The sequence below is a fragment of the Callithrix jacchus genome, chromosome 4 (genome assembly GCF_049354715.1).
Source record: "Callithrix jacchus isolate 240 chromosome 4, calJac240_pri, whole genome shotgun sequence".
Taxonomy (NCBI): domain Eukaryota; kingdom Metazoa; phylum Chordata; class Mammalia; order Primates; family Cebidae; genus Callithrix; species Callithrix jacchus.
In genome coordinates, this window is record NC_133505.1 from 154534248 (window position 1) to 154678426 (window position 144179).

At 38.1% G+C, this 144179-nt stretch overlaps 1 long non-coding RNA gene across 2 annotated transcripts; it reads left to right on the plus strand.

Moving 5' to 3' along the window:
- Positions 1-24681: 24681 nt before the first annotated feature.
- On the plus strand, positions 24682-118343 carry LOC118153131 (uncharacterized). 2 transcript variants are annotated; one of them, XR_004742424.3, is made up of 4 exons: positions 24682-24817; positions 31718-31824; positions 103019-103138; positions 117673-118343. It is a non-coding gene; the product is annotated as an uncharacterized LOC118153131 (long non-coding RNA). The 2 variants fall into 2 exon arrangements; XR_008480873.2 differs by having other exon boundaries at positions 103019-118343.
- Positions 118344-144179: the final 25836 nt, after the last annotated feature.

Below are 144179 nucleotides of genomic sequence, written 5' to 3' on the forward strand. Positions count from 1 at the left end.
ATGTGTGTGTGTGTGTGTGTGTGTGTGTGTGTGTGTGTGTGACTATGGATTAAATAAGATTGTCTATGAGTGTCAAATACTGAAGCTGGGAGATGGGTATGTGAAGATTCAGTCTGCCATTCTTTCAGTAATACTTTTCTACATGTTTGAAAATTTCCATAGTAACAAAAATTTTAATAGAAAAAAAGAAAAAAGTATTTACTGGAAAAACTATTCTCAAATTTCTTAAAGTTAATAATGATAGCTGGTATTTACAGGGTGCTTTAGATGAATTGTCTTAATCTTTTATTTCTTTTTTGAGACAGAGTCTCACACTGTCGCCTGGGCTGGCGTGCAGTGGCATAATCTCGGCTCACTGCAACCTCTGCCTCCTGGGTTCAAGTGATTCTTGGGCCTCAGCCTCCCGAGTAGCTGGGACTACAGGTGTCCACCAGCACGCCTGGCTAATTTTGTATATTTTTAGTAGAGATGGGGTTTCACTATGTTGGCCAGGCTGGTCTCAAATGCCTGACCTTGTGATCCACCCACCTCAGCCTCCGAAAGTGCTGGGATTACAGATGTGAACCACCGTGACTGGGCAAATTGTCTTAATCTTTACAACAATATGATGAGGTAGGTCTGATTATTATACCCATTTAACAGATGGTAATATGAGTCCGGTTTTTGCTCTTCAGCAGTCTGTCTTCCTGAGGGGATAAATGTCCGCATCAGACAGACCCCTCCTGAGAACTGTTTTCCAGAGTGGGTAGAATAGTAGGGTGCCATTCTCACAGTGTTTTCACAAAGTGCTATCCAGGTGCATTACATGCAAATTATATCCATCTCATGCCTCACTAGTGACTTAGGAGAGTAGGCCAGGCATTGCAAAAAGCTCTTGTACTAGCTGCATGCTTCTGGGCAAGTTCCTTTATTCTTTTTTGAAACGAGATCTTCCTCTATCACCCAGGCTGGAGTACAGTGATGGGAATAAGAGTCACCACAGCCTCCACCTCATGGGCTCATTACAGGCATGCGCCCCCATGCTCGGCTAATGTTTATATTTTTAGTAGAGACGGGGTTTCACTAAGTTGGCTGGATTGGTCTCAAACTCCTGGCCTCAAGTGATTTGCCCGGCTCCACCTCCCAGAGTGCTGGGATTACAGGTGTGAGCCACCATATCCAGCCAACAAGTTACTTTCTTTATCTGAGCTTTGATTTCCTCGCCTGCAAAAATTACTATTTCCATCCCTATTTTGCTTGTGACAATGAGTAATTTGAAGACAGAGACCCTCAAAGGGATTAGAAGAAGAAGCTCACTCCTCTGCATCCTCAGTGCTGGGCACAGAATGAATGTTTAGAACTGTGTATTTCATGACCGACTCCCTCCCTTCCTTCTTTTTTGAGTGGAGTGAAAACTTCAAAGCTGTCTCAGACTCCCTGAGGCCTCAGCATCTTGTATTCAGGGGTGGCTGCGAATGAGTAAAACAGTGCAGGTGGAGTGACCTGGGACTTCCTTGCTCCTCTGTTGTGTGTTGATTACACCCACTCATGCTAGATTATTGCTAAGGCCTTCGTGGTTCAAGTTTACAGGTTTTGTGATACTTTCCATTTCATTTTCATGTACTTAGTCAAGGAGAATAATCTATAGACTGGAAATACCAAAATAATTATAGAAGTGGAAGTCCAAGATGGGAAAGCAGTGTGAGAGCACACACAAATTTAGTTAAATGAGATCAAAGGATACTGAAAAGGTTTATATGAAACTGTCATGGAACGTCCCAGAAGACCTCTAATGAAGCAAAAGCAGGCAGAGGTGGATTTCAAAAACTAAGGGTTGGTACTCAAAATGCACAGTAGTAGCCTGGAATCAAGGACTCTTACATTTTACTAAACATCTAGAACATAAAGCAGGGATCACTAGGCGGCAGCCTGGATTCACTGAAAATAAGGCATGAAAAAGTAGGTTCATTTTCTTTATGATGGGATTGAGACAAGGACATGGGGCTGTCACACATGTGACTCTATCAAGATTTCAGGGTTTCAAGCAACACACTCCCTCAGTCTACCCATAAGGACCACGTTCAGTAACAGTCACAGCCTTTTAAATATCATCTCAAAAGAAAGGCCTGCTCTCCTCTGGGTACCAGTGTTTTAGAGGGATGCTGACACAGAAGATGATATCAAGTCTGGAAATGCTGAAGTAGTTGAATGGGTCAGAGATGTTTGCTGGAAGAAAAGAATCTCTGTGGGACACGTGAGCAGTCTTACAACATTTGAATATGGGCAAAAGAGGTGTTTCCTTATCTACATTTTTTGGGAAATGCTACCACAGGGATAGGTATGACCACAGTGAAAAACCCGGTTGGGGGGCCGGACGCGGTGGCTCACGCCTGTAATCCCAGCACTTTGGGAGGCCGAGGCGGGTGGATCACGAGGTCAAGAGATCGAGACCATCCTGGTCAACATGGTGAAACCCCGTCTCTACTAAAAATACAAAAAATTAGCTGGGCACGATGGCACATGCCTGTAGTCCCAGCTACTCGGAAGGCTGAAGCAGGAGAATTGCCTGAACCCAGGAGGCGGAGGTTGCTGTAAGCCAAGATCGCGCCATTGCACTCCAGCCTGGGTAACAAGAGCAAAACTCCGTCTCAAAAAAAAAACCTCATTGGAAGTTCTGTGAGGCTGAGGTTCGTGGTGGTCTAGGCCCTGAGGGACTGGCCCTGCAAATGGAGACACAGGATACTGTGAAGGGGATGAAGGCAGCAAGATTGCTGCTGAATTAAATGCGGAGGGTGAAGATGAGGGCAACTCTCTTTTGCTTCACTCAATTGAGTATGATCTCTTCTGAATTTTCACTATACCACTCTTGTAGTAATTTTGCTGTGCAATGATTTTTTTAAACCTGTCTTTCTTTTTTGTTTTTTGAGACAGGGTCTCACTCTTTCACTGAGGCTGGAGTGCAGTGACATGGTCTCAGCTCACTGCAACCTCTGCCCCCATGCCTCAAGCAGTCCTCCCACCTCAGCCTCCCAGGTAGCTGGGACCGCAGGTGCATGCCACCACACCTGGCTATTTTTTTTTTTTTTTGTATTTTTATTAGAGACGGGGTTTCACTGTGTTGCTTAGGCTGATAAATGTTTTATTATCTTTATTTACAAGCCATTTAAAGGTAGGATCTCTGTTCTATTCTTTCTTGAATTCTTGTAGCTGCTGCTTTGGTTGTCTTTATTGTTTTCCATTAGTTTTAATACCATTTTCTATCATTTTCAAGTAGCTATTAAGTTTACAAACATAGATTTATTTTTCTGAGAAGACAAAGATCAAAGAAATCATTCTTGGATTTTGTAAAATATATCTCTCCCTACATGTTGGTGGAAATAATTCTGGCCCTTCTGACTTAGTCACAACAGACAAGTTGTTCTTCCTATCTAGAGGGCAAAAGTTCTTTATAACATCTCAATCATCAAGCCAAAGTTTCTCACCAACTCATTTGAATATAACACGTGATTACTTAGGAGTACTGTATTTTCACCATGGTAAGTGCTCCACAATTGCAGATTTATCCCAATTATCAAGTCTCATTGGGAAGAGCCTTTGAAATAGAGTCCATCATGTAATAGGGAAAAAGATATTCCTTATTCAAGGAGACCAGTCTCTTGGTGTGTGTGTGCTGGAGGGGACAGTGTATGGCGCATTCATTGTTCAGGAGCACAGGTCATTTGGATTAGAATCAAATTCTGCCACTAACTAGTTATCTGGCCTTGGACAAGTTACTACACTCTGTGTGCCTTAGTTTCTTTACCTGTCTCAAGGAAATAGTAATAATGCCCACCCCATATGGTGGTTGTAATGTTTGAATGGCTTCTTGTGTATAAATACTTAGAAGCAATACATGGTGGTAAGTACTATATAGGTGATTTTTGTCATTATTATTCACAAAGCTCATTCAATAGAGAAAATTTAGCTGGGAAAAGAATACAGAAAGACTAGCTGTTCTCCTTCACCTCTTTGCTCCTCTTCTGACTAGACAGTGGGGCCATGGTTTGACTTGGACAGAAAAATGGGCTATATGAAAAAGGGAGAGAAGAAGAGAAAGAAAGGAAGGGAAAGATAACAGCGGATATTATGTTGCTGTTCATTTCTACCAGGAAATGAAGTCCATTGCATTGATGGACAGTAATTCCCTTAAAAAAAAGTTCCAGAGTTAGTACAAACAGCCAATGAGTCATTATTATAAATTTCACTTCTGAAGCATTCAGCCACGGATAGAGCCAACCTGGCCGGCCCTGATAATCAGTAGTTTGATCTGGCAGTACAGTTAAGACAGTGGATGCCCACTGAGCTACTCTCCATTTATTGATTCTTGTTGATTTAAAGGCTAAGGGCCTTCTCTCTAAGTTGCATTTTGGTTAATGACATTTAATGATAGTTTCATGCTAATAACCTCAACATGCTGACGTTTTGAGATGCATTTCTTTGGCTTCTACATTATAACTTTCTTTGGCTACCCAAGTGTTTGATAGAAAATGCTGTCTATTAGTGAATAATTTGTTGGAAGAGAAACCATCCTATAAATATGTGGAGGACTCTTGTTGGGGATGATGGCATATTGTGAATTTTCAGTAAATACAGATGGAATGAATGAAGGAGTATGAATCATTTCATACCGTTTATACCAAACTATTTAATGTAATATGACCAGGTTAGAGTGTATGATAGATGTGAATGGCAAAGAAGCCAGAGACGTCTTGAGTTGTATTCAAAGGATATATTGACTCTGAAGATAAAGGGTAGGAAAGAGTTAAGAGGGCATTTCAGTATTCATTTGCAAATATTAATGTAAACAAAGTGGTAACCTCCAAAAATAGAAAAGTGATTTCTTCCATTCTGTTACTAAACTTTTGTGTGTGTGTGTGTGTTTCTATATATATTTATACATAAAAAAAACAATGAAATTCGATTTTTCTTAAAACCCACTTATTTTCATCACTGTACAAATTGTTGCCATCCAGACTTTTGATCAATTTATTATTTTCTTTCCTCTTTCTTTTTCCTTATCTGCTTCATGTTTATCACATCCCTCATGAGCCAAAACCAGGTTTATTATATGATATGAAATAAAATACATCAAGGTTTTTGGCACCTATGGGTGCTTTTCTGTAGGAGACATAGGATTATGTATTTTATAGAACTTCTAGAAAGCACAGTCTCTACCTGCTTAGAATTTACATCTGAACATATTGAGAGGAAGGTATTATCTTAAGCAAAATGTCATCGCTTGACTCAAAATGTAGACATGCATAAACAGCATATGAAATCTGCTTTCAATCACAGATGAGGTCATTCAAAATGTGCATCTTTTTAGATGAATGCAAATATAGGGCGTAATTTCCTGAAAATAATGTATTTCGCTTAGTTGGCTCCTTATTCCCAATCTGGGTTACTGTGTCATCAATTTATCTTAGTAACTCTTTTTCTCAATTAATTGCTTATGTATGTTTTTGTGTATTTATCTATTTTTGTTCAGGTGCCAGAGGTTGCCTGACTTTAAAAATGTAAGGATCCGCTGCTTCTCTCTTCTCCTCCTGTGTGGCCTTTCTCCCTTGCACACATTGCTTCAGACCAGCCTTCTCACAGTTGGTGAGGCTCAGGATTATGGGATAAAGAAGGGAGCTATTCAAACATAGATTGCTGGGCCTGGCACAATAGCTCATGCCTGTAATCTTAGCACTTTGGGAGACTAAAGTGGTGAATCACTGGAGGCCAGGAGTTTGAGACCAGCCTGGTCAACCTGGTGAAACTTTGTCCCTACTAAAAATGCAAAAATTAGTCAGATGTAGTGGTGCATGCCTGTAGTTCCAGCTACTTGAGAGGCTGAGGTGGGAGAATCACTTGAACCTGAGAGGCAGAGGTTGCAGTGAGCTGAGATCCGCGCACTGCACTCCAGCCTGGGTGACAGAGTGAGACTCCATCTCAAAAACAAAACAAAACCAACCAACCAACCAAACAAACAAACTGTGGATGGCTGGACTCCACACCCAGCCCTAGATTATGACAAAGCAGGTCTGAGAATTTGCATTGCTGACATAGTTCCAGGTGCTGCTGGGCAGAGGACCACATCGTGGCTGCAACTACATACCTCCTTTCAGCTCCTGAAACACACCAGGCTTGTCCCACCTCAGGGCCTTTGAACTGGCCATTTCTTCTTCTTGGAAAGTTCTCTCACCAAGTCCCTTCAGGTGTTTTCTTAAATGTGATTTTCTCATGAGTGCACCTTTGGCTGTTGGATTTAGAATTGCAACTCCCTCTTGCTCTACAATACTTTCTGCCCTCTTTCCCTACTCTATTCTTTGCCGTTTATTTTTCACCCATTTAACATGTTATATAGTTTATTTGTAGTGTTTTTTTTTCCCCCATCTGTCTCCCTAGCAGAACGTAAGCAATGAAACTGTAGGGATTGTCTATGTTTGGTTACTTTCCTGTCATATCCTCAGCACCTTGAACAGTTCCTGGTACATAGTATGCCTCAGAAAGCACTTGTTGAAGGAGTGAATGACCAAGCTTCACTAAGAGGTTACAACAGGGATCCAAAAGAATTGTTGCAACCACAAAATATAGTTCAGTCAGTGAATGGTTATAATTAAAGCATGCTGAAGGCTCATGGCTCTCTAGCAGTTTGGAGAAAAAGTTTACTTTTCAGGAGTTTGTATCCTGAAAGACATGAAATTATTAACCTCCATAAAAAAGTGAATCAAACCAGATGACATTAATCACATGATTCAGGCCTGGTCTTGTACTGGATGCAAAAGAGTTGAGTTTCTGCTGGTGAGAAGCGAATTCTCTATTTCCTAGGAACTTTCTTCATTCTTTTTTGGATTAAGGGATAATACTTATAGAAATATTCATTTTCTTTTTCAGAAGCAATCTGAGCTGAATTACAGGAAATACAAACACATGTAATAAATAGAACACAGTGCATAATTATATAAAAATTGGGTAATATGATAGGTAGTAATAATTAGTAATAGAAACTCTCATTATATATTAAATATCCATTGATTTTATTTCATCATAGCATTCTATCAGAACCTTGAAAACAGTTACATCCCTGGCTCGATGCTTTTAATTCCGTGATAAAATTGAATGTAATATATTTGTAGAATAGAAAATCTTTGTGCACATGTATATGTCAGCATTATTCCTCATTATCTCTGTGGTAAAGGGAAGATATAAGCATCTTGTTCTTGAAGTCTGAATTTATAATCTTGGTATGTCCCCTCTGACAAGTGCAAAATCTTACTCATGTCACCTCTGCCTTCAAAAATAAACTGTTGTCTTTATCAAAAACAACAGAGAAACATCAGGCCTCAAATAATGCAATCATCTTTCATTGCGATACCAGTTCTTGGCCTTCCTTAGGTATTTTTCTAACTCTTGAAGTTTAAACTTAATAATATTAATTTTTATCCATGATGTATATACTCATGAAATTTTCAGCATACATATTGCCACAATGGAAATGTTTGGAGAGCAGAAAGAACTGTTAATTATTCCATCGTCATTCTCAGTAATCTCCCACAAACCCTTTTCTGGAATTGATAGAGATATTTTTCAAGGCTTGCAAGTAATAATTATAGTATTGAAAAAATGACAGTTTGTGTGTACTCACTGTGAGCTGTGTACTTTTACTGGAAACATGCAAATTAGGGCTCATGGTGGGCTGCATAATAATGGCCTCTAATTATGTCATATTTCCCTGAAATGGTATTATATTTACATATACTGGAACTGAGGATGACACCATAGAGGGTCCTCTCATGACACAGTTATGGAAACTGACCTCATGATGGCTCAGTTAAGGCAGGGATGAGCACAGAAAGCCATGCTAACAGGAGACTTCAGCACTCTGCACTTAAGCATTTCCAAAAAGAAATATGTTAGAAGCAATTTGAAGCATGTTGGAATTTGTTTGGAATCCAGATATCTGCTTTTAGAGCTACTTACTGTATACTTAAGGAGTTCTCATACAATTGGAAGCAATTTGTGGCTGACTGCATTTATTTTTGCCTTACTGCCCTAGAGCAGTAAACTGTCAGAATACAACAGAATTGGAATGTGTTGCTTGTTTCATATGATTTTACAAGGAGTAAGACCGATTTCACTTTGACAAAGAAACATAACAGTCAGTGCATTTGCTTAAACATTCACACTGTTATCAGTGTTGATTCTGACATTCAGAAAGCTAAGGCTCCTTTCCTTTGCTGCAGCCATGATTTAAACACACATTCACTGGGAAGTGCAGAGTTCAGAGGAGGCAGGCCCTGTCCAGAAATAGAGAAATCTGTTGGACTTAACACACTGATTGTTACGTCACAGGCATACATTGAATGGGAAAACACCAGACACACACACACACCCCTACTCATAGTTATAATTGCTTTGCTCTCATTAGTACAATATTTTCTTACCATTTGTGGGTACATAGTGGGTGTATCTATTTTATGGGGTACATGAGATGTTCTAACACAGGCATGCAATGTAAAATAAGCATATCATGGAGAATGGGGTAGGTATTCATCCCCTCAAGTATTAATCCTTTGAGTTACAAACAACCCAATTACACTCTTTAAGTTATTTAAAAATGTACAATTAAGTTATGATTGAGGATAGTCCCCCTGTTGTGCTGTCTAATAACAGGTCCTATTCCTTCTAACTACTTTTTGGTACCTATTAACCATCCCCACATTCCCCCCAGCCCCTCAACACCCTTCCCAGCCTTGGTAACCATCTTTCTACACCCTATGTCCATGAGTTCAACAGTTTTAATTTCTAGATCCCACAAGTAAGGGCGAACATACATTTGTCTTTTTGTGCCTGGCTTATTTCACTTAACATGATGATCTCCACTTCCATCCATGTTGTTGTAAATGACAGAATCTTTTTCTTTTTATGGCTGAATAGTACTCCATTGTGTATATCTACCACATTTTCCTTATTCATCTGCTGATGGACACTCAGGATGCTCCTCGATCTTAGATATTGTAAACAGTGCTTTGACAAACTTGGTAATATAGCTATCTCTCCAGTATACTGATTTCTTTTCTTTTGGGTATATCCACAGCAGGGGGATTACTGAGTCATATTGTAGCTTAGTGTTTAGGTGTTTGAGGAAACTCCAAACTATTCTCCATACTAGGTGTACTCGTTTACATCCCCACCAACAGTGTACGAGGGTTCCCTTTGCTCGACATCTTCACCAGCATTTGTTATTGCCTGTCTTCTGGATGGAAGCCATTTTAACTGGGGTGAGATGATATCTCATTGTAGTTTTGATTTCCCTTTCTCTGATTATTAATGATGTTGAACACTTTCTATGTGCCTGTTTGCCATTTGTATGCCTTTTTTTGTTTTTGAGAAATGTCTACTCAAATCTTTTGCCTATTTTTGAATCAGATTATTAGATTTTTTCCTATAGAGTTTTTGAGTTATTAATCCCTTGCCAGATGGGTAGTTTGCAAATATTTCCTCCCGTTCTGTGGGTTCTATCTTCACTTTCTTGACTGTATCCTTTGCTGTGAAGAAGCTTTTTAACTTGCTGGGATCCCCTTTGTCCATTTTTGCTTTGGTTGCCTGTGCTTGTGGAGTATTCCTTAAGAAATCTTTGACCACACCAATGTCCTGGAGATTTTCTTCAATGTTTTTTTTGTATTAGTTTCATAGTTTGAGGACTTATATTTAAGTCTTTAACCCATTTTGATTTGATTTTTGTATATGGCAAGAGACAGGGGTCTAGTTTCATTCTTCTGCATATGGATATCCAGTTTTCTCAGCACCGTTTATTGAACAGATGGTCTTTTCCCTGGTATATGTTGTTGGCACCTTTATAAAAAATGAGTTCAATGTCAGGGTATGGATTTGTTTCTGAGTTTTTGATTCTATTCCTTTGGTTTATGTGTCTGTTTTTATGCCAGTACCATGCTGTTTTGGTTACTATAGCTCTGTAGTATAATTTGAAGGCAGGTACTGTGATTTCTCCAGTTTTTTTTCTCTTTGCTTAGTATAGCTTTGGCTATCCTGGGTCTTTTGTGGGTCCATATAAATTTTAGAATTGGTTTTTCTATTTCTGAAGAATGTCATTGGTATTTTGATAGGGATTGCACTGAATCTGTATATTTCTTTGGGTAGTATGGACATTTTAACAATATTGATCTTCCAATTCATGAACAGGGAGTATTTTTTTATTTTTGAGTGTTCTCTTCAATTTTCTTCATTATTGTTTTAGAGCTTTCATTATAGAGATCTTCCACTTCTTTGGTTAAGTTAATTTCTAGGCATTTAATTTTATGTGTGGCTATTGTAAATGGTATTACTTTCTAATTTCTTTTTAGTACAATATTTTTAGTGTCCAGGAATATGGTTAAGGAGTACAAAAGCAATCTTCAGCATAAAAGTGCTCATATATGGTAACCACTGTCAATGGTACTCATTTTGATGTGTCTCTTTTTTTCTAGAAAGTGGGAAAATGTAAAACTGCTTGTCTAAAATGAATTTTCTGTTACAGATATGAAAAGTCAAACCATTATCTTCTAACCGTGCAATTTCAGCTATATCATTCTCACTTCTTCCATTGTGGAAAAGACTTGCTTGGGTCAGTGGTATTTAAGCCAAGCCTTTCCCACTCCTAATATTAATTTCATGCAGTTCCAGATATGGGGAATAGAACTTAACCTAGAGGAGTTGAAGATCATGGTGTTAGCAACTCTTACTGAATGCAGGCTGTACACAGAACATCTCATTTTGCCAGGGACCATGGAGAGCCATAAAAGGACATACAGTGCTTCTTCAGAGTTCATAATTAAACTGTAAAAATGGGGCTAATATAAATGAAGACATTTAGTTATAAAATATATATTATGTGACTGACTTCTAAAACTAACATTTTTAATCTCACAAATGAATGCTTTTCATTTCAAAGCAGTCTTCTTGCACAGACAATATAAACTTATCTAGTAACAAGGCTATTTCTCAAGAGCATTTTAGAACCTATATTACATTCTTCAGTATTCTCAAAGGAGGATAATGTGTGTCTTTTGCCAGAATTTTGGAAAGAATCAAAAATCATTTGTAGCATGTCTGATGAGTAAGATCTACAATCAGACATCTAAATGTCAGGTTTGAATAAAACAAAAACCATGTTTACAAAGAGTTGCTGTAATAAAGAAGACCACCATTAATCTTAATCAACGTATTTGTGTCATATAGGATTCCTTGAGTATTTGAGACATATTAAAAGTGAATTGGGCTATTAGTACAATACGCAGGATATACAGACATCAGGATCTACTTCAACAAAACCAGATAGCAAAAAAGAAATCTTGGTGTTCAATTACAATTTGATATACGTGCTTTCTGGATCCTGGGAATGTTGGAGTTTTCCGGTAAAGACCTTAAGCGTTTTGCATCTAGGTTATGTTAAAAACAATTTTTAAAGTGTTTAAAAAGTGTTTTTTAATCTACTTTTTTGGAAGACGAAAGAAAACGACCCATCTGATTTATTTTTTGTCATCCAAAATGCACAGCATAATTTTTCTAGAAACTGTTCCTGCAACATAACTTTTTTTCTTTGACTTCAGAACAAGTCAAATTAGTTTTAATTTTACCATTTAGGAGTCATTTGATTTTGGTCTTAGATTCCTTATCTGTAAACAGAGATGGCTAAACTGAATGGACATTAATGTCCTCATCAGCCCTGTACTCATGAAGTTATTTATTCCTTCCTTTAGTATAAGTCTGTAGCCACCATTTGTGTCTTAATTAAATGAACTAAATCTTTAATGTTTTCATCACTTTTATGAATGAATCTCAGACACTGAGCAGATAGTCATGTTGCGTAGCAACATAAACATCTTCCACAACCTTTTAAAAAAGTTTGTTGGCATTAAAATTGTGGCTTTCAACATCCTTTCATTCCCAGAGGCTTATTTTAGCATATCAAGTGGATGTGTTGAAGATTTATCACATAGAACTCCACATTAATTTTCTGCTTTAAGTGATCACCCATTTTTGTTCCGACATAAAGCAATATTCACTGCAGCTGTTAGCATGTGAAGTTGACTGGTTGAACTTGGAAATACTGCCGCTGCACATTGAAACATGCTGCCATAGATTCTTGCTGCAATGTGATTGCTCTTCTGTCTTCACAAGTTATTCAAGAAGAAAATTAGTCTCATTTCTTTACAGAGACACTTTGCATAAACATGCAGTCAGCATTGATCTACAAATCATATAAAGTTAACTGCAATCAATTATAGTTATATGTAAGTACTCAGGGTGCTACTATAGGGGCGTCCTTGCTGCCAATGGCTGAGAAGGGTTGACAACATCATTTCAGGGACCCTTATTCATTTGCAGCTGGGATTCCTTGATCTAAGAAAGGACCGACATGCTTTTATGGGGTATAAATACTCACAGATGTCCTCATTCTTTCTGAGTATTTTGGATACCATTTTGAGACCAGTTAGAACCTATTCCCACACTATTTGGTTAAGAGACAGAATTATGTCACATATAAGCCAACACCGGTGTAATCCAAAAGTCATTTATACATTTGGCATCAGTTCTGGTACTTTAGCTTTCTGCTTGTGTTTGTATCATAGCAACAGACTCTCTTTAAGAATCATAGTTTCTGTAGATGCATTTAGGGAATGCAGTGTTTAAATGCACTGAGAGGAACTGTGCTCACTTAGAAGAAATTAGTCATCAAAGTGGGGAATTTTTTAATTCTTGGAAATTTTAAGGATTTTATTTTTCTATTTACTAATTAGGGATATTTTGGAAACTTAATTTTTTTGGTCAAATAAAATAGGTAAATGATAGTTCCCCTTTCCAATCTCAATATTGGTTCCACCTAAGAGAGTGATTTCTTTAACTTGCTTAACACTAACCTTTAAAAAAAATCAGCAAACAAAGCAGCATTGCAAGCCTAGTGGGTTTTTCATTCAACTGAATGAAATCATACGTAAATTATTGGTTTAGACAGTGTTTGCCTCTACGATTTGTTGTTTAGGAAAAATTGTATGCACCACAGCACAGCCACAGCCTGTGTTGTGCATACTTGGAGCAGCCTTACCGGGTGACAGAATGGGGTAACAGAGACATAATTTATAGTCACTAATATGAAGATGTTATATCAATTACCTAGGAAAAAATACCCCACTGGATTTATATCCTTTAGTTATTAAAAAGTGGCAGCTATCTTAAATTAGTTATAGAAACTAAAGAATTTAGCAACAGAAATTAATCACTGTCATGATCCATACACAGACTCTGAGTTGCAGTGCTCGGCAAAACATTTGTTTGGAGAAGGAAAATTTCTATTATGGTCACCTTAATAGAAACAGACAATCAAACAAATCTTAATTTAAAAGATTGCATGTGGTCATAAATCATAATGGCACTGAGATTTAAGGCACAAAAAGCAACTTCATAAAGAAATGAGGCGTGCCAGGGAGAGCCAGTAACCGTGGCTGGTGCCGTCCTGTCTGCCCATCCTATCAGTTATGTTGCAAATGTTTTGATATTTCAGCTCTGAGCTGGATTGTTCATTTTGCAGGAAAATGCCGCAGTCTCCTAGTCTGTTTTCCTGCCATTGGCTTTCTAGTCTTCTTTAACCCATTCTCTGCCCAGTAAGTGGAAAAAGGAGAGCCTTAAAATGGAAGTTGAGTCAGGGCACCTCCACCTTGCCCCCACAAACACCCCCAGTCAAAATCATCAGCATTTTTTACTTGCAGCTGGGATTAAATTCAACTCCTTGAAGTCATCTGACCTTACTTCCTGGGCTCCAGCACACCGGCCTGCTTTGGTTCCTTCCCTCCTCCTGTTGGGGGTATTCTGAAAGAAGACCATCTTAATATTTACTCTGCATTGGATGTAATCCAGTATTTCTAATACTTTAATTTCACTTGAGCTGAGTCACAAAAAATGAAAACCAAAACCTAAACAAACAACCAAACCTCCTTGAGAGAGGAATGGGGTAGTGGCCAATCCAATGGAATTAAAATTACTTAGTAATTGCAGTAGGCAGTGCATATTGCTAATTGTTGTGTTAGCCGTATGTTGTATTCTGTTTACATATGGTGAAATACACATACACCTTAACTGATATTTTGTGGATGAGCACAAACGTTTGCATGCCTGTGAGTGATAGATGCCCCATTATGGAGTGTTACTTGGTGGTTGCAACATCCTCTTGGAAGGCAGAAGACATCAACATAAGCTAAATTTTCCTCATTACCGTATTGCTTCACCATCTGTCTGCCTAGCTTTCTCAGGCTTCTTTAAATAGGCTGCAGACTGGCCAGTGTCACCATGCATCCAAGCCTTACAGATGGGGCCTAGACGCGGGGCCAACTGAACTGCAGCTGTGTCTAGTATGGGCCGGAACACACTCATTTTGGCCAGTAACTCTTGTTTGGTTTTGACAATGGTCTGATAGCATTAATATCTCAAAAGAAGAATTTGTTATCCTTATTGGTAAGATAAGATATATATATATAAATATAATTTATACATATTTATATATTTATTATATAAAACACACACACATACATATATATATATATATGTATAATTTTTAACTGAAAATAAAAACTGCCAACTTCAGAATAAACAATTATTTCTTAAAATCTAGATTCCCAAGGCAGAGTAATGGGAAAATTATCTGCAGTCAGTGAAGTGAGGTCATCATTTGGCAACCTGATTTTAAAATGGAGTAATCAGTGTATCCTATATGAATTATTTCTAAGCCTTCTGTGTGGTCTTTCTTTAGGACCAAAGCACAAATAGAGTTTGAAAAAAATAGACTCACATGCCATTTCATTTTATTACATTATACAGAATATGTAAATTCTTAAAGCACATGCTTCCTGAATTAAGTACAACCTCATGAAAATTCCATATCTACACTCTTCCCTATGAATTTATTGTGTAAAATAGAGCTCAGAATTGAAGAAAATAAATAGGATTGTGTCTAATCTTTCTGCATGGCTCAATTATAAAAGACACAATGCAGCTTTTCAGGTAAACATACGGAATCATGAAAAGGATCTAGACGTGGAGCTACATAGATTAATGGATCAATTTTTTATATCGTAGGCCAGAAAGTAATGACTCAGATGTAGCTTAGCTTTGCTTCGTAACCAGTGAGCATGTTGATGAAAATGGTGCCTCATTTAAATGACAGGTCCCCCTTCTATCGCCATCTGCCTAGCCACAATGGACAATTGAGGTGTATGTTTGGATATCTCTTAACAATAACTTTATATGAAAGCACAGCATAACTACAGTTGCCATGACCATCCAAAAGCTTACGTTTGATTATTTCTTTTAACTGTCATGAAAAATGACCCATTATTTGGTAAGGTAGTAACTTTTTAAAAGTGTAGCATAAAAGGAAGAAACAAATTCAGCAAACCAACTTCATCCAGAGCCAGGGGTTTTGGCTCACTAGATCATGGAACTAGCTGCTATTTTAAACACTGTGTAAGTTACCTGCTATAGTTTGTTCTTTTTAAGGCACCTCAAAAAATTGCCAATGGGAACATATACAAAGAGGGATGTTCACTTTTATGATATTGGGAATACTGAGGCTGAATTTAAGTGATAGCTTTTCACTATTTACAAGGTCACATAAATATAGGTAAATAAGACAGTGTAGGTAAGCATGTCAATATCTAGAAATGATCTGGAAGAGTTTGGCTTTGCCTAAACTTCTAAATTCAATTTGCTTAAATTTCTATGTCAGTCTACCTCCTTCATAATTTCTAGTCTTCTGTTGACCTCTTCTCAACTACAATTTGTGGAAAAAAATTTTTTTAAATAGTTACAGATATATTTATCTCCCTGTTTTGGGGAGTGAGGAAGAGACAATTTGACAAATAAATTACTTTGAATTCAAATAAAGCACACAAAAAAATTCATCCTACCTGCAGGAGTAAATGTAAAATACATTTAAAAGCCCTTTAAAATTCTTTCAGTAGTTTTTCAAACATGTAAAATACATTTAAAACTTCTTTAGCATTTTATTCAATTTATAAATAACTTCCTAACAATACTCTAATTAAAATCCTTTAGAGCTTTTACTTTGTATCTTTGTGAGGAAGTAAACGTCATTAAAAATAATTTTTGACTCAAACTTTTAACTTAATTCCAACCTTAGTATTTTTAATTTCCACAAACTACTTAATATCTGCCCCACAAGGCCTAAGACCTACTAATGCATGTTATGTTAACATTTTTCAATGTTGTGAACTTGCTTATTGGAAATGAGTTATAATTGTCATTATTCTGTTTCCTTGTGAAATCTAGAAATTAGGATTTTTATGGCCCAAATATGGCATTACTAGAGAAATTTGAATAAAAGAGACTTGAGGTGTATAAAACAAGATTCAGGTTTTGATAGGACAAAGAAATATAATTTTTGTAACATTTTTCAGTACTGTGTAGAATTCTCTCTAGAAAAATCACCTAAAGTTAATTATAATGTAATTATTCTATAATAAATATTATATTTCAAAACTTATATGCTGGCTTTAGAACTTTATTTCTCTTCATAGGATAATTTTTACAAATGTGTTGGATTTTAAAAGATTATTTATATCAGATCAATCATGGGCTAAAAAGCTTTCATGGACTGCCTGGTAATAAAACAATTTTTTTTTTTTTTTTGAATCTCACTCTGTAGCCCATGCTGGAGTGCAGTGGTGAGATCTCAACTCACTGAAATCTCCACCTTTGGGTTAGAGCAATTCTCCTGCCTCAGCCTCCTGACTAATGGAATTATAGGCACCTGCCACCATGCCTGCCTATTTTTTTTTTTTTTAAAGCAGAGACAGGGTTTCACCATATTGGTCAGGCTGGTCTTGAACTCCTGACCTCAGGTGATCCACCTGCCTTGGCCTTCCTTTGCCAGTACTACAAATGTAAGCCACCACACCTGGCCTTTTTTTAGGTTTTTAATAGGAAAATTCTTTTACAGAATGAATTTGGGGTGCCACAAGTGTATTTGTCCATTTCAACTGTAGCTACACTACAATATTTAGCTTTTTCCACCCTAAGAACTCACAGGTTCTATGATAATGTTCTTTTAGTCCCAAAAGCAATTATTTTGTGTATTTTTTGAGACAGAGTCTTATTCTATAGCCCAAGCTGGCATGCAGTGGCTCAATCTCGGCTTACTGCAACTTCTGCCTCTTGGGTTCAAGTGATTCTCGTGCCTCAGCCTCCTGAGGAGCTGGGATTAAAGGCGTGTGACACCACACCCAGCTCATTTTTGTATTTTTAGTAGAGACAGCATATTGCCACGTTGGCCAGGCTGGTCTCAGGTGATTCACCCGCCTCGAACTCTCAAAGTTCTGGGATTACAGGTTTAAGCCTTGTGCCCAGACCAAAACCAATTATTGTATTCTTTTATGTTGTCATGTCTTCTTTAATATGATTTTCTTAATTACTGCTAGTGAAAAAATAAATTTTAAAAAATTACAAATCTATAAACTCTTAAAAGTAGTGGAGCTTTAGAAATCATTGTGTAACCCAACCAATTTAACAAATGAGTCCTGAGCCTCAGTGATATTAAATGCCTTGCCTGAAATAGTAGCAGAACCAGAAGTAGAACTTAGGGTTCCTTATTTCCAGTTTAGTACTTTCGCTCTATTCCATATCAGTCAAAATATTTATTTAGTAGTTCATGTAAAATATTGAAGTTTTAGGTGATATGACTGGTACGGTAAAATATAAGCTATTTCCTGTGTTCAGGGAGTTGGATCTGTAGCTGAGGTGTTTATAAACTATTTGGACAAATAATAGTATTCATTGGTAGGATTTAATAAATTTTGTATGATACAGAAATTGGGAATCATAGCTACAGTTTTGTTTATTTGTTGGACCTACAACAAAACAAAAATAAGCTTGAGAAATAAATACACAAACACATGCCAAGCTATGTTGGAGTCTGATGTGAACGTGAAAGTAAACACAGATACAGACTGTCTATATTTAAAGTTTTGAAATTTTGTTCATCGTAGAGTTTTTATTAACTGGAGTCCATGCGTTATTCATTTCCTTAGTTTTTATGCAATGTCTTTTTTTGTTCCAGAATATATTACCTTTTGTTGTTATGCCACATAGTGGTTTTTTTTTTGTATTAATGTTGATTTTTAAAGCGTTACATTAAAATATTATTTATCTAGATTATTGAGATTTTCACCTGAAATGAACGTGTCGCTTGTCTTCCTCTAGTCCTGACTTGGGGACACACATGCACACAAGGACAGAGTACTTTATTTTTGAGATATATTTCTTTAAGTCCTCTTATCCAAAAAAAGAAAAGCCTTTAAGTCCCAGTGGGCAAATTGCTAAAATGTGGGGTGAAAAATGTGAAACTGGTAAACAATGCAAAGTAGGAGCATATTTCATAAATAACTCAGGTATGTTAACTATTATTTATGAATGAAGCCACAGATTTCTGATTGTAAATATCCAGAGTTCCATAGTGTACGTATTATCTGAGCTCTCAAATCAGACTTCAGACCAGTGCAATAAAATGAACACATAAGCCTGACTAGCCAGAAGCCAGAGATGGGTCTGCCCTTAATCACACCACATCTAGTAGCTTTCTACTTTTACTTTTAAGATTATTATTGAATTCTTATAACAAATATAAAGTTCCTATTTAATCTTCCCCAGAATATCTCATCATTTTCAACTTAAATGCAGGATAATTATTTCTAGCAGATGTTATTTACTGACATAATTTCTGGACCAAATGATAACATTTAACACTCAGTGTAATGTTTTGATGTTCTCTCATGCCCTGATACATTTGGACTTATTACCAAATCACTGCTACAAGCCTGGAAGTTTTAATAATTTACAGAAGTCATTACGCCTGGAAGAGTAGTAACTCTGCCAAAGAGATGACTTAAATGTCCCAAATACATCCCATATTCTCAGTCCTCTCATCTGAGTTTCTCTTACACCCATTTTTCTTATATATAAAAACAGAGCAATATTTTGAGCAAAAATTGAAAAGAAAGGCTCTATTTTATCACATGGCCTCATTTCTTTTTTCTGTTTGCATAGCTTGTACATGAATACAATTTCATCATGTATACATGTCCACTAAATTATTAGCTGACTGCCTTTGATGTCAAGGTTGGACTTTTGCCTTCTCTTTGTATGTATGGCAGTTTGATATGATCTCATTGCTGGCACTAAGTTTTCACAGAATAATAACATTTACGGTTTATAATCTCCATATCTCTGGAGAGATTTGCTTAATAGAACAATACATGTCAAGATTCTTTGCCTAAGCTTGTATGCTCTGTGCAAAATGTACAATGTATATTTTACCTGCATATTTTATGCTACTAAATGGCCCTGTAAAGAAAGGTATACTTAAGAACACACTTTAAAAATTTTATTGAGTTTTACAAAAAACTGTGACTCCCTACCTTGGAAATCTTGTTTTTTGTGTGTGTGTATTTTTTTCCTGTTTTCAAAGTATGAACTCTCCTTTGTTAGCTCTGTATGAGGAATGAACCATTTTCTCAAAGTTCAATAAATGAAGACTCTCACCTTACGGAGAGGCTAAATTCTTGTGTTAGAAATAATTCTTACTTCATCATAAAGACTTGTGAAATGACAAATGCATATTTGGAAATAAAACATATTACAGGGCTTCTACTTAAAAATGACCGTGTGCTTATGTTTGTGTTTTCTCCCTCTCTAAACCCACCTAACATGCTTTAAGAAAACCCAAAATATGTTAATTCATAAGGACAAAGAGAGCCAGAGAAAAGGCAACAGTGGAAAAATCTTTTAACAAACATTACTGAAGCAAGGAAGCAGATGGTAATTAATTTATCAGAGCAGAAGAAATTTCCACCTAGCCTACAGAGGACATTATCACCAAGAAATGAGTTAGCATGCTCCTTGCAACTTCACCCAGGACATTGGAACTGCTAAAGGCTGTGCTGAGGCATGGGCTGAAGAGAGATGCTTTACCAGAAAGGCTACACAACAGATGTACATCAGGTCTTCTCCCCAACTCATCCTCCCTGGAGGATACTGGAACTCTTCTCTAGAGAAATGCAGAGACACCAGTTGAAGGCTGAAGTGAGATCCAAGGATAAATAGTGAAAAGCCTCAGTTGTAAATATTAAGAATAAAAAAGTCAAGAATCATGTAGCATTTTAGGAAAGCTTCAAATTGACACCTGGACGAAACAGGATTTTTCAGGGAGCAGAAGAAAACTTGAGAAAAAAATCTCTAGTATATACAGATATATGAGGCATATGCCCATAAAAACAGGAAGCTCTGTAAAAGAAACAGAGACCAAGACAGTGCTTGAAAATTAAAAATACAGTAAGCAACAGAAGAAAAAAACAGAAACATGAATAGAAAACAGAATTATAAGATCAATATAAGTTCATTGTCTCCAATGAAGAAATTCCTGGGAGGTGAGAGGAAACAATGAGAAAATTATTAGACATAATGAAGAAAAATACTCTCTAGATCAGAAAAGAGCACAGCAATCCAAATTAAATGGGCCTGCTAACCACTAAACACCTGGCCCAGTGAATAAAAAATAGACTAACCCAACACATCACAACATTTCAAAACACCAGGAGTAAAACATAATTTTCTTAAGCTTCCAGAGAAAATTAACCATTCATACCCAAAGAGTATCAGAATGACTTTGGACTTTTTGCTAACATTGGATAAAAGAAAATTTAAAAATCTGGAGAAAAAGTGGTTTTCAGCCAACAGTTTTATGCCCAGGCAAAATATCAATCACATGTAAGTAAAGAATAACAAATGTGGATGCACTCTTAAAATATACCTCCCACATCTTAGAGAAAGTTCACTCTCAAAATATACCTCCCACATCTTAGACAAAGTTACTAAAGAAATAGACTCCAGTAAAACAAAGGAATAAACCAAGAAAGATACATATATGAGACTTGTGAAATCAAGGTGCTGACAGAAGAATGATAAAGAGAGTTGTCAGAATGACACCTGTGTAGAGCAATAAGTTTCTATTATATAAGGAAGGTAAAGTGCTACAGGAGAGAATTATCGAAGAGCCAAATACAGTTACTAGAGTAGTTATTATATAAGGGATTTGCAAAATTCATTGAGTCATTTGATAGATCCATTGACATATTGGGAGAAATTAAATGTCGAAACTAAGCAGATGAACAAACAGTAGTTTTATTAATTGCAAGACAAAACATGTATGAGAAAGGAACGGTAATAATAGGATGCTATTTAGCTCAGCAGTGAACAGTATTTTATTGTTACAGTGATATAAATGGTGACTGTTTAACCAAAAGTTGTTATGTAAATATACTGAGCGAATTAGAAAGGAAGTGTGCATGTGTGCTAGATTCACTACCATGGCAGAAAGTCTACAACAGTATCTTAGGTTGGGTTCCCTGTAAGAAATACTCTGTGCAGGAAGTTTACGGAGAAGTATCTGTCTTGAAGGTCAACACCTGTGGAGAAAGAAGGAAGCAGGATAGGGCAGTGTGAGGAGTTGAATTGTGATGGTGATATGGTTACAACAAAGATCTCCCTCTAAGGCCCCCCCCCCCACCCCAGTGGTTCTGCCTGAAATCAGAGTTTGGGCCTTTATACCCCCTGAATCTACCAGTTACTGGAACTGAGCAAGGGAGATGTTAAGGACTAGATGTTTGTGTCTCCCCAAAACTCTTATGTTGAAGCCATTAATCCCCAATATGGTATTTGGAGGTGGGGACTTTGGGAGATAATTAGGGTTAGATGAGTTTGTCGGGCTGGAGATCTTATGATGGGATTGAAGACCTTATTAAAAGAAAAAGAAAAAGGAATGAGAGCTCTCTCTCTTCTTCATGTGAGGACACAGCAAGAAGGTGACTATCTGCAAGCCAGGGAGAAAGCCCTCACCAGGGACTGAATCTGCCAATCTGCCGTCAGTTTGATCTTGGACCGTGAGAAACAAATATCTGTTGTCTGAGCTACCCAGTTTATTGTATTTTGTCATGGTGTGTGCTAATGCGTGAGGGGTCATAATTAATGCAGGAGGGATCACGATCTTGGACAAGGTGGCCCTTTACAGTTGAAGGCTATTTTAACTAAACTGATAAATCAAAAATAGAAATAAAAGTATATTATTTAGAAACATGGAGGTAAGTGGCACAGCAAACAGCTAACACATTGAGGACTGGGAGAGGAAGGTGGGCATAGTGGACAAGAACAGGTCTTTTTGTTATGATCCATTCACCATTACTTGATTTTAGCTATGTGCATCCATAGCATCGATAGAATTAATAGTTACTTTAAAATTAACAATTCAATTGCATCCAATTATGGAAGCAAAGTGGTAAAAATATGCCATTTTTGGTGATGGTATATACAGCTAGGTGTACCAATCTTCGACACTGACAAATGTTCAAAGAAGAGGCCGGGTGCGGTGGCTTGGGCCAGGCATGGTGGCTCACGCCTGTAATCCCAGCACTTTGAGAGGCCGCAGTGAACAGATCACCTGAGATCAGGAGTTCAAGACCAGCCTGGCCAACATGGTGAAACCCTGACTCTACTAAAAATACAAAAATTAGCCAAATGTGGTGTGCACCTGTAATCCCAGTGCTTATGTCTACTTTATTTTATTTTTAATCAACAAATAATGTATATCTAGTTGGTGTACCATGTGATGTTTTGATGTATATTTAAATTGCGGAGTAATTCAATCAAGCTAAGGAATATATCCATCACCTTACATACTTATTTTTTTAGTGAGAACATTTAAAATCTAATTGTTAAGTAGTGTTGAAATATAGTAGTGAGGATATGGGGAAGGGGAACCCTTGTATATTGTTGATGGGAATATAAATTAATATAGCCATTAAGAAAAACAATGTGGAGGTTCCTCACAAAAATAAATCATTTTGATACATTATTTCAGTTTTTCTCCTATTAGTACTGTGAAGCGAGTATCCTTACCTTCATTTTACTAAAATGGAAACTGGAACTTAGAGTTGAACTAATTGCTCATGATCTAACACCCAGTAAACGGTGGAGCTGATGTTTGATGCTCTGTGTTCTTAGCCACTATGGTCCAATCAGCATTCCTGTCTGTATGTTCTCATTGGCCGAAAAAAATGTTCACATGCCAGTTAGATGGTGACCCACATGGTCTTTCTAAGGAAACAGTTTCTTTGCACTTAGTTGCTAAACACCATGGAAAATCCAAAAACTATTTTCCTCTTCTTTTCCTTTATGGCATTGTGATTATGTGGAGAGATGAATTGTGATTTTTTAGAAATTCCACATCAAGCATGTAACAGAAATGCTTCATTTTGTCCCAAATATATCAGCTGAGAAGAGATCATCGTTGGAAGTGAGTGAGAGGCCTCAAAGCCAGACTGTGTTCTGATCCTCATTTCCCAACTTACCAGAGCTATCATTCTGGGCAAGTCACTTAAATAGACTATGCCTCTGAACTCAGACAGTGTCACTGGCTTTTTGTTTTTTGAGACAGAGTCTCGCTCTGTTGCCCAGGCTGGAGTGCAGGGGCAGACCTTGACTCACTGCAACCTCCGCATTTCAGGTTCAAGCAATTCTCCTGCCTCAGCCCCCTGAGTAGCTGGAACTACAGGTGTGTACCACCGTGCCCAGCTAATTTTTATATTTTTAGTAGAGATGGGTCTTCACCATGTTGCCCATGTTGGTCTTGAACTACTGATCTCAGGTTATCTACCTGTCTTGGCCTTCCAAAGTGCTGGGATTATAAGTGAGAGCCACTACACCTACTGCCTCTGGCTTTGTAAGGTGAGTGTTGTAATATTACCTGCCTCACTGAGTCCTTGGGAAGAGGACGTAAATTCAGACACATAAAGCAGAGACTGTGCTGGCCCTTTGTAGGTGCCTAGTACGTATTGGCCATTATTATATATTAGTCTGAAAAAGCAGATTGCAACAAATCAAGGGCTCCGCAACTGCTTCTAAAGAATGAAGTTCCATTATTTCATTTAAATACCATTAATTTCCTACACTTCATCTTTTCATTTTTGTTTTCCTTTCTTTTTGTATATACAACTTAAGCTTTTATAAGGCATTTTATTCAATTATGTATTTTCTCTGTGCTTGGCTTCTTCCTCTCCCACTGCTTCCCAAACACACACATTGAACAACTTCCTTACCCAGTGATAATGGAATCGGGTATAATGTTGCTTTCCATCGCTGCCTTGCTTTTGGAAGAGAAAGCAAGATTAATAAATTATAATTATTTGTACATGTTTATTTTCTTTTGCTAAATGGCAGCTTTACGTTGGTAATGTGTTCCCAAGGTCTAAAGGATTATGTTTACACAGTTTGGCATATGAATAGGCTTTCACTTACCATTGCAAAATCACTGTTTGCCATGCTTAACCCTGTATTTTCTGCCTAAGGAGATTAGGGAGTTAGAATGGGGTTGTCATATTTGGCCAGACGTGCCTGTTTCTTGATCTGTCTCAAGAAATGGAAATTATACTTTCCCTGCCTTTGGTCTACTTAAAGTATCGTAGAAGAGAAAATTGTACTGTGAGTTTGAAATGGTGCAGACAGTGCCCGAATCAGGCGGCACTTGAGGAACGGAAGCCGTTAGAGTAACTGACACCTGCTGTTGTTGATTAGTGCCCTTCCCGTCAGCTGCGGAATTGATACACGCTTGGGGAATAGGCTAACTGCTTACTGGCTTTACTTTAGTTTCTTAGTTGGAACCAACGGACGATTTTAAGATTGAAAAAGAAATGCTCAGGTATGTGGCTGGGGATTAAGATCAGATCAGCTCCCAGCTTATCCATTTTAAATCTCCATTTAGCCAAAGCTAAACACATTTTGGATTAGCTGCCTTCTGAGGTTGTCTTGGTCCCTGTTGCCTTCCATTAGTATTGACTGTACTTTAATTTTTCAAAAAAACATCTAGTGTCGATTTAGATTGAGGTCTGTGCAGTAAAAAAGGATCACCTTTCCACGTAGGGAAAGAGATTAAGCATCTGAATCATAGAGCTGTTTTTTCAAAGGGATGATTTCTGCCTAAATCCACATGAACTTACGACTATCAGCATGCTTTAAGTAACGAGACTGCTGACTAGGAAATTGGAGTCTTTTGCCATTCATTGACCGATTGAGTTAAGCATAAAACTAAAGTGATTTTATGGACCATTCTTTTTGGCAATGTCAATCCTAAATCGGATATGAAATGGGGCTACCATTATAATTATTTTGAAATCCAACTTAGTACTTTGAGGGGTTTTGATTTTCATTTTATTATTTTACCAATGGAGTAGATTCAGATGGCGTAGATTGTAAGAGAAGTTAAAAGACTTTTAATATTGATTTTAAGATGATTTGCTTTTTCTTTTTTAATAATTATCATAGGTATTTGAATGTTTATTCTGCAATATTTCTTCGTAAATGAACATCTTTTTTTTTTTTGAGATGGAGTCTCCCTCTGTCACTCAGGCTGGAATGCAGTGGTGCAATCTTGGTTCACTACAGTCTCCGCCTTCCAGTGATTCTCCTGCCTCAGCCTCCTGAGTAGCTGGGACTACAGGTGTGCACCACCACGCTCGGCTAATTTTTTATGTGTTTAGTAGAGTTGGGGTTTCAGCATGTTGGCCAGATGGTCTCAATCTCTTGACCTCATGACCCATGGACCTCAGCCTCCCAAAGTGCTGAAATTAGGCATGAGCCACCACGCCTGGCCCCATGAACATCTTTTAAAACATAAATTCCAGACCTTAGGCAACTTAACTTAATGGGCTGGGAGAAGTTATTTAAACTCTAGGAACTAGCTACGGTGCAATTCAAGTGAAGCGAACAGTGCCAATAATTCATTAGTGATTGCTAGTGAAATTAAGCTCATTCTACAGAGATTATAAGAACCTGGACTATAAATCCTCAGACATTTGAAAGTCATCATATACCTGTAGAATGGGAAGAATGTCCTTTCGAAAATTCTAAATCTATTTATAAATAGAAGCGCTTTTTTGGGAGAGAAATCTTGCTACTTTTTCATGACCTTTTATCAGGTAAATGCCTTGAGGATAAATCAGGGCCTCTGAATAATGCTTGCTCACCTCCAACAGGGTGAAAAAATGGTAGGTTCCAAGCCTCAACCTACCATTTATGGCAACTCCATAAGAAACATGTCTCTGAACATGTCAGTGGTAGCACTCAAAGATGCTCTGTGTTATCTTATTGCGCTTGTATCTTTTTCTGGCTTTAGGATAAGCAGTGGGTATGACCAAGACGGCATCATCCCTGCTGACTGCTAGAGCATGAAAGGGTTGCAGTTACGGTTCCTACTCCCTATCCTTTCCCTCATACCCATCCCCTTTAGTACTCCACCCTGGTTGTGAAAAGGAATGAAGACCCTTGTCATCATAGCTCATAAAGCATGTCACATTCTTCCTCTGTCTCTTCCATTTCTTCTATTTCAATTAAAATTGAATTCATCTCTATCAAATGAGTGGATCCACAGGGTGACATTATCTTTCAGATTGTAAGGGCCTTAATGGGAGGTCAGTATTATGCATTGTCTTACCTCCAGTATAACATGGTGGCTGTTTCGACAGGCTTGAATGTGAAGTTCCTCATCACCAAGCAATACCCATCATGTAAAATACAGTCTGACTGGGGATTTTGAGCTGCACTGCATTCTAGAAATTGGTCCTGTACCCCTCAACTCCACCCTCTCCCTGGGTCACTGGTGTCTTGCTCTTGATTCTTTCCTTTCTTAAAAAGGAAAGATAAGGGATGAGTGTCTACTGTAAACATTATTGGAGTTTTTAAATGCAATATTTTATTTCTAACTTAAATGACTCCAAGATCAAATCAAATCTGCCTAATCCCAATGCCTCCAGTACTATAACAGCTACATTAAAATATTGTATACTTGCCCCTAGCACCTACTAAGTGCTCCATAAACATTTACTGAAAGAAAAATTTGATTTAGACACTTGAGAGTTTCATTCTGAAAAAGGGAGTCTACATATGCTGTTGTCATAGAGACTCAAAACTCCAGTCTTATTTTGTGATGAGCCTCCGTCATTGTAGTTCTCCTTTTCTTCTCCTTCATGAGATAGTAATTGAGTTTCAGGATGTGGGATTGCTACTAAATATTCACTTGCAATTTGCATCGAAATGTCAAATACATTATTTGGAAATATGCCAGCTAACTTAGGAAGGTGTTTAATTTAAAAAGCTGCCTGAGGGGAAAAGCAGTCTACATGAAATGAAACAGGAAGCACTTGTAAAACTTTTAGAAGTCAGCTGGACAAATAGGGTGCTCCGAACTTCAAGAAAGGGCAGGGAAGAATCTCCATCCTAGACGGGGACATTTGAACCATTTTAAAATATTTCACATTGAAATGGTCGAGCTCTGGCTAAACATTAAAATCAAACTAAGGCTATGAAATTTTATGTCTGTGTTAGTTTGCTCAATCTGTCATAACAAAATACCACAGACTGTGTAGCTTAAATCAGAGAAATCTATTTCTTCACTATTCTAGAGGCTAGAAGTCCAGGATCAAGGTGTTAGCAGGTTTGGTTTCTTCTGAGGACCACAAGGGAAGGATCTGTTCCAGGCTTCAGTTCTTGGCTTACAGAGGGCCACCTTCTCTCTGGGTCCCCACAGGGTCTCTCTTCTGTGCACCTGTGTCTCCGGTGTCTCTGTGTGTCCAAATTTTCTCTTCTTACATGGTCACCAGTCAGATTGGATTCAGAGCCACTATCAAGATGTCATTTTAACTTAATCACCTAATTAAAGGCCATGTCTCCAAATATAGTCACCTTCTGAGGTACCTGGGGATTAGCACTTCAACATATGAGTTTGGGGGAGAAATGAAAGAATGGCCACTAACAATGTCAAAGTGAGAAGCTGACTTGCAAACAGATGATCTAGGCAGTAAGTAAGCATTTAGTGCCCACTATGCTGTTTTGATCCTCTGAGGGTACACAGCATGTCTCTCACAGGGAGGTCTGTAGAGTCATGTGGCTGTTGTCTTAGGTGATATGGACAGGGATATTCACACACCCAGTACCCTTGACCACTGGCCATTTCCAACATTACCTTGGGGGCTCTTTCCTCCTATGAATTTTCAATACCCTTTAGCTTCTCTGTTGCTGGCTCTGCTGATGCTGCATATAGGAATCTTGGGGTATACATTATTAAATGTCAGTAACTTGTTTTTACAATGATTCAGCTCTCAGTTCTCAACAGGCCAGTTCATGTTATACCCTGTATCGGACTGTCCAGGCAGAAGAACTAGGTTTGAGAACCAGTCCCATCAGATACAGTTGCTGTAGCTTGAGCAAGGCACTATGTATCTCTGAAATCACAGTTCTCTCATCTGTAAAGAGAAGGGAAGAGGATTGGCCAAGTAGTGTGGGGAAGTATCATTGTCTCTCTGGGCTGCTCTAACAAAATACCATAGATGGATTATTAACAACAGATATTTATTTCTCACAGTTCTGGGGGCTGGAAAATCCAAGATCAAGGTATTGGCAGATCTGGTGTCTGGTTTGGGTCTGCTTCCTGATATGCAGATACAGCTGTCTTTTTTTTGTATCCCAAGAGCGAAAGAAGAAAGCTCTTTAGTGGCTCTTTTTATGTCAACACTAATCCTATTTAGGAAATCTCCATCTTCATGACATAATTACCTGTCTAAGGCCCCACCTCCCAATAGCATCATATGGGATAGTAGATGTCAACATATGGGTGATCTGGTTTCCTGGTTCATAGATGCTGTCTTCTCAGATGGTGAAAGGGGGAAGGAAGCTCTCTGGGGTCTTTTTGTTTTTAAGAGATCTGGGTACACTCTGTTGTCCAGGCTGTAGTACAATGGCTTGATCATGACTCATTGCAGCCTCAACCTCCCAGGCTCAGGTTATCTTCCCACCTCAGCCTTCCTAGTAGCTGGGACTACAGGCATGCACCAACATCCCCAGATAATGTTTATATTTTTATAGAGATGAGGTTTCACCATGTTGCCCAGACTGATCTCAAACTTCTTGGCTCAAGGGATCCTCCCACCTTGGTCTCCCAAAGTACTGAGATTATAAGTGTGAGCCACTGCTCCCTGCTGAATGTCTCTCTTATAAGTGCACTAACCCATTCATGAGGGCTCCACTCTCATAATTTAACTTCCCAAATGTCCCACCTCCTTGTACCATGACCTAGTGGGGTTAGGATTTCAACATATGAATTTGATCTTCCACCTTGGCCTCCCAAAGTGCTGAGATTATAAGTGTGAGCCACTGAGCCCGGCCAAGTGTCTCTTTTATAAGTGCACTAACCACTTCATGAAGGCTCCACTCTTATAATTCACCTCCCAAATGCCTCACCTCCTTGTACTGTGATCTGGTGGGGTCAGGATTTCAACATATGAATTTCTGAAGGAGGGCATAAACATTTGGTTCATTTCAGGGATACTGAATAAGAAAATATGTATGAAGTGCAATTATGCAATAAAGGCTTAATGAAAGTATAGTTGTCCCTTCATAGACGTAGGGAATTTGTTCCAAGCACCCCCTTGGGTACCAAAATTTACAAGTTCTCAGGACCCTTATATAAAATGGCATGGTATTTTCATATAACCCATGCGTATCCTCCTGTATATTTTAAATCATCTCTAGATCACTAATAATACCCAATACAATGTAAATGCTATGTAAGTAGTTTGATACTGTAATGGTCTTTTTTACTTGTATTATTTTTATTGTTGTTTTTTTTATGGATTTTTAAATAATGTTTTCAGTCTACAGCTTGTTGAAGCTGTGGACGTGGAACCCGTGGATGTGGAGGGCTCTTTTTTTACTTGTGTTATTTGCATTGTTGTATTGTTAGTTTTTATAGATTTTAAAATCATATTTTCAACCCACAGTTGGTTGAATCTGTGGGTGTGGAACCCATGGACATAGGGGGCTGACCGTACATTTTTAGTGCTGTTTCTTGCAATTTTACAGTTCAATTTGGACCAAACTACTCGTGCCACCTCCCTTTCACACACACACGCTTAAAAATAACATACAAAGGTATAAAAACAACCAACATAAATGATCCCTTTTATTTACTTAAAGCCTTGAAGTCCCTAAACAAAGCCAGGAGAGTGGTGACCTCTTGGCCCAAATTGTCCTGGCATATCTTAGGAATAAAATTGGAGGTGATGGGATCTCAAGAAGGACATTTGATTATATCAGGCTTATGTGTGTCAGTCAGTCCTTCTCAGTCCCCCAGGCTCACTGGGCAGGTCTGAACCTTGACTGGGTCCTTGGAGGCCAGGTGTGTAGATCACAGAATGGAGTCAAATGACATGGGTTCAAATCCTGACTCTGCCATTTTCTAGCTGCAGGAACTAGGCAGGTTAATTAACCCCGTAAGCCTCAATTTTCTCATCTGTTAAATGAGAATACAAATAGCATCTACCCAAAAAGGTTGTCATGAAAATTACCTGCAGTAATCTACATAAGTATAAAGTGTTTATATAGCACCAGGCTAAGTTTATTAAGGTAAGCTTTTAATAAAGTAATGTTAACTATTAATGGCATCACTGGAATTAGTACTCACACCATCAGTATTCGTTTTCTCTGATCACTTTCCTTGTCTTACCTTACCTCTACCCAACATGCATATTGAATAAATGTATATTAATTCCGTGGAAGTTGTTTCAACATGTTGAAATGATTTGGAAGTGCTTCTATTCTCTTCTTCCCCTTTTATGTATGGGTGATCAGATGCCCAAGGAGCATCAGGAGTAAGTTGGGAAATGGAAAAAGAAAAACACAGAGGATTGTGATAGAAGGATCATTGGTTTGCATGTCCAGGACTTTGGGGGAAGAGGGGCAGTGAGTGTACTGACCAGTTTACCTTCCCTGGAGCTAGACTGAATATAAATCCCTTCTCCAGTTTCCCAGCTGTGTGAACTTAGTCAAGTTACCTAACCTATTTCTGCCTCAGTTGCCTTCTTACAGAGAAAGGGATGGCAATAATGATATTTTATAGAGTTATTAGGAGGACTTAATCATTTAATATTTAGAAAACATTTAGCTCAGTACTGTGTGTAAGCAATATAAATGTTTATTTTTTAATGTCCAGAATAGGTACTGGAAACCATAGTGGGGGCCGCAAAGTTGAAGTCGAAGTAACTACAGACTAGACACTGAGCAGACGTGAGCTCTCTATCCTTAGGGAAGTGATATTGTCTTAGCCTTGTGGATCACGGAGCTTCTCTCCAGCTTTAACATGCTATGAATCCTTATCCTGGTAATTATTACCTTGCTCAGGAAATATTGGTTATTAGTTGCTTTGGAAAATATAACAGGAAGGTAGAATTTAAGTTTCACAAACATAACTGTAAGAATTATTTCAGCCTTTGAGTCCATTTTCTAGCTGCTAAGAGGTTACACCTCATAATTGGTCCAGTATTTTAGTTCCATTAATTCTTGTTAACAACTTCTATATGTTTTTCCTGTGTACTCTCACCAAGAAAAAATACTGGAATTATGAGCTCCTTCGCACTCTGGTATAGAAATGTTTGGGAGTCTGCAAGCCCTGAAAATACTTAAATTAAAATGTTGGTTTCAAAACAGGCCCATTGAAACACTGAAGTGTGTTTCTCTTTTCACATTTCTCTTTTCCTTTTTTATTCTGTAGGTTGCTGTCCACAGTAGGATAAACTGAGAAAGGCCATCAAGAGGTGGTCTTTGTAGATTTTTCTCCCCTACCATCTTAAAGAAACTGTTGCTTTCCAGTGTAGAAAGGTTAGTATAGTTCAATGATCTTACAGTACGGGAATACTTAAAGCATTGTTTTTAAATGTGGTGACAAGGGATGGAGAACAAATCATTTTTCAGAGGGATTTTCCTGGAAAAGCTGTGAACTGACTGGGGTTAATGTCCAAAGGTAATGGTCTCTCCCAGCGGGTCATTAATTCCCAGGAATTGGCCTGTGCTTCAATTGTTATTGCTTAAGTAAACAATAAATAACATTGCACAGATATGTAATGAACTACACAACGACCACTTCTCAACCCGCATTGCAGATATGCCTGCAGCATATACAAGAATCCCTTCTATTAATCACCTCCCAACTTGATTGATTAGTTTCAATCAGCACCTTGTCCCCTATTTTCTTTTAAAATAGATTAATTTCATACTTATGAGGTCAGAGAATAAAAGTATGCATGTTAAGCCTTGTAAAAATGGTGTCTGTGCTAAGTATTTGACATTTTCTCTCTCTCTCTCTCTCTCTCTCTCTCTCTCTCTCTCTCTCTCTCTCGTTTTTCTCTTGCACTTTCTGTTACTCTGCAGCAATTAGTTCTATAATTCACTCATGCCCCAGTAATATCAAGATGTGTGCCGATGACGTTGGTTAATGGAAACTGAATGAATCTTTCAAGGGCAAGGATTATTTTAGTTATGTTAATAATATAAGGGTCCTGATTGGTTCGCCCAGTCCACTGTCATTTCTCAGTCATCTTGCTTGACCTCTCCAAAGCCCCTAACCCTTCTGATTATTTCCTTCCACAACACACTGTATTTGCTTGGCCTCCACTCTGTCCTGGTTACCTTCCTACCTCATTTGCCATTCCTTCTCAGTCTCTTCTTATAGCTCTATCTCTTTTTTTAAAAAGTTATAAAATATAAATAACATGAAGTTTACCATTTTAACCTTTTATGTGTGCCATTCCCTGGCGTTAAGTACATTCACAATGTTCTGTGACAGTCCCCACTTCCTACTCTCAAAACTTTTTAATCGCCCAAAATAGAAACTGTAACTTTTAAGCAATAATTTCCCATACCTCTTTCTGCTAGCCGTTGGTAACCTCTTTTCTACGTTCCGTCTTTATGAAATTTGCCTATACTAGATACTTCATATATGTGGAATAATATATTTGTGTGTTTAATTCTGGGTTATTTCACTTAGTATAATGTGTTGAAGATTCACCATGTTGTAGCATGCACCAGAACTTCATTTTTTTATGGTTGAGTAATACTCCATTGTATGTATGTAGCCTTTTTATCCATTTATCTCTTGATGGACATTTGGTTGTTTCCACCTTTTGGCCACTGTTAAACTGTTTTCCACAGTTGCTTTTTCACAATTTTACATTCTCACCAACAATGCACTGGAGTTCCAATGTACATCCTAACAATTGTTATTTCTTTATAGCAGCCAGCTAGAGGGTATAGGGTCCTCATCGTTCTATCTCGTCTTCCAAACTTGTCATCCCTGAAGCATCTGAGGACTTAGTCTCCCTCTCTTCCCTTTCCCGTCTATTTCTACCCCTTTGGTGATCTCCTCCAGCCCCCTGGCTTTAAATACCATGGACATACTAATGTACATTGCTAGCCCCAACCTCCTGCCAAACTCTAGGCTCATCAACGCGGTCGTCTGGTGGGTGTTTCTACTTGGATGTTCAATAGACATCCCAACCTTAAAATGTCCAAAACCGAAGGCAAATTTCAAGGCCCTCATCCCTCGCCAACTATGACATGGTTCTCCCACAGACTGCCCCTGTCTGTCAATGGCATCTCCATTCTACTTAGTTCTCAAGCTCCAAACCTTGGATTCATCCTTTCCTTTTCTGTCTTCCTTTCTCTCTACATACACCAGCAAATTCTGTTGGTTCTACTTGCAAAATAAACTCAGAGCTTTGATTGGATCTTGGTTCAAATGTTACCTATATACAAAGGACCTCTCCAAGCTAAGCAGCCCATGTTTCCTCCCTCTCCATTCCCTTACCTGCTCTATTCTTCAGAGTAATTGACAACATATATATTTAAATTTCATGTCCTGCACCATAGTGTGAGGGCAGCAACTTACTTCATATGTTTTCTGGTTTGTCTCCTTTGCCTGAAAGAGTACTGATTCAATTTTTTTAAAAAAAAAGTTGAATGAATGATTAAAGAGTAAGTGGAAAATATGGTATCTATCCCTGGGGAAGCAATAAAATCAAGATTCTATATATGCAGCAACTAAAAATAGGAAGCCCCCTTGGATTCTTTTCAGGGAAAGTGGATTTTTTCTTTTTTATTTCATAAATCCTACCTCCTCATGTGACCAAAACATGTCTATTTGAGTTGAAAGTGTTTTTGCCATTTTAGACACTTTCCTTCTAAGGGACAGGATATTGAGCAAACTACTTAATCTGTTAGTGTTGATACTATACACACACACACACACACACACACACACACACACACTTTATTTTGCTGTGGCTACTTTTAATTTTATAGAATCCATTTTTGTTGAGGCCCTCCTTATATGCTGTTATTTTTCCTTAAAACTGCTGCTAGCTTGCTAAGCATTTTGTCCTGAGTAAGAGAGGGTGGAATGCTGCTAGTATCATATGAAATGCGTTATATGAGTTAAAAACTGATCACATATAAATATAAATAGTTGTATGACCACAGAACTTTAAAAATGTTCTTAGCATTAGAGAGTCTATTGAAATTTAAACTCCTTGAAGGCAGAACAAAGCCTTGAGCAGCTCCACATTCTTCTCCATGCCTGAAGTCTTTTTTTTGAGATGGAGTCTTACTCTGTCACCTGGGCTGGAGTGCAAAGGCACGATCTCGGCTCTCTGCAACCTCTGCCTCCCGGGTTCAAGCGATTCTGCCTAAGCCTCCCGAGTAGCTGGGATTGCATGCACAGATGCTGTAATCCCATAAATAATTGCTGAAGGAAGGTTTCAAATATTTTCAGCACAGGACAATGATGTTATCTGTGTTCTTCCTGGAGAGAGAGCACTATATATACTGAAAGGAAGACAGACGTGGGCTCAAGGTGTGGCATTGCCAGCTGTGTGGCTTTGAGGAAATTATTTTTGACACTGTGAGGTACTTTCCTGTTAGTAGCAAAAGAAATAGAAAGCACTCAGCACTTCCTTTTTCCATAGAGGAGACCGATAGTCCTAGAGTGAGTAAATTGTAAATTATGATCGATATTAGTTGTTGTTACATCTCTTCTTATAATGTTTCATTTTCAGAGAATAAAAGAGTAATAGAAAACATAAATGCATACTTTAAGCCTGATTCGGGTCAAATTAACCAAGCTTTTGAGCTCCTGCTTTTTCAGCAACTGCGCTGGACACCCAGCCAGGCCTCGCTGCATGTTTTGTCTCATTCAATTTTATTTTTGTCAGATCACAGTATCTTCATGTAAAGATTCTCTCAGAATTGCCATCAATTTATAATTTAATCCCTTTTTTAATTTTTTTTTTTGAGATGGAGTCTCTGTCACCTGTCTCCCAGGCTGGACCACAGGGGTGCAATCTCAGCTCACTGCAACCCCTGCCTCCTGGGTTCAAGTAATTCTCCTGCCTCAGCCTCCTGAGGAGCTGGAACTACAGACATGCGCCACCACCCCAGTTAATTTTGGTATTTTTAGTAGAGACAGGGTTTCACAATGTTGGCCAGGCTGTTCTCGAACTGCTGACCTCAGGTGATCTGCCCATCTTAGCCTCCCAAAGTATTAGGATGGCAGGCATAAGCCACCTCGCCCTGCTTATAAACTTAATTCTTGAATTATATTTCCAAGTTTACAACTCCTTAAAGAAATATTCCGTGAGTGATATATGGATCAATGTTTCAAAACCAAAGCATTCTGACTCAGTAATTTTTGAGGAATTATTGAATTCTATAAATTAATGAAGTAGGAAATCTTATGTTCAGATAGATTTAATTAATGTTTTCCTAGAGTGACATATTTGCTACTAAAATTTAAAAATAACTTTTTCATATAATAATAAATGTCTTTTAAAAAGTGGAAGCTACTTATGAAAAAACATAACAATGTTTTTCGGAACTTTTTAAAACTTGACGACCTATTTGAATGGGACTTGAGACCTTGCTGAGCCTGACACGCTAATTCTTTGATTTATTTAAATACCCTTTAGAAACCTCATTGTTATTCATAAAATATGTTTAGCCTTTGTTACATGTAACGAACTAATTCACGTTGTTTAAGTTCAGGAAAATAAAAACAGTACAATTTAAGTGTTGCTGGGCAGCAAAGAGCAAAGTACACAATATACAAACTCAGTGTTTTCATAATTTTCTGGTTTTAATTGTCCTAATTTTAGGCAATGAAAAACAATTTTGTGCCTTATATTTTTCCTTTGATGGTTGGTTTGGTTTGGGGTTTGGTTTTTTTGAGACAGGGTCTCATTTTGTCATCCAAGCTGGAGCGCAGTGGCTTGATCACAGCTCCCTGCAATCTCGACCTCCCAGACTCAACTGATCCTCCTACTTCAGCCTCTTGAGTAGCTGGACAGGGACATGCCACCACTCCTGGCTAATTTCAAAAAAAACAAAGTGTAGAGATAGGGTCTCACTATAGGTTTCCCAGGCTGGGGATGTGTCTTACATTTAATGTTGCCTCTGAGACCTTAAGAGCAAACTTCCCTGGTTTACTTAAATCTGGGTACATCATGACAATTGAAACCCATTTGAAAACTCCTGGTGATTTCTTTAGATTAATGATGTTCATTTTACTGAGAAGTAAACTCACAGAACTTTCCTTATTCTGCCAGATGTTGACAGATTTCCAGGCCAGTTCTGCCACTTTCTCGTGCTGTGACCTTGGGCAAGAGCCTAGTTGCTCTGAGCCCCAGTTTCTTCACCTGTAAATAGGGATAATAACAGAAGCACCATCACAGAATTTATGTTAGGATTAAATGGATGGATATATTTAAAATGTTAACATATCTACTATAGTATAATTTACATGTATAATGTGTATAATTTGTATGTGTGCACAGGCACAAACACACACACACAGCTTGGAAATAGTGCCAACATTTAATGTGTGCTCTGTAAATATTAGTTATAAACTTGATGGTGGTAAAATTGGTGGTGGTGGCGGTGGTGGTAGTGGTGGTGGTAGTGGTGGTGGTGGCAGTGGTGGTAGTGGTGGTGGTAGTGGTGGTGGTGGCGGTGGTGGTAGTGGTGGTGGTAGTGGTGGTGGTGGCGGTGGTGGTGGTGGTGGTGGTGGCGGTGGTGGTAGTGGTGGTGGTAGTGGTGGTGGTGGTGGTAGTGGTGGTGGTGGTGGCGGTGGTGGTGGTGGTGGCGGTGGTGGTGGTGGTGGTGGTGGTGGTGGCGGTGGTGGTAGTGGTGGTGGTAGTGGTGGCGGTGGTGGTGGTGGTGGTGGTGGTGGTGGTGGTGGTGGGTGGTGGTGGTAGTGGTGGTGGTGGTGGCGGTGGTGGTAGTGGTGGTGGTAGTGGTGGTCCTCAGCCTCCCAGGATATCAAAAAGGAACTAAAAGAATGTTTAGTCATTTCTAAGGATCTGTCATGATGGGTAAGGGGACAATATGCAACGGTAGACAATATTTAGTGGAAGTGAGTTTTAATTTTATTGTCAAAGTATACGTATGTTTTTTTAAAAAGTTGTTCCAAAAGCTGAAGGTGCAATGCATTCCAGTTGAGCCATTCTGTTTCATAAAACCTACTGAGCTCTTTGAAATCAGAAAGAAAAAAAAATACTAAAAAGAATAAATGGCCAGAAGTCATACATTGCAGGAGGTCAAAGAAAATGAATATGCTCCGTATTGGGCCTAAAGGTTGAAAAAGATTCATTTAAATGGCTCCACTTAGAGAATATGACAAAGCTCCATGTCAGGCACAGTATTTCATGCTTAAAAGTTGCATTCAGATACATTCTTTCTCCACTCTCATCTATCCCGTATAAATGGGTGCCAGTTATCTGCACACAACGGCAGCTTGACGGAAGGATATGACTATATGACATGCCTTCCAAGTTAATGATGCCATGGATTATAATGCAATAAAATAATAATCCATCTCTGCTCCTACTGCAGTGCTTTTTAATTCAGCCATGACATCCTATATGGAGATGTTTATCCTGCACTTCTCCCTGGCTGTGGAAATTATTCTCCTGCAGTCGGCAGGGGACTATCTGATGATTCACCAATGGGGTAGTATCAGCACTAGCGATTAAAAGGATTACTTATTTGCTTACTCAGGAAGGATTAATGGCAGAGAGCAAAAGCTTTGTTTAAAAATCATGTGCCCTGACTTCCTGGAGCTTAAAGAAGAGAGTCTAAAAGGTATTATACCATGAAGCTTTTTATTCAAAAATTAAAATCTTGATCCAGAAAATGGTCCCTTACTGATGAATTCTGAGCTAGCATTAAATAAATAATCGTTTTCTAGTAATATGCTCCCATTGTGTTTCTGCATTCCTTTAATCCAGGGTCTGCTGGAACTGTTTTCTTCTAGCTGATTATTTAGGGAGGTGATTTTTGTGTCTGCAATTGAAGTCTAAAATACGCAACTTAATCATATACTGAAACAAATCAACAAGATTAAAAGAGCATTTAATTCTTGTGATGACTGGGGACTCTTCATTTTAAAGTATCTTTGAGATTTCCTTTTACAAATAATACAAATCTTCATATTAATTTTTGTTTTCTTTGTTTAAACCAATAAGCATAACAGAAATTGCAATGTTTTGTGTGACCCAAACATTACTTGATGACAGCTATTAAGTCTTACACTGTATGTGAGAGCTCAAATTTGAAAACTTCTCAGGATTTGGCTGTTACAACCACTGTTGGTATTAAAATTATCGAAACAATAATATATAAGAACATCAAAAAAGTGCTACCCGCATTAAACCTCAAAATACATCAGACCTGATCTAAAATATACTCCTTTGTGACATTTTCAATGTTGAAAATATATTTGGGGGTGGGGGTGGGGGTGGGTGGGTGGGGACAGGGAGTCTTACTCTGTGACCCAGGCTGGAATGCAGTGGCGCAATCTTGGTTCACTGCAACCTCCGCCTCCCAGGTTCAAGTGATTTTCTTGTCTTAGCCTCCCAAGTAGATGGGATTACAGGTGCCCACCACCACCCTGGCAAATTTTTTTGTTGTTGTATTTTCAGTAGAGACAGGGTTTCACTGGCTGGTCTCAAAGTCCTGACCTCAAGTGATCCCCCCTCCACCCCCTCTCTCCACCTCCCAAAGTGCTGGGATTACAGGTGTGAGCCACTATGCCTGGCCAGAAAATTTTTATAATATTTCTCTACCTCACTTTCTGATTAGCTTGTAATGAGATTTAATTATCAGAAATTTGTTTTCACTGAGATCTTTTTCTTCATTTCTTCCTAGGAAAAATTAGGAATTAAGATTTGCCAAATTTTCTCTATTGAGGTACAAAATCAATGCTATTGACAGTGTCTTAAAGGATTAAGAGGAGGAATCTGAAATAAAATTCCCCTTTGAGTCTGGTGGGCTGTACCTGTGCTGCCAGTGGAGTCCTCAGGGCAGGGACTGGTCTGTCCTGGCAATGGCAGGTTTAGGAGGGGGAAATTACACGGGCCCAATGGCATGGATGAGAAAGTACATGTGCAGAATGTGCAGGTTTATTACATAGGTATACACATGCCATGGTGGTTTGCTGCATCCATCACCCTATCATCTACTTTAGGTATTTCTCCTAATGCTATCCCTCCCCTATCCCCTCCACCCACTGACAGGCCCTGGTGTGTGATGTTCCCCTCCCTGTGTCCATGTGTTCTCACTGTTCAGCTCCTACTTATGAGAGACAACATGTGGTTTTTTGTTTTCTGTTCTTGTGTTAGTTTGCTGAGAATGATGGTTTCCAGCTTCATCCATGTCCCGGCAAAAGACATGAACTCATCATTTTTTATGGGTGCATAGTATTCCATAGTGTATATGTGCCACATTTTCTTTATATCCGGTCTATCATTGATGGGAATTTGGTTTGGTTCCAAGTCTTTGCTATTGTGAACAGGAGAAAGCACTCACTTGTATCCTACTACTTTGATTTCTTGTGCCTTGATCATCTCTGAATCCTTTCAGAGCCACCACCTACCCCTGCAAATGGTGGTAGAAGAGAAAAATTATTTAAAAGGTATCTTCATTTGAAACAGAATTGACTTTCTTAAATTGAAGGGATTTCTTTTAAGCTGAAAGATGTTTAATTTCTTTTCTTGCCCATAGGAAGCACAGAGGGATGGTATCTTTGAACGTAATAATCAACTGTGACTAGTTAAATGACACATACATGTAATCACTTTACCATTCTAAAAATATGCTCTTTCTGCTTTCATGATTATTTTCTAAAACACATGTGAAAGGTTGTTCTGACCCACTTATGGCTTTACTGGGTTATCTGCCCAAATAACACCATCTTATCATCTGTTTTTTTTTCCTACGCAAGCTGAAAATTTTCTTATTAACCCCCATGACATCTCAATATATGTTTTATTTACTGCCAAAACCTACAAAGTTTATTGATATATTTCACATGAAACTGCCTGGTAAATTTGCAAATGCAGCAATTACTGCAGTGAATTGAATTTTAGAGGTAGTGTCCTGAATTTTTGCTTCAAGACAATACAAATGGTGCCGTCTCATGCCAGTGATAACTAGCCACAAGCTAAGTCCTTTCCCATAAATACAAAGTTTGTAATGAGATGCTGGCTTTCCTTTTATAGACTGAAGGAAATTGGTAATGAAAACTTAGATTTCTTTCCCCTGAACTTTATTAAGTCAAATGAATCACAGTCTGGTATTTAAAGGCAATAGCGCTAGCTAAAACAAACTGCATTGTATCTGTAATTACAAACCTCTTCTAAAATTAGGGTGATAAAGAGAGTGAAAGCTTCTTTTTTAACTTGTTAATTTCATTTAAATAATAAACCATCAAATGACAAACCATTCATTTTCAATGAATTCTCCAAGTAGATTATGAAGTTATGGCCCCAGATTATTTGAGAATTAAGAATCCCTTGCTGCATCCATACACTCTAATTATGTCTGCTTATTTCTCAAAAAAAGAGGTATGAACATATTGACTGTCATCTCTTCCACCCAAATATCCAAAAATCTTTAAGTCCCCACATACCTCTGATTCTCCAGTTCTGGAATCATGCTGGCTTCCAGTTAGAAAATGGAAAGTACTTGTTGAGCTCCCCTGTGCCAGAGTGCCTTCCTTCCTTCCTTACCTCCTTCACTTCTTCTGGGACTGGAATCCTTCCTAGAACTCCTCCTCGTTGTCACAAGCTCCATTTCCCAGCTCTTGATGTCCCAGACACTGTGCTTTACCCATCACTGCCCCCAACCAGATCCCCTTGGCTAAGATCACCTTTGGTAGGGACCACATCTTACTGGGTTTTTGACACTCACCTGAATTCCTTCCTTAACCCTACTAGTTCTGTCGAATCTCTGAAAGTCCTGGCCACACCAGCCAAATCACCAGTCAGCCCTGGTTCTGACATTCTCCAGGCATGCATCTTCTGGGCCAGCACCCAAGCCAGATTTCCCTTTGATAGTGAGAAATAGATGGGAAAGATGATCTTTAGAAGTGTGCACATATGTCTTACAGCTATGTCCATACTCTCACATAAAGTTAAATATATAAATAGTGTGGTGACATTTGAGGGAATGTTTAATGAGCACAAGGGACAAAAAGTACAAATGCTAAGGTTTAAAAGAAATCTGTCTCCAGATACTGAGGCAGACAATGAAGAAAATAAAGCATTGGTTATTAACAGTGTTACTACAGGAAGGTCTCAAGAGATTATTAAATTTATAACTGCCAGATAATGACTTATGATAAATTCCTAATTTCTGAGTTGAGAATCAAATATAACTATTGCTTCTTGAATGAGCCACATAATTGTAGTCCACGTTGCATGGAATTCTCCTCGTGGTTCTTGCAGTGATGATAATGTGAGCATCCTAGCATCTTTCAACTCTGGTTAATCCCCCTCTGTAATTTCAGCAGGAAGGCATGCTCACTTTTTCACATTTTCTGTTTACTTTGGAGTATACATTTTAGGAAACTAAGACTTTTGAGTTCTGCAAAATGTCTCCTAAGCCTATTCATCTCTAGTCCCCTTGTTTTTGACATATTCTGCACGTCCCTGACTATTGTTTTAGCAGATTTAAATAGCCTTATGACATTTATATCAACTAAAATGTGAACTACCTGGTTTTGATGTACAATTATTGCCTATATTTCTGTTTAATTGTAAACATTCCATAATAATCTATTATCCTTGGAAAACACTATTTTTTCCATTGGACGCTTGTATTATAGTTATGTTATTTCCATATGGATGAACATAGTGATCTGCAGTCTAATTTATTCATCTAGAAAGTCAAAACTTCATTTTGTGAGGCGAATAGAAGCTCATATTCTCCCTTGTGGTAAATTTAGATGAATATTCTCATTACTTCAGAATATATTGTGCATACCTAGTTAAGAGACCTTGAAGCAAAATTGTCATTTCTGAATTTCATCAAGCAAAGTATGTAAAGTATGTATTTGCCTTGGCTTTATACTTACTTAAAGAACAGGGGCTGATGTGGAAAATTTTCTCAGGTGCAGAGAATAGCAGACTATTAACATATGGTTGACATGGTTTCATTTGATGGTCTTAAATTACAGGAGTTGGGCTCATTTTGATGCTATCCATAGTGCTGCCAGGTTTTCTAATTTATTTTGAAATCATTCACTCTTTCTTAAGCTTTTCCAAAGCAAAAGGTCGTGGGGGAGAGTCTCGCCTTGAGCATCAGCTGGACTGGAATATTCTAGTATGTTTGACTTGATAGTTTAACTACAAGGCATGACCAACCACACTCTGCAGTCACATTGATTTCTTGGAATTTTGAGTTCCCAACGCTTAAAAGATTTGCAAGGATATTTGCCTTTTGCCTTGGTTAAATACTTTGCATACAGAATTAAGTAATTTTATTAAAGTGCATTGGAGGAGAAAAATAATTTACGACAGGAAGTCTGCAAGTATAAGGAGTTTAGCCAAAAGTTGTGATGTAATGTTAAACAAATAACCTTCAAAAATTATCCTGAAAAATATATTTGCATGTCCGTAGAAAGAACCTACAATTTGTGGGGTGGGCTCCAATCATAAAGAGTTTTGTTACAGAAATCTCTCAATGGAATGGCTAATTTTTTCTTGCCAATTGCCCACAGAAATAGAATTAAGCCTAGTTAACTTGAAATAGAATGGCTGTCCTCCATGATGGAGCAGGACAGTGCCTTGAAATAGCACAGGTGCAAAGCCCTCAAAGTGTATTTCTCTCACCTGGGGTAGTCAAGGAGAGTTTAAAAATGTATAAATCTTACCTTTTGATAATTTCTGAAATTGCATTCAGTTGAGCTGAAGCCTTTATTGCATTGAATTTCCATGTAATTCAAAGACAAGCAGACATGAATAAGAATTAAAGAGATCCTCAAATAGAGCCCTAAAAAACAATCCACTTACGTTTCACATGGATACAACAATTGGACTGAGTCCTGAATTGTCATTGACAGGTTTCTCAATCTTGTCAGTAATGATGGCATCCTGGTGGTGGCAGCAAACAGAGAGCTTTTTCTCTGCAGTGACTGTTGTGACCAATTTGTATTAAGATGAAATGTTATCACGAGACAAATATATGAAAGCTTGTTCTTGCTTCTGTGTGATGCAAAAAAAAAAAAAATTGTTTTTCTCTGCTTGGTCAAGCACAGAGTACTGAAAAAAAGATTTGGAAAAGATGTGTTGGCGCTGGGTTGCAAAGTATCACATCATTTTCCAACACAACATTTTTATAGTAAAGGCAGAATGAGTTACATGAGCTATCAGTAGCTCTCTAGTGCCAAGGCTCATTTGGCCATTTAAAGGTATCTTTTGAGCTTCTTTGTCAGCTGTCAAAGAGGAACATATTTGGCTTACATCAAGGGTTGCATAAGTGTTGGATGAATGGCTAATAAGGCTTTTCTTTTAATGTGAGACAGTAATTTGAAAAAGTCTGCTTGGATGTCAACCCACACAGCTGAGCTTGCTATTTGATTAAGGAATTGGAGTTGCATGGGTGGGTTTATTGGAAATGGCAGACACTGAACTGACAGATGTCTGCCCTGAAGGTTTACAATTCTAAATCTTTTGTTTTCAAAATATTTAAGGTGAAATGTTTACATTGAAACAGAATCCTATGGATATTGAAGTATACATGTTGTATGTATAATTAAGGCTATCTAAATCATTTCAAAAGCTATTGATAGCTACAGAGAGTTTATACCACTAATAAATATAAGCAGAAGTTACTGAAGAGTTTGGCATATTACTTTCCTGAATAAAACATAAAATACATGAACTTGAATATTATATTGAGAGGAAATCGAAAGTTGGCTACAAAATTAATAACAAAGTATTTGAATTTTTTTCCCATGAGGATTATAGATGCTTTTAGGTATGGCTATAAAAACACAAAGATTTTTCTTTATAATATAGAAACACATCTGTGCTTATACCTACAGGAGTTGATCCTTTTCTTTGGATAAAAGTCTACATACACTTTCAAAATAAGATTTTCTCAGTCAGTGTAGTCACTTTCAATCGTTGATATAGCATAGTTTAGCATAATGGTTAAGAATATGAGTAAAATTTTTAGAATAGCTCTAGACAATATTACGTACTATGTGAATATTAGCTCCTGGCTAATGGAGGTGTAATGATATAGTGACGCTTGCCACTGAGTGGCAAAAGTAATTTCTTTTATAAATTTTGATTTGAGGCCCATTAAAAACCACCACCAGCCAGGCACACTGGCTCATGCCCATAATCCCAGCACTTTGGGAGGCTGAGGCAGGGGGATTGCTTAAGCCCAAGAATTTCAAAGTTACTGTGAGCAGTGATGACACCACTGCACTGAACTCCAGCCTGGGTGACAGAATAAGACCCTGTTTCTAAAAAACAAAACAAAACCAAAACCCAAACACACATATATACAGGTTAAGTGTTGTGACTTTATAACAGACTTACTCTTCATGCATCTGCCACCTCCCTGCCCAGAGATTTTTTAAATTTTATTTTTGAGAGCTATTTTTTGGGAGGGTGATATGTAAAGTAAGCATTTTATTTGAAAATACTTTTAGATTTATTGAGAAGTTGCAAAAAGAGTGCTATTCTATATGATCCACATGGGTTTCCCCTATCATTAACATTGTATATGTTTTGACACATTTATTATAATGAACAAATTTTGATACATTATTATTAGCATTACAGTCCATACGTTTTCAGATTTTGTTGGTTTTTTTCTGTTCCAAATTCTCACCCAGGACACCATATTTCATTTAGTCATCAGGTCTACTTAGGCTCCTCTTAGCTATGGCAGTTTTTCAGTATCTCCTTGTTTTTGTTGACCATGATGGTTTTGAGAAGTACTGGTTAGATGTTTTGTTAAAGAAAAAAAAAATCCTCCAATTGGGATTTGTGTGGTGGTTTTCTCATTAAAGAAATACAAATTAGGCCTACAACTGGGTACCACTGCACACTTATTAGAAGGGCTAAAATCCAAAACCCTGACAACACCAATCACTGCCGAGAATACAGAACAATAGGAACTCATTTATTGCTGGGGGAGTGCAAAATGATGCAGCCGCTTTGAAATACAGTATGACAGTTTCTTACAAAGGAAACATAGAGTAGCTATATGATCCAGGAATTGTGCTCCTACATATCTACCTGATTGATCTGAAAACTTAAATCCAAGGAAAACGACATGTAAATATTTTAGCAGCTTTGTTCATAATCAGCAAGATGTCCTTCAGCAGAAGAACGCATAAACAAACTGTGGTATATCTATACAATGGAATACTATACAGTGATAAAAATTAATGGGCTATCCAGCTATCCATAGAGATGAATCTCAAATGCGGGTTTGGACGATAATCCCAAAAGATGATCCCAAATTCTATATGCCAAATGTTGAAATCCCAAAAGATCAAAATTCCTAATGATCAAAACCTCTCAAGTCTAAGTCCTTCATATCTAAAATCCTGAAAATCACAATCACAGGATAATTGCATCATGTTAGGTAGAACTATTACCTTATTATTGTGTTTATTTGGAAATTAAGTGTGGTTTAAGGATATATGTATGGGTGCCAAGTTGACAAAGGGTGACTTGTGGATTTAATTTTAGGTGTCAATTTGACTGGATTGACAAATACTTGGTAAGGCATCACTTTAGGTGTGTCTATGAGGGTGTTTCCAGAGATTTCCGTGTGGGTATGAGTGGACTAGCTGGGGAAGATCTGCCCTCAGTGTTGAAGGGCAGCATTCAATCAAGAGCCCAGAGAGAACAAATACAAAAGATGAATTGGTCTTCTCTCTCTCTCTCCTCTCTCCTGTCTCCTCTCTCCTCTCTCCTCTCTCCTGTCTCTCTCCCTTCTCTCTGAAAACTGGGGCAAACTTTTCATCTGCTGCCTTGGATGTCAGATTGGACACCAGAATTTTGACTCTATGGGCTGGGCACAGTGGTACATGCCTGTAATCCCATCACTTTGGGAGGCTGAGGTGGGAGGATCACGAGTTCAAGAGATCAAGACCATCCTGGCCAACATGGTGAAACCCTGTCTCTATTAAAAATATAAAAATGGGCTGGATGTGGTAGTGTGTGCCTATAGTCCCAGCTACTCAGGAGGCTGAGGCAGGAGAATATTGAACCCAGGAGGTGGAGATAGCAGTGAGCTGAGATCACGCCATTGCACTCCATCCTAGCAACCTAGCAACAGTGTGAGACTTCATCTCAAAAAAAAAAAAAAAAAAAGAAAAGAAAAGTTGACTCTATGAACGTACATTATCAGGTTGACTTTGTATTAAGTATAGTGTGTGTATGTAAAAACATCCAAAGTTCCTCAACAAATCAAGAGATGTCCTTTCTGTACATCTGCATTGGTGAAAGACAGGCTGGGTATGGTGGCTCATGCCTGTCATCCCAGCACTTTGGGAGGCTGAGGTAGGTGGATCACTTGAGGTCAGGAGTTCAAGACCAGCCTGGCTAACATGGGGAAACTCCACCTCTACCAAAAATACAAAAATTAGCCAGTTGTGGTGGTGTGTATCTGTAATCCTCAAGCTACTCAAGAGACTGAGCCAGGAGAATCCCTTGAACCTGGGAGGTAGAGGTTGCAGTGAGCCAAGATTGCGCCACTGCACTCCAACCTAGGCAACAGAGCAAGACTCCATCTCAAAAAAAAATAATAATAATAAGTAAATAGGTGAAAGGTAAAGTTTCTAAAGATCTTGGCTCTTTAGGTGACTGTCTATGCAGTGGTGACCCATATCGGTTTTTGATAGATCTCATCAAAGATTTAGATTGTTTGTCATGGTATTTTGGATGACTGCAGTTATAAAGCTGGGTGCACGTAGTTACTGACCATAGTGATGGACATTTATACCTTTCACTTTTTGGTGTATTTATGAATACAGCTTGTCTACTCCTAACTGTTGTTAACCTATGTGAGCATCATTAGTATACCTGAGTATTTATACATAGAAAAATATGTTATTACTGCCTATTTTATTGTGTAAAATGGCCTGTGAAATGTTCGATCGTATTTTTGTATTTCTCAAATAAATCCCCTTTTTAATATATAAATATCCTTACATTTTTTCCCAAGAATTTTGATCTTTCCAGATTTCAATATTTGGGCTTGGGATTATGTCTTTCCAGATTATGATCAGTTGCCCTCAAATGCATATTACTAGGTGAGAGAAGCCAGTTTGAGAAGGCTGCATATTTGATAGTACCAATTATATGACTTCTGGGAAAAGGCAAAACTATAGATAGTAAACAGAGTGGTGGTTGTCAAGGATTTAAGGAGGAGATAGAATTGCATGGATGAAGCATAGGAAATTATTAGAACAGTAAAACTATTCTGTATAATACTGTATATGACATGTATTTGTCAAAACCTATAGAACTTTATAGCCCAAAGAGTGCCTCTTACTATAGCAAATTAAAAATTATTAAGGAGATTGGGGGAATCTCAGGATGGAATGCAGAATGACAAAGGAATTTATTACAAATTTATGAAACAACATTACTGGAGGGAGTCGGGAAAAAGTTGTAAACATAAGTAACTTTGGAAGTGACTAGAGACTATATCACTAAATGAAAAAGTAACTGTACATAGGCACAATATTCTGGTTGATAAAAGGTTGCCAATTCTGAAATAACTGTAATTATAAACTAAAATTGAACAGTCAAGCAAATGAATAGTGAATGGCAGAAGTCAGATGTTTCCTTGCTGGAGTAGGAGGTTACAAATAAGTAAAGGGAGAAAGCTTGAATGGTCTGTTTGGTAACAGATTAGAAATGCAGACATCATTTGTGAACTAATATTTAGCATAATAGGTGCATATGGATGTATATATAGAAATATTTATGCAAATGTGTACATATACAGATTCATATACTATTTCCTTGCTTTGTCAGCTGAGAGAATCTAGAAGCAACAGCACCTCACTAGTCACAAGCACACCTAGTGCCCAGATCTTTGTTTCTAATTTCATCCTCTAATAAAAGGAACCAAGGATCCTTGAAGAAATGGATGATTCTATGGCTGGGGCAGAAGCTATACAGGATGAGCCAGTAGCATTTTGTAGGACTAGAAACTAAGGAAGTATGCAAGAAACATAATCAACAACAACAAAAATCAGCAATGATGAGTATGTCAGAGGAACACAGGGATCAACCGTAAGGCTCCCAATGACCAACACTGGAACAATTTGAATAAGAAAATCAAGTAGTAATGGATTATAACTCAGATTACAAAATAAACATCTATGAGTCCATACTGACATAAATAAATGATTAAGTAAATAAACAGGAGACGAATAGACACATCTCCCGGGCAAAAAAAACTTTGTATAATGTACGGAGATAATTTATCCTCAAAGTAGAGCAAATATCCCCAGTTTTTAAGTATGGACTGCATGTAGTGACTTTCTTCCAAAAAGTTTAGTATGGGAAAGGGTAAAAGAGTAAGTTTGCGGAGAGAAACCTGACAAGCACTACCTGAGCCAGGTGATCAAGGTCAACGTCAACAACGAGTCATGTTGCCAGCAGGTACGGGTGCCAGGATGTGGTGAAAATCCTGTCACTGTTACTTCTCTGGCACCTTATCCCCCCAAATCCATAATTCCAGTCTAACCACGAGAAAAACATCAGGTAAATCCCAATTGAGCGACATTCTGCAAAATGCCTAACTAGTACTTCTCAAAACTGTCAAGGTCATAAACAAGGAAAGTTTAAGAAACTGTCCCAGCCAAGAGGAGCCTCGTGGGACATGAGGATTAAGTATTATATAGTATTGGATGGAATCCTGGAACAACAAAAGGACATTAAATAAAAATAGAGGAAGTTAATTAAAACAAATGTGTTTACAAATACATTTAAATACACATATAGCCAGTATTCATGCCAGTGTTCCTAGATCTATCTCTTTTTTAAACAACTGGGTATTATTTTATTGTGTGGATGGAAATAGTGGAACATGTAAGGAAACATCAATTTATTGGTACCTATCTGGGTTGTTTCTATTTTATTACCCTTTTTGACAACAGCGAGTACATACATTTTTACAAAAAGAAACAGTTGACTGTATTTCTGTGGATTGACATTTGGCCTCTAAGTTCTGTTCCATTGTTTATTTTTTCACCAGGCCACACTGTCCTGGTTACTGTAGCTTTACAGTAAATCTTGAAATTGGGTCACGTGAGTTTTTCAACTTCTTCAATATTGTATTGGCCATTCTAATCCCTTTGCCTTTTCATATAAATTTTAGTCAGTTTGCTGATACCTACAAGACAGCTTACTGGTCATGATTCTTTTCTTCAATTATACCAGACTCTAAATAATTGTTTACTGTTCCAGTAATTCAAATTCACTCTTAAAAACTTGCCTCCAATGTCAGGATATTCATCCTCAAAATATCTGAGCAATTGCAACACTAGTGGAAAAAAATACATCTGTCTTCCTGAGGCATTTTCTTTAATAAATAGCACTTATTTGAATGAATAAATTTGAATATTTAAGATATTCAAATCCGATTATGTTTTTTTGATAAATATCACACTATACAATGGTTGTAACACCTACCCTCAGGATTGTTGGGAGAGTTAAATTGGTGAGGCAGTAAGATTTAAATATGTTTAGAGCTTCAAAGGTATTCAATAAATATTGCTTTTCTTATAGTTAACTCATTTTCTCATTACAAAAAGCCTTATGCAGGATATAACCTCACATAATTGTCTGCTACAAGACACAATATCTCATTATATAAAAAGACTTACTTCCATATAAATGCGTTTAATTTCACCCTAGGATACACTAAACATTTGTAACGTTAAAGTTACTGGATTTAGAAGTATTACATTTTTGTAAAAAACATAACTTTGAGACTATGTAAATATATACTTTAAAAGATGGTAAAGTTGTGAGTATTAAGGACTTTTACTGATTTCTCCATTGAATGTTTGATTATTTGAGTTCATATGATGTGATCAGGCATAAGGCATAGGAAGCATAAAAACGCAACATCCTTGAGGCACAGAATAATATGTAAAGAACGATGTACAAGATTTCTGCCAATGTCTCTAGGTATTATAATAGTGGAGACTTACCCTTTTAACAGATTGTTATAGGGTTCACTTGTTATTTGGCTTTCCTGGTGATACTAATACTAAAAGCATTGAGGGCGATGAAGAGGGAAGATGAATAGTTAGAGATCCTTTCTGGTAAGCAAAGACCTTACAAAGACAGGGACCACTAGATAATGGATATAATCTATTTAATTAAAGACTATGTACTACACACCAGAAACCTGTTAACAGGATTCATTTAAAAAATGAATGAATACATACTATGTATCACATCCTTTTATTTTTAAAGAGAGATCTAAAAAGGTTTTTGTCTGATTATTTGAAATAACATTGTTACTGGTTTAATGTTTAGTTCTAAAAGCCTAATGAATTATTACTGTTTTAAAAATAGCACTAATAATAATAGTGCTATTTTAATAGTTTTCATGATGAATCAAATCCATAAATTATGTTTGGAACCTATTAATGGGATATTGCATCACTAAAGTAAAGTATGTACATTTCTGTCACAAATACCTTATTTTCATAAGATAAAAGAAAACAATTTTAACCAAGTTTTTACCTTATTGAAATAAAAATTTATTTTGTTGATAAGGGCATGTAAAAATACTTATAATTAAAACCGATTTCTATTATTCTATTTGAATATTAAATTTTGTTGGAACACATGTATTTTATTATATCAATTAAAATTGAGGAAGCATTCCTGGTCTTAATGTAATTTGTAGAAAGAAGCTTGTTCTCCACGTACACTGTTCCTTTAGACAACATCTAAAACACCTACAACTGAAGCTTGACATAGTACAGGGATTAATATTGTTCACAAGTCACATCATTATTAAAAATTCTGACAAACCAGATACTGCAGGGCAAATAAATGTTTTTATTTTATGGAATCCTAATTTTAAGTGACTTTACCCACTCACTTAGCAGCTATTTTTTAAAGTTTTTTTTCCACTTGTGCCTCTCAGTCTGCTTGTTCCTGGCTACACAAAAACAAATACTTCAAGGAGTTCATGTTCAGTGGTAGAGATGAAAATAAAAACAGAGATTGAAAACCCTGGGTTAGAATGACAGAGGTAAACACAGAAAGCAACTTGGAACCACCAAGAAGGATACCCTGATTGTCCTGGTGTGGAAATGGGGAAGGAAAGGGAAGGCTGTCCGAAAGCCTTCTTTTCTCACCAGGCTGCTCTTTGGGAGGACTAGACATGGGCCCAGTGTGGAGGCTGTTGCCAGGCATTCTGAATGAAACAACTGTGTTCAGACATTGGGCAACAGGGAGCACAGGGCTATAGTCTTTGAGAGAAGGAAAGCTCCACGTTCACCCTGGCTTCTACCTGGACTTCCCAAACTGCATCACAGGACATTGGGGCCCAAAGAGAGAGGAGCCTGTGGTATTGGCATTAAAGGAAACAAATCAACAGAACAGAATGGAGAGTACCCAGTTAGAACCACATACATATGGCAAATTAATTTTTGGCAAGGTAACAAATCTGATGAAGAAAGGAAAATCTTTTTAATCACTGGTGTTGGCACAACTAAATATCCGAGGGAAAAAAAGAACCTTGACCCCTATTTCACACTGTATGGCAAAATTAATTTGAGATGAATCATAAACCTAAACATAAAAGCTGTAACATAAAGCTTCTAGAAGGAACCAAAAGAGACAATGTTCATGACCTTGGGACATGCAGAGATTTCCAAGGGCATAGGATTTCTAACATTACAGGGAAAAAAATGAATAAACTGGATTTTATCAAAATTAAAAGTCCTGTTCATTAGCAGACACAATTAAGAAATGAACAGGTAAGTCACACATTGGAAGAAAAAGTTTATAATACATATATATTTCAAGGGACATGTATCTAGAGTATAGAAATAACTGCTATAATTTACTTGTACAAAGACAAAATACTTGATTTTCAAAAATGGGCAAAATATTTACATAAAAACTTAATAGGAAAATATACAAATGTCCAGTAATGGCATAGAAAAGTGCTCAGTATTGTTGGTCATTAAAGAAATTCAAGAAAAAGCCAAATGAATACCACTGTGAAAACACTAGAATGGCTAAAATTGAAAAGATTATTAGCACCAAATTTTTGCAAGGATGAGAACAACTGGAGCTCACATAAATTGCCCATAGGAGTGTAAAACGGTACAGCCATATTGGAAACTAGTTTAGCAGTTTCTTAAAAAGTTAAACATGCCTTTACCTGTGACTCATCCGTTCCACCCCCAGGTATGAAAAGAAGAGAGGAGAATGTATGTTCACAGAAGATTTGTGCAAGAATCTTTGTAGCACCATTATTCATAAGTTTAAAACTAAAAACAAGCCAAAGGCCCATCAGAGAATGTATAAACAAATTGCAGTATAAGTAACTTTTAACAATAAAAATAAATTAACTACCAGCACGTGCAACACAAGGAACACTCAAACACATGCTGAGTGAAAGAAACCAGGTACAAAAGTGTATAGACCATAAGACTCCATCGATAGAAAGTTCTACAGTGAGCAAAATGACATTTTTTATAGACTTCACATGGATGGTTGCCTTTTGTGGGCGAGGGATGTCATTTGACCAGGAAAGGGCATGAAGGAATTTTCTGGGGGTGTCTATATGTTGACTGGTTGTGTATCACACCAATGTAGCATTTGCTAAAATTCATCAAGCTGTGCACTTCTGATCTAGACATTTCACTGTATATAAATCATATTTCAATTTAAAAATCAGTAAATGTTGACAAGTGGACATATACTAAATGCTTCTTTTCTATATAAGATCTAAGACTTTTGGCCTTCGTGTGTGTGTGTGTGTGTATACACAGATCATGTTGAGTAAGCTACTATATAAATTATGTAGATTATATATGTATCTTCATTGATTCTCACACAAATCTTTAATATTTTTTTTCTACCAAATTCAGTCATTTAAAATATCCTGATCATTCCACTTGCAAAACATGTCTGCAATTCATTCCCTTGCCTCTGTCCTTTGCTCAGCCAACATCATCTCTCACCTGGATATCAAATTGGTCTCCTACCCAGTGTTCCTGCCTCTAGTCAGTTCTTTCATCTCTCTTCCTTCATACTGAAGACTTATCATTCTAAAATCCTAATATAATCATACTCACTTGATTAGAAACCTTCAGTGGTTACCACTGTCCGCATGCCCATGTCTTGTAGCATATAATTGCACTTAAAATGAAGGTAATCTTAAAATGAGGTAGACAGCATGTTTTATGTTTATAATCCCATGTAATCTTTGTAACAACCCTGTGCAGTGAGTGTAAACACCTCCAGCATATGGATAAGATATTTGACCCGTCTGTTAAGCAGCTTGCCCAAAGACACATGACCAGCAAGTAGCAAAATCGGGATTTGAAGCTATGCTATCTGACTCCACAGTCCAGATATACACATGCTACACACACTGCCACTCTGCCACTCTGTAGAGTCTGCCTCCAGCCTTTGCTACCCAAGCTTGTCTCCTCCAGCCCTGGGCATCCACTCTCAATCCACAGCCATCTCCTCTGTGTTCTTTGATTCCCATGGCTTCCTCTGAGGCTCCTGCTCCTTCTGGCTTTGCAGACTCTCCATTGTTCAAGTTCTCACTTAGGTGCCACTTCCTTGGGAAAGCTTTATCCAGACTCCTCCAGGTGGAGTATCACCCATAGGTCTGCTCAGCCACAACATGTTGGCCATGGGCCCATTCTCATCTTTGTTATCTTTTTTTATTTTGAAGATACCTTTATGTGTTTTCCTTTCCTCACCGGAGCACTTCCTAAACGAAGTCTTCCTCATCTTTGCTGTTCCCAGCCCTTAGCATACAGAGACAAAGGTTCATAACAACTGCGTGTTTAATAAATGAAAGTTTTACTGCCGGATGATCTAGCTTCAAAATTTCCTTGCCTAATTTTGACTTGCCATTGTAACTTATTTATCAGACCGTTATAGGTTAGAGCTCGATTGAAAAATGCAAAAAATCAAAAAGAGGAAAAGGGGAAGGGTAATATCTTTTTTCTTAGGCTGAGTAACAACATTATGAGGTTACTCTTTAACAGCACTACACAATGTTGAATTTTTTAGAGCTTAAAATAATTGGCTGAGATATTAAGCTGCTCTGCCAGCTGCTCAAAAATGGATTACTACCAGCATATAAATAACTACTGTTATGTCTATAAAATTCTGGACCTTGAATGACATATTCAATTAGAGCGAAATGAAAAAGAAATAATTGTTACAAACAAGAAGCTAAGATTAAAAAGATGTATTCAAGTAACTACCTACGGTGAGTTAAAATCATCTTTTCATGAATGAACATAGAAAATTAAATGAAACACAATCTTAAAGGAACTAAAACATAGACCTTAGTGAAGTTTAATCACACCCATGGCAAGCTCTTTCTTTTTATCCCCTTCAAATGGAGTTTATTGCAAAGGAGAGTCATGTATGTAGTTTAACAAGTTTTAGCCCAGTTATATGAGTGTAACATCTTTATTGTCTGCTTGTGTGATATTTACTAAGAATTTTCTTGTGCTTCTGGTAATATTAATTACTGTCCAGATGCATCACATATGAATAGCAGCAGCCTGGAAATGCCCGTGTGCAGCCTTAGTCTTCCATTTCCATTGTAAATATTGACAGTGGTTGTCTTTTTCAATGTCACCCATTGCCCCATCTGATCTCAGCTATGTTTACATACAGGATGTTACTCAGTAGCATTAGATAGAATATAGTCAGTTCTATTCATTATGTTATGTTGTAGTAACTGAAATCTAACTTCTTTTATTGAAATGATAACAATTAACTAATTTGAAAAGACCTAGTAGCGGTGAAATTGGCCAATAATAATGGACGTGTAAGAAGAAAGAGAGAAAAGAAAAAACAACCTTGAAATCGATGTATTGTTTCAAGCTAGCAAGCAATTATTGAATACTGAATTGTGTGTCCTGCTCTATGTTAGATCCTGAAGACTCAATCTTGAAGCCACAAATACACAGATGAAAATATAGGGTCTTCTTTTCAATAACCTCAGCAAGACAGAGTAACAGCTACAATGCACCAGAAACGAAGGAGCAGTATTGACTAAGATCTAAAAAACCTTTAGACATTTCTTACCAGTTACAGTGCAAATAGAACAAAATTAAGAATATTGAAGGGACACTCACAATTGACTGACCTGAGATTGAACAGCCTCCTCAATGGGAGGAAATAAGGGCTATAAGGTGACAGATCCACTTAAAGTTCTGAAATTTGCAAGGAAAAGAATGAGCTTGCAATGCTGTTGGGTAACATACCCCTCACTCTAGGTTTCATCTTATGATCAGCTGCATCAGACAGTCTCAGTGTTCACCTGGGGACCAGAGCAAGCAGGAAACCCTTTGTGTGCTGCAGACCTGACAGCAGCCAAGGGGAGAAACCAAGAAGAGCCACAGGAAGCGTATGGCATGGAGCCCTATCCACAAGAAAGATAGCTACAGAAATGGGGCTGACACATGGTATCTTCCAGGCCTACTCAGTCTTCTGGTGGGTGAATCCATGGTATATATTTGTGCTAATGAGACATTCTTTTGGCAAGATTAATAATCTATGAGCTAGATCAACAGAGACACCAAGGGAAATCCACTTCAAAAATGAGTGCATACACACACACACACACACACACACACACACACTATGATGCATTTGCTGCTACTTCCAGTCACCTCCCTGAAACCTTATCTTTGGTGCTGTTGGAGTAAAAACACAATAGATATGTCAGTTGCGTTAGCCACAATATGGTGACTAACTCACTGCCATGGTTTTCGAAACCAACTCCTTCCTCCCCGCTGGGACTATCTTCCCTGGCATGCTCTGACCTCTAGCACATACATGGTTCATCATTTCTAAACATTTGCCTGTCGACTCCACTGAACTAGAACCTTCTTGATTGTTGGCTTCTGGCCAAATTTTTCTTTCCCATTTCTTGCTCTTAATGTTTTTGCACCTCTTGTCAAGGCTAATTTTTGACATCTTTCCTTGCCAAGCACTATGAAATCCTCTCAGAAACTTTGAGAGTGCTGTGGGTTGAATTGCATCCCCCAAAATTCATATGTTAAAGCCCTCAAATCCAATAGGATCATATTTGAAGATTGTATTTGGGAGGTCATTAGGCTTATTATATGAGGTCTTATATGAGGTCATGAGTGTGGGGCTCTCAAAATGGGATTAGTGGCCTTGTAAGAGACACCAGAGCACTTGCTCTCTCTTTCCACCATGAGATGACACAGTGAGAAGGTGGCCATCTACATGGGAGTAAAAGAGTCCCCACCAGAAACCAAATCAGCCAGCATTTGATCTTGGACTTCACAGCCTCCAGAATTGTGAGAAATAAATTTCTGTTGTTTAAGCCACACTGTTTGTGGCAATTTTTAAGGGCAACCCAAGCAGATAAATACAGAGAGGAACTTTCAAATGAGGAAAACAAGACTTGGAGAAATGAAGCACTTTGTCTTAGAATTTAGCTATTAAGTACTCCATTTTACTAAAAAACAAACAAACAAAAAAATCCTTTCCTCTTTTCATCACACAGTACTGCATTAAAAATTGGATAATTTTCCCCACACTAAACATGTCATTAATAAAGTAGAGCTAAGGTTTAAATTATGAACTGTCCTTATGGGTAAGGTGTTGAGGGGTACAAGCTTAAACAATGGTTATACGACCTATATTTGGAACCTTTTGTGTGTCTTACTTGCATCTCTATCTAGGACTTATGTTTTCTCAATGACACATGTATTTGCATAAGGCCATGTTTATCCAAGCTGCATCTATGTCATTTGATTGCAGAACTTAATCTATTGACTTTCAGTGATATAGCACTTAGCCAAACACCAGACACATGTGGCTTCTGTTAGATAATATCTAATTGTAATACATTTTTGTCATATTTTAGTGATATATATACAGGTAAGCAAAAAATATAAATAAAAAATCTGATCCTCATTTTCTCCTCAGCCATCTTGAATGTTTTCTGAAAGAAGAGACATTACTTTTGAGAGGCCTCATCCTTTGGAGAAACCTGCTGGTTTCAAGGGTCAGTTCCATGAAAGGCAACCTATGGGAGGCCAACCAGTGAACAACTTGTGGCTATAAATTTGGTCTCGCATTTTTGTTTATTATTATATTTTAGAGATTGGGTCTTGTCTGTCACCAGGCTGGAGTGCAGTGATGCAATCATAGCTCACTGCAGCCTTGAACTTCTAGAATCAGGTGATCCTCCCACTTCAGCCTCCCGAGTAGCTAGGACTACAGATACACACTGCCATATCTAGCTATTTTTTTTAAGTTATTTCTTTTGTAGAGACAGAGTCTCACTATGTTGCTCAGTCTGTCCTGGAACTTCTGGCCACAAATGTTCCTTCTGCCTTGGCTTCCCGAAGTGGTGGGATTACAGGTGTGAGCCACTCTGCCCAGACTGGTTCAGCACTTCCTGTGGCCTCTAGGTGACTCAGTCTTAGCTTGTCATGACACTAGAAGTAAGAGAGTATTATATTTCCAAGGAAGTATAAGAATTAACTTTGCATCTTTAGGATTGGGTCTGTTTTAGGAAAATGTCTTGTTTACCATTTCATTCTAGGCAAAAGTTCAGCTATTTTATTTTCCCAGTTTAAAAAAATAAATTGAATGTATAATATATTGAATCCTTGTAGTTCTTCTAATGTTATTTCATCAGCTGAATATGAAACCCATTCATCTCTGAGTTTGAAGCAGCTCTGCTTGGGTCAGCAGTTTAAAAGCAGAGGTATGGATTTACAGACATACAAGAGCAGCGAGGCACAATAATCCATTTCCTTTTAGAATGTTTGTGGCCTAAGCTGAAGCCCAATTTCCTCATATTAAGCAGTCCTTTTGAAAGGAGGTGATAATTCTATCAAATAATTTTGCCGTATATTTATAAATAGACAGAAGCGAAGTTTATGACATTAAGGCTTAATTTAATAGATTGGATTGCATGTATAGTGAGTTATGGGAAAAAATAGAATTTAACATCTTATAGTAAAACAGGCATTTATTGCCAGAATCACTGATCATCCTGGAGACCTGTGCTTATCTTTTTTGCCATTTGTCAAAAGCAGGGTCTTTTTTCCCCTTGTACATGCATTATTTTCTTTGTGTTCATTTCTCTACAGTAGATGGTATTTCCAAGGTTTAAAAATCTCAGTGCTTTTTATTTATGTGGCAATTTATATCTTATTCAGAAAGACAGTTCTAAGACAGAGAACAGAGTTCTAGCTGCTGAAGGCTGGGCGTGATGACTCCATCTCCTCCCCAGCTTAATGAGGAGAGTACAGAGTGGCAGTATGGAGAACGTACCACACAGCTGTACCTTTTAGCCATCAGCACTCTGTGAAACAGAGTTTCTAAAGCTGATGTCACTTGGGAAGTTAAAAGAAAAAAAAACGCAGGGACAATAATGTTTCAAATGATTTTCCTTTTGAAGAACAAATACAATGAGTGCAAAGTTAAAAGATTCAGAGAATTTATCAATGATTGGGTGGAATAACAGAAAATTGAATACGGAGCAGTGTTCTTCATTTCTTCCATTGGCCTATGGCCTTGTGGATGTTGATTTCACCCTCAGTTTTGGATTCAGATTGTCAGGAGTAAGTTTGCAACGCCCTAGGTCTGTATCAGAGTTTCTGAACCTTGCCACTGTAGATATTTGTAGCTGGATCATTCTCGGTTGTGTGGGCTGTCCTGTGCACTGTCGAACGTTTAGCAGCATTGCTGGACTCCCTCCCCTACGATAGCTAAAAATGTCTCCAGACGTTGCCAAATGTCCCCTGGGGGAAAAATATCCCTACTCTGATTAAGAACCAGATGCATGTCCTCTTTCGTCTTGGTACCTCTGGTCCCCAGCCATGTCTGACTCTAGCATTTACTTAGTAAATGTCAATTGAATGACTGAAAAGATGAAACTGGTGCTTCTATGTATGTGACCATTTTTTTTTTTGGTATCTGAATATATTAATACATATGTAATTTATTTTAAAATAAGAGATATTGTTATATGTTTTTCTAGAAGACCTTTTATTAGGATGATAAGTTTAATATAATTGTTAATTCCCTTTTCTTAGTTATAATCACATAATACATGTATATTGCATAGGTATATTCCTGTGAATTTCAGAGATAATAGTTTCAGTATCTTTATCATTCCTTCCTCAGGCCATAATGTTCTGAGGATGCCATGGTCCTAATAAAGTCTGGTCCTATTAGAGGGATGTCAGAAAGCTGGTGGAAGGACTTTGGTCCTTTTGATCCAAGCTGGCCCTCAGGAGCCCGTGACCTAGAAGCACCTTGGCGGTGTGTGGTGCAGGCTTAACCCTGCCCCAGTGAGGCAGCACAATAGTGAACTGGTCCTGGTACCTCCTGGAGAATGTGACAGCTCTGAGTCACCTGTGGAGGAAATGGAGGCAGCAAACAGAGATCAGAGAAAAGCCAGGAAAGGAATGAAATGTAGTGCTGAAGTGTTTCTCCTCTTAAAGCTGACACTTTCATCCTTAGCCTTTTAAGAGGAACAAATAGGTAGCCATCAACATGGCAGGTCTTAGCATAATTAACATTTAGGTAGCACTGGCAACAGGTCCAGGCACTGTTCTGAGAATTCTACTGGATTTACTCACTTAATTTGAACAACAAGGGCATGTGGAATGCACTATTATTGTCCCCATTTTACAGAAAAGAAAATAGTGACACAGAGAGTTAATTGATAAATTCAATAGACATCATTAGAGTGCACTTCCTGCCCTAGGTGTTGTATATAGAATATAGTGTTTTCATACTTGACATTCTCCCTGACCTCAAGAAGCCGGAATCTAACTGGTAGAGGAGATAATTCAATATACAAAGAACCAAGTGAAAACACTGTTAACTGCCATAGAAGAAGAGATATTAAGGTGCCATGTTTTACTTGCTGTGCAGCATTGGGCAAGGCATTTAACTTATCTAAACCTGTTTTCTCAAAAACTGGGATAATGATAACACCTACCTGTGGGGTTGTTTTGAGTACAATGTTCAGCAGATAGTAAGTACTTAACTAATGTCATAGAGTCGCAGAGTAATAGTAGAATAAGAGGTTTGTTTACTTGGGTGTACCAGAGAGTTTATGGAGGTATTATTTTAACTGAAGCTTGAAGGACTGGCAACACTTAAACATCTGGTAGCAGGAAAACCCTTTCCTAGTTCCTATTTTCTCAATGAAGGAAATAATACAAATTAAAGTATAGTACAGGAGAGCTCATAAAATAGGAAAATCCTAAGGGATTTTCTTAATGGAAAGAAAGAGTATAGCAGAAGAAAAGGTAAAAGGGTAAGTTCTGACATCACATCATCACAGTACCCTTAGGTTAAGGAATTTGAAGCTTTTCATTAGACAGTGTGGACCCATGGATAGCTTTTCAACAGAAGAACAGCAGTGCTTTAGGGAGATTTGTCTGCTGATCATATGCAGGATGGATATGATGGAGGAGAGAGGCTTCCAGGACACAATCAGGAGACAATTGCTTTGGAGAACACAGGCAGGGCTGATGGTGCTGATGGCCGTAAGAGTGCCAGAGAAGGGGGAGAGGGGGTCACAGTGATGATGGAATTGACTGATTCAGTGGAGGTGGAAGAGGGAGTTGTTGTTTCAAGACAAAAAATATCAACAATGAACTTTAGATACTGGGATGAGTCACTGGAAGGATTGTGTAGCAATAGTGACGATCCAGAAAACTCAAATCTAAGCTGCAGGGGTGGCTAATGAGTTCACTTTGACATCTTGAGTTATAGGTGCCATCTATTTGGGGTGTGCAACAAACATCTCCTTTCCCAAACAGAAAACTGAACTAGAGACAAAAATCCAAAAGCTGTTTCGGTTGATGTGGTGGAAGGAACTGGAGAAAGGATAAAGGACATCACTTCCGGGGAGAGAGGGGAGTGGATCAATTAGCCGATGAGCAGCTCTGCCTAAAGAGGCGAAGGAGGGCAGAGGGGAGGTGGTCGAGAACCAAGGAGAGTCTCAGAAGCTCAGGACAGAGAGTGACTCCAGGAAGCAGCACTGATGAATGGATTCAGCTATTTCAGAGACTGAGGAGGACCGGTTAGGCTAGGCATGGGACTTGACAATCAGAGTATTTTTTTGTTGAGAGAAGATTTTTTTGTTCTGTGATGGAGTAGGAAAAGCTGTGGTAAGGAATGGATATCGGAGGAAAAGTCTGCAGTGGTTACATGAAACGGTCGGCAAATTCACATGCCTGCCTTGGAAATGTCCAGTCTCAGGGGTCAGTTTTTTTAAAAAAAAAATAGTGTGTGTGTGAGTATGTGTGTTTGTGTATGTCTCTGTGTGTATAGTATGTGCATAGAGTAAGGGTATGGTGAGTGGAAGGGCCCATGTACTCTTTCAACTCTAATTGATTGTTGCCATATGGGAATGTGAGCCCAATGTTGCCAGCAGTTTTGATTTTTTCAAATGCAGTAGGCAATCTAGCTTTTTTTTTTCATGTGGGATCTGTCTATTTAAAAATCTTGGCCCACATTCTTAAAATCCCTGTTCAAGCCAAATAACGCTAATCTATAGGTGAGACACAGCCCATGAGGTTGCAGCTCACATCTCTGGAACAGATAATGGGTTCAAGAGAGACAACAGCTCTAGAAAGGTGCCAGGCTTACCACAAGCACTAGATAACTCTTTGTTGAATGAGGAACAAGGTTGTGGGGAGATTATTTTTAGACAGGCAGAAATGCAGGGCTCTAATTTGATATAGCTATGATAGGATATGTTGTGGATATAAATGACAGTTTAAAATGCTGGTAAATTAAACTATGAAACATTTCCACTCAAGAGCATTATTTTTAATTCCTTTGTCAATAGTGGCCTCCCATTACCTGTTAAAATGATTGGCTTCACACCACTGATAATGGTGACAGAAGAACACAGATCCGTTCGCAGTATCATTATTGCATCAGCACCACTGAAAACTAATAATGGTTAAAACTTCAAGAGTAACTCCACTAAATCAAGACACAAGCACTCCTTATCCGTCCTTTGTAATATATTTTAAAATGGTCAAATTTCTCTGCTTGTGTTAAATTAAACCCAGGCCATGGACTTTCCACGAGACCGGTCGCTAGGAAATGAGAGAGGTAGAAATAGACGTGAGTAGATGCATAGGAGATGTTTCACTTCAGGGTTCTCTGTAATTTCTTTAACTTTCTGCAAGTTGTTTACTTGTCAGATTCAGCCTTCTCCAATGTACCTTTGTTCTTCTCAAACTCAAATGGCATTGAGACCACAGCTGGTTTTTTAAGTCTAGATACACAGACTGGTTGATTGCTGAAAGTGTTTTGTGGCTACCACGTTGGGAAATTGTGGTAAAACCTATCTATGGATTTGTCTGTGTTTTCATTCCCTCTTAAAATGCAAGAGCTATACAAACATGCATATCTTTAGATAAGTAATGTTGCCCTTTGACAGATGAGAAAACTGAGGCTCAGAAAGGTCACATAGCCTGCTAAACATCAGATGTTTACAGCTGGAGTATAATAGGGTCTGACTCCAATGCCTGTGTCCTGAGGCAGCTTTAGCCAAATTAAGGTCTGAGTAACTTGCTCTATTGACTTTCAAGAATGAAGCTCATATTTTCTTCTTAAAGCCTTCTTTTGCTGTAGCCTGTGGAGACAGGTAGTTTTCTATTCTTCTGAAAGAAATGGCGGAAGAAACTCTTTGAACTGAGTATCTGTGATTTCCAAGGGGAAGCTTATGGCTGCAGATCCATGTCTATAATTTAATTGTGAAGGCTATGGGACTTTTAATTTCTTACCTCTTTCTTTCTTTGTCAGATGATTTTGTGAAATTACCATTTCCTTGTTGGGGTTGGCCATGTGTGACTTCCTAGGAAGAGAAGTTGTGTCTACTCTGTTCTTTGCGCCGTTTTTCTTTGTAGTTAAAGCAGTCACATGGCTCATATTTTTAGGGTCTATGCAAGTGGAAAGGAGATTTTTAAGACCATAAATAATTCGTCTATCCTTATAGGAGACTTCAGAAAGATGCCTACAGTTGTGTCAGGCATAGGATCCGTTGGAAAGCATTGGTATGTTTTGTTTTTGTCTCCAGAAGCTCAGATATATCTCTGTTCTTTGTTACAGTTTAAAATAAGCATCCAGGGTTTTGTTTTTTAAGTAAAAGTATGTGTGTATTTGAATGAAAAGACATACATATTTAAATATAAAATATATAAATATATTCACGCATATTCAAATGCAAGCGATGTTTCCCTTTAGACATATGTTAATGAGGTGATAAATATTAATACACGTTACAGGTATACAACTTCGTAAGACTCTACAGTTTTTAGGCAAAAAATATGTTCCTCTGCAACCACACCACACAGGCTTAACATCTGTTTTAAAGTGTGTTAAAATCCCGCAACTCAGTGTCAGTTGGATCTGGCTTTACGGTATGCTTCCTTCATTATGGCTCTCACTAGGGGAGGAGAGCTTTCTGATACCATCCAAACCTCCAGAGCACCATTCAAAGCAGCTGGTATTCTATATATTACATAATTATGAAGCACACCGTGTAGTTTAGAATACTTAAGAGGCACTAGGGGCCCACTTCTCAAAATATTTACAGCCTTTTATTCTTCTAAAAACAATAATTTGCATGCCTAAAATGATTTGTGTACCTTTGCCATGCAGATTTCCTGTAGCCTCTTTTTTCTGTTAAAGCTTGCTCTGAAAATATCAATGTTTAGCAGTGAATAGGCCAGAGGGAAATGTAATTGGCAAGAACGGAGGTTTTGAACGTTTTTCCCTGAATTTTGAGTCTTCCAGGGGAAATGGAAGAAATCATGGAGAGAGGAAGTTCTAAGCGAAGGACCCCCTGCTGAGGACAGGTACCACACCCAAGGAGAGGCTCTAGGACAGGGGCCAGGCTAGGCATTGAAAGGGGCAATGATGGGCTGAGTGCCACGCAGTAGGCCAGCTCTGGGGACGGTTTCTGATTTAGAAGAACACTAAGAAAATGGTTTGGGAGTTCCTGGGTCCCAAAGTAAGGCAGTAAACAAGACCTCAGGCCAAGGATTGTTAAAGAGATCATTCTTGGAGCTCAGTGACTCTGATCACACAGAGGATGTGATCCTCCCTACCCCTCTCTTCACTGCCTTCTTTCCAAATATTGTCCCTCCTTTAGAACTTTGCTCAATCAGCCAGTCATTCAACAAACATGAATTGCACATTCTGTGTGCCAGGTGCGCTGCTGGACAACAAGAATAGGAAGATAAATGTGATAATATAACTCTTTAGAGACCCTGTTGTTGAAGAGGGGAAAGGCATGAAACCCAGTGTGCCCAGGTGTCTGTGGGATGGTCGTAAAAGCAAGTATAGGAATAGAGGGTACCAAGGAGGGAGTGCTTTGTTCTACCTTATGTAGCATGAGAAGTCAGGAAGGCCTTTGCTATAGAAGTGATTCCTGAGGCAGACACAGCAGGGACAAGTGTTCTAGACAGGGTCTGGAGGCATGACAGGCCTGGGGGCCGCTTGACGTGCTCTAATACTCTTTTTGTTTGTTTAATAACTTCATCTTTCAACAGAGCCCCTTGGAGATTTCTAAGCTTCCTTATTTCTTCTGAGTCATCTGTGTCCATTAGAGATCAGGAGGTTGGTATTTGGTATTTACAGAAAATGTGCCAGATGGAAGTATTGCATCTCGGTGGAATGGGCCCCCTCCCAGGAGTCAGATGGGGGCTAAATATCCTGGGTCAGTGTCTTATGATTTATCCTTCAAATGGAGTCTGTGACTGAGTATTCAATCTAACTTCAATTTTTGAAATAGATAATTTTATAAATGAGTATATTTGATAGTGGATTAAAACAGAATGAGCTCCTTTTGGAATTTAAGCTTACTCTGCTTCTCTTGTTTATGGGACTATTCTAATAAAAATATTACAGAAAGAAAAATAAATTGCTGGATCAGCGTATTGGTCAAATATATATCTTTAGAAGTGGTATTAAATATTAAACATGTCCAGAATATATCTTAAATGTAGAATATTAAGTATCTACAGAGTACATACTTTCATATGTAATATTCTCACATACAAAAGGCAAGCAGATAGGCCAGTATCTTAGTGATGCTTATTTTGGGCACAGTATTACAAAAAGATAATTATTTATTTTTGATGATTTATACAATGAAGCTGCATTTATTTTATAAACAGAAAATATTCTTTTTTCCTGTAAGGGGTAAATTTTGGAGGTAGTAAATTTTAAAAAGTCCTCCTTTAGGAAAGGACAGTAGGGATACTATTAGCCATCCCTAGAGGACCATCTTCTAGGCTGAGGCTGGCCTCAAACCCATACACAGAAGATGATACAATCTCTACCTTGTTCATTCATTCACCAGCAGTAAGACAGCCTCCTATGTGCTGATACCGAGCTATAAAAGGTAAGTTTATCCATGGCCTCAAAGGTCCTCTAGTCTAGTTCAGGTAAGAGACATGCAGAAAAAAAACAGGCAAAGATATCTTACAAGTATAATAAAAGGTGTCTGAGAAGGTTACTAAGAAAAAGTGGTTAATTAGAATGGAGACCTTGCCTGGTTCATCGTGGATTTCCTTGGGTCTGAAAGCCTTTGCTCCATTCCTGCCTGGCTTCCTTTTTCTCATCATCAGGCTTAAATGTTCTCTTGAGTGCCATATGCATTCCTGCCATGATGTAAATTCCCCGAGGGCCATATGATGTCATATTCATATTTATGTGCCCCACAATACCTTGCATGTAGTAGAAATTCAGTACGTATTCATGGGAAAGTGAATGGTCCAGCTATGCATACAGTAGTATTGTAATAGAAATAGTTCATTTCAGGCTCAAGCAAGCTATTTTATAAATCTGACAACTTCCTGATTGTGAAGGAAAATGACTACATCTGATCTCAGCAAGTACTGATTGATCCATGCTTCTTCCTGATGCCATGTGGTGGAGGAAGAGGTTTCTTCATAAAGTTAGTAGCCTCTGACATGTATCACATTGTCCTTTTTCGTAACAAACAGTCCTTTCTAACAGCTGAGGTCATGCTACCTCTTATGCAGGAAATAATATCACTCTTAGAAATATGGAAAGACAGACACTTCCCTTTATTCAACCGCCGTTGTATGGTTTGTGTAAAAAAAAAAAGATGCAACACAAAAACAGTTGTTTGTGGAGGGTTGGCTGAATTATGACAATCTCCATGGGAGCCTGAGTTTTATGTGGGGGGTCCAAGAACTGCATGGGTGGCAGCGTCCATGCTCTTGGTTCACAGAGCCCAATGCCCCTGTCGTGAGTGTTATCATTCAATTTTCACACAGCAAGAGTGACAGGAGGTAATTGTTTGGATCCTTCTAACCCCATGCAGTTGAGTACTTTATACTCATCCGAATGGCCAGTTGGAGTTCTAATAATAGAATTTCTAAGCTCGTATCTAGACTGTGCCAGAAAGTTTGGTTCCATATGGTGAAAAGAAGACACATTTCAGTGAAAAGAAATCTTTCTGAAAATTTGCTTTAGTTAAAAGGGTAGCTTAATTTTTTTTGGAAGAAATCACTACTTCTAGTGCATATCCCATTAAGGTGTATTATGAAGGTATGTACATATGTGAACACATCCACATCCACACACATGCGTGCACACATACACTTCAGTGGAATAAACTAAAGCGTTTTGCGCCATGGACAATCGGGAGTTTGAGTAATAGGGACTTCCAGTGGATGGTCATGTCATATAGAATGAAATGGATGCTATGGCTTGTGGTCCCTTTTGGAAAATGAAGCTGATGGTTTCTTCCATTGCAAAATCCTCAGAATTTTAGTGTGCTGATCAAAGGGGCGTAAGGAAACTTTTGGGAATGATGCATACGCTCACTGTCTTGCTTGTGGTGATGGTTTTGCAGGTGCATGCATGTGTCAAAACTTAGAAAATTGTATACTTTAAATATAAATATCTGCAGTTACTAGATATTACTTATTACTTAAATAATAGAAAACACAATCTTAGAGCACAGGGCTGGAAGGCCCCACCACACACCTCACAGGAAGAGTTTTGGGAGTGAACTAACACAAATGCCAGTGTGTTAACCTGGCAGATGCCCACATGCATCATTTCTGTAATCATCCAACACTCCTTCCAATATCTAGGAAAATGACTAGTAGGTGAGTTTTGTGCTAAGCATGTGTGTATCCATTCAATATCCAGAACAGGTCACCAATGGCCTGGACCTGTCTCTGGTCTGGAAAGAGACAGCAAGTTGTCTCATCACTGGTGAAGTTAGGAAATCGTTATAATCCAGAAGGCACAATAAGGACTGTGACACCAGCCAGTTAGTTACCCCTTGTGACCAACTCTTAAGTCTTACGTGGTTAATTTTATGCCTTGATACATTTAATTGTCAGGTTCAACCATTACATTTAACTGTGGAAAGTAGTATGGTGATTCTTCGAAGAGCTAATAACAGAAGTACCATTCAACCCAGCAATCTCATTACTAGGCATATACCCCCCAAAATATAAATTGTTCTACCATAAAGACACACATGTGCATATGTTCATCACAGCACAATGCACAATAGCAGAGACATGAAATCAGCCTAAATGCTAACCAATGGTAGACTAGATAAAGAAAATGTGGTACATAAACACCATGGGATGCTATGCAGCCTTAAAAAAGAATGAGATCATTTCCTTCTCAGGAACATGGATGGAGCTCGAGGCCATCATCCTTAGCAAACTAACACAGGAAAAGAAAACTAAATACTGCATGTTCTCACTTATAAGTATGAGCTAAATGATGAGAACACATGGACACAAAGAGGGGAATAACACACACTGGTGCCTACTTGAGGGTGGAGGGTGAAATGAGAGGAACAGAAAAAAACACTGTTGGGTACTAGGTTGTGACACAAATTTACCTATATAGCAAAGCTGCACATGTACCCACAAACCTAAAAGTTAAAAAACACATAAAATATCAGATTAATTTAATTTTAGCTGGCTCCTTATTGCATTCTTTTCTTGCTACTCACTGCAAGAAATATAGACAAAATTGTAGACATAGAGTAGAAGAGAAAGAGTTTGCAAATTCCAAGTGAGTTTTAACAAAGGACAATGACTTGTGTGTGGAGAAGCCTAGCCGTAGAAAAAGGCAAATTCCAGTCCCAGCCTTCCCCACACGGGGACTGGAATATATCTCCCAGTGGCTCAGCTCTGGCCCTTGGAGAGGGGCTCCCCAGATCTGTACCTGTTAGGTCCAAACCTGAGAGTTGAGGCAGGGATTCGGGCTCAAGGAGGTGACAATAAAAAGTACTGGAGTTGAGAAGAACATGGGTAAAGAGAGAGCCTGAGAAACAGAGGCAGCTAGGGGAGGTAGGATGTCAGCAGGTGTACTGATAATTCCCACAGTCATGGTGGCAATGCCATGCATCTTGGCATATGAGGAGGAGAGAAAGGGGAACCAGGAGGCTGAGTGGGTCAGAAACATGGGGTTTGAATGGAAAGGACAGAAGAGACAAGGTGTGGCACCAGCATTTCCAAAGTCTGTGGGAGGTTGGGTGTGGGGGATTAAGGCGGCCTCTGGGCCTACTGAGAGTGGATAAGAATGTCTTTGATTTTATACTTTCAGTTGGAGAAAGTAGGTACTCCTGGAGTTTTTCTATATCCCTTCCTTTATCTCCATTATTTCATATTCACCTGCTTTAAACATATTTCTGATTCATTTCAAGTTAGAATCAACACTTTAAGTTCAGACTTAGGTTTTAGAGGTGAATATTTGATAAATCAGCACCCCGATATCCAAACAGTAAAAAGAACTTTCAAATTAAATGATGATATCTACTTTTCTGAACATCGGAAAACGAAAGCCCAATTATTCTTTACAGGTTGGAATATCCTATTATAATTAACTTTAATCCATACTAAATGGGCTTTAAGAAAACAGGCTTTTCTCACCTCGGTTCAATTTCATTTTTCAGTCTTAATGATTTGAGGTAGCTCCTGCTAATTTTTGTTAGCCATGCACAAATGCAAATGGTAATGAGGCTTTTGTGTATGTGTGTGAAATTCAAAATCCATCCCTACTCTATTAACTCAGTAAAGAAAGTTACACGGTGGGAGACCATAGTAGTCTGAACAAAAAGGCTTCTATTGTGCAAAACCAATTTCCATGTAATCAAGTTGGGCGACAGAGTGTTTGCTCTTGAATGGTATTTGTGCAGCCTTAGGGATGTCTGACCTGTGCTCTCTGCCCGGGAGTCCTATCACTTAGCCCCGTGGAAAGGTCAAAGGAAAGAACCGTCTCCTGAATGTCGGAGCTGAAATTGTGAAGCTTCATAATGGGCTCACTCCGTGGCCACCTCAATTATTACTTTTATCAAACTAAAATCTGGAGAAACATGGGCATCTTTTAAGTGATTTGCTTAGGAAACAGCTAGAGATTTCTGTAACTAAAAAAGTATCTCATTTGGAGTTAGGACTCTTCTTTTTCTTAATGTGTTAAATTTTATTAAAGTTCTAGTTATTCGGTTAATGCATTTTTCCAAGTTGTGCGTCTAACTGCAGTGCCAGACACACAGTAGGGACTCAGTAAACGAGCATTTTTATGAAAGAATGAATGAATAACAAATGAACCAAATGTCTCTTAAGCAACAGATGCAATATCATATGACTTAATCATACCAGTCTACTCTAGGAAGCTTGACATATTTTGATCTAAAAACATTTATATTCTGTAATCTTCTTGTAATGCAAAAATTAACACATAGTCTTCTTCCATGGATATGATACAAGGTTACTTTTTGTTTTGAGTAGATATCTTTGTAAGACTGGAAACACCATTTTGCAATGTAGGCAGTCACTAGATGATATACCCTTAACAGTGTTTTAGCTCAGTGAAGAACCCCGGTGTCCTGCAGTCCCCCTCCGCATGGTTCTGCAGAGAAACCTCTGAAGGTTCCAAGCAGCGACCTGATTGTCACAAAGGCAGCAAACAAAAGCTCTCACAGTTTTGCCCCAGAATCAAATATGAAAGCCAAGCGCTACTTTTAAGAAGCGGCACCACACTGACATGCTGCGGGGTTCTGCCTTATAAATCGATGCTGATACAATTCTACAAGTCTGTAATCAGTTTGAGATTATGCGCTGGTGTGTTCAACAGCGGACAGATTGCTATTTTCACTTTAGTTTTCTAGTAAAACAGAAGATGATTGGGCAAGTTACCCTGCAGTATACTTGTTAGGGGCTTTAAAAATGGCTTTAACGTTTGTTCATTTGGTTGCTGCAAAACTGAAAAAGCCTCTGTGAGACCCTGACTGTTTCATGCCACATCGTATTTTACAAGTATGTTTCCATTTCCAGCCCCAGACCACATGTTCCTCCAGAGGAACGGTCTGTTCAGATATTTTATATCTTCATTTCCCTAGGGCCTGGTGCAATGTCTAGATATTTTTTCAGAATGAAGTAATAGAAACACATGTTTTAAAGATAAAAAAAAAAAAATTGAGCATCTTTACTGTTAACTCAAAAATCGACACAGAGAGGGGAACATCACACAATGGGGGCTGTTGGGGGTGGGGGCTAGAGGAGTGATAGCAGGGGGTGGGGAGTTTGGGGAGGGATAAAATTAGGAGAAATACCTAATGTAGGTGAAGGGGGACTGGAGGCAGCAAACCACCATGGCATGTGTATACCTGTGTAAAAATCCTGCAAGATCTGCACACATACCCCAGGGCTTAAAGTATAAAAAAAAGCATTATCTAATATTATTGATTTGCACCATGTCTACAACCTTAAACTAACTAGGTATGAACTCCTGTATACAAAACTCTTATACAATAAGACTAGAGTAGACTGGTTTATTAAAAGTTTCTAAAAATTACATAAGCTATGAAATAATCACATGCTCATGGTTAAAAAAGAGAGAGAGAGAGAGAGAGAGAGAAAATAGCATTTAGCAGTTAGCTTACATTTGTTTCTCCTTAACTTCACATTCAGTTCTTGTAGGGCCTAGTTATTTTCTTTTTTTTTTGGTACCTTTTAAATTTATTTTATTTGATTTTACTTTACGTTTCGGACTGTGCAGATGGTGCAGGTTGGTTACATAGGTATATGTGTGCCACAGTGGTTTGCCGTAATTATTTTCTAAAAGGTAGGTATCCAGGCACGAGACTGCAGGTTCTGTTCCTGGTATTTAAACCCTAAAGAGTTGCAGTTATATTTTGAGATTTTGCATTTTAAGTGCGTACCCATTTATAAGATCAATCCAGTTGGCACTAACAACACTATTGTATGTGACAGGTGATGTTTTGTCAAAACTGGTGTAATTCTTACAGTGCTTAACAACCTGTTTCCACTTGCCTATCTGCGTCTTACAATTTTGAGTATTATTATTATTTGACAATTATTATTCACAATTTTTTGAACCATCATCATTGTCTTGGTTATTATTCCTTTAACAGTGAATGTGAATTTAAATCACCATTTGTTTTTATACACTTATTTAATAATCACCTCAAAATATAATATTTATTAAAAATTACCATATGTGGAAAATTTTCAATTGCGTGTTTACTTCTACACCTGCTATAAATGAAGTATATAAAGCTAATATATCCAAGCCGCAACATAAATATGGTACTCATGACCGTTTCCAGGTGTTCTGAATTTCTCAAGGCTGTGCCACCTTGTCAGACTTCAACACTCTTATAAGTTTTCTCTGTGAAAACTTAGGATAATTTTATTTATGTATCAACCCGTGGTTATAAGAACTCATTTGGATGATGTCCCAGAATTTTACATTTTTCCTAGGATTTGAACAACTAGCAATTATGCCTCTGGTCCTTTGTGCCCCAAGGTTTAAGAAACGCTGCAGCAAATGTACCTCAAGCGAGTGACTAAATGCAAACCATTAATGTGGGCTGATCTAGAATATTCTTTATTTTATTTTATTTATTTATTTTTTGAGACAGAGTCTTGTTCTGTCACCCAGGCTGGAGTGCAGTGTGGCATGATCTCAGCTTGCTGCAACCTCCGCCTCCTGGGTTCAAGCAATTCTCCTGCCTCAGCCTCCCTAGTAGCTTGGATTATAGGAGCATGCAACCACACCCAGCTAATTTTTTATATATTTTTGGTAGAGATGGGGTTTCGCCATGTTGCCCAGGCTGGTCTTGAACTCCTGACCTCAAGTGACCCACTTGCCTTGGCCTCCCAAAGTGCCTGGATTACAGGTGTGAGCCACTGTGCCCAGCCTAAAATATTCTTTAAATACAAGTTTACTTATTTCCTTGTGTGCTTGTTTATATTTTGCTATTTTTTCCTTTGATTTGATGGAAATAATGAAGTTGGATTTCTTTAACAAGTTCATATCTCCTTGACAGGTTTCTAAAAAATGCTGAGTGTTTACCTATAGTAAGCTTTGGGAGACCTTCAATCTTCCTAACTACTCTAAGGGTACTATATCACCCCCAACCAGCATCTCCCAGGACTTAAGAGATTCCTGAAATTAAGAACTCTTGGGATTGCTTTAACTCTTTGGCAATACTGCATTTTAACTTCAGTGGCTTTAGAAAAAACACAAAATATAATTGCAACTCTTTAGCGTTTAAATACCAAAAACAGAACCTGCAGTCTTGCGCCTGGATACCTACCTTTTAAAAAATAATTACAGCAAACCATTGTGGCACACATATACCTACGTAACAAACCTGCAAATTCTGCACATGTATTCCAAAACTTAAAGTAAAATAAAAATAAAATAAATTTAATTTAAAAGGTACCAAAAAAAAAAAAAAAAGAAAATAATTAGGCACTATAAGAACTGAATGTGAGGCTAAGGAGAAAAAAGTGTAAGCTAACTGCTAATTTCTCTCTCTCTCTCTCTCTCTCTCTCCCTCCCTCCCTCCCTCCCTCCTTTTTTTTTTTTTTACCATGAGCATGTGATTATTTCATAGCTTACATAATTTTTAGGAACTTTTAATAAAACAGTAATGCCAGCAACATTAACTTATATCTATATCTTTAGAGGTAAATAGAATTCCAGGGTATACTTTTTACATATCTCATCTCATTTGATTCTCATAAAACCTGTCTGCATTGAGAGTTACTATTTCCATTTGAAATTATAAAAGAGTTTAGGCTCAGAAAGGACTCTTGACTTACCCAGCGAAGCAGAGACCTTTGGAAGGGAATGCAGACCATCATCTGAGCCAAACGGATTTCCTCCATGCCCAGAGCCTGGCCATCTTCAACACTTAGGTGCCTTGAAGTCTTTAGCACCTCAGAGTAGTCTGCCTGCTTTTAAATTCTATCTTTAAGCTGCAGCTGACATATTGCTTTGGAAAGTTGTGATAAACTGATCTCTCTTAAGAACCTAATTGTAATGCATGGAATTGTGGACATAAATTTGATAACTGTGGTCACGTTCTTTTAAAGACTAAATTTTTAGCATCTTAGGGGAACTATGATAAATTCTGTCAAGTTTGGCTTAAACGATGAGTTCAATCTGCAAATGTTTACAGGCATGCCACTCTGAAAAACCTAATGGAGGGAAAATAACAAAACAAGTAAACTAGGAATTGGTTAATTGCATTTTAAAAAGTGGATTTTTTACTTTGTAAAAGGGTCCTCAGGGCTCCTTTATGTGCTCAGCAGTTCCAGTGCATTTAAATGTTTGACTGCGGATCATTAAGCACTTGATTAAATGGCAGGGGAAAAAAAAGAGGAAAAATTACCACAGGTTTGGGAATCAATACTAATTACAAAACAATCAAAAAGGATGATAATGTGTTTCGGAATTTAAAATGAAAATTTAAAATTTAATGGAGAAAGTTCACTTAAGTCACCCTAAGTTTACTTATATACAATAATTTTGTGAAAGACACCTTCAGTAAGCTAAGATTATTTATTATTTAAATTACTAACGTGCTTCACTCATTCATTCATTCATTCAGTGGATATTTATTGAGGGCCTAGTGTGATCCAGGCATCGTGCAAAGCAACAGTGAGCACAGTCTCTGACCTCATAGATTCTGCACTGTAGTGTTTATTAGTTTTGTTTTGAAATTTTATGGGACTAGTAGATGTAAAATGGCAATGAATAAGAAAGTTCTCTTTTTAAAAACTTACTCAGGGCCAGGCGCAGTGTCTCACACCTGTAATTCCAGCACTTTGGGAGGCCAGGGTGAGTGGATCACTTGAGGTCACAGGAGTTTGAGATCAGCCTGGCCAACATGGTGAAACCCTGTCTCTATGAAAAATACAAAAAATTAACCAGCTGTGGTGGTGCACCTATAAACCCAGGTACTGGGGAGGTTGAGGCAGGAGAATTGCTTGAACCTGGGAGGTAGATGTTGCAGTGAACCAAGATTGCACCACTGCAGTCCAGCCTGGGGAATGGAGAGAGTCCATCTCAAAACAAACAAACCAGACAACAACAACAACAACAAATTAGCTCCACGTGGTCATATCTTTACATTTTGTAGTGTATCTTCTTTATGTACTTTCTAATATGTTTTCTAAAATATATTATTATAATGAATGATTGTTATCTTCCGGATTATTTGTAAAAGATAAAGGGAAAAGCTTTTCTTAATTTGGTTCTTGGCATATTTATATGGATATGTTGAGGCTACAGAAATGGCAATTATCATAAATATTCCAGCTGGCACATTTTATTAGCATGAGCTCATATAACATAGATGAATCAACCTGGCATTTTTTCTTTCACTGTTCGGTCACCATAATAACTGGTTCTATTACAGGTGGGTAGTGTGATCTTAATTTCCTTTGGTAAGCTCGAGTGATTTAATCTCATCAGTGAATTATGAGCTGAAGATATATTTCAAAATTTTAAAATCCCATAATTTTTGTGAAGATTTCTCTGCCTTATGAATTTAATGAAAGCAAGTCATCTACTAGTGCTTCACATAGATTTACTTATTCATGTGAAAGTCGTGTTACAACTCCAAACTCTGTTTATATAAGCTATCCGTAGGAACTGATTTTAATTCACTTACTTTTACCATGATTATAACTTTTAGTTGAGCAAATATTGGACTTTATTAATCCCATCTGTGTTTCCTGCTAGGTACTAATATGTATTGACACATGTATTTAAGATTCTTCATGCTTTGAACAAAAATGTTGCCATGGGAACCTGATTTCACAGCCCATAGTCCCTTGCAGAACTACACCTGCCTTATGGTAGAAGTTTCCATGGCAACATTTTTGTTCAAGGAACATAGAACTTGCAGAATATGCAATGAGTCTCTTTTAAATATGTGTGTTGATAGTTGTGATATTACTATGGTTAATGTGCTCTCTAGAAAGACAGGTGACCCCTTGGTGGGCCTTCCAGTGAAGAGCTTTCTATTGAGTTTAGTAGTCACAATGCATTAGATTAGGAAATTAGAGCAATTTTTAGGTTTTTTTTTTCTTCTCTCTGCCATCCCCTCATTTGACCCTAGAGTATGGTGAAGTAACCCTCAATGACTAGCATTTACAGAATGATCATCTGTGATAATGCAAAGCTGTAAAGAAAAGATGTGTTTCTGATGTCTGGCCAAGCTAAGCAGGCTCTCTTTAAAAGGGCAGCATTAATCTCGGGATCCTCGAATGCTGTAGAATATTCTACTAATGGCTCTTCAACCTCCTCCTTTATACTTTACTCCTTGGAAGATCACCAGGTCCAATAACAAAGCATCAGGAGGATGAGGTGAGAATTCATTTTCATATTTCTGATCTGGTGTCTAGTCTCTTTATTAACTTTCAGCATTAAAAAGTTGACAATTCTTAAAGTGCCCCAAGTTCTTCCTTTGATTGTCATTCATGTGTGTCATATTACATTTATAACTAAGGCCATGTGGGATGAGTGTGCTATTGCTTTGCAAGGGATAATCTAGGGTCATCATAGTGGTGTTACTATGGTTCTATCCGCTGTTATATGTATCCTCATCCATCAGGATCGTGCTCTTGTTGTTGCAGGTATGCTGGCATGTCGCTGTTCCTGGCAGGTCTGAAAACATGCAGCAGTGGGTTCTGTAGCAGCCTCAGAGGCTGCTCACGTCTTACAGAGGAGCTGAATGGGCACTATTATGAATGCCAATCATCCTGCACCCACAAGTGTATCAAAGGGACTTTTAGAGACCACAAGGCTGCTTTCACAGAAACCCTAATCAGGTCATCTTCCTTGATCAGGAAAAGGAATGTAGGAAAATGAGTTAGGTTAAAGGAATTAGAACAAGTAAATGCATTCAGAATACATTTATAACAAATTAGCTCAGAGTGCAAATAGAGATTGCTTCATCTGATTGAGTAGAAGCATAAGCTAGAAGCCTGTGAGTCAGGCTTCTGCCAACTTAAGGCCTTGGAAAGTTAAATACAGGATGGTGTGAGAAACTTGTTCCTTGTACACACATATACAGGGAGGGAGAGAGGGAAGGAAGGAGGGAAGGAAGGGAGGGAAGTAGGGAAGGAAGGAAGAATAGGAAGGAAAGGAAGGAAGGGAAAGAGGGAGAGAGGGAAGAAGGAAAAGGAAGGAGGGAGGAAGAAAGGAAAGAGAGGGAGGGAAAAGGGAAGGAATAGTTAATAAATATAGGCATAGTGAAATGATAAACTTAGTAAGTCAATCGAGAAAAATGTCACTACAAGAGATGGGCGAAAAAAAAGTCACAGGTGAATTTCAATGAGAGGAAAGTACAAGCTATAGAGCGGAACCTGTACTGGACCAGGAGTCAGACAATCTTGGTCTTCCACCTCATCTAACCTCAGTTGCTTTTCTAAATTAAATAGTGGAGCCTGAGCCAAGGTTTTGAAACTCAGTGTTCTGTAAATAAATCTGTCAGTGCAGTGGTGAAGGCTCTCAGGAATTATTCTTGTCTCTGGAATAGCTACTTCTACTACAACAGCCCCACTTTTATATTATGAGCCCTCTAATGAGCTTGTATTAGAAGAAAATGCTTCCTGAATATAGAAAGTTTTGAAACTATCAGAATTGCTGATTTCCTAAATTCTGCCCAAGCTACTGTTACATTCTATACCCCTGTCTCTGCAACCTTATAAAATGATAGATTTTCACCATTGTTTAAATATAGTTATGAGAGTGTTAAACTCATGATCATTGCTCAATTAATATTTCTCATGTTGAACTGAATTAAAATGGACCATACAAATTCTTTTCCTAAAATGCCAAAGAAGGGCACCATGTGAATAATCAAGAACGCTGGTAACCCAAAATAAACCTTGGCCTTGCCCTTGGTAAAAAAGCAGGTGTGATGGTTAATATTGAATGTCAACTTGATTGGATTGAAGGATGCAAAGTATTGTTCCTGGGTGTGTCTGTGAGGGTGTGGTCAAAGGAGATTAATTAACTTTTGAGTCAGTGGGCTGGAAAAGACAGACTCACCCTCAGTTTGGGTGGGCACCATCTAACCAGTGGCCAGAGCAGTCAGAATAAAAGCAGGCAGAAGAACATGGAAAGATTAGACTGATTTAACCTCTCAGCCTACATCTTTCTTCTGTGCTGGATTCTTCCTGCCCTTAAACATCAAACTCCAAGTTCTTCAGCTTTGAGACTCAGACTGGCTTCCTTGCTCCTTAGCTTGCACACAGCCTATTGTGAGACCTCACCTTGCAATGGCGTGAGTTAATAATCCTTAATAAACTCCCTTTTATATATACATCTATCCTATTAGTTCTATCCCTCTAGAGAACACTGACTAATACAGCAGAGTTTGGCCACACCTGGGAGATTTTGTGCAGTTTGGGCCATTGAAGTTCAAGGAAAGGTAATAGCCTTAAAGCCCAGGGAAGCTGAAGACAGAAAGGTACCATAGAGGGAACCAGAATGCTCAAGGGAATAGGAGCCGGCCAGGCATGCCGGAAGAGGATACGTGAAACCATCAGGGCTTTACCCCTTCAACATGGAGTTTCAAGGAGCTGTGATCAAAGTCTAAAACCAACAAGGAACATACATGAATATGCTGAGCACGAATTTGTTCATCTAATCGTGTAATGTTATTACAAGGGAATCAACTTTCCTTGCAACTTTAGAGAGATAAGTTTGGGCCAAATGGAAGTCCTATTTAACATGGGAAGTAGCTTACTAATAAGGTTAATTACTCTCAGAGTTCAAATAAACTGGATACATAAAACTCAAGCCAGTGGGGCAAATGTAGTCCAGTTGATGGGGCCCCTGCCTCCAGCTATGTTCTGTGTGTGACCTGTCAACTGTGCCTGAGAATGCGAGGAGAAGCTCTGTGGCTCACATACTCTGCCCTCTGGATAGAGGTTATTCCACAGCTGAGGTAGACCAGTGGTCCTCTCTTGATTCACAAACAATGGACTTCATGCATGGCATAGTCTCAGTTTTAGTTCCTGATTTCACAATTCAACCTACTAAGGGGAGAGGCACATTTTCTCATGATTTTTTTCTTAAATGATGGTTTACTTTTGCTAAAATCTGGTAATAATAATTTGGCATCAAAGTATTTGTGCACATATACACATACATGAATATATTAATATATGTATATACACAAATATTTCATGTGTGATGTAGTGTGTGTGTGTGCACACACATGCATGCACACACATTTAGATCAATAGGACAACATTTTCCAGTGGTCAACCAAGAGCCCTATGATATCCAGGTGTTCTCCAGGTGCATAGACATGGAGATGGCAACACTTCAGTTCACGGCATCCGTGTGAATTAATACTCAGCTGGGAAACTGCCTGGGTGGTTCCCATTCTGAGGAGATGAAGATGGTTCTAGCCAGGCAGCTAGAACATTGGGTGAGGGTGGGCTATGCCAGGAAGAGGAGTATAATAAGGTCGGCGATGTAAATAGATGCCTGATAATGGGGGTCCTGGGATGCTCTATTATACATTATTTCAGGGGTAATGGGATACCACTGAAGATTTTCAAGCATGAGAGAAGCATGATTAAATCTGTGCATGAGGATGCTCTCTCCAGACGCTGGGTGGAGAGTGGATTTGTTGTAAGAGTGAGGCCAAAGAGATCTCTTGAGTTAGAAGTGATTTGTTAATATTGGAGAGAAAAAAAAAATTAGGGCCCGAATTTACAACAGTAGCAATGGAATTGGAGACAAAGGATAGGAGAGACTTTAGACCGTCTTCTAGTCCCTCCCAATAAGCTCCATTTTTTTTTTTTTTTTTTTTTTTTGAGACTGAGTCTCACTCTGTTGCCCAGGTTGGAGTGCAGTGGTGCAATCTTGGCTTACTGCAACCTCCGCCTCCTGGGTTCAAGCAATTCTCATGCCTCAGCCTCCTTAGTAGCTGGATGTGCGTCACCATGCCCATCTAATTTTTGTATTTTCAATAGAGATGGGATTTCACCATGTTGGCCAGCTGGTCTCAAACTCCTGACCCCAAGTAATCTCCCTGCCTTGGCCTCCCAAAGTGCTGGGATTACAGGCGTGAGCCACCACACCTGGCCCCAATAACCTCTTTCAATTTGCACTTGTTTCTCCATAAGCAGAGAATGGTGCTAATAAAAGACAGGTAGACTGGTGAACTTTGTTTATTTGTTTTCCACCAGCTTTCATCTCCTCTTCTTTTACTACTTGTAACATTAGTCTTCTAGATAAAAGGAAAGAACGAAAGAAAGAAAAATTATTGTTTCCTTAAAAGCAAAATAACTAATAGGTTATAAATGAGCTGCATTTATTTTTTCTTCACTAATGCAGGATTTTCTGTAATGAATTTTGTCAGGAAGATCTAATTAAACCATACTAGCAGTCACTGGGAATAGTCACAAGAAACATGTTAAATAGATTCTTGCCAGGCAGTTTTCCCCACCATTGTTACCTTTTCTAACCTTTACAATGCACTTTCTCAATGGAATATACAGTCTATGTACCAGGTATTATTCAAGTATGAAGTTACATACATACATCTTAGAAACATAAAAGCTTCACCCTCGGGCACATGTAAGAGGAACAGAGGTTCTTGTAGAAATGTAGAAAATGGTCCCTTTAAGTCTGGTGTGAAGATGAAGTTAAAAATATCTAGATCCGACTCCATACCTAGTCTTTAAATAAGTAACCATCAGTCACAAAAGTCAACGTTGAATGCAAATTGTTTTTCCTTAAAAATAAAACAAAACAAAAAGATATTTATTATGGAATAAACCTGTCAAAGCTCCAATCCAATAAAAAGGCAGGTCGCATTGTGAAGCTAGAACTTCTCTCCCTGTTTGTGCTATGACACTTATTAATTGAAAAGTTTCGTTGTATATTTGAGCATATATGAATGGCGAGGGACAGAGAAAAGACTTTTCCACCCCAAACCTGCTCAAGTTATTAGCATTCCCTCTGCTCCTGCTTTCCTCTTTTTCTCCCAATATAACATCTCATGGCTTAAGATGAAAAGACTTATTGGATTCTCTGTTGTCAATTGGACAAGTCCTCTCTGGGGTCCTTTCTGTCAAGATCCTCAGATTCCATTTGAATTTAAAACAGACCCATAGGCTTGGGAAACGTGGCAGCCCTGTGTTCAGGGAAACAGAGAAAGAGTTATTTTTAAAATATCTTACAAGATCTTCATTCCCAAGGCCAGTTAGGGGAAAACTGGCGGATGTTTCAGAGTGTTTATAATCAACTAAGTACATGTAGGAGATCCAGAAAGGATGTGATCACTTAGGACAGCAATTATTGAACGTGCACGCTGTATTTCTCAGCTGAACTTTTTCTAAATTTAATGGACCAAGTCGTTTAAGGCATCATGCATTATGTAGCTCAGTGACATTTGAGCTGTCGGAGCAAGACTCTTGATTTGGTAGAATCTTCCTTTATTTCAAAGAACGATGATTTTAATCTCTTTTTGTTAAAATCTAGAAGAAATGATCTTTTTAAGAAGTTACTTTTTAAAAAAATTTTTGTGGAATCTCAACTGCCAAATCAATGGGCTAATATTAAAATATTTTAAATTGTGTGATTTGGTAGAAAAAGCAAGGAAGAGAAAATAATTCAGTCATTTAAAAAGGGAAGGAAGACATAATACATAGGATGAAAGCAATTGTTGCTAATAAATGCCTGTGGGACTTAGTAAAAAAATTTAGATATAAAGAGTACATGCAATTATAAATTTTTCTCCCTTAAGAATGTGTATATTTCTTTTTTTTTAATTTACTGCTACTCAAATTATCTTTTAAGATGATTAGGGACAGGCGTGTTTATATTTAATTTTCCTTGTATTATTATCTAGACTGTTATTTGTCTCCTTTTATTGACAGAGCTATAAAACATAAAAATGATGTGAATTTCCTTGTCTTTTTATATGTACTTAACTCCAATTGATTTTACTGACAAGAGTGCATTTAGGAGAATTTCCCCAATATTCCACCAGTAAAACTGTCCCTGCAATCTATCTAGTCTTCTGATGGCCCACCCCATTCATTAGCTTTATTCTTTCTAGACTACCATGGACTGTGCATCCCAGCCTCCTTAAATGTCCCTTTCTTCCTCCTCTCTAGTGAAGTCACACCCCATTCTAGACCTAGACCGCTAAGCTCTCTGATGACTCTGATTACTTTGTATTTCATCTATTGCATCGTTAATACTTTTCACTACCTAATTACTTTGTCCCATTAATATTTGCCGCTTCCTCCTCTAGACTGTAAGTTCCTATGGCCAGGAATACTGTCTTCTATCACTTCTGTACTTTGGTACACACTAAGCACTTAACTCAAGGCTCCCAAATCCTATTTTGTAAAAGAATTTTCACCAGAATAAAAGAAAAAATGATAATAATGTTGTGAGCTAGTCACTAAGCTCAATTTGTCTGATATTTTTATCTCAGATAATGTTCTCTTGGATTTTTAGTGTTAGAATTTCCTTTATGGGGCTGGGTATGGTGGCTTATGCCTGTAATCCCAGCACTTGGGGAGACTGAAGTGCGTGGATGATGAGGTCAGGAGTTCAAGACCAGTCTTGCCAACGTAGTGAAACCCTGTTTCTACTAAAAAAAAAAAAAAAAAATACAAGAAATTAACCAGGTGTGGTGGTGTATGCTTGTAATCCCAACTACTTGGGAGGCTGAGGCTGGAGAATTGTGTGAACTCAAGGTTGCAGTGAGCCAAGATCGCGCCATTATAATCCAGCCTGGGTGACAGTGCGAAACTCCGTCTCCAAAAAAAAAAAGAATTTCCTTTATAGAAGTAAAGTATAGTGATTTTAAGTAGCAGTATTGTTGTTTTCACTTTTCTTAATAAAATAACAACTCCATGCCAGTGCCTCAAATCTTTTGAAACTGAAATCCCAGTGCCTGCGAACCACTAGTTGACAGTTCATCCCCAGCAGGCCATGATAATTGTCCCCTCTGGAGACCTCCTGTAACTTTGTAGAACTCATTGACCTTTCAGTGAGGCTGTGTGGCTCTTTACGCTGTTACATATTTCCCTGTACCTGCAGCTAATTTAGAGCCCCATTTTATACTTATTTTTTCTTCTTTGTGGCACCTATTTATAATCACAATGTTGACAGCAAATCTCAAAAATATGCTTATTGAAAAATTGAGTATTCAGAATTATTCCAAATTTGGGGAACTAAAAGGAATCATGGATTTGGGCGGATTAGTTTACATTAAGGGAACTAAGAGTGTGTATTTCAGACAGCAAAAATAGCAAAATTATGATAAACTCTCTAAATTATACATTAGACTGTATTTATAGAAAGGTATCAAAAACCACATTGATTTGAAAAGTCCTTTATAATATCCTTCTATAAATGCTTAAGGAAAGAAAGAAGAGTATTTTTGCAGGGCACTTTCATTTTCTAGCGAATTCTGTGACTGTAAAACCTTGGTTTGGCTCCAATGCAACATTCATTTTATTCCTTATTAGGCATATAAAATAGCACTTTTCTTTCTGTGTATGTAAACATAGTTTTAACATAATTTTTAAAATCAAGAATTACTTTTCTATTTTCTTCAATTTGTGTCTAGCTATCAGTTTCATTCTTACAAATATTCTTAGTCCATGGAACATATTTTCTGCTGAGCACTGCGAAATTTAATTCAGAAGTAGTGCTTTATTGATGCTTCGTTTTTGTGACCTTTCCAGTCCTGTGTTGGTGACATATTGGTCCTCTGTCTTCAGTGCTTTGTGAATCTAATAGATAGGATGGAATGGGTCAGATAATGAAAGTCCCTGGTACATTAACTTTCAATTTCATGAATGTCTGAATATTGCAGAGAAGATGAATAGCAAGACTTCCTTTGCGTTTACATTTTAACATTTATAAGCTAGTTAAATTTCCCTTGTATTATCAGCAGCATAGTTCTAGTCTACCATATTAACACACACATTTATATTTTTGAGCAGTGGCATAAGAGTTTAAAATAATTTATAAACCACAGAGCAGGCAACTTACAATGCATGCTACTAAAAGAGATGAATAAATAGGGGTTTCATTTTATATGAGTTATAGCATATGGAGTATACACTGAAAAGCCTCCTTTATTTCTCTTTGTTTTGCTGACATAAGAGGTGAGTTGGGGTGCATAGTCAGTCATATGACTGATCTATCATTAGGTAGTTACAATCATCCCCAAAAGCAGTGTTATTGTTTTGAAGAAGCATTCATCTTCTCTAAAGACATTATAGCAAGTGGAGCCATTTGAAAGAATCTGTTGAAATAGACTAGTCTTTGGATGAGGATTAAAAGCACCGGAGTGATAAGAATTATAAGAGGAGCCTGAGTGATTAGGCTAGGACAAGGATGAGAAGGCACACAGCTGTTCAATTGTTGGGGTTCGGACACTGATATGTGCACTCATTTGTATTCCCTTGGGTTGTTTTATAGGCATTGCATCATCTGTTCTTGCCTTAGTCTGGTCTCACCACTGTATTTATAGCAACCATTCTTATGAAATATGGCCAGACTTAGACAATATGGTTTGGACTTTCAGATTGTGCTTGATATTCTAACTGTATTTGAACAGTTGCACTGCCTTGCCATGGTGGGAGAGCTGCTTTTGAGACTTGAGATTATGCCCTAAATGAGAAATGGAGTCATTGGCTTGATTCAATGGGAAACTGTGACATGGAAACTCCATCTAATCTGGACTCCATAAGTATGTAATTAAATGTAAATAGTACTATATGTTTTTATCTTTTGACACAGAAATGAAAAATGAGGCTGGGTGTGGTGCCTCATGCTTGTAATCCCAGCACTTTGGGAGGCTGAGGTGGGCGGATCACTTGAGGTCAGGAGTTCAAGACCAGCCTGGCCAACATGGCAACACCTCACCTCTACTGAGAATACAAAAATTAGCTGGGCGTGATGGTGGGTGCCTGTAATCCCAGATACTCAGGAAGCTGAAGCAGGAGAACCACTTGAACCTGGGAGGCGGGGGTTGCAGTAAACTGAGGTCACACCACTGCACTCCATCCTGGGTGACAGAGCAAGACTTCATCTAAAAACAAATCAAAGAAACAAAAAATGAGTCTATTTGAGGTAGGGAGTATATGAGATTGTGCAGTGGCTATTGTGTTTGGACCAGTTTCATCATCTGGTTTCTTTGAGAAGCTGTTAGCCTCTGGTTCCAGTTCCAGCCTCTCCCACAGTAATATCTGCCCTCTCAAAGGGGGCATCAGTTTCCTGAGTTGCTATTTTATTAAAACAATTATGGAGGAGCCTTTCTCTCCAGCTCATCTTACTTCACTCCATGCATGCAACCTCCAATCGTGATGATCTGTCTCTGTCTTTACCCTCTTTAGAGCTGTGGAGTGGCCTCAGTCTATAGAGGTCACTATTGGCAGAAGCTTAGTGGCTTGGCTTTGCCCTTTCCTGCCGTGCCATTTCTGTTTACAGCAGTTGAGGGCCATTCCTCAACTTCTCAACTTTGCTCTCTTCTACTCCACATCACAAGCAGCTGAGCCGACAGCCCCCACATCACTTGGATTCTGGCAGGATGGGCCAATGAACACAGGAGGGAGACTGGGGAGAAAGAAGGAGAAGCTGAGGTATTTCTTCCCTCCCCCTGTCTTGAGCATCACATCCTTGTCTCCAGCTCTCTCTAGATAGGTCCTTCAAGGTTCCAGATTTTGCTTTGTGACTGAGGCCTTTAGTCCCCATCACCTCACACCTGCCTTCTGCCCCTCACTCCTAAAGGTAACAGCAGTCTCCCACTATGCTTACCTGCATGTTCAATTACTGTTCACATGAGGTGACTCACCTCTTCCATTATTTGTGTAGACAAGGCGTGGAATCAGCTTTACTCTTTTTAAATACATAGTGTGGTTTCTATTACCCTAGTTAAAGCCTAATATATCCATTCACTGTGATACTTCATGTACATCCTACCTCCCAACCCCACTGTTCTCAAGGCAGGCTAACCCCAGAATTTCTCATGAAGCTGATTCCTTCAGCTGCTTACCACTCATCAATGAATATATGCCCCCTTTTCAGTTGGTTAGTATGCAGATTCAGAAAGATTACTATTCCACATTCTTTTTATCTAGTGACCATGGCCAGAGATTATCTGCCTATTTATGGACTTTTAGAGTTCTTTGTGCTTACATTAAGACATATGCGACTTCTGCTTTAAATCCATTATAGATGCTCCTTGACACATGAAGGTGATATATTGCAATAAACTCATCATAAGTTGAAAATATAAGTTAAAAATGCACTTAATATGCTTGACCTACCAAACATCACAGCTTAGCCTGGCTACCTTAAACATGCTCAGAACACTTACATTTACCAACGGTTGTGCAAAATAATCTAATACAAAGCCTATTTTATACTGCAGTATTGAATATGCCATGTAATTGATTGAATACTGTACTGAAAGTGAAAAGAATGGTTGTAGGGGTACTTTTAGTTTCTACTGAATGCAAATTACTTTTGTACCATAGTGAAGTTGAAAGCATTAGGTCTGAACCACTGTGAATTTGGGACCATCTGCATTTACAAACACATCTTCTCAACCTTACTAAATTATAAGCTCTTCAAACTCAGTCACTGTATCTTTTCTGTCTATATCCCTCATGGCTCTAGCCCAATTTCAGGCACATAATAAGTGCTCAAAAGTATTTGACAAATGAGTGAATGGCAAATTCCAATAAAAAAGTGTAGTTTATATAAAAATACTGCTTTGTTAATAATGATAGCATTTTACTCATTGCTGGGAAGAATCCAAAAGAAAAACAGAAGGGATTTGTTTCTCTAAAAAACTTGAGCGAATTGGACTACATATATAAAAAGCATATACCACAAACAATATGCTGGTAGACATGTTGAGAATTTCAATATGCTCTTCCTAGAGATAGACTCACATTTGAGTTACCGAGTATTAACTAAATAATGACCTTCTTGTATTGTGGTCGTGAATTTGTTTCTCATTATATAAGTGGATACTGTTGGTTGGTGGTGGTCTACTCAATGTCTGCTCCCCCCTTCCTCCTTCCCAAGTACCTCCTTCTTAAAGCTCATGTCTTCTGGGGTAAGACAACATTCTTCTCAGCAAAGGATTGGGCATGTGCTAGTCCAAACCAATCAGGAAAGTTCCATTCTCCTTATGTCTGGGTTATCTAAATGGTTCAGATAACTCAAACATAAGCCAATCCACTCATGGCACTCCTCTGCCAAGCTGGACAGAAATTGGCTTAAGAAAGGGCATATGACTTCATCTAGATCAGTGAGACTTAGGAGAAATCTAAAGACTTCTGAGAAAACTGTTGGAACAAAGTGTTCTGTCCCCTTTTACACTGTGTGGTATGCAGATATGAAGCTTAGAACTGCTGCAACCATCTTTGCTCCAGCAGCTGGCCTTAGAACAGAGCTGACTCTATGGAAGTCAGAGCAGATAGACAGAAGTTAACTGGGTCCTTGGAAATACCCTGGAGTGTCTGACTCACTTAAATACCCTAGAGTATCTGTCTCTTAAATTTTGATGAGGCCTACTCCTACTGCTAGGCTTCCCTATTTTATGAGTCAAACCCTTTGAATAGGGTTTTCTTTTAAAGCATTTTAAAGCATCTCAACTGTAATGCCACCCTAAGAATGAAAATACTCGACTCAAGTGCAGAGTCAATGAAGTCTCTAAACAAAGGAGGTAAAATTAGCCCAGCAGTGAATTAACCACAGGTGTGCAACTCCCTTGGTGATTTAGCTCTCCTTTCTTTCTTCCCCTTTTTCCAGTCACTGCCCTCAAGATGCTCAGAGTATAATGGTCCACTCTCCATGTGGAGTGCTTTATTATTAAAATGTGTATATTGTTAAGTGTGCATATATAGGCAGTGCTGGTTTTACTCAAGAGACTAAGAAACAATTTGGGATCTTTAACTGCAGAGGAACTTGAAGGAGAAATGTGAGTGTCTGGAAGCCCTTCACTCGTAAATATCAGCAAGTATGGAAGAGAAGAGCCTCCAAACTATGGCACTGCTGAGAGAGGCATACATTAGTCATCCAAAAGTTCTGACATATACCATACAACATGCAATGAAAGGTTGGAGATTGAATAAGAACCTGGAGGCAGGTATCATGGTTAAGAACTAAGTGCATGAACCTTGAAATCAGAAAGACCTTTCTGTTCAGTTCCCGATTCTACCTCCGCACAACCTTTGTCACCTGTAAAATGGGTAATAATACTGTTTAATGGTGTTGTAAGAATCAAATGAAACATATATATATATATGAATGTCCACACAATATTGCCTAAAACACACTAGGAACAAGGAATAGCCTTTTCCCCACCCACTCTTACTTATTGTTTATATATTACCAATAAGCAATAACCATTAGCCCTCAACTTTTTGTTCCTTGATGCAGTTTTTCTAAGTTAGTTCAGTCAACCTCACTCTGCAGGACCACCTCAGCCATAGATTTGTGCTAATATCTCTGAGTTGACACATCCCAGGGACAGACGACAGGTAAATGAGATTTTTGTAGGGTCAGTGTTGAAGAAGGAACCTTATTAAACTAGAAGTTGCAAGCCATTCACTTGTTAGGGGTAAGGGAAGCAGGCTGCAGCCCTCCACATGTCACCAGTAAGGGCTGTGTCACACTCAAGACAAAACACAGGCCAAAGCGGCTACAGAAGGAGGCCTGAAGCACGTGTAAGAAGTCAGGGAAACAACTGGGCATTTCGGGGTCAAAGGCAAGGCCATCCGATACCTGGAATAAATCACAGTTTTTGTATTCACCTCCAACATTTCTATACAGGTAGAAAAAATTTTAAGTATTACAGTCTCTGAGATGCCATCCACAGTTCTCCCAGCCTTACTGACTTCCACCTACGAACCCTTTCCCATGCTGCCCACACCTCCCTGCTACCCTTACCTACCCTGTTATATTCAAATTCTCACGTGCATGCTCCTCCTCCTGCACTAAACTGGACTCCTGATAAAAGGGATCACATCCTATTCTTTTCTCATCATCTTGAGATCCTAGTAGGATTTAGGTGAATGATTTTATGTCAAAAAATTCCACCTGGGCAGAGTCCTGTAACTGTTTAGATGAGCGTTTAAGAGTTATCAGCTCCTCAAAATAAATCTAATGTAATTTTTTAAACATTTCCAAATTTGTAATCAGCATATCGAGAATTTCATATTTAGATCAGTTCAGTGACTCGTCAATTCTTAAAAAGTAAAACTTGGGTCAGGCACAGTGGCTCACGCCTATAATCCCAGCACTTTGGGCCAGTCAAGGTGGGTGGATCACCTCAGGTCAGGAGTTCAAAAACACCCTGGCTGACATGGCAAAACCCCGTCTCTACTAAAAATACAAAAATTAGTTGGGCATGGTGGTATGCACCTGTAATCCCAGCTAGCTACTCGGGAGGCTGAGGAAAGAGAATCACTTGAACTGGGGAGGTGGAGGTTACAGTAAGCTGAGACGGCACCACTGCACTCCAGCCTGGGCAACAAGAGCGAAACTCTGTCTCAAAAAAAAAAAGTAAAATTTGAATAGTATCCTCATAACTTACAAAAGAAAATGATAGAAGTGACAGTATAAGTGCCTATTATGTGTCCAAAGACACTGAAGACATCATCTCATTTGGCCCACACAATAATCGTGTGAGAGAGGTGTTCCTAAGCCTGTTTTAAAATGAGGAAACAGAAGCTCAGAAATATTCATTATGTGTCTGAGGAAAGTGGCAGAGCTGAGATGGGAAGCCAGGCTTTTGATCCAAAACTCATGTTTTTTCACTGTATTAGTTCTGTTGTTTAATTTTTCTAAATTCATGTTCCTTTTCATGATGAGCTTTAGCGTTCATCAAAGGAAATGTCTCTATATGTAAATTCCTTGCTCTGATAGACCAAGTGATTATTTATAGCCTGTTGACATTTGCTGAGTTTTCTGCTCACATTTACATTACCTTCACACCCTCTAGGGAAGGCTGGGAACTGTTTTGATGGCATGTCAGAGATTTCTAAATGTATATTCAATGATTCATTCTACAAACACTTACCGAATGTTTACTATGTAAAAGGCACTGTGCATGGGGTGAAACATATACAACCTTTTAGGTGTAGCTGCATATAACATCTATTGCAAGAGCAGCCATTCTTCAAGATCTGTTCTGGGCAGGGGTTCAAAAATGCATGTACATGTGTTGTATGGGGATTTATCTGTGAGAAACAGGTGTACTCCTGGCAACGCAAACATAGACAATTAGACTTGGGAGAAAGGGCACCTGCTCTCAGCAGAAGACAGAAGAACTCAACAAGAAGGATAGAAGAGTTGAAGTAACCTGGAAAACATTTATAATCAAAAAGCACTTTGCCTGTAGTAGTGGACGAGGTGGAGTGGAAAGCAAGAATTCAAGAATTATCTCTGCTGTTTAAGGAATGTTTGCTCTTGAGCACGTAATTTTTTGAAACTCAGTTTCTTTATTGGTAAAAAGAGACATAATGATACTTCTTTCAGATGAACTAATAACATTTTAGTAAAATATAAAGGAATATACAAATGCAAAAAAGATATAATAATCAGTATTTAAGTTTTGTTTGATGCTCTGAAAAATCTTGGAGATGAACAGAAGCAGACACGTGGTAAAATGCATGTTTGATGATTGACCAGGGATTCAGGCATGGAGCTGGGAGAAAGGAGAGTTTTGCTTATACATATGTATCAACAGAGGTAAAATAATAATTGGAAATTGGAAGAGTCTGGATTTTGAACTAGAAAAGTCAGAAATGTTCATTCAAAATACATAGCACTGTTAAAGAGGAATGAGAAGAGTTATTTTTCTAGGATACGCATATAGCTAGTCCTCATCAGAATTTAAGAGACAACTCTGGAGATGGAGATTTGTGGTTCTGCAAGTGTGGAAGCCTTGGTTATATGTTCTGCTTCATTATCTGCCTTTTGATATCATCCAGAGGAGCATTTCTTGGTCTGAAGCAAAAACTCTTTAATCAGAGTTTATTTAAGGTTAGATTATCCTGATTCAGTGCCCTGCCATTCAAAGTTACCTGACTCACCTTTAATAAACTGGGAACAACAAAGAAGATTTTCTGTCTGAGCCAGCCAGCAAAAAGAAATAAATAAAGTAAGACCAGGCAGGTTGTTTTATTTGGGTCTGAAGATCAAGTTTAAAGTGATCTTCAAAATGATTAAAGCCATCTAACTTTCTAGTTTGCATTTAATAGAAGGGGAGCTCAGTTCTCTTTCTCCTATTCACATTAGTTTGGGCCCAGAGGATATTTATTAAACAAAGAACAGCAGAACAAACTAATGTTAAGGGAGGAAATTGGTTTTCCTGCCGTCCAACCTATTTCTAAATTAGCAGAAGCAAGTGCTAATATGAAACCTTCTGACCAGTAATCACATTTTCCTTTCTCTTTGTTGGAAAATCACAGCCGTCCATATTAGCATTTCACACTAGTTAAGAGAGTGCGGTAAAATGATCCAAGGAGACTGTTCCGGGTGAGAGCTGGAGAGGGAGAGGTGATTTGAGCAGTGAGGTTTCCTGGGAAAAGCACCTCAGTAGGCAATTTCATGTGGAAGCTAAAAAGCCTTTTTTGGACATCAATTCAAAAATACAGCGCAAAAGACAATGAACATGGCTCCCGACCGAGGCTGGGTTATAGTTTACTCAGGTGTTGACACAAAATCAATATTGCCAACACCTATTGATGATTTATTTCAGTAATTACTCTTGAACCCATAACTAAAATGCTGTCAAAATAGGACAACCTTGTGCTCCTAAATGCTTGTGCTTTCTTCTTTCAGTAGATTAATTTCCATGTAATAATGAAAACAGCACAGTTCTCTGATACTGATCAGTCAGCAATCTATTAAATGGTTTAAAAAACAGGGAGGAAAAATTAACAACTGCTTTCGAATCCTTTGGCTTGGGTGACTTAGTTATTTTCCCATTGGTCTGGTTAAAGTTATTGGTCCATAGAACTAATCTGGAATCATAAGGACCTACATGCTTAACTCTCCAAAGTGAAAAAACCCAGTGGCTCATGGGAAGTCTCACCCGTTGTCCATCACAACCCTAAGCATTGTGTTCTGGTGAGTGCTCTCCAGGTTTTGAAGTTTTCTGCACAAGAAATGTATGTATTTATCAGACAACAAAAAAGCATTTAGAACCAACTAATTGTTGTAATGCTCTTTCATTATTTAAGCTGAAATAGAAATAATTTATTAGTGATAAATAGTACCCTATCTACCAATTGATCCTAGCTTTACCATTTCTAGAACCTCACAAAGTAAATCCTTTCCTTCTTCTAAATCAGGGGTTCTTAACCTGGGATGCTTGAAATTTAATGGGAAAAATGCATCTTTATTTTCAATAACATCTGACTCAGCCATAGAATTTTTTGGATTATAAATGTAGGCAAATAAGCACAGTAGCATTTGCAGTGCTTATGACTCTAAAATCAATAGAAATCACATACATTTTCATGAAACCTTCGTTGTTGCACTTATCTTGAAATAGGTTTTTGTGCCTATCACCCTTTGAATTGATGATAGTTACTCATCATACTGTTAGATGTTATTTAACATGTCTAAAATATGACAATATTCTTTTTTGAGAAGGAGTCTCACTCTGTTGCCCAGGCTGGAGTGCAGTGGTGCGATCTGCAGTCACTGCAACCTCCGCCTCATGGGTTCAAGTGAGTCTCCCACCTCAGCCTCCCAAGTAGCTGGGATTATAGGTGCCTGCCACCATGCCCAGCTAATTTTTGTTTTTTTAGTATTTTAGTAGAGATGGGGTTTCACCATATTGGTTGACCAGGCTGATCTCAAACACTTGACCTCAGGCAGTCCACTTGCCTCAGCCTCCCAAAGTGCTGGGATTGCAGGCATGAGCCACTGTGCCTGACCAGAAAATGTTTATTTTTAAAATGTTTGATAAATTTATTTAAATAAAGTTGATTTCAATTATACTCCTATGTATTTTATTTTTTCAAAATATTTTTCTGAATACTTAGGAGTAAATTTCACCAAAGAAGTAAAAGATCTATATACTGAAAATTATAAACCATCCATTAAAGAAACTGAAGATGACACAAATAAATGGAAGGATATCCTGTGTTCATGTATTAGAAGAGCTATTATTGTTGAAATGTCTGTATGGCCCAAAGTGATCTGCAAATTCGGTGTAATCCCTGTCAAAATTTCCATGTTATTCATCACAGAAATAAGAAAGTCCTAAAATTTGTATCGAACCATGGAAGACTTCAAATAAAGTAATCTTGACCAAAAGGGACAAAGCTTCAGGTGTCACACCATGGGATTTCAAAACATTTTATGGTAATCAGAACAGCATGATAGTGGTGTAAAAACAGACACGTCAACCAATGAAATAGGAAGAAGAATCTAGAAATAAACTCACAAATTTGCAGTCAATTGATTTTTGACAAAGGTGCCAAGAAAAAAAAGTGGGGAAACGATAGTCTTTTCAATAAATAGTGTTGGGAAAACTGGAAATTCACATGCAGAAGAATGAAAATGTGTCCCTTATCTGACCCTTATATGTGAATCAACTCAAAATATATTAAGACTTAGATATAAGACGTGAAACTATAACACTACTATGAGAAACATAGGGGAAAACCTGAATTACCTTGGTCTGGAAAGTGATTTCTTGAATACGACCCCAAAAATGCAAGCAGCAAAAGCAAAAATAGACACATGGGATTGCAACAAACTAAAAAGCTTCTGTACAACAAAGGAAACAATAGTGTAAAGAGACAATCCACAGGTTAGGAGAAAATATTGGCAAATTGTGCATCAGATAAGGGGCTAATATCCAAAATATATAAGAAACTCAAACTACTCAATAACAGGAAAACAAAAAACCCTATTACAAATTGGGCAAAGGACTTGAATTTCTCAAAAGGAGACATACGAATGGTAAACAAGTATATGAAAAACTGCTCAACCTTTCTAATCTTCAGAGAAATGCAAATTCAAACTACAATACAGTATCATCTAATACCTAGATTGGCTATTATCAAAATGATAAAAGATAAATGTTGGGGAGGATGTGGAGAAAAGGGAATCTTTGTGCACTGTTTAGTGGCATTGTAAATTAATATAGCCATTTTGGAAACCTGTATAGAAATTCCTCAGAAAGCTAAAACTAGAACTACCCTATGATCCAGCAATTCTACTTCTGGTGTACACCCAAGGGAATTGATAGCAATGTGTCAAATAAATGTCTGCATGCCCATGTTCACTGCAGCATTATTCACAATAGCCAAGATATGGGAACAACCTGCATTCTTATCAGTGGATATGTGGATTTTTAAAATGTAGTATCTAAACACAACAAATACTATTCGGCCTTAAAAAGAAAAGTGAATGAGTCCTCGAGGCTCATCCATGTATCAACAAGTGGAGTGAGCTAGGCACAGAAAGACAAATACTGTATGAGCTCAGTTATGTGAATCTAAAAAAGATAAACTCATAGGAGTAGAACAAAGGCTACCAGAGACTAGGGTGGGACGGGGTCGATGAGGAAAGGGAAAATCTTGGTCGATAGGTGCAAAGTTTCAGTTAAACGGGAGGAACAAGTTCTATTGCACAGCAGGGTGACCATGCTTAATAATGACGTGTTGTATATTTCAAATAGCTAAAAGAGAAGCTTTCAAATGTTCTCACCACAAATAAATGATAAATATTTGAGGTGATGGATATGCGAAGTTTCCCTGATTTGATTATTCTACAATGTATATGTGTATCAAGACATCACATTGTGCCCTACAAATATACAATAATTATTGATCATTTAAAAATTAAATTAAAAAATATATTTTTCTGATAGGCTTTTCAACAATGATCTTGGAGCAATTGACATTCATACCTAAAAAAAATTGAACCTTGCCATAAACCTCTCACTTTATACAAAATTAATTCAAAATGGATGACAGGCTTAAATTTAAAACAGAAAACTATAAAGTATTTGGGGGGAAAAAACTATTTGGAAGCTAGGGCTAGGTGAAGAGTTCTCAGAATTGATCCCAAAAGCATAGTCTATATGAGAAAGTTGATACATTCTTATAAATCATGAGCTATTAGTTGGTAGATATCAGGAAGTTAAATCTTTTGTTCAGAAAAAAAAAAAAAAACAGTCCTCTTGCTAACCACATACAAACAAGCAGATGCACGCTCATTTATTGGGTCCTGACTTGTCCACTGGGATTCAAACTAGTTAAGACCAAAGACAGCCTGCCTCCTTCCTCTCTTCTTCTCTTTCTCCTTCCTCCCTCCCTTCCTTTCTTTAAGAAAAAATCTCCTAGTTTATTAAGCAGGTTTCTATATAATTTCTAGAAAAGACTAGCTCCAGAGCAGTCTACTTCGAGTGGTCTCCTCTATAAGACTCAGTTAACTCTGAGCAGAAACTGCTTCTGCTTGAAGTACACCATGCACATTGTTGGTCACAACAAAGCAGATTTATTCTAGGATTTTTAAACAGTTAATGAGAAGCATTTCTTACAAAAACTTTTTTAAAAACCACCTTAGTATTAGTTTCTAGTGAAATAGATGACTGATGTCAAGGTTCAGCATTTGGTGGCTAAAACAGACTCCTAAATACAAGAAATCAATTTTAAAACTCTCCTTCTTACAAGAAAAATGTGAGATCCAATGAATATTACCTAGAGCTGGGCACGGTGGCTCACATCTGTAATCTCAGCACTTGGGAAGCTTAGGAGGATCACTCGAAGTCAAAAGTTTGAGACCAGCCTGGCCAAGGTGGTGAAATCCCGTCTCTACTAAGAATACAAAAACCAGCTGGGTATGGTGGCACACACCTGAAATCCCAACTACGTGGGAGGCTGAGGCAGGAGAATCGCTGGAACCCAGGAGGTGGAGGTTGCAGTGAGCTGAGATCGTGCCACTGCAATCCAGCCTGAGCGACAGAGCAACATTCCATCTCAAAACAAAACAAAAAACAAAGAATATTACCTGGACAACAATATTAGTCTTCAGTCTTTTGACCACTGGCAGGATATGGCACTGACCATTTTTGCAGAATCTCTAAGAGACAGAGAGGAAGCAAGCAGATTTAGCTTGCTCCAGTTAGTATCTATTGTTGCCTTTTTCTCCAGAAAATTCTGTTATTTTTCCATAACATAACTTTTGATATATAGAATATTGTTTCTAGAATAGAAAATGTGCTTGATAAAATCTCACTACAGATGGAACTACAGGGGAATAAGAAAATTCTGGTAGTCATGTCTTAGATTAAAGAGTATTTACACAATAAAACCCATAGCATTAGATCAAAAACTCAACAAATCACTGTACATTTGCTTCAGTTTCCTCATCTAGAAAGTGAAGGGGTGGTCTGGATAAGCTCTAAAGTTATTTTCATTGCTTAATTTCTCAGAATGCTGAACTCTGTGATAATTCAGAGACCTACATCCTGAAGTCTTAAATCCTGGGTCTGTCAATGTTTTGAGTTAAGAATACAACAACAGCGAATGCTCACTGCATGGATTACACGTCAGACACTGTTTCAAGTACCTCATATGTCTTAATTTATTTACTCCTGAAGCAATTCATTGAAGAAGTTGCTCCTGTTTTAGTATCCTCAATTTAACAAATAAAGAGACTGTGACTCAGAAGGTCAACAAACTCAGCTAATATTATATGGCTAATAAATGGTAGAGGTGGAATTCAAACCATCTACCTGTATAACTTAAGTTCTTAACCACTAACCCGTATTTGCTTATGAAGTTGGGGGCTTTGCCCAGAAATGTTGTGATAAAACAGCCCTGTCCTCTCAAGTAGCTATAGGCATAAATTGTCACACGTTGTAAACACGATGAAGACCTCAACCAAACAATTTAGTCCACAGTTCAGATCAGCCACAGCACTTCAACTTGTCCTATTTCCTGATTTTTAGCCATTTCATCATGCATAAATCATATATAAATTCCCTTAGGTATTTGAATTGTTCCCTTCATACAAATTCAGAAATCTTGCCTATGTGTGAATTCTTTAGTTCAGGGATTGGCAAACTTCTTCTGTAAAGAGACAGACAGGAAATATTTTAGGCTTTGCAGGCAATAAAGGTTGTTACAACTACTCAGCTCTCCTGTCATGGCTGGAAATCCAGCTGTAGCTTGCCAATCCCTTCTATAGAGAACTTGGAATTCTCTGTAATAGTTTCTTCAGATAAGCCAAAGGTGTAATAGTTGAAGATAAATTTCCCTGTTCTAGATGAAGATGAAAAAAAAAAAAATTCTGGACTTCAGAGTCTACCCTAAGCAGATGATCCCTTAATTAAAAAAAAAATCCAATTATATTAAAATTTTTTTTTAAGTTTTAGAAAAGAAATTCACAGGTGCAGTTATATGTGTCATATAAACAAAAAGAGGCAAACTGCTGTCTAATTTTGAAGATACTGTTTAAAAATTTTTTTTTAATTTCCTCTGGTGTTTCAGTATACTAGTACATATTCCAGTTTTTTTCTTCTGCTTCTGAAAGAAATTCATACTTTTGTTCTACTAAGGAGGGCTCATATACAAGGGTTTTGATTTACTTACGAGTAACGCTCAAGGTCATATTTAAGTACTATTAGTATTGCATTATGTTGGTACTAAAGTGCTTAATGGACGCTCAGCATTATTTTTTGTATCCTGATTTAGCACTAATGTTGGATTATTGCTGATCTGTGCAGCTTTAGGATTAATTGTCTAAATTAGTTCAAGGCAAGCCTTAGTGTGTAAAAAAAAAGTTCATAACTCTGTATATTACCAGAGTGCCGAGGGTATGTTCGCAATCACCATCTCTTATAAAGGAACACAGCCTATCACCTGAGGCTTTTGTTTAGACTGGGGCAGGCAGAACTCAGGCTTAAGGAGAGGGGTCATTCTAGACAAAGAGTTAAATATTTAGTATGTGGTATAGCGTTGAAGACAACGTCTGCATGCAGCTGTATTCAATTTTTAGTTGGATTCTGGCAGACAGTGACAAAGGCATTTGTCTGAAGATAAGAGTGACATACTTTGGGTGACCTAAGATGTGTTGTGATGAAAATGAGAGAAAGCAAATCGTATGATTTAGGAGCAGTCTGATCTGTCTGGCTTCTTTACAATGCATGCTTTAACAAATTTGTTTAAACTTGACTTTGCATTCCTTTATTTTTACATAAAAATCCAAAGTGGGTAATGGTGTCACGAATGCTGTTTAAATGAATCTGGAATCTAGAGAAAACATGTATACAAACCTAGCAAGCTTTATGGCCTTTGGCTTTGCAAGGGTGTGACATAGAATGTACTTACTGAGTTAATTAAATGATAACATACCAAGTCAATTTATCATGGACATCAAATAAAGGCTAGTTTTTTTAAAAAAAAAAAAAACATTGTATGATAAAGTTAGAAAATCTAAGACTTGCTAGAGATGAAAATTAACTGGTTTTTAAATTAACCAGCAGAGGCCTATATCTAAAATTAAACTTATATTACTTTTACCAGAGGAAATAAAATTCCATGTGAGAGCTTTTCTAAATGGACCCTTTACTTATAGGAAGTTAATATTTCATAATGCCATGAGAAATTCGGCAGTAATACATTTTCAGCAAGTAGGCACTTTTCACCTTAAGAAAAATAAAAACAGCTTGTCAGTAATCCAATTCTAAATTCTGTGTTGTTGTGATTTTAATTATAGTAGTCCCCTATAATCCTTTGTTTTGCTTTCCTAGGATTTAGTTACCCAAAGTCAATCATGGTCTGAAAATGTTAAATGAAAATTTCCAGAAATAATTCATAAGTTTCCAACATTCAAGTCTCATGCCATCCCACCCTGTCCTGCTCAAGACAGAAATCCAGGAATCCTCCCTTTGTCCAGCGCCTCCATCCTGTCTGTGCTACTGCCCATTGAGTCACTTAGCAGCTGACTCTGTGATCTCAGATCAACTGTGGCCGTATCGCCATGCTTGTGTTCAAACCACATTTCTTTTACTTAATAATGACCCCAAAGTACAAGAGTAGTGATGCTGGCATATAGCTAAAATTGTTTTTTTTTTTTTCTTGAGACAGAGTCTTGCTTTGTTGCTCAGGCTGGAGTGCAGTGGCACAATCTCAGCTTACTGCAACCTCCGCCTCACAGGTTCAAGTGATTCTCCTGCCTCAGCCTCCCAAATAGCTGGGATTATAGGTGCCTACCATGCCAGGCTAATTTTTGTATTTTTAGTAGAGACAGGGTTTTACCATGTTGACCAGGCTGGTCTCAAACTCCTGACCTCAAGTGATCTGCCTGCCTCAGCTTCCCAAAGTGCTGGGATTACAGGCACAAGCCACTGTGCCAGGCCAATTGTTCTAGTTTTATAATGAGTTGTTAATTTCTTACTGTGTCTAATTTATAAATTAAGCTTTCTCATAGGTATGTATATATAAGAAGAGAACATAGTCTGTGTCGGGGTTGGCACTATCCACAGTTTTGGACATCCACTGGCAGTCTTGGGACATATTCCCCTCAAATAAGGGGGGGAACTACTGTATGTTAAGGTTATACCATATTCTGAATCATAAACTATTTCACAGCATCATCTTTGAAAGGGAAGTATTATTTGGAAAGCAAAACTTCAAAGTGAAGGCTTGTGAATGGAATCTTAGTGCATATCACAGAGAATGAGAAATGGTAGTATTCTGCCTCCTTAGCTCAACCCTTACCACCTCTTAATTCTTTATGACCGGGCTCCAGGTAATTATTTCCCATCAGTTCTTGGTTTAGCACTCCTGGAAATCAAGGAATCTTTCAGACATAGACTTTTAAAACATTTTTTGAGAAAATATTTACTATCCAGAGAGTACTGATGGATAATTAAATAAGATCAACTGTCCCCTCCAGCTAGCCTTAAATCTGGGAGCAGATGGAAATCCCACAGGCCAAGTTAGTTTGGATAGTCCAGTGAAATGCATAATGAAACAGAATATCCAGATTGTTTTATCCTCCAAATTTACTTTAAATTGTATTAGGAAATAAAATGTTGCATGTCAATACACAGGTGCTTTTCTAAATCACGGTGTAGTTTTCCTCGTATACATTTTATTCTTCCGGACAAAAAACAATTGCTTATAGTCCAAAATACACTTACTAGTCAAGTATATTTTTCAGCATCATAAAACTCCCAAAATAGATGCATAAGTACTATATTTTTATATTTACTAGCATTTGTTTTGCAAAGCTCTAAAATTTATAGGATATATAAGTCACTTTTTCAGTTTATATACAAGTATTTGTTTATCTGGCATATAGAATGTTTCTAAATATAGCTATATTTATATAAATACCCTATACATATATACCATATATGGATATCTCAACATATGGTCTATATGGAGCTTTATATCTAAAGTCAGTAAAATAAATAACGTCAACAAGCTTTTAAAGTGCAACCAATTAATAATATTGGTATATTTTTATTCAGACATATTTGAAGACCTGAGAATAATTATGTGGTATTTCATGACTATTTACACATTATATTATGAACATATGTTTAATTTTTTAAATAAGCTTTTGGTACCCATATTTCTTTTTTTTCTTTTTTAAATATATATTTTATTGCGTTTTAGGTTTTGGGGTACATGTGAAGAACACGCAAGATTGTTGCATAGGGACATACATGGCAATGTGGTTTGCTGCCTTCCTCCCCATCACCTATATCTGGCATTTCTCCCCATGTTATCCCTCCCCCAACTCCCCACCCCCCACTGTCCCTCCCCTATTCCCCCCCCCACAGACCCTAGTGTGTGATGTTCCCCTCCCTGTGTCTATGTGCTCTCATTGTTCAACACCTGCCTATGAGTGAGAACATGTGGTGTTTGATTTTCTGTTCTTGTGGTCAATTTGCTGAGAATGATTGTTTCCAGGTTCATCCATGTCCCTACAATGGACACGAACTCATCTTTTTTTATAGCTGCATAGTATTCCATGGTGTATATGTGCCACATTTTCCCTGTCCAGTCTATCATCAATGGGCATTTGGGTTGGCTCCAGGTCTCTGCTATTGTAAACAATGCTGCAGTGAACATTCGTGTGCATGTGTCCTTATAATAGAACAATTTATAATCCTTTGGATATATACCAAGTAATGGGATTGCTGGGTCAAATGGAATTTCTATTTCTAGATCCTTAAGGAATCGCCACACTGTCTTCCACAATGGTTGAACTAGTTTACACTCCCACCAACAGTGTAAAAGTGTTCCTGTTTCTCCACATCCTCTCCAGCATCTATTGCCTCCATATTTTTTAATGATCGCTATTCTAACTGGCGTGGGATGGTAGCTCAATGTGACTTTGATTTGCATTTCTCTAATGACCAGTGATGATGAGCATTTTTTCATATGTTTGTTGGCCTCACATCTGTCTTCTTTTGTAAAGTGTCTGTTCATATCCTTTGCCCACTTTTGAATGGTCTTGTTTGTTTTTTTTTCTTGTAAACCTGTTTTAGTTCTTTGTAGAGTCTGAATGTTAGCCCTTTGTCAGATGGGTAGATTGCAAAAATTTTTTTCCATTCTGTTGGTGGCCGATTCACTCTAATTATTGTTTCTTTTGCTGTGCAGAAGCTGCGGAGTTTAATTAGGTCCCATTTGTCTATATTGGCTTTTGTTGCCAATGCTTTTGGTGTTTTGGTCATGAAGTCCTTGCCTATGCCTATGCCTTAATGGTTTTGCCTAGATTTTCTTCTAGAGTTTTTATGGTATTAGGTCTTATGTTTAAGTCTTTAATCCATCTGGAGTTAATTTTAGTGTAAGGTGTCAGGAAGGGGTCCAGTTTCTGCATTCTAGACATGGCTAGCCAATTTTCCCAACACCATTTATTAAACAGGGAATCCTTTCTCCATTGCTTGTTTTTGTGTGGTTTGTCAAAGATCAGATGGTTGTAGATGTGTGGCATTGCCACCGAGGCCTCTGTTCTGTTCCATTGGTCTATATCTCTGTTTTGGTACCAGTACCATGCTGTTTTGATTACTGTGGACTTGTAGTATAGTTTGCCTTCAGTTTGTTCTTTTTGCTTAGAATTGACTTGGCCATGCGGGCTCTCTTTTTGTTTCATATAAAGTTTAAGGTGTTTTTTTCCAGTTCTGTGAAAAGGTCATTGGTAGCTTGATGGGGACTGAAGAAGGTCATTGGTAGTATAAAATCTGTAAATTACTTTGGGCAGTATTGCCATTTTCACAATATTGATTCTTCCTAACCATGAGCATGGAATGTTTCTCCATCTGTTTGTGTCCTCTCTTATTTCGTTGAGCAGTGGTTTGTAGTTCTCCTTGAAGAGGTCCTTTACATTCTTGGTTAGTTGTATTCCTAGGTATTTTATTCTCTTTTTACAATTGTGAATGGGAATTCGTTCTTGATTTGACTCTCTTAAGTCTGTTATTGGTGTATAAGAATGCTTGTGATTTTTTGCACATTGATTTTGTGTCCTGAGACTTTGCTGAAGTTACTTATCAGTTTCAGAAGAATTTGGGCTGAGACGATGGGGTCTTCTAAATATACAATATGTTGTCTGCAAATAGAGACAATTTGACTTCCTCCTTTCCTCATTGGTACCCATCTTTCTAATAATATAATTTCCTATCTAAAAATAACGTGATTAGCTGGGAGTGTTATCATTAAAACTGAATTAATTAAATGCAAATTGATGCAAGATACAAGTAATAGTACTTTAAAATAAATACAGACCTGCATTTTAATTGAAAAATACTCACAAGACTACTTCATACTCCACACTAAATCTCCCAGTGATTTTATCAGTATACTACATAACAGAAGAGCAATAGTCATGATGAGCAATGGAGATAGCCAATTTCTTAAATTAAAAAGTCCTAAGGAGATAGCAAAGAACTACCCTTTTCCTCCTGAACCAATATGTTGCTCTTTTCTGTTGCCTCTAGGCCATGCCTCCCATCCATTCATTTGACTTCAATTACAGTCAACTTAATTAATTTGTTAGAAATATTTTAAAGCGTAAGTGTCATATACAACTTTTACATTTATTTTTCATAGGCCCTTAAAACATCTGGGATTGTCATCTCTTCTACAGTAGAAGAGGTGACTCACTTCTGGTTCACCGGTCAAGCATCAGTAAGGAAGAAAACAGACCTGTATTCCAAAGTTCAATTCAAGGTTTGTTAGATTGCACAAATTCTGATGTCTCCTTCAGTTACCTTCCAAGGAATGGAAAAGTTTGAAGCAATGCCTTCTGACAGGTCAAATCTGCTCAACCAAGGAGATCTATAGATGCTGTGCTGCCACAGATTTCTCTCATGGACTCTTTCCTCTAAGTCTCAGTAATTGGATTGTCACTTGGGTCCCTGACACAGGAACTCTAAGAAAAGATGGCTTCTCAAGGAAGGGAAGTGAAAGCTCTGTGAATGATTAAGGTGATAACGCCTCCCATGTGAGCTGCTTTGGGCTCCCTTAACATTCAAATTCCAGAATGTGAGCCTGTGAACTGCAGCAGGAAGCTAACTTAATATCAAGCATGAGCTAACTTAGGGTTAATTCTCAACCGCACCAATGAGGAGACCTGTTAGGTTATATTCCTGATCAGATCAAGCAGAAAAGGGTAGCTCATGGTATACTTTCAAAGGCGTATCAGAAGTAGCAAGGATCCAAAATTTATCCATTGTATCCAAGTATTACTTTCTTTTTCTTTAGGTAAATTGCCTTTTGAAAAGCATGTGAATTTTTTTAACATATCAATTAATGTTTCCTTCCAAAAAGCTTCATTCATTAATTTCCTGCAAAAGGAAAACTTTGCTCTGTTGGATATCTTTCTTAATGGCTCTGACCTTTTAGTCAGCACTGCATATGGATAGAATGCTTTATCATGATTAATGAATTTTTCTGTGGAACAATCCCTTTAAGTTGAATAAATAATATTATTCATTATCATTAATAGTCTTTACCATCAGAAACAAACAGTACAAGTAATATCAAAACTATTCTAAATGTTATTGTTACTTTCCGTTATTGCTTTTTTAAAAAAAAAAATCAATTCCCATTTCTATTGAGTAGGTTGATTGCTTAAAAATGCTCATTAAGAAGCTATTATGCACCACACATTATTCTGATTTAACTAGTCTAGACATTGGCATTTCTAAAAATCTCTCTGGGTTTTTTATTTTTATTTTTTGAGACAGAGTCTCGCTCTGTCACCAGGCACCAGGCTGCAGTGCAGTGGAGTGATCTTGGCTCACTGCAACCTCTGCCTCCTGCATTCAAGCAATTCTCCTGCCTCAGCCTCCCAAGTAGCTGGAACTACAGGTGTGCGCCACCACGCCCAGCTAATTTTTTTGTATTTCTAGTAGAGATGGGGTTTCACTATGTTGGCCAGGATGGTCTCGATCTCTTGACCTCGTGATCCGCCTGTCTCGGCCTCCCTAAGCTCTCTGGGTTTTTAATATGTAGCCTAGGTTGAAAATCATTGCTCAAGAGGCCTGAGTCTGGAAGGAGGGCAGGAGGCTTTCACAGGATAGGTGGCATTTGAGAGAGACCCAAAAAGAAGGTAGGTTGAGGAATAGAGAGAACTATGTGAGAGGAAACAAAGAGGCTTGACACAACCCTGGTAGCACTGGATCATCTGCTCTTGGGGAGGTAAGAAAGGAAGTGACCAGAGAGAATGAGAAGGTTTGGTCAGGACTACACTGAAAAGAGCCTTCAGAGACATGCTGACGAGTTGAATTTTAATCACCTGGACACAGGGAACCACTATATCTTCACATTTTTAAGAAGCAATTATGGCTTGAGCTGATCTCTGTTTAAGAGGAAAAACCTGAGTAGTGGAGGATGCATTAGAGTGTGGGAACTTTGAAATTCGCAGAGGTTTGCGTCATTCAGGTGACAGATGATAATAGATTACGATTGTCCCAAACTGACTTGATCTGTTGTACCTTGGATCACCAAATAAACATCATAACTTCCTGTACACAATTTTTAAATGTTATCAACAATTACTGTAAATATGTTAATTCTATGCCCAGAAGATAAAAATATTTAGCAAAGACCACAATTACTTTTGCACCAACCAACCTAATCATATTCTTGATCCACAAGGTTTTCAACAACTAATTTCTTGGTACTAAAGAAGCAGAAAAGAATTAAAGCACAACAAAGATAGCATTTAATGCTAAGCATCCTTTTAAAAACATCCAGTATTTACTGAATAGATTTGAATAAATGAACTAATAGATAATTGTACTTACTCAGTTATTAGTCCTATAGTAGACACCATAGAGAATGTACAAGGACATACTACAGAGTTGGAGGAACAAAATTAGCCCAACTGAAATAACAGTGTACAGTTTTGTACTGTTGCTGTGATGTAGATCACAAGTATAGGTGGCGTTCAGAAGCATATAAGATGTTTTGGAGGCTCAGGGAGAATAAGGATACATTTTATTTTACTCCTAGTGAATGCCAATAAGTATTTAGTTAATACTGTTTTATACAGTGCAAATATTTGTTTATTGCTGAATGAATAAGTAAAATCGGTCTTAAGATTTTCTCTGAAGATGAGCAAGGTTTTGGATTGACTGATGACATAAAATAGGACTTCTGAGATAAAGCAAATAAATGAAGAAACAGATACAACACAGAGGTTATAATGACCACAGCAAGCATCTTAATTTAATGCTATCAGGACCACTGGAGGAATATTTTGCTTACAGAAGATACAATTTAAGACGAGAAATCATGTGTCTTCAAATATCTGAAAGTGAGGGAGGCTTTTGCTAAAAATCCCATGGCTTTCCAGAAAGCAGAATTATGTCCCAAGAGCAGATGCCGAAACTACACTTTCAAGCAAACTTTAATTATATCCCTTGCCAGTAAATGTTTGTCATCACTTTTGATTTTTATTCAAAGGATTAACTTGGTGAGCATGTTATAGAACTTGCAAGAATAAAATAAGGCATTGCACTAGGAGATCCTCAAAGTCTGTTCCGACTCTTATAGTTTAAGTAGCAAATATTAGAATTTGTTTGGGTTCACTTGGGTAAGTTTCAACCAACAAATAAAAAAAAAAAAAAACAGAAGACTTCTGCTTAGCATATTAATAATTAAAAGGCAGAATTTCTCACATTGGAATAAAAAGCACAACCCAACTAAATGCTGCCTATAAAAATCCAATTTGAAAGAGAAAGACACAAATAGATTTAATGCAATACCACCACTTTGGAAAATCGTCTGGCAGTTTCTTTAAAAAGTTAAAAATACGCCTACCATATGATCCATTCATTCTATGACAAGATATTTATCCCCCAAACATTGAAAGCATATGTTCGTACCAAAACTTGTGCATGTATGTACATGAAAATTGTATTTGTGACAACACAAACCTGGAAACAAGCCATTATCCATCAAGAGATGAATACGTAAGTGAACTGCGGTACAGTGATACAATGGAATACTGCTCAATCATAAAAAGGAATGAACTCTTGATACATGTGAGAAGGGATGAACTCAAAATAATACGGCATGTGGAAAAAGTCTAGAACACAAAGATGTGAGCATACTGTAACATTTATATAAAATTCTAGAAAATACAAACTAGACTTCAGCGAAAGAAAGTCAGTAGTTGTCCAGGGCTGGGTGTGCTGTAGTGAACGCAGATGGGAATGGGCAGGAGGGAGAAATTACAAAGGAGAATGATGAGACTTGGGGTGATGCATATGTTTATTTTCTTAATTGTGGCACCAATTCCATGGACATATAAGTACATATATCAAATTATATGCTTCAATATGTGCAGTTTGGAGTACCATTATGAGAAAGAAAAAGTCCAAAAGTTACAAAGTAGCCAAATAAGAATGTGGTTTCAGAATTTGTACATAAAATTTTTCTTTCATGAGATGTAAGATAGGACAGGATATGTAGAGTAGAAGAATGACCTTACACTTGGCAGGAGACTCTCAATAATGATTCTTGGATAAAGGCTGCTAGGACTACCACCAGAGTCATCGGCATGATCATCAGACCCTGTCCTGGATACGCTCGCTGAGCCAAAGGAGCCAAAACTGGCTTAATAGATGTGACCCATCTTCCTCCTTTTAACCATCAGCAGTCCACGAATCTAGTACTTTTTCAATGACATTTTTATAGTCCACCCATGTGGCTTCATGACTTAGTTTTTGAAATAAAAGCTCTGCATCTATGGGTTGTTAAGCTTTAAACTTTCTGGAATTCTGTAAGGATTTTTTTTAGTAGCAAAAAAATGTCTGCAACAATGCATCCTATGTTGATGTGAATCAGCAGAGGGTGATTAGTTTCCCTCTTCTACTGAATTCTGCTGTCACTTCTGCAGGGTGGGGAGAAGTAGCACAACGGGAGCTAAGAAAATGGGTGCCAATGGATGCCATCTAATCAAGAGATTGCCATCAGTAAGGCAGAGCCGGCAACTACTACAAGATGGTACCAACCACTGTGGGGAACAAGACACAGTGGGAACATTAAGCCAGAACTCCAGTATTCCCAGTCACCCGCCACTCAGGCTCATTTTGGTCACTTTGTTTACCTAATAATAACACAACTATGGGCCAGGCGCTGTGGCTCATGCCTGTAATCCCAGTACTTTCGGAGGCCAAGGTGGAAGGATTGCTTGAGTCCGGGAGTTTGAGACCAGCCTGGACAACAAAGTGAGACCCTTGTGTGTACCAAAAAATAAAAAATAAACAAAATTTAGCCAGTCATGGTGGCATGTGCCTGTAGTCCCAGCTATTCCAGAAGCTGCAGTGGGAGGATTGCTGAAGCTCAGAAGATTGAGACTACATGAGCTGTGACTGTGCCACCACACTCTAAACTTCAGCCTGAGTGACAGAGCAAGAACTTATATTTTTAAAAAAATTATATAATTATAATAATGACAGTGATCTACTGTGTATTTTATGCATTGAATTTCTTGGGCCCGGTTTCTGCCAATATAGGTAGGTTTACTGTACTTCAGTATAAATTGTTTCATGTATGTGTGTCTAAATGGGCTGTAAACCTTACCTTAGATTTTTTTCTTTTTTTCTTTGTTTCTTTCTTTTGAAATATCTTTATTAGGAATCAACACAATAGAGGGGACAGCTTATGCTTTGTATAGTTATCAATATATGTCCAAAGGGCTAATTAAGTGGCATAAAATAGGTAAAATAATAATTTTCCATGAAGTTTACAGCAAAGAACTTTATGGATACCCCTGCCCTTGCAGGCCAGACAGCCCCAAAGCCAAATCCCCTTACTGTCACCTTTGAAGTCTAATGACAGCTTGTTCTCATCTATCCCTTCCTCAGGTTCTATCCTTGGTCTGATTGTTGCCTCCTCCCCTGTCAGAATATCATCATATATGTCCAGGGCAAACTTTTTATTCAGGGTGCTCTTAGAAGTATTTTTCTGGTTGCTGGCTAATAAAACAGTGGTACCAATTCGGAGGTCAGCTTGCCTTGGTCATAACTAACCAATTGTAATCAAGTTGTGAAGGGGATTTGTAGCCCCCTATTTGCCTCTGAGCACAGTAGGTTAGCATACAGATCTTTCCTAAATGAACCCAATCAGTGCTGCGTGCTATATTTCCATTGGTCAGTTAGCAACACTTCGTGACTAGACCAGATTAGAATTTGCAGTCTACTTTCATAAGTGCTAATATAGTTCTTGGGTCTTCCTCAAATATTGTTTTCTGTCTTCATGCATCTTCTTAGGTTGCTCTGTTTGATGCTTTGGGTAAGAATTGTTTAGTTTGGGCTTTATTATTCTGTCCTCTTTGAGCAATTTATTGTGTTGGTTTAGGGCTGCTAGGGGCACCTGATCCTCCCCTAGTTGACTTATGAGGCCCTTAGATATTGTACACATGGATAATGCTTCAAAAGTAATCAAGCAAAACGTGGCATTGGCAGTAAGGGATAATCAATTTGCAAAAACGATAAAGTGCTTATCACCTACAGTTGATGATATATGCTTGATTGGGCAGCCTAGAGAAACAGTTGCCCATCAGCTCTTCCGCTCACTCACTAAATCCCCCAATCAGGCCTTAGAAATATTTAAGCCTAAGTAAGAACGCTACTCATTCTGTCTTGTAAAGTGGACAGAAACTGTGGCATGGTGAATCCACTTCTCATGCTTAACGAGGAAAGCAAGCACACGTCTTTCCTCTGCAGTTCATTCATTCAATGAGTAAATATTCAGTGCCTGCCAAGTGCCACACACTTTGAGAATACAGCATTGAACCACGGAGTCAAAAGTCCCTCTCAGGATTTGCATTCTAGTTGGAAAAAAGACGATCAACAACATAAATAAGTATAATATTAGCATGTAGATATATCTTAAGAAGGAAAGAGAAAAGCAAGGAAGACTGAAACCTCAGAGAGTTTCTGGTTTTCACTATGGGGCAGGGAGGACCTCACTGTGAAGACGACTTGGGAGCAAAGACCTTTGAGTTTAGGGAATTGCAGTAAAGCAGTGTTTATGAGATGAGGAAAAGGGTGTTCCCACAGGTGCGCTTTCCACGCCCCGAATGGAGCCTCCCTTTGTTCACGAATCCACTACCTGAGCCGAAAGTAGAGTGAGACATGATTTACCATATAGTCTGTGAACACTCTTGTCCTGGTTAGGGCTGAATTTTCTGGCTTACTTTCTACCTAGATCTGAGGCATCTGGCTATGCCTACAACAGGGAACAATAGAAAGGAGAAAGGCAAACAAAAAAACCAAAACAAATTTGTTTCAAATGACATCACTTGGCTTATGGAGAGATAAAAGCATGTCTAGCACATCCCTGTTAAATACTGACATCTGCGATTTGGGAAATGCTGTTTGTAAGAAAAGATGAAATAGAGATGATGAAACCTTGTTGGCTTTCCTTTATAAGTTGACACATGAGTAGGCAAAACATTAGCGGCTACAAGATAAAACACCCAGTTTTGAGATAAACTTTGTAAATATTCACTTACCTTTGGGTTTCACTAATTGCTGTCCAAAGAGGAAACCCATGTTGATAATTAATCAATAACACAACACACTTAGCAGTATTTTCTTCATTAGGTTGCATGTAAGTCCCAGTTCACAGATCTTGTTCTGGCTTTTTGTTTTGTTTATTGTTGTTTGGATTTCTTTTTTTAGTTTCCTCACCAAACTGCTGGAAATTTATTTCTGGCATTCGCTTACTGGAATTTAGGGCAATTACATGAGCATAGGTCAGATAATAACTTGTGTCTGTCCATATTTAAGCACAATAGATGTTACTTAGCAGGCACCAAATAAGAAAGTCAGTTTTCTATTATGCAAATTATCATACTTGTTTTGAAAGATTTAACCTAGTACATTTAATATACTAGGGCTGCTATAACAAAGTGCCCCCAAATGGGTGGCTTAAGACAGCTGAAATGTATTGTCCCACAGTTTAGGATCTTAGAAGTATGAAATGAAGTTGTCAGCAGAGCCTTGCTCTCTCTGAAGGCCCCACGGGAGGATCCCTTCTTGCTTTCTGGGTTGCTGGAAGCCCTTGGCATTCTTTGGCTCACAGATGCATCACTGTAATCTCCATGTCCACTGTCACATGGCATTCTCCCTGTGTGTTCCATTTGTCTTCTCTTTTATGAAGACACTATTGATATTGGACTAAGGTCCTCCCTAATTCCATAAAACTTCACTTGAACTTGATTACATCTGCAGAGACCCTATTTCCAACTTAGGTCACATTCACAGGTGGGAGTGGTGGTCAAGACTTCCACATACCTTTCCTAGAAATAATCCATAACAACTAATATCTTAGTGACTCCATTGCAGGTTTTTAAACAGGTCTAATGTTTTTAAGCCTCCCATTCATTGATATTCATGAAGACACTTCTTTACTTTGAAATGCTTGGAATTTGAATAAAATCCATCTGTGCATGTTTGAACAGTAAAGATTTCACTAGTTGCCAGCAAGAGCTTTAGGAGCTATCATTCCTCAGGCTGATCATATCCCCACATGCACTTTGGATGAATTGGAAAAGAAGTTGGCAGGCTACATACGAGAAGCTTGACCTAGTTAATATCTGCTTCTAATAGGAACACAAGAATTAAGATGATGACAAAATAGCTTTTTTCCATAAAACTATATTCTGTGTTTTGTTAGCTTGTTTTGTCAAAACCTTACATATGTCTTTTTCTTTTATCTTTTCTTTCTTTTTATTTATTTATTTTTTTTTGAGACAGAGACTCACTCTGTCGCCCAGGCTGAAGTGCAATGGCGTGATCTCGGCTCGCTGCAACCTCCACCTCCCAGGTTCATGCAATTCTCCTGCCTCAGCCTCCCAGGTAGGTGGGATTACAGGTGCCCACCACCATGCCTGGCTAATTTTTTGTATTTTTAGTAGAGACAGGGTTTCACTATGTTAGCCAGGATGGTCTCGAACTCCTGACCTTGTGATCCACCCACCTTGGCCTCCCAAAATGCCGGGATTAAAGGCATGAGCCACCGCGCCGTTGACTTTTTTCCTATAAATGGCTTCCATAGGAGTATATAATTTCAAAATGGAAAGAAAATGAATGATTTGAATCAACCGAGTCATAGTTTTCCTTCTCCACATACAACAATAATTAAGAGATAGCAGGAATACACGGGTAGTTGAGTTGTAGAAAAGGTATGTATAGTAATGTAAAAGCTAAGATTTCCCTTGCCATACTAGGCTCAACAGTTGCAAAAGTAAAGCAGAAATTAAGTCACTGGCCTTCCACGCTGGCAAGATGAATCATCTGTAGTGGGTCTTTTCAGCTCCAACGGTGGGTAGTTGAAGATGGACACAGAAAGCCCTTTCTCCATTTCTGCCATTCACTGTGAATATTCTCAAAATCACCTGACCAGTCAGAACCTCAGTATTTCCTCTATCACAGCCCAAGAAACCTGCCCATACTTACAGTCTAGGTTTCTATATAGAAAAGACACACTCATTTTCATGAGCTCTCAATTTGAACCTGATGCTCAGGGCCCAGATATGCTTTTTCTATTACCAGATTTCTTTAAAACCATCAAAAGGAAATGTAGGTTTCTGTCGGACTGGGAAGGATTTCTGCAGAAGTTATCAGGATTTTGGCCTGACTTTCCAGCCTGAGGTCCCTCCCTCACATCCTCTTCCATACCTGAGTCTCCTTTCCAGGACCCGCCCTTAAAACCCAAGGGAAAATATGCCAAGAGAAAGCCCGAGAAGTAGAATCTCTGAGGGGTTGCCCCTCATGTGAACTTGGGACAGATATTCCTTTCTGGCTCTGTGACAGCAGCCGTTATTCAGTGACACTGAGCTGAGAGCAGCCCAGCTGAGCATGGCGCCTTGCACATAAATAGATGCATTTCTACGCTTCCTGATGGAGATGACAGCTCAGAAAGGGGGAGGTCCAGTTTTGGGCCAGAAAGCATCATCACTAAGAATGTTCTGAGGCTGTCCTTTGCCCTCCTGAGTTTTCACCTTCCTTTATATAAAAATTGCAGATAAATCCATTCAAATCCACCATACACAACTGACAAATCAGATAATAGATGGGATTTGTTTATTGTTTAGTTTTTTAAAAAATTGGTAATTATTTTTAGGGTTGTCTAAATGCTCCGGAAATCAGGTTGAGTGTTGCGAGGAGGCTCCTGTTGCCTTTCTCCCTTGAGAGGATGTTTCTAATGCCTGTCATGTGTGGTGGAAAATTTAACTCATGCTGCTGTTCCCTTACTCGCCTTCAGTACTGCTTGGAAATCCTATCCTTTGACAGTTTCTAAGCCAAAGCTCTCTAGAATTTATCAGTTCTCTTGATTGAGGCTGTTTTTCCTTCTTACATTTTATTTCTTCAGGCTTCTAAAACTGCGAGCCTACTACCAAAATGAAAAGACCCTGAGAGGATGTGGAGATCCACGAACCCCCTCTGCTCTCTAGGATAGAGCCTGGCAGCCTCCAGATATTTCACTTGCTTCCTGGGAGCTGGGAGGAATTTTGAAAAGCCAGATGTGAGGGAAGAGCAGTTGCTTATTGTTTACAACTTATTTCCTGGTATCAAGTAGTGTAACAAATTTACCCTAAAATAAGTATAGCATTTTTATATTATCAAATAGAGCTCACATGTGATCATGCATTACTATTAAACGGAATTTTGTGGGAAGCAAAATTCATAACTCCCTCTTCTTGTCACTTCTAGGAATAGCTTCTTTGAGATCTCAAATGTGAAATTGTCTGATTTTTGCATTTTAACCTAAATGTGGTGTATGTTCTCTAGAAAGAACCTTTTTTGTGTGGTCAGCTTTTAGTCTGACTCTAAAGAAAACTATTAATATAGAAATTGCCCATTGTACTGAAAGTGTTTGACTATTAAGTCTTCACTTCCAAGAGTATTTCCAAATGCACAATAAATGTAGGCTGGGGAATCACAGCAAGGGGTACAGAGGAGGGAATGATAGGTCACAGCAGGTTCCAACATATTTTTAAATGATTTCCCCTTATAAATTGATCTTATTTATAAGGATTTGGAGGAAGAAATCATTCACATAGCAGGATCCTTGCCATAGGTAAAGGGTCATAATTTCAGAAGCAATATTTCTTGACATGGTGGAAAGTAAATTCAGAGACTGGGCATCTTTACAATTTTGCTACCTTGTCCAAACTCACATTGGGGACTTAGAGGTCAGAGTTTACACAGGCCCTCAGGAATGTCTTTTTAGAACTGAGTCACGTTGGTAAAGAAAACTGGCAAGGGAGATTGGGCTAGCCCAAAGGAAACCCCTCTCTGGTGTATTACAACTATGCCTTCATTTATAACATGACATAACTCTTCACCAACCGGAAATCATAACAGAAGTTTCAAAACTCCTTCCTGCCTCTCATTATGATGTAAAGCTAAAAGATTTTGTTACCTACTATAAAAGCCACTGAAGCAAAAACTTAAGTAGAAGGTTGTTTATCAGACAGTTGTGAAATGGAGATAAGGATTCAGCTGGGTAACATCTCCCCCCACCTTATTTTCTCCACTTTTGTCTCTCTTTTATGACACTTTTTCCAGGCAGACATTTATAGGCAGCATTCGTGTCATCGTTCCAGACAGGACCCACGGTCTGATCTAACCTTTCATGGTGAACCTGTCACCATAGTGTCTTGGTGCCCATTCCCGTCCAGTCTTTAGGTTTGTCCATCACTCAAACACTTGCCTTTGGAAGGTTTCCTTTTTTTTTTTTTTTTTTTTTTTTTTGAGACAGAGTCTCGCTCTTTTGCCTAGGCTGGAGTGCAGTGGTGCAATCTCGGCTCACTACAACCTCCGCCTCCTGGGCTCAAGCGAATCTCCTGCCTCAGCCTCCAGAGTAGCTGGGATTACAGGCATGCACCACCACACCCAGCTAATTTTTGTATTTTGAGTAGAGACAGCGTTTCACCATGTTGGCCAGGCTGGTCTCAAACTCCTGACCTTGTGATCCACCTGCCTCGGCCTCCCAAAGTGCTGGGATTACAAGTGTGAGCCACTGTGCCCAGCCAGAGAGGTATGAGCCACAGTGCCAGGCCAGAGAGGTTTGCCACCAAGCAGCATAAACATCATCGTCACCTATGTGTGTGGAGTAACTTGAATTTTCCCACCCTAGGAAATGTTCTGCTTGTGGTTTATGCTGAGGGACTTGGCTAAAAATGTCAATTCTATTATTTGAGAATTCTTAAGAGAAAGCATCAGTCTCTAAATGTGCTTAAAGTGGATATAATTAGATTTCACAAATCTTTTTCTATTTTCCTTTAAGAATATTCTGTACATAAAGAAATGATACCATCAAGAAATAAATACAGTTGGTGAACCAACCATCTTGTGCTACATCTCTGAATGGTGCTCCACACAGTAACATCCCAGAAAGGTGTTAGAAATGAGATGTCTTTTACAGTCAGCATTTGGGGGAGGTCACAGAATACTGTGTTAACTTCCTAGACTCAAGGAAAGGAACAATGCCAGACCTTTTACAAAACCTATTAAATCAGAGATCTGCAAAGGAATCTTGTGATAGACGAGAACCTTTAGTCACCTTAATTTAATTAACTTGTTTGGTGTGTGAATATAAGCCTTCATGTTTCAGTTTTTCAGGTTATCTAATTTTGATACAACAAGCCCGAAGGGTCCTAGAGAGAAAGACGTGACTTTTTGAACCTTATGGCATCCCACATATGTCTCATCATGATATTGATGCCTCCTAATCAGAAGGTCCTCTGTGCTACGTATCATTGTCTGTGCCCTGCGGCTGGTAGTGTATAGTAAATAAACACGTGCTTCCAGTTTCAAACATTGTGTAGCCAAAAACTTTAAAGTAGGCTTCACCTACGTGAGTGAAACCTGCAAGATTTGCAAGATTATGCAAAAATTCTTCCAGAGCCTTTACTATGCTAATGTGTATCAAAAAACTCCATTGGGGAGTAAGAGTAAAATAGATTGCTTCCCACACTCCTTTCACCAGGGAACTCTTTTCTGCTAGGCATCTATTGAGGCCAGTGTTCCATGAGTCATACTTCCTTCTTACTTTGCAGTGAATGGATGAGAATCAGTGGCAAGTGTGTTGTTAAGACATTCACCTAGAGAGTTGGGTGTCACCATATATGATAGACACAGACTCTGATGTCTGTGTGTGTGTGTGTATGTACATGTAGGTATATAAGTGTGGGTATGTATGTACATGTAGGAGGGGTGTGTGTGTGTGTGTGTGTGTGTGTGTGTGTGTGTGTTATAGAAAGAGGGAGAAAGACAGGGCAAAGGAAAAGGAAGAAGAGGAAAGATGAATTGGCCAGGGAACAGGCCATCTGATTGAACCTAGGATTTATTTACCATTTCAGCTGCATAGATGTAACATATTTGCAGGGTTTTGCCTCTTTATTTCAACATTAATTTAGCAGCTTCACAATTCTAAGTACCGACATTTAATAAAGTTTGTGTGAATTAATAAATGTATGAATGAATGCCTCAAAGGTCCCCTTTTTTGTGCATGGTTTCCTGACATTATCTGAAACGGTTTTGAAAGAGGGTTTTTCTTGGGGACTCGCAGATGCCAACTGAGGACAATTATTATGAATATCTGCAAAGCTGAGCCTTCAATGTTCACCTCAGGGGGTATTTTAAGGAAAAAGGAAAAAGAAAAGTCTTTCATTTGCTTTGCTGACACCTAATATGTTTTGAGTAAAAAATCCATTTTAAACAGGTAAATAACTGGTTGTTTATTTGGAACAGAAAATGCATTTATGCCAATTGATAATCTATTAATTTAGTAAGAAAATATATTTTCCAAAGCATATTTGAATAATAGGCATAATATAATACATTTTAAAGCTTTTTCCAACTGGCTTCTATTTCCAGTTTTTTATTAAAATACACACTTGAAACTTTTATGTTTTCAATAGCACTAAATTAAAAGAATCAGGTTTTCATTTACACAATTATTTTTTAACATTAAGTTTTAAAATAATCATTGTATCTTAGTGAGCTGGATTTTTTTTTTTCCAATAAACCGCTTCCAAGAATGCAGGAATATCCGTGTGTATATCATACAGCTCCCAGACATACACATGGACACATTCGTCTTCCGTTGATCAATTTATAACTCGTCCACTGCTGAGCAGAAATCTTAGGGAGTAGAGTAGAGCTAGCTTCTTGAATTGCCATTGCTGAGGAGTATGAAGTTTAATTACATGGGAAGGATACATTTCCTTTGTGTTACACCAAGGATACATGTGGTTTTGATGAGGAATAAGCATTCCCTCAAGGAAGACAGATAACACGCCAAGACTACTAGAAAGTACTCACAATGTAATGAAAAGTAGGATGGTAAAGATACTAAACTCTGTGAGGGAAGATTCCATTATATAATGGTGCATAGGAAGAAAATGAAAGTATGCCAAAATGCCAGTGAGATTGTCATTGGTTGATGGATTTATGAGCAGTTTTAATTATCCTCTGTATGCTTTTCCTTATATTCCAAATTTCTACAATGAGCTATGGTTACTCAGAAAACAAATGTTATAAAAAAAAAAAATACTCGACTCTTTCTTTTCCCACTCAATTTCACTATCCTCTTCCTCCAACCTGGTACAACAGACAGTAAGCCCACTACACATAACTAGAGGTATTTTGCACTTCTGCATGGTGTAGATTCTGGCTAAAATCACTTTAAAAGAACACCAAATACACTGTAGATGGGGGAAAAAAAGAAAGAAGGGCACAGTAGCGTTCTATCCATGTGATGCTGTGGGCTTATTTCCTGTAAAAACATATGACTGGAAATTTTGTTAATATATATCATTCACACAGGACTGTTAAATAAGAAATTGAGTCATTTTTCAGTGTGAGAAAGTCTGTATGAGAAAGAAAGTTACATGGACAAAATGCTAATTAGCAATTTTATGAATGCAAGATCCAAGCTAGGAAAAGGAAAATTTTCTGAATATTAATCTCTCTGTCCAGATAAGAGTGAACTATTATTTATAAACATACTGCTGTTGGCCTGATGACAGTGAAAACACTTTGCCAAATATTTCTTCCCTATATATATATGATATGTCTGGCCCATGCTACGGTTATATATCTAATTCAGTCTTATTTACTTTCTCACAATTGTGGGCCAATTAAACATACTGTAGCATACTTAGTCAATAAGTTTTTTTTTTTTTTACTTAACACTGATAATATTTTTATGTTTTATGCTCTAAAATGCAGCTGCCAGTGAATTTATGGAGAGAGAAAGATATCTTTGAACTTGCTGAAAAACCTGAAAATTTCCTGTGAAACTTGGGTGAAAAGATTGTTTCTTAAGCTTTAGAAATAAAATGTAAAATGCCTTTTAAAGAAGTTCATGATAAGGGCAGTTCATTTGTGATGGAAGGGTATGATTTCCATTTTTGAAGAGAAAACATATTGAGTCTTCCCCTGGCTGATTCTGCGTCTCCCCTCTCCCAACCACTTTATATCATGTGATGCAATCAGCAGAGGCCGAGGGGCCTCCTTTCTATTGCCCATTGATTTCTTTTAATAGTGTCATAGAGATTACAGCTGTAGCGTGCACGTTAAGTGCCTCCTGCCAAAGCAGGATTGGTCCTTCTAGTTGGCTTTTAAGTTTAGGGTTAAATGACCTCAGTATTGTACTTCCAGCACATTCCCTGAGATTCAGCCCCAGCAGGTCAGTGTCCCAATAGTCAGCTTAAAAAATCGGCTGAATATTTTGTCTCTCCCTTATTGCTGAAAAAAAATTCTATTCCCTCCAGGGTGTTCTCATTCTGGAAACAGAAGCCCAGAATAAGAATGCTTTAAAAAAATTTGCCACTACCGCATGTTCTCACTAGGGTGTTGAACAATGAGAACACATGGACACAGGGAGGGGAGCATCACACACTGGGGTCTGTTGGGGGGAATAGGGGAGGGACAGTGGGGGCTGGGGAGTTGGGGAGAGATAGCATGGGGAGAAATGCCAGATATAGGTGAAGGGGAGGAAGGCAGCAAATCACACTGCCATGTGTGTACCTATGCAACAATCTTGCATGTTCTTCACATGTACCCCAAAACCTAAAATGCAATAAAAAAAATGCAAAAAATTTAAAAAAATTTTCCACTATCACCAATGTGTTTAATACTAAAAACTTAATCTTCTTCCATAATTCTTTATGTTGTTGAGAGGAATGTGAATTACATATTTCTTACAAGATATTGACTAAAGCTAGAAATGACATTAGAAAACTTATTTTGGAACATACTGATTTCCCTTTAAAATGATTCGAAGCTGAAAGGATATTGAGCAGATGCAGGTAAATGTGCAGGGAAAATGCCTTTTACCAAAGCATGCCTGTGAGTTCTTTCAGATGGTTTCTTGGGTTATATAAATTTAGTTTGAGGTCATTATATGGATAATTTGTTACTAAGTAAAGTAGTTTGTCAGGTTACGAGACATTAATCTTCCAATAGGTCTTTAATTAGGACAGATGCACTAAATAATTCATAGCAAGACTTGGCCTGGAAACATTTATAATACTCAATTATACCATTTTACAGGCAATGGCAAATTGTTTTTGTGTAGTCTAGAAATTGTGGGACTTAATTAATTATCTTCAATGTTTTAGACATCTGCTCTGCACTCTTTTAAATGCATTAAATTGGCAACTCATGAAATGTTAAAAATAGAGTTCAAATTCCCCAGATGGCAAAGGGTGAAGATCAGCTATGACAGAAAGGAAAAAGCCACTCTGTGGTGTACTGGAAATATGAAACCAAATTACATATCCAGTAACATTTGGCTTAGAAGGCTCTCAAGTGTGTCACAATTATTTTTAAAAGAATGAGAAATTTTTATGGTTTTAAAAAGCATTTAACTTACCATTAAATACACTTCTTCCCTGGTTTCCTAAGATAGGCTACAGTAAACAAACTGGGAAACCAGGCAGAGTACAGATATAAAACACATATCAATCTCTGTCATGTAAACACCTTTGAGTGAAATTTATTTCTGCACAAACAGATAACTTTGCCCCTATAAGTTGTACCAAAGACGTGACAAAAAATAAGTACTCTAGAAGTATTTGCAGAGGCATTTTCATGTGATAGATCATAAATGATGGAAAGGGGAATTAAGAGCTTATTCCATTTGTAATTAGATCACAGAAAACAGATGGTGATGGCTTTGCACTGGATGGGAGGATGCGACCATTTAAGTAAACAAAGGGAAAAGGGATGTTCATTTCATTTTTCATCCTAGCAGTTTCTCTGAGGAAGATGTTATGAGTCCTCTGATTAAGAATAATATGTGAATCAATTACGAAGGATCTAAACACATTCTGAAGGCTCTAAATGAGGCATGAGTTTGCAGATGGAGGGGTCCCCTCTTGTTGTGATAGTCAGCTGATGCTCTGGCCCTCAGAGCCCAGATATCTGCTGCTTTCTGAAGGATATTTCTCTCAAGGTTGTATAGTTTCTCCAGGGGGCTTGGGAGATGTATTCTTAAAATGGGCATAGATTCCAGGTCCTGCCTCCAAAGCAGTCACGCTGGGTTAACACGTGGAATCACGTGGAGGCAGAAGTGTTTCCTACTTGACTAGCTCCTGAATGGAACGGAGAGAAGTGGAATTGACTACCAACACACTCAGTGAGTGGACAGGGTTTTGTGGCCAAATTCCTCAGAATGTAGATGAACTCTCTCTAGCAGAAACCCAGTGTAAGCCACCTTGTCCTCCCCTTTGTCCTATTGGAGATATCTGGCAAGGCAGCAATATTAGGAAAAGGCATGTTTGTTTACACTATTCAAAAATCTGTCAGTTTTTTTCCAGTTTTCTTGTAGACTTTCTTCTCTGACTGTAATTCCTCCTACATTCCAAATCTTACTTTCATGAGGCCAACCAGTTGTTTTCTAATACAGAGAATTAAATCTGTATTACTTTCTGCAAAGTAATTAAAGAAAGAGAAACTTAGCATTCAGAAAAATGAAAAATATATATAAGTACATTTAACTTTAACAGAAATCAAATGCTTCTAATTAAGAAAAGGAGAATAGTCTTACTGAGATGAATCATGAGCATTTCTCCAGTTTGTGACAACTTTATTCTGATTAATGGACATACTATATTCTTATTAGTAATAGTAGTAGTAGTATTAAGACATGATCTTGCTCTGTCAACAAGGCTGGAGTGCAGTGTCACAATCATAGCTCACTGTAACCTTGAACTCCTGGGCTCAAGCAATCCTCCCATCTCAGCCTCCCAAGCAGCTAGGATTATAGGTGAGCACCACCATGCCTGGCTATTTTTTATTTTTTTAGAGATGGGGTTTTGCTATATTGTCAAGGCTGATCTAGAACTCCTGGCCTCAAGAGATCCTCCCAAAGTGGTGGGATTATAGGCATGAGCTACCTGTGCCTGGTCTATTATGTGGTCATTCTAAACATGCTCTTTGCCAAGCACTGTTGTTAAGTGCTTTGCCTTAATTAACTAATTTGATCCCCATAGCATCCCAGTAAGGATGGGTTATTATCTTCATTTTACAAATGAGGAGGCACATCAGCAGGCTGGATTCCTTTCCAAAAGTCACTTTGCTAGGAGGAGGCAGAAGCTGGATTTGAACTCATGTGTGCACCACTCCTCTACACTGCTTTTCCCTTGTGGAGTATGGAATGAGGATTCTTGGGGACTGACCTGGTGCCCATGAACTTGCACACTTCATAGTCCCCCCTAATGGAACAGGCACGAGGAAAATCCTTTTTCCATCACCTACACTCAGTCCAATAGCACTGTGTTCAGGCCACAGTCATGATGGCCAATCAAGGAGAATAAATGGATGGGTCAGCACAATCTGCTGCCATATTGAAGAAAGCTAACTCAAAATGAAAATTCTGCTTCCTGATCAGTTCCATAGCTCCATGAAGATAGAAAGTGTGTCCAATTTTTAAAAATGTTCCTCGGTGTTTTCTTTTTAATAAACTTCTGGGCCATCATAGCGCCTTGTACAAGTACATAGTCAACAAGTGTGAACTGATTCGATCTGTGCCTTGGTAGCATTGTCCTTAACAATTGCACTCTTAAATATGATTAAAAACTAGCTGCGTACTAAAAATGTAATTGAACAACTGAATATATTTGTCTGGTATCTAGTCTCACTATGTTATTAGTTGACTTTTCAATAGTACATGTTGCTATTAATCGTAATGTCAGTTTCACAGAAAGAGGAAAAAGAATAACCCAAGACATAAAAATAAAATTCTTTTGAAATATTCATATGATGTAGGAAGGGTTTCTGTGTATATATTGTACTAATACTAATGGTACTTATTAGTTATAATGGATTATTCATTAAAAGTATAAATTTCTATTAAGTGGTTCTAATTTTATAACTAGAGAAATTTTAAAGTATCTGACTTAAAATAATGACTTGTTACTTAAGTCGGCTTCCTTTCCTTGTAATTACAAATTCAATACTTTCTTTTTATCAGATTTATCTTAACTTCTTTATTAATTGAACTAGCTACAGTGGTTTTCATGCATAGATTCTTTTAATGTCCTATACACCTTCTGGAAAGTTAGGAAGTATTTTATGAAGCATCACCAATGTTATTTAGAAAACCCCAAATCAGCTGCAAACATATACATAAGAAAAATAGAATGAGTCAGTGAATTGTTTTATATTGTATGTCTCTTGAGAACAAGTCATCAAAAGTTACAGCATTTTAAAAAAATGTACCATATATATAGTTGAAATCTATCTCAGCTGCTGTCTGCCTTTAGTGAACATAATATTATGCTTATTTAATTTCTCACAAAACTTTAGGCAATGCTAAGCAAGAACAGAAGCCTTTTCCTAGGGTGGGGAAATATGCTGATTTGCTTTACTTCCTTAATCATGGCTTCACAGTTTAGGCATTACAGAAATATTACGTACCTGACTCTTAAGGTCTTTACTCATTTCGTATTAGATCTTAGATTTCTTCATCCCATTATTGATCTAAAATGTCTCTAGCTCTCTTGGGTAAAGGAAGAACATGCCCATGTGTTGCATTAGATAATTCCTATTATTGAAAAGCTGTGTTCAATCTAAAATGACCTTTTCTTGTATTTATTTTCAAGCTAGCTTTGCAGCCCACATTATATTGAAGCTTTTGTAGGACTGAGAAGCCCGTTGTTGCATGTGCAATGACGCTCTTAGGGTGTTTGCTCAGGGAAGCCAGCCCTCCAGCCAGCTGGTGGCAGGACCCGGGGCATTTGGCCGAGTAGTCATTGCTGCTTTTTTTTTAAAGTCCTCTGCAAAGGCAGGGCATTAGGTCTGAATTTGGACTATAAAGAAAGATGGACAAGTGCTATCAAAGAAAAAGTGCATCTATGAAGAGGTCTCTGTACTTTCATAATCAGAACTCACAACATTAGTACTTTTGAAGATGTCGAACAAGAATTTTGGGAGGGGCAGCATGGAGATTTGGACTTTTCACAAATATAAAATTGATAATTGGCATTGGTTCTACTTTCATTTTAGTGATCCTTTAAGATTGTGCATATTTATAATGACAAATTATATCTGTGGGATTTGGGCAGGATTTTGAAAGTGGCCTGATTATTATGTTAAGCTGCATTAAGAGTTTTCTGGGAGACTCACATGACTTCACTCAGAGAAAATGCCAAATAGTAAGAGAGGAATCCTATTTCCTGCATGCTACTATTCTTTTAAGCAAAGATTGTTCATTTACTTACCTTTTAAGTTTGTGTTTACACTTCCAAGTTGAATTTTAAAAACCTCGTCATTAAAAATAATAATAATAGTCATTTAAAAAATTATCTCATGATCAGAAAGACAACTTTTCAAATTCTAGCAATAATTTTATACTTGCCAAGTTTATTTTGGTTTACATTATATGTACTGATCTTCCCCAAACCTTAAAAACAAACTTATTTGAGGAGTGTGAATTATGTGATTAGAACGCCCAGTTTTGCTAAACCCAGCAGAGTTCTAGTTACTGAACATAGAGCAATGGCCAATTACTGGCCCCCACTTAACTCTTGTAGTGTCTATGAGTTGAAACTTTCCTTACACCTCCACGTGCCTCTAGTATACATTCACGTCCAGCCTGCCCAGAGCTGTTAAGCAGCTGTAACTAATTTTTTCTGTTCAACTTTCTCATTCTTTTTTTCTTCTACCTTCTTGTCAGCTGAGTGTTCTATCCTCTAGAACAGGGTTCCCCAGCCCCTGGTCCGTGACCTGTTAAGCACCTGGCCACACAGTGAGTGGCAGGAAAGTCAGGAAGCTTTATCTATACTCACAGCCACTCCCCATCACTCGCATCACTACCTGAGCTCTACCTCCTGTCGCATCAGTGGCGGCATTAGATTCTCATAGGAGTACGAACCCTGTTGTGAACTGCACATGCAAGGGATCCAGGATGCACTCTCCTTATGTGAATCTAATGCCTGATGATCGGTCACCATCTCCCATCACCCCTGGATAGGACCGTCTAGTTGCAGGAAAGTAAACTCAGAGTTCCCACTGATTCTACATTATGGTTGAGTTGTATAAGTATTTCATTATATATTACAGTGTAATAATAATAGAAATAAAGTGCACAATAAATGTAATGCACTTGAATCATCCTGAAACATTCCCCTGTCCCCTGGTCCCTGGAAAAGTTGTCTTCCATGCAACCAGTCCCTGGTGCCAAAGAGGTTAGGGACCTCTTCTGCCCTAGAACACTAGAGAAGGAAGAGGGTCACTCTCATGGGTGTGCAACCTACACACTCAGAAGATCCCTATGCCTGGTTGAAAGCTCTGCTATTGCCATCTTAAACATCTTAGAAGTTTTTAAACAAGGGGTTTTTAATCTTGTGCTGAGCCTCGCCTTCTTCCCTGCTGGCTCTGAGCGAAAAGAGGTGAGCAACGGGGAAGGCCCTGAGCTCTGCAGAGTCTTTCTTCATCATCGTGAGTTCCATTTTACAGTAGCTAGTCAGTAGCCTCTAGTGCACTGTTTCAAAAATTATGTCAGTGAACATTGATGCAAGAAGCACTTACTAAAAATGATAGCGACCTCAGCCCAGACAAATGAATCAAAGTCTTGAGGGATGGGGCCAAAGGGTTTGTATTTTCATAGACTTCCCATCATTTTCAGTTCACTAAAGGCTGAGAACCTTTGGCTGGTGAATGGCACCTCTGAATTGACACATCTCTAATTCTGTGACTCCATATTGATGGATTCACAACTAAAGGAGAGGAAACAAAAGAAAATAAATTCTATTACCTCCAGTACACTTTACGATACATTGTCAGGGGACACAAATACTGGTTTGTACTAGACACCAAACTGATTTGGCAGAGAGGAGTGACGTCTTCATTTAAGGTTAGTACTTTAAACCAGTTTTGGGGGGAGTTCCTATTTTCATTTATTTCTGCTACCACCACTAGAAAATGGAATATTTGAGTTAAGTAATTATGGGTGATCAAACATCTATTTCAGTCAGTCACTGGCCCTGTCAGGGACTTTGCGAAGATCAATTGCAATGACAAGGATTGTAGTATTAAAGTCAGCTAACCAAGGCATCAATCATTGTTTAAAACAGAGTTTTGGCAGATAGCAGAGTTTAGTGGTTAAGAGTCTGTCTTTTGGAGGCAAACAGGCCCCACTGGAAACCAGACCCATCACTTAATAGCGGGACTTAAGGAAGTTCTTTTTTTTCCCTCAAATTCTAGGTTTTTTAAAAAAAATGCATTGATAAAGATATTAATAGGCTATACCTTATAAGACAGTTGTGAGAATGAAAGAAGACAGTTCAGATGAAATTCTGGTGCACAGAACCTGGTACATACTATTAAATATTAAATAAATATGAAATAAAAATTTTTTTAACCATCAAGAAAGATTGAAAAATTAAGATCCATGAAAACTTAAACTGAAATATTATAATCAAATAAATTCCAGGTATACTAGACAATCTTGTATATTTTTCCAGATTGCGTACATGATAAACTCATTAATTCAACCTCACAACATAGAGACAAACTTCAAATTAGCAGGCAAGTAAGCATGGCGATACATACAAATGGTTATGCGTAGGAAGACAGAAATATAGTGTCAACATGTATTTGACACATTTGTTTTAACAAGTGCAATGATAATTTTCTGTGTCAGTTTGGCTTGACTGTGGTGCCCGGTTGTTTGGTTACACAACAGTCTAGGTGTTTCTGTAAAGGTATTTTTTGAAGTGGTTAATATTTAAATCAGTAGACTTTGAGTAAGGCAGATTACTCTCCGTAATGTGGGTAGTCCTTATCCAATCAGTTGAAAGCCTTAATAAAAAAGACCGAGGTTCCCCCAAGAAGAAAGGAATTCTGCCTCCGACTGAAGACTGCCAGCCTGCCCTGCAGATTTTGGACTTATAAGCCACTACAATCAAATAACCAATTCCTCAATGTCTCTCTCCCTTTCTCCCTTTATATATAAACACACACACACACACACACACACACACACGATCAATCAATCAATCGAGTCTCGCTCTGTCACTCAGGGTGGATGTCAGTGGTAAGATCATTATCTTACTGTAACCTCAAACTCCTGGGCTCAAGTGATCCTCTGATCTCAGCTCCCAAAGTGCTGGGATTACAGGCATGAGCTACCATGGCCCAGCCTATATATGATATGTTTATCATATATATATATATTAATTTGGGCTGCTCTAGCAATAGTACCATAAGTGACTTGAAAAATAAAATTTTTCATAGTTCCGGGGGCTGGGAAGTCCAAGATCAAGGTGCTGGCATGTTCAGTGCCTGGTGAGGAGCCTCTTCCTGATTCATAGATAGCCATATTCTCACTGCTGTTTCCTTATATGGTGGAAAGGAATGAGAGGGTTCTCTGAAGTCTCTGTTATAAGGGCGCTAATTGCATTCATAAGATTTTACCCTCATGGCCTAATCACCTCCCAATGGCTCTACGTTCTAATACCATCACTTTTGGTGTTAGAATTTCAACATTGTATATATATATATATATATGTTTATATTAGTCTATAATATTAATTATATTATATATAAACATATGTTTATATTAGTCTATAATATTAATTATATGCAGATTATTATTGTCACAGTTCTCTAGAGAAGTAGGAATTATATATAGATATATATACAAGATATATCTCTCTTTAGACATATACACATATATCTATATATTTAGAGAGATTTGCACATCTATCTATATGTGGATATATTATCTAGTATATAGATAGATTCAGCATATATCTATATATAGGTCCTATTCCTCTAGAAAACTATGACTAATACAACATGAGTTATTACTTTTTGCTTTTTCATTACACAGTACTGATGAGAGGTGAATACTCTATTGAGCATTTGGCTCACAAAAATAAATATTTTGGAATGCAGTTATTTTAAGGAAGAACTTGGATTTTGAATCCTCGCTGTGGTATCCAACAAAATCACTTTCCCTGTAACGGATATTAAAGACAAGATATTGCAGATCAACAAAGAATGTGTGTAGCGTCAGGACTGTTACTGCCCCCTGTCTTGCACTTACCACATATGCATTGCTCTGCCCTCCAGGCTGCGCGGAAGAAGCTGTGATTTCACGACTGCTTCCGCACAAGCAATATGGATAAAGAAATTTGCCTTTCCATGAAATGGCTCAGCCAGGATAATTATTTATCTGCACAAGCTGATGGCTTAAGCTTAGTGCCTGTGGACTCTGCTGAGACCAGAGATGAATGTGATTGACAGATAGCTGAAACTCTTGTCACCTGGGTAAAACCCTGCTGGTAATGAAGCATTCATACTCAGACCTCACCTTTCTGGACCTGCCAGGCTGCATTTGCTGGCAGCAACTCTGAAAGCCTTCCATGGGAAAATGATGTTTCAAAGGTGCCAATTATAGCACATATGTATTTCACCTTGAGAATTTCAATTGGCAAAGATAATATCATGGATTGCCCTTATAGTTTTGATGGGATGTTCATTTGTACTAAAAGATCTGATCGAAGTGTAGTTATTAGCAGAGGCTTCTGAAAATAGTGCATGAAAAGCAATGGGGGATTGGTTTTATTTTAAAGCATATCCTAAAGGACAATTTACCAGCTAGTGCTCAGCAAATGTTTAAAGAATAATGGTGTGCAAATAAGCATGTTCACCTAGAAATCAACTGGATTCTGATTCCCTGATGAAACATTGTATGTAAATATAAATTAGCTTGTTCTAACCCATGGCGTTGGATACCTAAATGTGGTTTCTTTCCTTTTGCACAACAGGGACCTGATGAAAAGGAAAACAGAACTTACCTTGTTCCTGTCCCTTCATTCTTTTTCTTCTTTTTAGAATAACCCTTAGGCAAAATAATGAAGCCAGAAACCAATATAGTCATAAGTGAATGTTTATGGAACATCTACTATGGGTTAAGTGTTTTACATATGCCATTTTATTTAAGCTTCATAAAAATCCTGTGAAATATGAGAGAAGCATTTTTGTTTCCATTTTCTCTTTTTTTTTTTTTTTTTTAAAGATGGGGTTTCACCATGATGGCCAGGCTGGTCTTGAACTCCTGACCTCAGGTGATCCACCCACCTCGGCCTCCCAAAGTGCTAGGATTACAGGCGTGAGCCACCGCGCCCAGCTTTTGTTTCCATTTTCTCTAGAAGAAACAGATTCTAAGGTGACAAGTAATCAGCCCAAGGTTGTCTAGATAGGTAAAGTTCCAACGACTTTGTCTCTTTCCATTTATTTCTTCTCATGTAAGTACAAGTCAGTTTCTCTCTCACTCTCTCTCTCTCTTTCTCACACACACACACACACACACACACCCTCTGCCCCTTCTGTACTTCCAGACCTCTGTTGTACTGGGTGAAAACATCTGTTAAATTCCTTCACACTCAATTGGCAGAGACTTAATATACTGTGTCTTCCCTGAGCATTTTAATAGAAAAGGTCAAGAAGAGGGTGAAGCTTAGTAGAAAGAATTGCTTTGTGAATGGATTCTCAAAATCTGTAGAGAATGTGGCTTTGGGCTGGATGCTTTCTTGGCACCCCTCAGACAATTGCACTTGGGAACCCTTTCTTCTCCTCCAGCTCATGGGTGGTTTTAATGTCCCAGCTTCCTGTCCAGCTGTTGCCCTCTGTCTCCTGGGCAGCTCCTTCTGGCTGTTCAGCCTTTGTCCATCATCCCAGCAACTCAACAGATACTTTTTGAAGGCAATTCTAGGGTAGGAATCAAAATTTTGGTCAGATTCCTGGTAAAATTATACTGCATCTTAGAAAAAAACACATCTGATTTGAGAATTGCTTTTGACTTGATATCCTTCTCATTGTCAAGGGCCTTTTCTTTGGGCAAGGATGCTAATCTGCAGGTCTGAATACCCTGGACAGTGCGCTGGATTTATTCTCCCTTTTTTGCTTTTACTTGAGAAGTTTGACACAGGTTTCAGACAAGCCAAGAAGCACATCCACCTGCCACAGCAAATAGGATGACAAGCACCCTCTTCCATATGGATGACCCAATTCTACCATTGCAACCTAGCAGTGGCCCTAACAAGCAGCAGATCCCCTTGGCTAGTTATTTTCAGAAATGACAGCTCCACAGCAATTATGGAAAAACTACAATCTTTGTTTTTGACAGAAACTCTTAACATTCAAAGGAAGAGTGAGACCCAGCAACACAAGAGGGTGAGGTGTTTCATTATTTAGGGCTAACTTGGCCAACTAAGTCATTCTAACAGGTTCATTTAGATGCCGCCTGACTCAGAATAGAACTTTCTCCAAGCCCCACATCAAGGTTCCCCATGGCAGAGGTGGGTAAGTGGTACATCAGACCCTCACATTCTTCGGTGGCTTTGTCACATCCTCCCTGGGGACATAATACAGCACTGGAGCATCAAAAGTCCAAAATCACTGCTTTCCTGTCATCCTCCTGCGGCCTCCACACATTAGAGGTGTTCCTCCAGCAGGTGATTTTCAAAACAAAGCACCAGCTTGACTCCTGCTTGTCAGAGACCAAAACCCCGAGCTGGCTTCCCTACAACAGCACACAGTAGCTGCTGGCTGTGCTCTGCATCTCAATTCAGCAGTGTCCACTCCCATCAAATCCTAGCTGAGAGCAGCCGCCCACCGGGCCTCCCAAAATCAGCTCCTTGCACATTCTTCACTTTCAGAGAATTCCTCACTTCAAGAAATTACATAGGTACTTGGAATATGCGACTGCAGCAGTGCCCTCAACTGAGCTATGAATTTAACATGACGCCCTTGGCTTTGATCCAGGGGGTCAATATGAGCAACTACCATAGGAAGAATGCCCTGGCATTTTGCAGAGAGGCTCTGGCGGGCCCCATCCATTACCTTGGCCAGTGTCCCATATGAATGCATGAGAAGATCCTCTTAGACTTCTGGGCTCAACTAAAAAGGTTTGTCTTCTGATGAAAGGTTGTGCATCCTTTTATAAGATAATGAGAGCTCTTTAACGTGTCATGTCTCTCTCCTTGCCTGAACTGCAAAAGCCCAGGGCTAAATTTTCTTCTCAATTGTAGCGGCTTTCTTTTACTTAAGTTTAGGATATAATTATTCCTACTCTCTGTCCTCTCATTACTTGAAATTTTGGTAGACATTATCTTGTTGATTCTCATAACCACACCCAAGAATATCTATTTATTATCATTATTTTATAGAGCAGGAAAAAAAGGAGAGAGAGATGAAGTGATTTGCCCCAATTGACAAAGTCCCATTAGGAACTTCGTTAGTTATGAACAGTTAACAAAGGAATGGAAAAGTCACAGTGTGAAGCCATAGAACATGCTCTGAATCTGAGTAAAATGTTTTTAGCCAGATGTGGTGATGCACACCTGTCGTGCCAACTACTTGGGAGGCTGAGACAGGATGATCACTGGAGCCCAGGAGTTCCAGGCTGCAGTGCCCTACGTTTGCCACTATGAATCACTAAGCACTCTAATGTGGGCAACATAACAATTGAGAATTCCTCACTGTGGGCAACATAACAGCTGCAAATTCCTCACTTCAGGAAATTACTTAGGTACTTGGACTGTGTGACTGTAGCAGTGCCCTCAACTGAGCTATGAATTTGACATGACGCCGTTGGCTTTGATCTGGGGGGGTTGATATGAGAAACTGCCATAGGAAGAATGCCCTGGCATTTTGCAGAGTGGGTCTGGAGGGCCCCATCCATTACCTTGGCCAGTGCCCCATATGAATGCCTCTAATATTAAGAGAAAAATGTTGTGATTGTTATGAATTTAACATGACGCCCTTGGATTTGATCTGGGGGGTCGACATGAGAAACTACCATAGGAAGAATGCCCTGGCATTTTGCAGAGTGGGTCTGGAGGGCCCCATCCATGACCTTGGCCAGTGCCCCATATGAATGCCTCTAATATTAAGAGAAAAATGTTGTGATTGTTATGAATTTAACATGACGCCCTTGGATTTGATCTGGGGGGTCGACATGAGAAACTACCATAGGAAGAATGCCCTGGCATTTTGCAGAGCGGGTCTGGAGGGCCCCATCCATTACCTTGGCCAGTGCCCCATATGAACCCATAAGAAAGTCCTCTTACACGTCATGTTCTTGTGTTGTTATTGTTGTGTAGCCCTGGCAAAGCCACTTATTGTGTTGATATGACACTTGTTCAACAAACCAGCCCTTCTAATGTCAGGTAAGCCGCGTCAGGGTGAGGGCCAAGAAAAACATTTAAAACAAAAACTTAACCATAAAATTCAAACCTCCTCATTAAAAGATATAGATCCTGTGTACATATGTTTTGCCCTGTTATTAGGAAGCAAAATTTAGAAGACAAGTAATTATAATTTAAGTAATTTGTTTAATACAATACCTGAAATTACTGTCAGATAAACATTTCTTGAGAAGATCAAAATATATGGTTATTTTACATTTTCCCATTTGGATCTCTTTCAATTTTTGCAGTTTATTAGCTTGGTTCAGTGTCTTTGAGCATTAGTCAACATTTAAAATGTAGGTTTTTATGATGCCGGGAGAAGCAATTGCTTCCCAGGGAGGAAACATTCTGTAAATTACATGTAAATGTTTTTACTTGGATGAGTTCTTTTGCATCTGTGCAGAGGATCGTTTTAATTTACACAAGAATGAAGGTTTTCCGTGATTGAATGTAGTATGTATGCCTGTGTATCTAATTTCCACTTCATTTATACCAGAGTCTAGCAGACACAAGGGGCATTTTGTTATAATGTAAGTGCTACTTAAAAATAAAATAAAATTATAATAAAAACCTAAGGATTAGTGTGCCATTTCTAATTTTATTTCAGAGCTGCCCCTTGGAGTGGGTTGGAGCAGATCTGAGTCATGTAATTTGACATTATGATGCTCTAAAGATACAGGCCATAAAGACTTCATCCCAGGAACAAAACATATGAGAAACTCAGAGACGTGACTGACTAAAAACATCAAACCAATTTCCCTTTCCCTCACAGCCATACATTTCAGAGTCTAGTATATTTTTCTATGTAGAAAACTGTTCTATAAATCATTTCTACTTCTTTTTCCTTAATCTCTGAGATTATGTAGCCTTTATAAAAATTGGATGTTTGAAAATCCAAGGGATTATAAAGTCTTCAGCTAATTCAGCCGCTTCTCTTTGCACCATTAAAATCTTTCAGAGAAGTAACCAGCTTCTATCACTGTTTATTGACAGTGAAAAGGATGTGACATTTTGACATTAATCAGTTGCTGGGCTGGAGACAAAGGTATAGGTTTGGATGTTCTAATATCACTGCAAATGTAATAATAAAGGCCACTGAAATGTGGAAATGGGTGTGAATATTTGCCTCTTCCCAACTGAGAACCACAAGACTTCTTTTTATCTTATTAAATCTGCATTATTAAATGCCCCAAGTTAATGAAAGGTTGTTGCTTCAGAATTCAAATTTATGTAAACCAGCCAGTTCTAAGCCTTTAGTCTCTGAGCCACTCTTTTGTCTTTACAGCTTTTTGGTGAGGCACAACTATATTTTTTGAATTTTTCATCTATAGTCCTTTGTTTGTTCGCTTGTTTTTCATGCAGTCATTTATTCCTCCTCTTACCCATCTTGGGAAATGAAGTGGTAGAATTTCTCCTTATGATAGAGAGTACGGAGGCTCTGAAAAAGTACAGGCATCTTGCCTAAGATGTACCGTTGGCAGAGAGAGCTATTAGGGTACCATTCTCTAGGGAGGGCCAGCACATTTAAACAGGTGTGGTCCAAGGTGGAATGGAGGTCATTGCATGTAATATGCTTCCTTTGCATCCACTCAGACACGTCCTTGGTGGACAGGGAGAGAGCTAAGGCAGCCCCAGGTTGTTTTCCCAGGCTACCTCCAATTGCAGTGTCTTTGGGAAGGACTTGTGTATCCAGATTCTGAGAGCTAGGTGCCCCAATCTCAGATATTCTGGTTAGTTACCTGCCTACAGAACTGTAATGCCTCCCCTAGTGAATATAATCCTTTGATTACAAATTAATTTTGAGCTACTTTCAAATTCTCTAAAGCAAGGGTAATTTTGAAGCTGCTTATGGGATGTTGCAATGAATTAATTACTTTAAAATAGAAGGAGACGGTATAAGATAAAATTTTTAAAGCTTTCACCCTTATGTCTATTTTCTTCATAATATAGGTGGCTTTCGTTTGGCTAATCTTATTTCAGTTTTTTTATTTTTTTTATTAGACATGCTAATTCTACAAACACGAACTACCTGAATCTGTCTAATTCTTTGGCATTCAAGGTTACCTGACAAATACTGAATTGAATGACAACACCTGAATATAACTGCATGACTTAGCTGTGTGGCACAGTATTTGCATTATGGGGAGTTGTCACTTGAAATAGAAATCATGAACCATTTATTTACCACAGCTTTACTTAATAATAGAATAGGATATATGGCTATCTCAGACAATGGAGCTTCTAATCTTGCTTTAGCACCAGGATTTCATCCTTAAGACTTAGAAAACTTGAAATAACCTTTTTAAAAAAGTTTTAAAAAATTATAATCCTTTTATAATTATATAAATTATAATTAATTTTATAAGTCTAATTATCAATATATTAATTTTATAAGTCTAATTATCAATATATTAATTTTATAAGTCTGATTATCAATATATCACTTCCCAAAAGTCCATGAACTGCCAGTATTACTTTTGTCTTTCAGATGAATTCGAAGGCAGCTTTTATAGTGTTGTCTGTAGGTAAGGTGTGGTCACTCAGACTTGAGCACACTCAAATCCCAGCCCTTTGGGAGGGCAAGAAGGGAGAATCATATGAGGCCAGGGGTTGGTGACCAGTGTGGACAACATAGCAATAATAAGACTTCATATCTACAACAAATTCGTTTTAAGTTCGTAGTTCTGTAAATCTGAAACAAGTTCAGGTATACATCCAAAGTTCTAGAACTTCTACTTAATAATAAATTTTATCATCTAAGTTCAACACAACCCTTCTTTCTTTAAAACCAAAATAAGGCTGGGTCAAGATGGCAATTATAACAAAATACTTTGTTTCCTCTCTTACCCCAAGTTCCCTCAAATAAAAATAAAATTTTAAATAATTAATACTTCTGGTAAACAAGAACATATACCATGAAGAAATAAGAAATTTTAAGGAAATACAAAAAATTTGAAAGCAAATAGGATTGGATCCACAAAGAAAAAGAGACTGTAAAAAAGCAAAGCAAGCAAAGCAAGCAAAGCAAGCAACAAAAAACACTGTCCAGATTAAATAAATATGAGAGAGGACTACCGCTGAGAATTTTCCAGGGGTACTCCAAGTTCAAGGACAATCAACACAGGTAGTGGGAGAGATCCTTGGAGCAATGATCATGGTGATTATACAGCAACTGTGTTTGGGGCACCCCTGCCAGTCAGCCCTTTTCCATCTCTGGCTTTTTTGCTCTGTGGGCAGCAAAACAGCCAAGATGATTTCACAGGAAAATTCTACCATATGTCTAAAGAACATATAACTTATATATTATACAAATAGTTTCAAAGAGAAAACATAAAAAAAGTTTTCTTACTCATTCTTTAGGGCTAACATAATAAAGTCCCATAAGATAACAAAGAAAACTATAGTCCACGTTTATGTCTAAACTTAGGTCAAAAGTCTTAAATAAAATACTCGCAAATAAAATCCAACTGTGTATTTAAAAAGGCATTTCCCAGGAATATGATGATGACTCATTACTGATATATACTTCATTATAATTTATTGAAAATTAGTATCACCATATTAACAGATTCTAATATTTTAATCTATATACTGAGCTCTATAGATGCCAAAATTGCATTCGATGTAATTCAATACCAAAGTCAGACCAAAACAATGAAACAAAAAAGAGCAATACAAACCCAAAGCAAAACGAAATACCTCTCAAAGCACACTCAGAATGGAAAGAAAACTTGATAAAGGGCATCTAACAAAAATGAAACCAAAATGTTTGAAGAATTTCCTGATAAAGTTACTGGAGAGAAGAATATCTGTATAACACCCAGACTCTAAAGTGACCTCTGCCTCTGGGTGGTCCTGCCTTTCTGTAATACTCTCCCACTTCAGTGTGGGTGGGACCTGTGACTTGCTTCTAACCAACAGAATATGGAAAAGGTAATGGGAGGTCACTCCTGGATTACTTTGTGTTATATAAGACTCCATCTCGCTAGCAGACTTATTCTCTCTCTCATTCTCCTACTGGCCCTGAGGAAGCAAACTGCCATATTCTGAGCTACCTATAGAAAGGGTCACATAGCTTTGCACGGTGGCAGGATTATAGCCAACAAGGCTTATCTGAGGCATGATTATTGCTAATTAGAAAAGGCCACATGATAGAGAACTGTAAATGGAATTGAGGAGCTGAGGGAAGGCTCTGGCCAATAGTCAGCAAAAAATGTTAAAGCTCGCAGCCCTACAGCTACAAGCTATGAGGAGATGAATTCTGCCAATAACTTTAGTGAGCTTGGAAATGGATTATTTTCCAGTTGAGCCATCAAATGAGAATACAGCCCAGCTAACATCTGGATTGCAACTAGTGAGATCTTCATGCAGAGAGCCCAGCAAAGCAGTGGCCATGCTCCTAACCCACATGAACTGTGAGAAAATAAATGTCTGCTATTTTAAACTGCTAAGTTTTAAAAAAAAGTTGCCGCAATAGATAAAAGTCTGTTTTTACATTTACTTTTTATAACATTTAATGTTTTTATTTAATGATATGATAAAGAACATTGACATACAATAAACTGTTCAAAGTGTACAGTTTAATAAATTCTGACTATGCAAATGCACGCACAACTGTGAAAGCACCAAAATGATTAAGATGAAGAACATAACCATCACACCTAAAAGATTCACTGGATCCTTGTGTAATCTCATCCCTCTCTTGACCCCGATTACCAGACAGCCTCTGATTTGCTTTCTGTTGCTGTAGATTAATTTCCATCTTCAAGAATTCTAGAATGTACTCTTGTTTTGTCTGTTTCTTTCACTAAGTATAATCATTTTGAGATTCATCCATATGAGAACATTAATAGTTTATTTCTTTTTTATAATTAAATAACATTTCATTATACAGCTATACCACAGTTTATCTTTCACCTGTCTATGGATGGGACATATAGTACCTATGTTTAAATTTTAAGAAAATGTCAAGCAGTTTTTCAGCACTGTTGTACCATTTTACATCTCACAAAAAAATGTATGAGAGGTTCAGTTCCTCCACATCCTTGCCAGCGCTTGGCATGATGAGTCTTTTTAATGGTAGCCATTCTAATATGCAGGTAGTGATATCCCATTGTGATTTTAATTTGTATATCCCTGCTGACTAATGACGTTGAACATCTTTTCATGTTCTTTCATATTTAAAATAATTCTTATTTTACCACACTTGGTAAAGTGTTCAAAGTCTTTAGCCCATTTTATATTGGTTTGTATTTTATTACCAAATTTTGAAAGTTTTTATATAATCTGAGTTAACCTTCTTTATTCAACATGGGATATGTAAATCCTGTTTTCATTCCATGGGTTGTCTTTTTATTCTCTTGCCAGTGTATTCTAAAGAGCAGAAGTTCTTAATTTTGCTGAAGTTTAATTTATCATGTTTTCATTTATAGATCACACTTTCGGCATTTTATCTAGGAAAACATTGCCTAACCATAGGTCATAAATATTTTCTCCAATAATCTTTATAAATTTGTGTAAATCAAGTTTTCATCTGCTATTCTTTTCTTCTGCTTGATGTACTTTAACATTTTTTGTAGTTCAGCCCTGACAGTGATGTGTTCTTCTAGCTTTTGTTATCCGAAAATATTTTCACTGATCCTTAATTTTGAAAGCTGTTTTCACTGGGTAAAGAGCTGAATTTGCAGTCTTATTAGTTGTGTTTGCAGTGTTATGACTTCAGTACTTTTTATGTTGTTGGGGCATTGTGTTTTAGTTAGCATTGTTTCCAGTGAGAAATCTGCTGCCATACTTATTTTTGTTCATTAGTATTTAATGTCTTTTTCTTCTCTGGCTGCTTTTAATATTTTGTTTGGCCTGGCATGGTGGCTCATGCCAGTAATCTCAGCACTTTAGGAGGCTGAGACAGGTGTATCACCTGAGATCGGGAGTTCAAGACCAGTCTGGCCAACATTGGTGAAACCGCATCTCTACTAAGAATACAAAAAACTTAGCCAGGCGTGGTGGCAGGCACTTGTAATTCCAACTACTTGGGAGGCTGAGACAGGAGAATCACTTGAACCTGGGAGGCAAAGGTTGCAGTGAGCCGAGACCCTGCCATAGCACTCTCTGGGTGACAAGAACAAAACTCCATCTCAAAAAAAAAAAAAAAAAAAATTCTTTTTCTCTCTGCTTTCAAGTAATTTGATTATGATATGCCTTAGTATAATTTTCTTCATATATTTCTTGTGCTTCTAATTTGTTGACCTTTTTGGACCTGTAGTCTACAACTACAAATCAAATTTGGAAGAGTTTTGGCCATTTTTTCTTCAAATACTTATTGTTTTCTCATCCTCTTCTCACTTTTGTATATTCCTATTACATGTGTGTGTATTTGGTCATTTGAAATTGTCCTTCTTTCATGAACATTCTGTTCATTGTTTTCAGTTATTTTCATTCCTTATTTCATTTTGAACAGTTTCTGTTGCTGTGTCTCTGTGTTCACTGTTTTTTTTTCTTCTGTCATGTCTAATCTTCCATTAAACTTATCCACTGTATTTTTAAACTCACATACTTATTTTTAATCATTAGATGTGTTATTTGGATCTTTTTAATATCCTCTCATGCCTCAATTTAATATGTTCCATCTTTCCTCTAGCTTCCTGAACACACAGAATGCAGTTGGAATAACTGCCTCAATTTCCTCATGCACTAATTCTATTATCTGTGTTCTTTCTGGATCTGTTTTGATAGACTGATTTTGCAGTTTCCTGCTTCTTTATATGCTGTATAATTTATTATTAGATGCTAGACATTTGAATTTTACCTTTTTGGTTGCTGGATTTTTTATTCCTATAAATACTCTTGAGCTTTGCTCTGTCACATAATTTGGGTCAAAGGATTCTTTCCCATTACTGAGGTGAGACAATTCCTAATATCCTAATTATGCTCCCTAATAATGATGAGATTATGAGCCATGGGTAACCTGGCTGTTGAGAACACACACTGCTCCTGGCTCTGTGTGGACTCCAGGCATCTGTTTATTCTGATCTGTAGAGTGAACATTCTTTCGTTGACCTCAGAGAGTTTCCTCAGCTATCTGCATTGATGAGGGCTCCACTGCATTCTGACAGGGAACCCTCTGCAGGTCTCTGACGTTTTCTCTCTGTGCAGCTCCTTCCTTTCTGATATGCTGTCTCTGTCATTGGGTCCCTGGACTCCCAACTCTGACATCTTAACTCAGGAGAGCTGCCAGGCTCTGCCTAGGATCACCCTCTCTGCACCGTGGCTTAGAAACTCTCTCCAGACAGTAGGCTGGGGCTATCATCATATGCTTAATATAGAATATTTAAATAATAATATGAAAAATTGTAAATGTTTTGAACCAGGAAGAAACACAACACTATAAGCAAGTATAAAGGCAAATGTGAGGTTGAGGAAAAATATTTTTACACGTGTAGCAGAAAAAAGTACTACTATTAAAAATAAACAAAGCATAAATTATTAAGAAAAAAATGATAACCCAAGATAATAGTCAAATTCACAGAAGAAGAAATATACATGGCTAAAATGCATATAAACTTATACTTGACCTAATTAATCACCAAGGTAATATAAATGAGGTATAATTTTTCCAATTTTTTTTTTTTCTTTAAGACAGAATCTCGCTCTTCACCCAGTTTGGAGTGCAGTGGCACAATCTCAGCTCAGTGCAACCTCCGCTGCCTGAATTTAAGCAATTCTCCTGTCTTGACCTCCTGAGTAGCTTGGACTACAGGCTTATGTCACCATACCCTGCTGATTTTTATATTTTTAGTAGAGATGGGGTTTCACTGTGTCAGTCAGGCTGGTCTCAAACTCCTGACCTCAGGTGATCCACTCGCCTCAGCCTCCCAAAGTGCTGGGATTACAGGTGTGAACCACCATGCCCAGCCTCAATTATCTTAAAAGATAAAAAGATCAATAAATGTTAGTATTGGCACAGATGACAGGAAAATAGAGACTCATGAAGGCTATGGATATGTAGACAGTTTTTTTAAGAGAAGTTAAATAATTTCTATTAAAGATTAGATGTACATCCTCTTCAAGTCAACAATTTCAGTACTGGCTGTCTGTTCTATATTCATTACTAATTGCACATTTGCATACAAATTTTCAAAGAAGCTATTCACTGAAATAAAATTGGAAGCAACCTAAATGACCATCAGTTGAGAATGGGACAAAGCACTATGTTAAATCCATATTGCAGAAAACAATAGAGCTACTAAAAAAATGTGGTAGCCCTGTGTGATTGCATATGGATATTTCTGAAATATATTGTTAAGTGAAAAAAATTACAGATGAATACATCTAGCAAGATCCCATAGATGTCTTCAAAAATAACCTTACATAAGAGAATATATTCTTATGAATATGTAAAAGCATTAAAAAATATTAGAAAGCTATGAATTCAATGTCAGCCATGATTACCTCTTGGGGAAGAAGGGAACGGGTGAGCCCATTAGAGGGAGAACTGCATACTCTACATAACTTCTGTGTCTCTCGAATTCTTAGAATACATAGTCTATGTATTAACTGTGTCATTATAAAATTAAAACAAGGCGAATCTCATGCCGAAATGAAAGAGAAAAAGATCAAAGGGAAAATGAAAAGAAGGAAAAAAATGCAATCCTGAGACTTATGGCAGACTGGTGGATATCATGTGGCATGCTTAAGTTGCTTTATTCACTCGTGGTCTGTTTTGAGGGGGACATAGAGGAATACAATAGAATTTTAGGGGGTTGTAAATACTCATTATTCATTTGTGGAATGTGGATTTGGGGCCCTATGATGGGATTAAATGTGTAAGAGAAGCAATTCCATTTGAGGATAAGGGAAGGCAGAGGCTTTCACATTTCCAGCTGGTTGTTAAGGACAGACAGGTAATATTATAACACATCTAATGTAAGAAAATGTAGTTTAAAAAAATAAGAAATCCATTTCTGAACTCATTTAAGCTTTCTCCCCAGATCTAAGATGAAAGCTCATCAGCTGTAAATACTCAGTGCTTTCCACCGTGACAGAGTTTAAATTAAAACAAAAAAAAAATCCTGGAGCTTGGCAGGAAAGCAGAGGTCCATGGTATGAGCCTGTGGCCAGACGTGCCTGGAAAAGAAAGAGCAGAGGCTGAGTTTCTGTCGGGTCCTGTTTCTCCTCACTGTAGCCCTCTTGCAAATTCTGAGTTTCTATGGAATGGTTTGTTTAAGCAAGAATCTATCAATTAGCCAACAGCTCTCTCCAGCGAGGAGGGTGCATCCAGCTCCTGATGCTGAGTCCAGTCACATTGCATGACTAGCCTTAGGGTGATGGTGCTGGAGAAGTCAGGCTCTCCTGGGTTGGATATATTAGTTCCTGAAACCGTCCTTCCTCTCTCACTCTCTTCCTGCCTCCCTTCTTGCCTCCTTCCTTCCTTTCTTTCATTCTTTTATTCATCAACAATTTTTTTTTGAGATGGAGTTTCACTCTTCTTGCCCTGGCTGGAGTGCAATGGTGCAATCTCCGCTCACTGCAACCTCTGCCTCCCAGGTTCAAGTGATTCTCCTGCCTCAGCCACCCAAGTAGCTGGAATTACAGGTGCCTGCCACCACGCCCAACTAATTTTTATATTTTTAGTAGATACTGGGTTTCATCATATTGGTCAGGCTTGTCTTGAACTTCTGACCTCAGGTGATCTGCCTGCATTGGCCTCCCAAAATGCTGGAATTACAGGTGTGAGCCACGGTGCCCAGCCTTATTCATCAACAATTTATTGAGCAGTTACTGTGTCAGGCATTGCACTAGTGGAGATTCTGGAAATGCAGCAGTGACCTTCACAGAGAAAATGCCTTCGTGGCTATACCTCCTTCATTCTTGATCTGTTTTCAGAATTCAAGCTTCTGAATGTAAAAGTTGGCTGCCCGATCAGGGAGATTATTCATTGATTATTAATTTCTTGCTGTATTTTCTAGAGGTAATTGTAATATGCATTGCCAATGAGTTACCATTTTGGTTTATAAACCAATCCCTCATTATTTTATTTGCTATGAATTAACCTCCCTGGATAATTCTGTTTGTACTGTCAAAATTCCAGTTAGAAACCTGTACATCTAACTGTTACATCTCCACTTCTGCTGCCCTGAAGGCACTGTCTTGGTTCCCTCCTTGAATTACATTTTTTCCTCATCTCTCCAACATAATACTAAATCCTTAGTGAATGGCTCCAGTTGCTAATTAATTAAAAAGGAAGTACTCAGAGAACTTGGAATAAGAGATGGAATGGGAAAGACAGCTCCTTAATACACAGCAGAGGGTGCTGCTCCTAGATACATATGCCAGCTGCTCCTGCATTTTGAAATTCCCTCAGATTAGACCTAGGTTCTGCTCAGAATCTATTGCCACAACTGTAATACTCATCTCTCTGTTTAAAAAATAATAATAATAACTGTAAGTCTCTTAAATTACTGGCACATTTCAAATAGTAAAATCTAACCTTTTAAAAGCACTCAGTATGGGCCAGGTGCAGTGGCTCATTCCTATAATCCCAGAATTTTGGGAGGCTGGGCCAGGTAGATTGTCTGAGGTCAAGTGTTCAAGACCAGCCTGACCAACATAGTGAAACCCCGACTCTACTGAAAATGCAAAAAATTAGCCAGGCATGGTGACTCATGCCTGTAGTCCCAGCTACTTGGGAGGCTGAGGGAAGAGAATCGCTTGAACCGGGAGGCGGAGGTTGCAGTGAGTCAGGATCGCACCCTGCACTCCAGTCTGGGCAACAAGAATGAAACTCTCCCTCTCAAAAAAAGAAAAAGTACTCAGTACGTATCAGGAACTGTGATTAGTATTTGACACTCTTCTACCCATACTTTGAGGCAGGTGGGAGTTGTTAGCCCCACTTTACTTAGGAGGAAATGGAGGATTAGAGGAGTTACATCATTTGCCCGAAGTCATTTAGTAAGTTACGGACCCAGAATTTGAAGCCAGAATCTGACTCCAGAGCTCATGGTGTTAAGCGCTCTGCATTCCACCACCACTCGGTTATTATTATATAAAAATACAAAAACCATAGTAAAACATAAGAATGTAAGGCACAGGATTGTCATAGGATTAAATGGCACACTAGGTATAAAAAGCTCAGCAGAAGGATGGCTGTCGATCTTCCTTTGCTGAATAGACTCCATTTTGTTCAACATTTTTCTCAAAATGTGGTAGCTTCCACCAGGTTAGTGCTGAGCAGCGCAGAGTCTATTGACACTCTTGCTTGATCTGTTCTGTACTGGTACTTTGTCCATTCAGCAGCTTTTGAGTGCCTTTTTTTAGCATCCAAGGTAAAACTGCTGTTCATATTAATTTTATAGTCATCTAAAATTTATCTTTAAAAAATGAATCCTGGTCAACATGGTGAAACCCCGTCTCTACTAAAAATACAAAAAATTAGCTGGGCATGGTGGCACGTGCCTGTAATCCCAGCTACTCAGGAGGCTGAGGCAGGAGAATTGCCTGAACCCAGGAGGTGGAGGTTGCGGTGAGCCGAGATCGCGCCATTGCACTCCAGCCTGGGTAACAAGAGCGAAACTCCATCTCAAAAAAATAAAAAATAAAAAAATGAACAGTTCTTAAGTAGACCTTATCCCATTTTTGTACTCATATGGAGGTAATTTTGGTATATTTCTTTCTGGTCTGTTCTCTAGACATAAATTTACACATACAGGTTTAGATAAAAATGAATGTACAAATTTTTGTTTAATTTTTCTTAATACATATCATGACTGTTTCTCCTTGCCATGCAATTCCAAAATGTCATCTCAAAGGCTGTATAGTATTCCATGACACAGATGTACTTTATTTAATTCATCATCTTTTGGGGGATTTCTATGCTCTTTTCCATATGTCTAATGCCATATTTTAAATAATGACTCCACAGGTCACCCAGACAAGTAAGTTCCCGATCTGCCCAGTTCCTAATGACACAGTTCCGAGGTGGGTCCTGATGCTGCCGTTCAGTGATGCCAGGAGCACCTCCTCAAGACCTACTGGGGCGAAACATTTAGCTAAGCAGTGTTTATGCTTCCCCTTGAGCAATTCTTTAGGAAATCCCATATTAAACACAGCAGAAACAGACCCCATTTATCTCTGAGGACATGAATATTCATATGCATTCATTAAGACAATTATTCTATTGGCATAGAATGTATATTTTAATGTGTTTTACTATATATAAGATACATACATGATCTCACTTGATACTCAAGAAAAGCCCATTTACCAATGAAGTAATTGAGGCTCTTTTCTTTTGGAAACCACGTCTCCAGCAAGTAGCAGAAAAGGAATTCACATCTAAGTCATGATTCCAAACTCTGTGCTCCTTTCTGTCCATATGAGGATTAAATTTTGATTCATTAGTATTTCGGTATTAGGAAGTATTAGCATATCAGATTTGCTCAAGGCAAAGTGGAGTTTTCTCAACTCACCTCTCATTAATAAAAATTACTCCGCAGGAAAGAATTGCTACAAAGCTTGATTAGTTAAAAACCAATAGCATAACTTCAGCATCAAGATATACAGGCATTGATTTTATTTGGTGAAAAGTGCAGCTTAGGAAGAGCCCAGGCCAGCCCTGAGCACTGGCCCTGCCTTTTCTTGCAGATGCTGAAATGCTCTCTCTAATGTATTGTCATTTAGAGGTGGCAAAGTCCTTAACAGCCATGAACATTACAAGTGTGACAATAAAACATGATTTTTCTCCCCTGGAAAATGCCCTTGTTACAGTGCTCCAAAAATGAATTAGAGATGATTTCTTTGTTGCCCCCATGGACCTTTAACTGGAATATATTCAAGGCTTTCTGTAGCTTGCATCCTTATAAATTTATTCTTGTCAGGTCTAGCCACATATCAGGCTCCCAGAGTGAAATATGAGAGTGAAAATGGAAGCAGCATCAGATGCTGACACATTTGCTCGAGGAATTCAGAGTGAGGGAGGCTGTCCAAGGCGAAGAGGGGAGCCCAAGATAGAGCATCGCAGGTGGCATCTGCTGT